General features: G+C 44.0%; 2 protein-coding genes and 1 non-coding gene across 5 annotated transcripts; 1 reads left to right on the top strand and 2 right to left on the bottom strand.

The window, feature by feature from the left end:
• Positions 1-2,477: 2,477 nt before the first annotated feature.
• LAPTM4A (lysosomal protein transmembrane 4 alpha) lies at positions 2,478-24,550 on the bottom strand. The gene is made up of 7 exons (XM_006137576.3): positions 24,321-24,550; positions 14,190-14,310; positions 11,291-11,367; positions 11,084-11,206; positions 8,924-9,019; positions 6,238-6,336; positions 2,478-3,253 (listed from the first exon to the last, which is right to left on the bottom strand). Exons 1-7 carry the CDS (start codon positions 24,423-24,425, stop codon positions 3,179-3,181), a joined length of 696 nt encoding a protein of 231 aa, XP_006137638.1. The 5' UTR covers positions 24,426-24,550; the 3' UTR covers positions 2,478-3,178.
• Positions 24,551-27,506: 2,956 nt separating this feature from the next.
• On the bottom strand, positions 27,507-77,684 carry LOC102460244 (uncharacterized). Of its 3 annotated transcripts, XM_006137575.5 has the most exons (10): positions 76,239-77,680; positions 63,320-63,379; positions 58,155-58,248; positions 54,420-54,488; positions 49,123-49,362; positions 46,897-46,971; positions 44,588-44,686; positions 36,179-36,285; positions 34,146-34,269; positions 27,507-30,292 (listed from the first exon to the last, which is right to left on the bottom strand). In XM_006137575.5, exons 1-10 carry the CDS (start codon positions 76,581-76,583, stop codon positions 30,237-30,239), a joined length of 1,269 nt encoding a protein of 422 aa, XP_006137637.3. In that variant the 5' UTR covers positions 76,584-77,680; the 3' UTR covers positions 27,507-30,236. The 3 variants fall into 3 exon arrangements, with proteins under 3 accessions (XP_006137637.3, XP_025034522.3, XP_075779553.2); XM_075923438.2 differs by lacking the exon at positions 27,507-30,292 and having other exon boundaries at positions 36,166-36,285; positions 76,239-77,684; XM_025178737.3 differs by lacking the exons at positions 44,588-44,686; positions 46,897-46,971 and having other exon boundaries at positions 76,239-77,681.
• Positions 77,685-90,980: 13,296 nt separating this feature from the next.
• Positions 90,981-91,062, top strand: TRNAS-AGA (transfer RNA serine (anticodon AGA)). The gene has a single exon. It is a non-coding gene; the product is annotated as a tRNA-Ser (tRNA).
• Positions 91,063-121,896: the final 30,834 nt, after the last annotated feature.

Below are 121,896 nucleotides of genomic sequence, written 5' to 3'. Positions count from 1 at the left end.
TGCCCCCCCCACCAAGATGCTGCTGAGGGGAACCAGCTTTTAAGCTGGCTTCCACCAGCTCCTGCTCCTCCTCTCTGATTGATAGAGGCAGGGAGGGAGGGCGGGGGGGAGAGAAGGAGAGGGAGAACTACTAGTCACATCACTAGTCAACTGTCTGATAAGCTTATGCTTATCTGATAGTTGACTAGTCACTTACATCCCTACTTCCAACATTAATGTGCTGATTTTATTAAAATAAGTTACAATATCCAAAAATACAGCCCCATTTAATAGATAGATATGGCACGAGCATTAAATTTTCACTCTACGTTGAGCTTTTCCATGCTTTTATTACATATCCAGTAACAAGACAGGTTTATTTTTTCCTGTATTTACTTTAACAGGGAATAAAAAAGTTACTAAAAAACAGCACATACAATATGTACTACAAGCGGTACAAAAATATAGCTGGTTTCAATTTAAGGGTGCGTTGTGATTACCATATTCTAACATCCCCCATGGGACACTAGTTTTATCATCAAGATCATTGCATTCCTGAAGGTCTTGCTGTAGCAACTGTTGTGTCATAAGCTGAGCATCACGCTAGCTTGGCTAAGCAGCTTCAAAAATTATTGCTTTTGAGTGCCAGAGGAACATTTCTAGATCAGCTCCTGTTTGCAATGCAGCTTCTTGGGCACATCATCTAGTGGTTAATTATTAATAGTAATGTAATTAGCAGCTAGAATTCTTGATAAAATTCCAATTTACATACATTCTCAACTGCATATTTTGACAAAAATGCCTTTCTAGATATATAAAGGTTTGAACAGCAGCAGATCTGGCGATCTCCAAGCACTTTAAAAAAAACAAGTAAGGTCTGCAACACCTCTGAATCCCCTTTTCTTACAGAGCTTGAGTCTCCTACTAAGTATTGAGCTGAAATCTTGACTTTAATGGAAGCCACAAGTACTCAGTGATACATAAAGTCTACTTTAACAGGAAGTTACAGGTTCAAGCTGTAAGTCTACTAGAAACCCTGACCAAAAACATTAAAGCTTATTCAGAAGCTGAAGCCATGTCCTTTTTTACAACAGTACCTCAGAGATAGTGGTCTGATTTCTGAAGGACCTACTAGTATTTGGGGGAGAAGCTGTAGATTTAGCAATCTTCGCCTTATATTTAAAATATTTATATTCTCTGGGATCACTGGTATCTTGTGAAAAATAGGAAAGTGCATGAGACTCAATGTGGGCAGGGGACAGGATTTCAGATTAGAACCACTTTTTGTAAGGCCTATTTTGTTGCAGAACAGGTGGCATCAGCCCTGATGTCCTTGGTAAATGTTTTCATTTGGGCTCTGATCCTGAAACCAAAGCCTGGTTTACCCTTACAAATTATTAGTTGCCATATAAGCCTTAGATTTTTTATTTTTGCTCTTATGTCTTATCTTTTGATTGATCCTAAAAATCCTGAGAGAGTAAGAGTTACTTGAACAAACATCCTTAGCCCAGAACTAGACTTTTCATGTCTCTCCTCAGTTGTTAAAGTGTCTAATAGGTCTTTGTATAGATAAATATAGATCTAATAGATCAGTGACAGAATATTTTCATCTCTCATTTGGTACCCATCACCTTTCCCAAAGGTGAAATGAAACCAAATTAGTTCAATAGTTAAACTGCGGGGGCAGAGGACTGAGGGAGAAAGACTCTTATGGTTAACATTCAGCAGGGCACAGAAATAACTAGAAAAAATGTTCAACTGCTCCTAACTTGGCAGAATTGAGACAGATGCAGGCTATCAATATGAAGGCTCAAAACTGGACATCTGCTATCATCCTTACTTCATCTGTTCTAATCATCAAGCTTGGAACATGTCAGTGCCTTCAGTACCACCAGTGTCCCTTTTGGGAATTTACATACATGATAAGTTAGTCCTCTTGGGTTATAAAGGTGTGGGTGGGACGTAGGTACAATAAGTCATCTAGTCATACTTGGGAAAGAAGGGGTATAAGTTAGCAAGAATGAGGGTAGTGAGATCCAAGATGAAGGTAAAGGCGAATTTGTGCAACCTTGAACATGACAGAGGATCTCAAACTTTTTATACCCGTCTCAGAAAATTTGGGCAGGGCACACAGGAAGAGCAAAAGCATGAAATCAAACGTGAGGATTTTTTTTTTTTTTTTTTTTTTTTTTTTTTTAAGTGGAGGCAATAGAGAAGAATATCCCCTTATTCTACATTTCAGCTTACTGGAAGGCTATACCCACATTTTCATAGATATGAAAGGTTGAGATTATGGAGAATGCAAATTTAATTACATGGTCATTTTGATTAGCATCCTCAACTTTCTCCTAGGTCACGTGACGCAAAAGAGATTCTTTCCCACCTACAAGTGAGCACAATACAAAAAGTTTCCTTAGATCAGCACTAGATGACCAAATCAGTAAGCAATTTGGGAACTTCTCTCCCCACTAGCCCAAACACAGTCAACACTACTAGTACACATTTCTTAAAAGATTTATTAAAGTATCATTTATCACAGAGAAAATATACACATTAGAAGCATGCAACCATCTCCTCCCACATTTAAGTAATACCGTGTGCATTTTTTTCTTGCATTCACAGCATGTTATAAAACTTCAAACGTTAGTGTCAACTTCACTCTTCCTGAAATTGTTTCAAGGCAATAGATAACAAAAACAGTAAGGTAAGAATGTAGGAGAAAAGTGCAAAGTAAACAAAAATATATATATATACACACCACGTTCAACCCTCCCTCCCAGCCTTGTTCCTCAAAAAAAGTTAAAGAAAGGCAAACTCATTCTGCTGGTAGATCAGATTGTCTTTATGAACTACTTTACAAAAATTTCTCTACAATTTAAGGGCCCAACCAGCAGACACGTATGCCTATGGCATATTTTACTCATGAGTTGTTCCACTGAATTACATGAGTGAAATAGCTCATGTTTGCAGAAGACCCTAAGGCAGTAAACATGTATAAGATCATTAGAAAAGGAAGGAGAAGGAAAAAAAGGAAAGAAAAGTCACTCCAAGATGTGTTTTGCTTAGTAGTTATATCAAATATCTTTCAACAGAAAGGTTTGCTCCTAAAGCCCTGAATATTTTAAGCAATTTTGCAAGATTAAAAAGAAAAAAATCCAAGAAGTTGATACAGATGTTAACCAATGGAAGCACAGTTGCTTCAGGCAGGTATGTAAGGAGGTGGGGGTTCCTTCTCAGGCATCTTCACTGCCATTTCATAGGTTGGCAGGACATACTAGATTAAAAACAAAACAAAAACAAAACACAGTAAGGTTAACAGACTGCAGAGTCCTTTAGAACAGGCGGTATCAATTTGATTCTCTATTGTGGGCAGATTTTAGAGCAAAACTCACAGCAAACAATACCAGCGCTGCAAAAGCAGCTTATTCTTCTGCTGAATCTAAACTTCAGCCACTACCTCTATTCAGTTTTCATCCTTATCTAGTGAACAGCAAAGGAGCTAGTAAGGAAATAATTTTGCCTTCCTTTCTCCCCCCCCCAAAAAATGAGTCAAGAAACTAGAATTTTAATTTTAAACTTCTTTGTTGAAAAGACTTTGTCAAAACAGACAAATTTTTCCAATTGAGAGTTATGATCATAGAATACTAGGACTGGAAGGGACCTCAAGAGGTCATCAAGTCCAGTTCCCTGCCCTCATGGCAGGACCCAGTACTGTCTAGACCAGTGGTCCCCAACCTTTTTGTGGCCAATAGCACATTCATGTTTTCAGAAGTGTGTGGTGGGTGCCAACAAAAAAAGGCGTCAAATGTGAAATTGAAGGCTATTTCATATTAAATGTGAATTGGGTAAATGTGATAAAAACTTAATTTAGTTGGATAATTTTTATTTTAATTATATTGTAATTCATTTTTAAACAAAATTCTGCATTAATCAAAAGGTGTCCAAATGTTGAGCAAAAAAAGCACCCCTCTCCCCAAAAAAAGTCATGGCACCTTGAAATTTCTCACACCCTTCCACATGGCAGGGGAAGAATGTCCCAAGTGGCTTTCCAGCTGAGAAACTGAAAATACCAGACATTTTACTGGGGGTGGGCGGGGGGGAAAGGGGCGGGTCAGGCCAGGGTTTGGATTGTGCCTCAGGGCAGGGGATTGGGGTGCAGGGTCTGGGAGGAGAGCTCTGTGGGTGAAGATATCGGAGTGGGAGTAGCTGGGAGGGCTGGACACTTACCAGCGAGACACGCTGCTCTCCTGTTTCTACCACAGGAGCTGCCTGGCCATGTGCTTGGGGACTGATAGGTTACTGCAGCTACCATTGTCCAGGTCCGGTCAATGGGCTTCTGTGGGGTGGGGGGTGAGGGGGCGGAAGTGGCCATGAGGGACCCTTCCCTGCCGGCTCGCAGCTCCTGCGCCACAAAGGGCCCCACCACAGCTGTTTTGCTTTGGGGGGGGGGGGAGGGAAGAGGGGGCTGTTGCTGCCTCGCAGCCCGACCCGACCAATGTGGGGTTTGCTCAGGCTACTGAAGCACCTGCGCGGGCTGCCTGCTGCGGTGGGGGTGGGGCTCAAGCCTCCAAAGCCCCACATCGTGCTCCCTCCCGGGCCCCAGGCTACAGACCCTGCTCTAAGCAGGGGTGAATGTGAGTAGTCCCTGGTCTGCTGGAGGGGGGGGGCGCGCAGCTAGTGTGTTCGCCCCCCCCCCCAAGCAGACCAGGCTTTTGTTGAGGACCCTGGGGCAGAGCAGCTGGGGCGCTGCTGGTTGGTCCTGCAGCGCCGCTCTGGGCACTACTAGACCAACCCGGCAGCACCCCAGCTGCTCTGCCCCAGGCGTCCTGATTCAGCCGCTGCTGGTCAGTTTCAGCAGCAGCTGAATCAGGACGCCTGGGGCAGAGCAGCTGGGGTGCTGCCGGGTTGGTCCAGTAGCACCGAGGAGCGGTGCTACTGGAGCAACCCAGCAGCACCCCAGCTGCTCTGCCCCAGGCGTCCCCAAGTCAGCCGCTGCTGAAACTGACCAGCGCTGACTACAGGAAGCCCGAGGCAGAGTTGCTCTGCCCCAGGTTTCCTGGAATCAGCCGCTGATCAGTTTCAGCAGCAGCTGACTTGGGGACGCTTGGGGTTCTTAAGTTGAATCTGTATCTAAGTCGGAACTGGCGGTCAGTTTCAGCAGCGGCTGAATCTGGACGCCAGTTCCGACTTACATACAGATTCAACTTAAGAACAAACCTACAGTCCCTATCTTGTACGTAACCCGGGGACTGCCTGTAAAGAGCTCAGGTGCTGCAGGCCTTCTGGAAATCCTGAAGGTGCTTCCATTCAATAATGGCCCTTTGTTTGACCTAAGCAGTTGAAGCAAATTCACAAAAAAGTGTCAATATATGATCCCTTCAGATAGGCATCTTCTGATTCAATGTCCAGCAGCCTCAGAATTGTGAAATTAGGGTTCCCAAAGCATTTTTAATTCCACTGAGAAATATTCACATTTGCAGAGCCTTCTGTTCCTCTCCAAGGAAGCACGACAGCATTCACACAATTTACTGCCTGCCTCAGTGTCAATAGTCTGTGTCAAATTTATACACTGTACTCAAAAGGCCTTCTGTGTATTTCTTTAAATTATTGTTTATTTCTACCACCCTGTACAATAGTACTAAATACAGTTATTCACCTTTTTCTCCACTCCCCCGCATTTAACTAATTCCTTCATATACAATCCATGGGGCTGAGTTATAGCTGCATTTGCTGCTGCTGCTAACTAAGTTTGGATCTCCTGAGAGGTTCTCCTCTGTCTGTGTCCCACCCCTCCCCAGCTATGCCCACTATAGTGGACATGGACAGGCACTTCACAGCAGCTTGAGATGAGGGCTGGAGTGGTCCTCTCCTTCCAGGTCAGTCTGCATATTGAACTCCTCATCCCAAGACCCACCCAAAACAATGATTTAAATAAAGGGAAAAAAAAAAAAACCATCTTAGGAGTTAAAGACCCAAAGCAATACTAGACAATTCTTCTAGTATTTATTGTTTACTTTGTAATAAAAAATATACACTTTGTATTCTGTGTTGCAACTGAAATCAATTTGAAAGTGTAGAAACATTTAAGTAAGTTTTATTCTATTTAACAATGCAATTAAACCCAATTTTTAATTGCTATTAGAGTTAATTTCAGTTAACAGTACTAATTGTTTCATTTTAGAACTACATACAGACATTAAATCATTTTTAAAAATAACCATGGCAATTTGTTCCTTTGTCTTAAGGAAGAAATATTACCTGTGGAGGAGCTTCAAATGCAGGGTACACGGCTATCTCAGGCAAATTTCTGTTGCTGATGTATTTATAGCAGTTCCATACGCAGTTAATTAGATAAGCCTGTAAAATAAAAAAAGTGTTATGTTTTAATAAATAGATTTGCTTTAAAGCAAACTGACATGCCAAATTTATACCTGACAGAAGCAGGTGCTACATTGTCATTAGAATGGTTTACCTCAGTGAATCTTGCCCAAATTACTTAACCAATTTGCCTTCTACACAAAATGCTTCCCTGACACATCCAAATCATGCTCTTCAAACAAAACTACCAAAAAGTTATGTTTCAGTATATGCTCTTCATCTACATTGCACATCTGTAGAGAAGCATCTTTATTACACAAGAACAATTTTAATCCCCTTCAACTGGTTATCAGCACACTAACTCAGGGGAACGGACTGCACAGAAGAGCAAAATAGTAGTAAAAAGGACTTCACAGAATTCATTTGTTAGTCCATGACTCTGGTGAGAGTACCCAAAATCTGATTATGAACTCTGAATAGTTTTGGTAGACTTACTATTGTTCTCACCTTCCCTCTCCCACCCCAAACCATGTGGTGGAAGGCAGGAAAGATGAGTGTAGCAAATCCTAGCATCTAAGCATGCTGGGAGATGAAAGAACAGGGATTAATGGGTTTGGGGATGAGAGAGGACTGAATTAAGTGCCCAGGCAGGGAGTTAAAACAGCAAGGCTGTGATAGAGCAGGAGAAGAGGTGAAATTATTCTGTCACAGATTGGATCCTAGGAAGTAGCCCCACAGGTGGAGGAGGCAGAGAGAACTGGGCACCAATGTCTTAATAAAAAAGAAGCCACCACTACCTCCCATCCCAGAGCAGCTACTACTGCAAGATGTAAAGGGAGAGACTTGAACTTATTAGGGACCTGATTTGGGAATTACTGATTTAGGCTTCCAATACCATTTACTCTTATCGCCATTAATCCTGTTGCCCTTTTAGTGCCAATGTGCAGATGATCACTACACTGAATAAAATCAAGTTAAGTTTAACTTATATTTTTAAAAATTAAACTTGGATTGCTATTACCTTGGAACAGGGACTGTCATTCTGTTTGGTGTTCATACAGTGATCTATGCTTGAAGCCCCAAAATGCCAGGGCAGAAATAGTAATATATTTGAAATTAGAAATAGTCTAATAGAAACAATTCTGTGTGTGCATTATGTAGCTATTTGTGCACTGTTCAGATAGCCGAAGGCAAAACAGTTAAGCAAAGTTATGGCCCAACACCTGTCAACACATACCCTGTTGAAACTTACTGAGATTTACATGCCTGTATACATGAGTGCTTGGGACCCTGCTATTGGTATGGACTTTAAATCCAAGAAAATTCACTTGCCTTTTGTAAATTATTCTAACACAGCACAAGCTTAGAGTTCTGAACTGATTGGTCAGCCATGCACCTTATACAGAGTTGGAAGTATGTAATGAGGCAGCAGCAGAGAAAGAAAAAGCAAAGCTAATGCAGTGCTGCATTAAATGATAAATACTAACATAAAACAAGTTTTAAAAAAGATTTGACAAAGTAAGGAAACTAATGTGCTTTTTCCACTTAAATTAAAAATGGTAAAAAAAAATAAAAAATAAAAGCACCATTTCTCCTACACAGAAAAGTAATTGTATTAGTAATTGAGGTTCTACTGTAAAGGTTTTCACAAAAGGCACTAACCTAAAGGGAAAAAATTGCATTTGCTATTTCAATTTTTTCAGAAGACTACTCCCAGAGACTATTTTGTACATTCTGGTACCACTCCATCCCACACCACCCAATAATTTTAAGCCATGGTTGCAGCTCTGTACCAAAGCAAGGATTGCAACAGGAACAACAAAATAATAAAATGATAGATGTGTGACGCTCCACACAGCTGGAGACTGGGTTTGATCTGCTGGTGTGAATAACATGCATGCCATATTTTCCCTCTGTTCTAATTAGCCAGCTCATATAGGTAGGCAGGGCCTGGATTACACAGTGTACATTTCCATAAATATGTAAATTTAGATATTCACAGTCTGATCACAAAAAGCAGGCATGAAAGCCACATGCCTATGAATTGATAGCTCTAATTCTCAACAAACCAGCAGCAGTGATATTCCTTTATAGCAGGTCTTAATTCAGTTTCTTAAACACACTGGGGAATTTAAAGTTGACTCCCTGCATCACCCCCACTCGCCCCTTTGTATACTAGCACAGGTGTTGGGGGGGAATAGAGAAGGTCCAACTCCTCAAATTCAGGAACCTTTTGCTTAATACTACAAATTATGTTTTCAGAATGTGATATACAATATTAACTAGCAATTTTTTTCCATTTGTATAAAGTTTAAAAAGAGAAAGCATAAAATGCTCTAATATACATCTCATTTCCTTGTGAGTTTTATTGCTTAAAGATGCAAAATTTAAAGATAATACTTGAAGGTTTATTTATATCTCCTACTATGAAAAGCCCTGCTTTCTACAGCAGTGTTTCTCAACTTTTTTTTTTATAAAGCACCCCTTTAAAAAAAAAATTAACTACCCCCAGTACCTAGGTTTCAGAAACACAATTCGCAACCACATAGTAACACTGCAATACAAAAAACTTCTGAAACTTAACATCTACAATTTAAACAATTAAGGTATAAAATATATAGTTTACCTTTAAGATGATAAATAAGGCAAAAAACACCAGCACAATGAACAAAATGCAGCTTGAGTCAAGTGCAAGGAGATCATCTTTGTAAGGGAAATCCGGCTAGAGGAGGGGGGAAAAAAATCCAGACAGTCACAATATGAGGCTATGAAAGTTTGGATGACTAACAGTTAGCAACTACCTTGAATTGTACTTAGCCATCCAATCTCTCCCACATTACTAACTTCAAAACTTTATTTTTGACTTTGGTGCACTTTTTATATTTTGAGTCTTTTCATGTGTTTTTAGCAAGATGTGTCTTTTTTAAACAGTTTTTTTTTGGGGGGGGGGGGTCGGTCTTAAATATAGTGTTTCAACTACTAAAAACTCCCAAGGTTCTTTTTGATATGTTTATGTATTTTGAGCTGGACTGTTTTACAAAATGCTTTTTGCACTAGGTATTTACATTTTTAATTAAAATCAGTTGTGTTTAAGGCAAGGATAAACTAATTGAGGTGATGGATCAATTGTTTTGTTGGTTAAAAGGAGGAAGACTTCCAGATGCTGTAAGTAAGTCTTCTAAGGAGTCTTTATGACAAACATTGTCATCCATGAATTTGTTTGATCGCTTTCTATCTCTGTGCCTTCCAAAGAATGGACTCGACTGAGCGCAACAAATGGTTGAGCTGGCCCAAAGTATTGAGAGCCTTCCTCTGGATTGTTCTGGTGGATTTTTGCTCCTTGTTCATCTTCCTCTGGGGCTTCCTCAGAGTTTTGAAACTCTTCGTTTCGCATTGTTACAACTTTGTATCAAAGGTCAGGCTTTCTTGTGCTAACATAAATTACTCTTGTGCTCCCTTTCATACGCCGGCTACACAGACAGAGAGCACACTCACAGGTGGAGACTTGGTGTGGATTGAACATTGCAATACATATTTTAAACAACTGTCGAGAAATATTGCTTTCCTCCTCTCTGATTTGAGCAATAGTGCCTGAGGCTTCCTTCAAGACTCGTAGATTCACATTTAGTGACATACTTGGCAATATAATGGGCTATGACAATAGCAACTCCACAAGGTTGAATGTCTATGTTCACACGCCAGCAGTTTAAGATCGAACCTTCTTGAAGCCTCTGGAACCCAGCCCAGTCAAATCAAACTTTCCAGAAGCCCTTCCAAGCCTTGCAATACAAATACAATGCACACCCATGTTTGTGTACATATATGTATGTAAACGTTTGTATGCGGCCTGCGGCACCTTGAGCTGCTTCCCAGGCCACCTGCCTGCCTCATCACTGTGGGCTCCAGCGGCAATGTCTCCCCAAGAGCCGAGCTGCACTGTACCCCACTGAACCCCACTGAGACAGGTAGCGTGCACAAGAGCTGTCGGGGAGAGAAGGGAGGGTGGTGCCAAGAGGCAGAGGCAGTGCCTTCCCATGAGTGGAGCTGCGTGGCACTGCACTGAGCAAGGCCGCACTGGCGCGTGCACAGGAGCTGCCAGGGGCAACGAGTGTGCGTGAAACTTGAAAATCCCATGACAGACAGACAAGAACAGTGGCCATTTAATAGAAAGATTGTCTAATAAAGAGGGCCAGCTGCAGAGAGGGTCTTGTTTTCACATTGCACTAAATCCTTCTCAGCTCCATAGCAACAACCCACCTTGTTCAAAGGCAGCTGCTGCTGTTGCCTCCCACATTCCCATTTATGAAGGATTTGCAGTAAGGCAGGAGAGCTTATGTAAGTTTATGCTGAGTAGGTCAAAATGAGTTTGTTCCAGGTTGGCCTGAAAGTTGGGGTTGGAAAGCAAGTGTTTCCTAACCTCATACAAATAACAGAGGCCAAATCACCTGGAAGCATTTCTGTCAAGTACAGAAAAAGAAACAGAACAATTATCTGGATCCACAACCCCAAGCCAGATCAGTATTCAAATGCTGATGTATTAAATTAAGTCAACACTTGTATAGATCTGAACTGACTTGAGGGAGTTAATACTTTAAGTCATTTTAGAGTCTATGGTACCTACCAAATCCAGCTTCTATAAGAAAAGTGCTCTGCTAAATGCCTGAAGATGACTGCTCATTTTGGACTAGAATAGCAAACCCTTTAGTATAAAAAAATTACCTTCCCAATTATCAAAACCAAGACTGTTTCATCTGTAAACTATTAATCTATTTTACCAGACACTTACTAACTGATCCAGATACTCTTTGATTCTTGGCATGTAAGTAAGAGAACTGATGGCAACCAGGCAACTGAGGACAAAGTTAAAGAGCTGGTAACAGAAGAACGGAATGAGCCAGCCCACTCGGTGCTGAAAAAAAGAAAAAAAGTGGAATTTATTAGTCTGCAAGTTGCAGTAGCCAAATTTAGACTTGAATCCCATGAATATACTTACAGCAATTGCTCCATACACCATCATTGCACTTATTGTGAACAGGATGAGTGAAATGGCAAAGAGAACACAGGCATTTTCTAAAGTAAAATGGGAAACAAGTTACATTAATACCAACTTACTGAAATTGTAATTGTTAGAAGCTACCAAGGTATAGCTGTATTTCCAATTTGAGCACACAAGATCAACCTGTCTACTAACCACACTTTCATGATCAGTTTGTCCAGTTCTCATCTCTATTTTGTTTTTTCATAATTAGTTGTTAGTCAAATGAAGCAGCACACAGCAGTAATACAAGTCACCAGAAAAACCAGGACAGCATCACCATTAAGAATCCTGTGACCAGCATGTGTTTAATGAGGTTGATCCCACAGCCTGCCCATAGCTATATGTTGCACGTAAACAGCAGCCTGTATTACAGTACCTTCCATATCACTCAGCCAAACAATTTGATTCAGCCAATCCACAATAGCAAAATAGTTCATATGAAAATAGGACAACTTCCACTGTATCTATAGCTTTTAGAGTTATTTGATCACATAATTCAATCAGTGGCACTGGAAACAAAATTGCTCTTTAATGAAGTGGAATGCCATACTATGTAGAAGGTACTGCTGTTTAAGTAACAGAAGGGGCTTAAATTCATACAAAAGCCACATGCCAGTAGTATTCAAAATATTAATCGGGGTCTAATCAAAGATTATATATTTGTTATCTACAGGACAAAAGTAGTTTCCTTCTTTTATTCTGCATTGGTGGGGCCACAGCTGGAGTACTGCATCCAGTTCTGGCCCCCCCCACTATAGAAAGGGTGTAGATGCATTGGTGATAGTCCAGCAGAGGGCAACCAAAATGATTAGGGGTCTGGAGCACATGACCTATGAGGAGAGGCTGAGGGATTTGGGCTTATTTAGTCTGTAGAAGAATTTGACAGCAGCCTTCAACTTCCTAAAGGGAGGTTCCAAAGAGGATGGAGAAAAGCTGTTCTTAGTAGACACGGATGGCAGGACAAGGAGTAATAGTCTCAAAAGACAGTGGAGGAGATCTAGTTAGGATATTAGGAAAAACTATTTCACTAGGAGGGTGGTGAAGCACTGGAATGGGTTACCTAGGGAGGTGGTAGAATTTCCATCCCTAGAGGTTAAGTCCCGACTTGACAAAGCTCTGGCTGGGATGATTTAGTTGGGGTTGGTCCTGCTTTGGGCAGGGGGCTGGACTGTATGACCTCCTGAGGTCTCTTCCAGCCCTAGTATTCTATGAGTTGCTGTCTGCAAACTATATGATTTTCATCCTTTTAATGGTCACAAATAATTTATGTTCAGAGACAGAAACTGATTCGACCAAGTCTAAGACTGCAATACAAAGATTAATAGTCTTATTTTTCTTAAGTGTTGATCTATACTTCCCAAAGAAGTGAAGACAAGAGATGTTCATGTGCAGGGCTCGCCAAACCGCATGCGCAGATCGCCCAAACCCGGCTCTTCCAGGTTGTAATCTACTCGCCACAGGCGAGTATACTGCATCATTTGTCGAGCCCTGCTTATGTGGCTTCCTGAGGAAATTCTAGGTGCTCAGCAACTCAAAAATCACCCCATAAGTCAGGGACGAGATGCAGCTTCCAGCTTGTCTGGATGCAGCCTCAAAAGCTCAGGCTTCCCGCCATCCCCATCATTGGGGAGCCGAGGCAGACAAAAATCTACCAGATTGAGCCCCCGTAGGCTCTGGTGTATTAGGGAAATGTGTTGCTCCCCAGTCAGGGCCTGTCACTGAGTTTGGTTTGGGGTTTTTTGTGTGCTAGTGTGCAGCCCCCTGACTGATTTTTCTGTGGGTTAATGGCCCCGACCCAAAAATGGCTCCCCATCTCTGCCATAAGGGGTCAGAGACAAGATCTTAAGAGTTATTGGCTCCCCAGTTTATACTCATGATCAGGGCGCAGCTGTGCCGGCTTGTAATCTACTCACTATGGGTGAGTAGATGACACTAATTGTTGAGCCCTGCCATCTTTCTAGCAATTTTTTTTTTTTAAGGGGTCAGAGGAAAAAGAATTACGGAACCATCCGACTGTGTTATTGAGTAACCATGTGGTCTCAGTCACACTCATCTTTACTCTTCCATCTCACAATGTCTTCTGTCTGTTCTTCAGCCTTACTTTATATCAATGACAATCTTTGTAAATATGCACACCATTTTTTTTCTGACTCTCAAAGTGGGTTTTTTTTGAAGAGTGCAAACTGCTTCTCATTAAAGTTGTGTGTACTACTGTGCATACTACTTCGTCGTTCTTTGTTTTCGATTGTGTCAAGGAGATTTTTTTTAAAAGTATAGACTCACTACAGTTTGGAATCCTAAATACTTAAAGGTTTTCTATTTTCAGTACATTTTGTTCTTATACAAGTTATTCAGACTCATGTACAATTACTATAGCTGGCTTGTGAAAAGAGCAACACAAAGTCATTGACAATCCAAATCTTTCTGGAAAAAGGTAAGTCAAAGTACATAAAACCTGCCAATTTGATTTGAAATTTAATCAAATTACATTTACCTATAGGTAAGTTAAGAATAGCAAATGTTTAATTGAGGAGACTGCAGGTATTGCCAGCCCGTAAAATGGGTTCTGCTGTTATCATTACCATCTCACAAATATGCTTTCAAGTATTTCAAATATGTTTACAGAGAATATTAAGTCAAAACATGATATGGAACTTGTAGAAACTTTCATAACACTGATTTTTTTTTTAAATCCACAGAGTGGCTGCAACCTTGACTTACCATATGCACACATTTGACAGATAATTGTATTTAAATAATGACCTACACAGTAGCATTGCAAGATGTACTATAAGAATACACGAATGTCCCCAGAGTATATTTAGTACAAATTAGTACATGCCAAGACACCTACCAGCCATCTTCTCAGAACCATAGTAATTACCAATTACTTCATACTGTATGTCAACTGTTGGCACTGTGTTAGGGTGGGTCACTTCTACCGTCAGCAAGATGCCCATCAACAAGTTCACCACCTGAGAGAGATTGTAGTTATTTTAATACTATTTAGAGTTACAATATGGCAGATAAAGATTTAGCATGCTTCAGAAATCTTTTTTTTTTATTTATTTTTTTAAACACGAACAAATAGCAAACTTTGGCCTAATCTACAGTGTCAACTGAAGGTGTGATTTTAAACAAGGGATATCAACGTGTAATTGAGTACATGATCGATCAATACACCTCGGCTTATCGGTTAATCTTATTGATTACATGCATCTTCGCCACCTCCCACTTGCTGCTTCTGTATCAGAGGCAGCTGGAGGTGGAGGGGAGAGCAGGAGCTGGTACCATGGGGAGCTGGCTTTTAAGCCAGCTCCCCATGAGCACTGTATACACAGAGCCGCCTGTCCCCCCCTACCCCAGCACTGCTGCCTCTGATAGAGAGACAGCAGCATGGAAGGTGAGGGGGGCAGGCAGTCAACCAACAGAAGCAGGAAGCTGGCTTTCAAGCCAATTCCCTACCTATATAAGCACCACAGATCAGACCCTGTATTTAAAAAGAAGGTCAAGAGAGGGGATAAATAGCAGAGACGAGTGAAAAAACTCAAGTGTTACCCACAAGATTCAGTAGGGTTTATTTAAATATATTCAAAGTTAAACCCTTATGGTTGTATGCTTGATAAAATTTACTTTCTTTATATTATTGCTGCAACCTTTTGCACACACATTTATTTGAAATAATAATAAGAAGTGAATTAAAATATTGTTTAACTAGTAGAGATGTTAAATGACATCTAATAGTGTAACTGCACTAAAGCTTAGCAGTTACATTAGTCAATGGTCTCTGGGGGTGGGGCCAGTCCAGTGTATTCCCAGTCCCACTCCTGGGGAGCCCCCTGCCGCCCTGTGCTGCTGCTGCAGCTTCTGTCCACAGGTGTCGCCAGCTGCTCTGACACTCCACCTGCCACCCCATCCCGGTGCCTCTGTGGAAAGCAGCAAAAGGGGAAGGAGGGCAAGACAGCTCCATAGAGCCAGCATGTGTGGAGAGAAGGTTTAAAAGCCTGCTCCCTGCATATACCTGCTCCCTCCTGCCTCCCCTCCACCACCCTCTCTATCCGAGGCAGCAGTGTGAGGGTAGTGGGCCCCCCCCCCCCGGCAACCGCCTCCCCGCTTTGTTGCCTGTGATACAGAGGCAGCAAGGCAGGGGGAGTGTGTGTAGTCATTTGGATTAACCAATAAACCAGGCTTATCCATTAATCATTTATATGACTATATGCCAACATCCCTAATAACTACAAGAAAAAAAAAAGCCTAGTCAGTTTAACTATGGATTAACTATGGATTAGTAAGAGCTTTTGCAAAAGCACCCAACAGTACCAGATAGTATAGTTTTCAACATTAATTTCTAGTGTCACCTAGAAAGTCTGAAACATGGTTCTATGAGCATAAATATTAATAGTATCTTAAACCTATAGACATTTCCCATTACTCATTCAGAAAGACCTGCCTCTACTGGGACGTATATTTACAAAAGAGGTGTGGGTTTGCAATTTCTAAACACTGAAATGAACCAGATTTGCTCTTGTTTGCTGGTCAGGCTCCAGAGTCTGATGCAATAGTAGCAGATCAAATGCACAGTTCCTGAAGAATGGCTCATTAGGAAACTAAAATTGCTTGTTAAGTCACCACAGTTCATATTGGTCTTCCGTCTCCCACATTTGACAGTTTAAAAAACAAAAAGACTTCAGTCAAAATCTTGATTTCACATACACAACAAACTACCAAAACCAAACCAAACCCAGGAAAAACAGACCAACTTACTAGACATGCCAAATATTTTTGTTGTAATACATTCTCAACTTAATTTTTGATTCTACTAGTTCCTTTATTTAGGACTTCTCACATTTCAACTTAGTGCTCATCAAATTTGCGGCACGAGGCTGGATATAAACATATTCCTCCCAGAAAGCACCTCAGCTGGAAAGTTTGTTCATTTGCATCTTAAGTTTATTTTGCATCTTTCTGCACCTTTGCTCATTTACTGTGTCTTCAATGCTGCGGTCTCATGTTTCCCCCACTTTCTATTTTCTCTTCATAAGCACCTCAGCACTAATCACCACCTGATTGCTACCAACATTGTCAGTAGAGTCACTCAGCCTAACCCTTTCATATGGAGAGGCTATTTTTAATAAATAAGAATATTTACAATCAGGATGTCACAGCTTTTTGGCTGCGAGGAATCCTTAACCCCACTTTCACAAAACACAAAAAGACTCATGTAATTCTAGCCAAGTATGATACATTAGCAATATTAAAAAAATGCATTACTGCTCAGCTTCCATGATCTGCTATTTCAAGCCAAATATTTATCAGCACTTCAAGTTGCAACACCAAAAGGAAAACTTCAGTAGAAATGCAAAATACTCCTTTCTAGTGGAAGTTCCATTGACTACCCAATTAGCTGATTAACTGAAATTTAACATCCCTACTGTAGAGCAGCCTCTGTCTGTGGCAAGCTTGGGCCTGCCATGGGCAGAGGCTGGTCCTCAGCAGCAGCCCCAGTCCACAGAGGGTCCTTTCTCCCAGTGGAGAGAGGCTGGAGGAGCAGCCTCTGTTTGCAGAGAGCTCATCCGCTGGGGACCAGCCTCTGCCCATGGCCAGCCCAGGCCACCACAGACAGAGGCTGCTTCATAGCAGCCTCTGTCCCCGGGGGGGGCCTGGACGCCCCCGCCGCTGCCTCTATCAGATGCAGCAGGCAGCAGCATAGAGTACCAGGGGGCTCCTTAGGAGTGGGGCCAGAGTGCACTGGCTACCAGCCCCACACCCAGGGACTATAGAATAGTCGACTAACCGCTAAGAATTCATGCAGTTAGTCCAATATTCTAAAACAAAAAACAGGACTGTGTAGCACTTTAAAGACTAACGAGATGGTTTAATAGGTGATGAGCTTTCGTGGGCCAGACCCACTTCCTCAGATCAAATAGTGGAAGAAAATTGTCAACCATATATACCAAAGGATACAATTTAAAAAAATGAACACATATGAAAAGGACAAATCAAATTTCAGAACAGAAGGGGGATGCAGGGGGGGAGGGGTAAATGTCTGTGAGCTAATGATATTAGAGGTGATAATTGGGGAAGCAGGACATACCATCATTGGACCCAACCAAGTGAGTTATATCAGAGTGAATATGTGGACAAAGCTGGCAACGGGGTTTGTTGCAAGGGAAGGTACCAGGGTTGGTGTTAGTGTGGTATGTCCTTCTTCCCCAATTATCACCTCTAATATCATTAGCTCACAGACATTTACCTCCCTCCCTTCCTCCTTCTGTTCTGAAATTTGATTTGTGCTTTTCATGTGTTCATTTTTTTTAACTGTATCCTTTGGTGTATATGGTTGTGACAATTTTCTTCCACTATTTGATCTGAGGAAGTGGGTCTAGCCCACGAAAGCTCATCGCCTATTAAACCATCTTGTTAGTCTTTAAAGTGCTACACTGTCCTGTTTTTTGTTTCAGCTGCACCAGACTAACACGGCTACATTTCTACCACTATTCCAATATTCTACTACCCACTTACATCCCTAGTATGCAATTCACAGCACTGGAGGACCACCTCATCCAATTTTATTATTGGTCTCCAGAGCCTAGCAGCCTCCCTAGCCTATTCTTGCTAAGCAATAAGAGGCTCAGTTTTGTGTTCAGAGCTATGTTATACCAAGATGAAATTAAATTAAATTTCCTGATACCTAATACTTTAAGACATTTTATTTTTGTTAGCATTCCACTCTGCTTATCATCCTCAACATGTATAGTCTCAAGATAAGAGTCCGCACATTAGTATGACAAGAAATTTACTTCCTTGTATTTCTTTTTATTCTGAATCCAGTGGATAACAAGCTATAAAAATGGAGCAATTTCAACAAACTAGTATTGGAGGCAGAGCTGTGGGGTACCTTGACAAATGCTGATTTATTAACAGACTACCGTCTCACTCTTGAGTCAACGTTACTGGCGCCCATGCAGACAAGTACTTCATTTTCATGGCCCAGATGTCCTTAACTGTGGGTTCCCCCAAGTATCAAATGTACCCCATGAGAGCATAACTAAGTTCAACAGAAGGGGTTCTTATTTTCCTATGGAGAGGAATTAGCTTCCACTCTTACAGCTGCACTCCCATCCGCTTCCCCTAACTTAAAAATCGTGATTTTACTTCTTAAAAAAGTCAGTTATTTTCCTGCATCCCAGACCAAAAAAAAAAAAAAAAAATGTAATAAAAATCCATTTTGTAAGCCATTAAAGAGAACACAATTAAACATCTTGACTTCTGAAGGACGAACAAACAAGTCCTAAAAAACTGGTAGTAACTACATCACTGACTTTCACAGCTTGTTGTCAAAAAGAGGTGACCACTCCCACTGAACAATGTTAGTACTTTTAGTCTGTTTATTGAACTCTGACCTGATCCTGACAACACAGTACTTATGTTTCTTGTCTCTGGAACCATGCCCAATGAGAAAGCCTATGGGAAGAAAGGAGTTTTAAAGCTACATCTTATGGTCACTTGGGGCAAGGGAAGGAAAAGCCTACTACTACATAGATACTAGGGATGTTAAGTAGCAATTAATTTGCTAGTTGAGTAGTCAATGTAAATTCCATCAGCCACTCAACTAGTGGATAAGCACTTCCATGTTCCGCCTTGCAGGGGCTCTTACGCATTTCAAAGTTGGAACACTGAGTGGAGCCCAGGGACACCAGGGAAATCCCGTTGACTCCAGGATCCACGTGGGCACTTCTGCTTTGAATTGCACAAGTGCCGTATGGAGCCTGGTGTCAGCAGGAGACTCAGAGTCCCATGCTGGCCCCAGGCTGCACTTCCTCTTTGAAATGCACAAGAGCCCTTGCTGGGGACTCTTTTACATTTCAAAGCTGGCATGTCACATGGAGCCCAGGGTCAGCTGGGCAGTCTCCAGCTGATCCTGAGCTCCACCCAGCATTTCAAAGCAGCAGTGCCACACAGAGCAGCTGACCCCAGGCTCCATGCAGTGCTGCCACTTAAGTACCTCCCTATTCTCCCCCAGCCCCTTGCTGCCTCTCTGTGATAAAGGCAGCAAAGAAAGGGAAGCGACTAGTCAACTATCCTGTCGACTACTCCTTTACATCCCTATTAGATACCTAACTCTGTGGTGTATAGGAGAATGCAGACCTAGATTTTCCAAAGGAATTCAGGCTTCTAGCTTACATGGATTTCATGTAAGCTAGGAAACTGAATAACTGAGGATCTTGGCCCCAGTTTCTAATGAAACAAATAGTTGTTGAAAATAGTACATTTTAAAACTAGACTTTAGACAGTTGATATTTTCAGTGTTTGAACATGAAAAGATTAATTTATTCTGCTTTCAAGCAATGTATTTGTTTCTGATATATAGAAATACTGGTTAGGCCCGAGGCTCCCTAAAATAACTTCTAGGCTCTAAACCTGTGGTGTCCAACACACTAGCATATAGTCACATGTGGTTATTTAGCCGGTTAAGTATGACTAGTTTGCTATTGTGGCAACAGCTTCAGAACTAGATGGACACCAGAGCTCTAAACTACCAGCGAAGAGGGAAGAGAGAAAGAGATTGATTCCTCATTACTGCCATTGAGGAAGTATAAAAACAGAAACGTTTAATACAGCAGCTGTGTATATGTGGTCCTAATCAAATGCTTATTTCAGTTATTTCTATCAGGGCAAAGCTTGGCATATAGATTTCCCAGATAATGAAATGTTGAATATTAATACTTTTCCTTCCACAGCCCCAAATTTCATTACAAAAGATACAATACTTTAGTGATTGCAGACTATTTGAGATCTATCATTTTCCATCCACCCCCTCAACATTAAAATGCCAGTTTTAAAATGAACTGACAAGAGAACAAATCTTAAAAAAGGCATCAGTTAAACTAGATTTGTTAAGAAAAGTGTACATGGCAGAGAGGCGTTTACAACGTAAGAAGTAGGTAAAGCAGTGGTCTCCAACCTTTTTACACCCAAGATCACTTTTTAAATCTCCAAACAGGCAAAGATCTACTGCCCCCCCCTCTTCCTTGAAGCCCCGCCCTCTCTATTCTCTTCCTGTCCATCACTTGCTATCCCCAGCCCTTACACACTCTGATAAACAGTTTATTTTTAAATTATGCGATATATAAAATTAAAATCATGTTTATAGTTATGAAATAATGGTCTGTTTTTTATTCATGCTATTTAAATCTAAAATGAAGCATATATAATTATACATTTTGTTGGGACAGAGTTCTGCGGCTGGGGGCAGGGGAGAGGGAACAGGATGCTGCGAGGGCAGAGGACAGGGTTCTGCAGCAGGGGACAGGGTGCCAGTGGGGACAGGGTTCTGCTGCTGGGGACAGGGTGCCAGTGGGGACAGAGTTCAGGGAGTGAGGACAGGAATAGGGACAGAGTTCTGTGGATGGGAACAGGGGAGTGGGGACGGCATTCTGGGAGAGTGGGGTCTGGGGAGCGGGGTGCCAGTGGAGGCAGAGAGTCCCTTGCATCTGCCTCCTCCCAGGGAAGCCCCGCGCGCACCTGCCCAGGAGGCTGACCACGCACCTCCACCCCTCCGGCACAGGGAAGCTCTGCGCGCGCCTGCCCCGGGGGCTGACTCACCCCTCCTGTGCAGTGCAGGGAGCCGATGCTACCTCCTGCAGTACACCCGGCAGAGCAGCTAGCACACTTCCGGAATCGCCGGAAGTGGCACTAAGCTGCGGGACTTCTGTCCATCCCAGGAAGCTGACACTACCTCCATTTTCACTTGAGGTCAGTAGTGGGGCCGCGCGACCCGCCCGCGTAAAGCATTAAGCTTTAATCAATTAAAGCAAAAATATAAGGTGTCAAAATAAAAATCCCAGGATAAACAGGGATTGTGTATTATTGGCAACACAGCAGGCAACTACAAACAATCTTAAAGAATACCATCGCTAATCTTTTCACTAGGCAAGGAGACAAATGTAGGGAGAGGAAAAGAGTATTATGAATGACTAGTGATGTCTAACAGTTTTATTTAAATAACAATCATGAACTTCCCCCTAAAGGGGGGACGACAATTTATTTTGTCATTTTAATGTAACATTCTTAAATAAGCAGAAAGAAAAAAAAGTGTTGTCAGAACGCAAACTCAGATCTTAGCCAAAAAACTGTTTAAGATGACATCTGTAGTCCAACAGATTGCTATTAAAAAGACTCTGATGTTTTGTTTTAAAAATAAACTTTCGAATAATAGAATAGAATAGAATAGAATAGAATAGAATAGAATAGAATAGATGCAGCAAAACAACATTTATAACATTTTAGTAATTTCAGCTAACTGCTTTAAACTAAATGTTCATTTCATACTACTGATGCCGTGTTCAATTTTTTTAAAAAATACTCATACAAATTAAAGGTGATTGTTACTCTGTTACTCCTTTTGTAACTTAGAACAGCGGTTCCCAGCCTTTTTTATACCATGGACTGGCAAACTTTCAAAAACTTTTGGTGGACTGATATAGAAACATTTATATTAAGGATGTTAAGTATCAATTAATTTACTAGTCCAGTAGTCGATGGAATTTCCATCAACTAGCTGTTATGGAAGGGCACTTTAAGCGTTCACTTCCGGCATGCAAAGATACTGGCTCATTCTCTGGTCCCCCGCTGGGTCTCAGGACAACCCTCTCGCTGCCACTGCATTTTTAAAAGGGATACAGCAGCCACAGGCTTGTGCTGACAGACAAGCAGTCATCCTTAGTCTCTACACTCCTTTGCTGTTATCAAACAGTTGTGAAGCCCACCAGCAAAATACAGACTGCCCACCATTCCAGGGGCTGGTCCTCTCAGAGGATAACAATCTACTATTGCAATCAATTATTCTATTAGCTAAGCTGCCAGAGATGCTGTGAATCTAAAGGTCCAAAAACTCCACTCATGACCCATGTTATGGAACCACATTTTTTTTATGAGCATCAACTCTGGGGGGGGGGGGGAGCCAACCCAGAAATTCTGAAAAATTAGGAATTTAGAAACAGTACACCAGGAAGCAAATTTTGTCAGTTTAGCCCTATTGTATGTATACGGAGCGCTCTCCTACTTGCATTTTCAGTGCCTCATTCTCTCTCTCCACAACCCCCCTCCATTTTCTCGCTGATCTCCACCCACTTACACTATCTGCTGTTCCCACTGTCCTGCAATGAGACCAGTGCATCACAGCCCCTACGATTCAGAAGGCAGACCAACAGTTCTGGGCTACTTTCTTTTTCACTTCCGCAGCCCAGAGCCTGGGGGAATGACGCAATCTGCAACTCCCAGGAGACTATTGAACTCACTCCAAAAAGGGCAAGTAGTTTTTCACCCCACCAGCAAATTTTTTTTCCCAGACACAGCTTCCCCGCCTCCACTGTGCCCATATCCAGAGCAGAGGTCCTACCTGTCTTACCAAAAGCACCAGAAACTGTTTGCAAGGGCAAACAAATAGACTGAATATGCTGGCATCTATTCCTAATCCTCCTCTCCTTCTAGATTTCATGTGTGTTCCCCAAAGAGCTGTCTGAGGCCTTTTCCGTCTCATTTTCTCTTGGAATCCGCACCCATTTCTAGAGTATTACCCTAGTATTTAGGAACACCCATTGTATACCATTACCTCACTGTATTAAGTTTAATTCATTAACTGATTAGATGGGGGCAGACGGGTGCTCCAGCCCAGATGCTTCCAGCCCATGTGGACTCCCATATGGCCAGCAGCTCTCCCACCCATCCCAGTTTCAGCCTCCAGACCAACATGAGGCTGCAGACTCCCAGCCCACAAGTCCATGCAGGGCTACTCCCAGGTAATGGTTAAAGGTGATACTTACTGGGTAACCAATTACCCATTCACAGCCCTACCCTACATGTCCTTTTCTCTTAACTCATTTATCTGGCTGTCATGCTGACCCTATCCACCAACCAACCATTCCCCTCCTTCAGGGCCCTTCCCAAACTCTAATTTTTCCAAGGTGGTTTATGTATATACATTCACTTTTAAAAGTGTGCCCATGCTTTGAAAGGTTACTTCCTACTCAGTGTTCCCCACAAGCTCCTAGTGATGCCTGTAAGAGGAGCACTTGGGCAGCTACTCAGCAGAGATTTAAATGCTGCCCAGCTGATTAGCACAGGGCCAAAGCCTCCCTCAGCCAGCAGCATGTGTTTCTTTTGGTGGTGCACATCGGCACACACACTGGTGCACAAAGTTTATGCCACACATGGATGAAGAAAAAAAAATAGAGGGAAGATTGCTCTTAGACACTCAAGCAACCCGCATTCCTCTCTTCCTGCTGGCCCTTCCCAGGTGGGGTCACATCTCCCCGTCATAAGTATTCAGCGCTGCTCGTGGCAGCAGGGAGAACGGTCCCCGCCCCTGGAAACCTCCGGGGCAGAGCACAGGAGGCCAAAGGAGAGAACAAGTCCGGGCCACTTGCCTCCCCGCCACTGTGAGACGGGGCGCAGCAGCGTGGGGGCAGGGGAGCCGGGGGCGGGCCATAGCTGGGCCCTGCAGAAGCAGGGAGCCGGGCCTGGAATCGCAGGGCGCTGGGGCACGTAGCGACTCCGCAGCCAGCCCCGACGTGCAGAGCGCCCCGCCCCGAGCAGGGACACGCGCAGCCAGGGCTGGGCGGCCATTGGCCACACGGCTGGGGCGAGGACGCAGCCCCTCCCAAGACAGAAAATGGAGGGGGGGGGGGTGATTCCCCCAGCGAAAGAAGGTAGGAGGGGACGGAACAGCTCCCCCCTCCTCAGATTTCAACTTCCGACAACGGTCACTGCGCATGCGCCACAGGACGGACACCAGCCGCTGGCCCCGACACGCATGCGCAGTATTGCCTATTCTTCTTGGGTCACCGGACCGTCCAGCAACGGACGAATTCCATGCGCAGGGCGAGCGAGCCGCGCCACCCCACCCCCATCCACAACACATGCGCAATAAGCCCGAGGGGGCCAGGAGCCCCCCTTCCTCCCCTCCTAGGGCGAAGCCTCTTACCATGTACCACGTCCCCAGGATGATGGTTCCGGTGCGGACATGGCAGCAGCCGCAGCAGCGGGTGCTGTAGAAACGGTCTCGGACTCGGCTCCGCTTGAACGTCATGGCAGCGGCAGCCCCTCTTCCTCACACCAGACGCTTTCGGCGTCTCACTCTACACGCTCCTGCCTCCTCTCCAGCCAAGCCCCACTGCTGCGTCACCGCCGCGCTGGCCAATCAATGGCGGAAAGCGGAGGCGAGGGAGCAAAGCCGGAGGGCGGATGCGTTACTACGGCAACTGGTGATTGGTAGCCAGCTCCGCCAATCACTGCACGGCAGTGGTGGAATGCGGATCAGCTGATGAGCGCTCCTTAAAGCGCCGGGAGGGGTTCGGAGGAAATGGGCGGGGCCTCACGGGGCAAGGGGAGACCTGCAGGGGGTGCTCGCAGCTAAGACAGGGAGGCGCTGTGCCGGCGGGACTCAGCTGAGAGGAGGGCAAACAGCCGGGATGTAGTGGCTGGGGCATGGGGTCTCCACACCCTGGCTACAGCCGCCGTGCCCCTTGCTTGCAGGGAGGAATGCCAGCCCGAGCTCGGCAGCACCAATTCCCTCTTCCCAAAGAGGCTGCAGTTGGTTCCTTAAAAAAAAAAAAGTCCTTATTTTATTGAAGGAGAGTATTTACCCGGCGTTGCTCGGGTCCTAGTGGAGGCAGGGTTGGCTGGCAGCTGCTCCGGGGGAGAAACGGGCTGGAGAGGATGCAGTCAAGAGCATGATAATTGTATTTATCACATAGCTCTACATTTATGGATGTGATCCTGGTGTAATAATTACAGTTACCGAGAGAGGAAAAAACTGCATTTTATATCCCAGTAAGAAAGAAAAATAGTTTACCAAGTCTTTGGGAATCTTTGGATGGCCAGAACTAGACAATATATAGACAACAGAATAGACTCAATTTCATTACAGCGTTAAGCAGTCTTGTGCCTGATTAGCCAGAGTGAAGATCAGTCCTGGGAGTGAGGAATCTAACATACCTGCACTTCCTTGTAAGATAATAGCTATTTGCAAGCAGACATTTTATCAGGTACTGAAAATTTGTTTGCTTCAAAAAGGTCCCTGGGGCTGATCCGTGTGGATTCATGCCAGAGTTACAGGATAAATTCTTGACCTTTTCAGAGTGTAGTTAAAAAAAAGTTCTCAAAGTATTATGAAGTAGGCCATTGTTGATGACAAATACAGTACATATAGGCTACGTCTAGATTGCATCCCTTTTTCGTAAAAGGGATGCAAATTAGACGTATTGCAATTGCTAATGAAGCGGGGATTTAAATCTCCCCCGCTTCATTAGCATAAAAATGGCTGCCGCTTTTTTCTGCACAGAGTTTTGCCGGAAAAAAGCGCCAGTCTAGACACGGATATTTAGGAAAATAAAGCCTTTTCCGAATGATCCCTTATCCCTCTTAAAGTCCCTCTTGTGCAAGAGCGCATCCACATTGCCATGTGCTTTTGCACAAGAGCATCCATGGCAGTGTGGACGCTCTCTTGCGCAAGAAAGCTCTGATGGCCATTTTAGCCATAAGGGTTTCTTGCGCAAGAAACCTCTGTTCCCGTCCATATTGCCTTCTTGCACAAGAGCTCTTGCACAAGAGGGCTTATTCCTTGTGGGGAGAGGAATAACTCTTGCACAAGAAGCCCGCTCTTCTGATGCTTTACTGTAAATTTACTTATGCAAGAACATGCGTGCAGTGTAAACACTCCACAAGTTTTTGTGCAAGAACAAATGTTCTTGCGCAAAAAGCCTTAAGTGTAGACGTAGCCTGAGAGAATAAAAGAATTCACATAGACAGGGCTCGACAAATCAAGCAATCTACTTGCACGTGACGAGTAGATTTTAGCCTGGCGGGACCACGCAGCGTGGTCAGTGCATGCGCTTCTGCACGGCTGGCGAGTGGGGCTCGCCGCCGCTTGGTGAGCCCTGCACATAGACACTTATGAGAATTGCATGGTGAAAAAATCAGACTATTTATTTAGTAGCTTAATGTCAGTCACACTCCGACACAGTTTTGAAAATCTTGGTTAGGCTGTGCAGCTCCACACAAAGTAGCAATAATGAAAGATGTAGTTAAGACAGAAGTCAGGTAGTTTTACAACTACGGACATGCCCACACTAGGAAATTATTTCAGAATAACTTATTTCAAAATAATAGCTCCCAAAATAATAATTTCAAAATTGCAGGCTTACACTACAGGGAAGCCTTGAAATTAGTCCAAGGGTTGGCTCCATTAATGTGGATGTACTACCTCAACTTAGAGCTCCAGGAAGCACTGGGGAGTAATTAGTTTGAATTACTCTGGGGAGTAGTAATTTTGAAATAGCAGCACCAGAACATCCACACTACCGCTATTTCAAAATAACTACTTTGAAATTAGCATTATTCCTCATGGAAAGCAGGAGTTATTTTGAAACAACCAGCCCATTATTTCAAAATAAGGGGAGTTAATTTCAAAATAACTCCCTAGTGTACACCAAAGTTATGTAACCTGACCCTTACCTAGATTAGCTCTTCCACTTCTCATACAGTAACTCTGACACCTTCCGTGGTGACAGCCAAACCAGGCTAGCCTACAATCAGCCTTGAAATTGTGCATGGAGAGCATGCTCAATTAATACTGTAATTGTGGGAATATATTCTGCTCAGTATGGCTTTTTGTATAACTATTCATTTCCATATTAATAGGAAATAATGTTAGATGACACAATGGTATGAACATCTGAACTCTGTCTACATTACAGTGGCTACTTATTACCACTGGGGAAGTTGCACTAATGGGGAAAATATGGTTAACAGTTTGTTAATGTGGCCACGGTCCAGCTGACTCAGTGGGAGTTGTATTAATAAACATGACAGAACTGGGCCATATATAATCTGTTTCTTGTTGCTGTCAGACTCTCAGCTGTACATGTAAATGTCACATGCCCACTACATATGTTCTTTTATTCTAACAAAAGAAAAACCTCCATATGTTTTCTTCAAAAAAAAAGCAAGGAGAGATTTTCCCATTCTTGAAACACTATTTCACAATATCACCAAGGAAGCCTGAAAATGAAACGTTTCCTCGATGGAAAGTTTTTTCCCCTGAGGCTCTTTCTCTCTAATACATCCTTATTACTGGAAGACTGCTCAGAAGTTACTCAACTGTTGCCACTGATTTTAAATTTTTTATTAGAAAAAAATAAAACATTTCACTTTGGAAATAAAACAGCATTACATAAACATTGCAAAATTTGTAAACAGACACAGAAAAAAGTAGGTGAAATTCTGGGTGTACCAACCTTCTTACCTTCTTACATCTTTGATTAGGATATTTTCCTTTTTTATTACAAGGACCAAGGACACAGCTTGGTCCTGCCTTGAAGGCAAGGGACTGTACTCGATGACCTCTCGAGGTCACTTCCAGTGCTAGTGTTCTATGATTCATCAATGGAATTATCTTCTGTTGCTCAATGAAAATTTCCGGTAAAATCCTGGCCACGGTGGAATGAATGGGAACTTTGCCATTGATTTCAATGGGGCTAGAATTTCACCTCTTATTTACATATGTTATTAATCTGCTTGCTAAATCCTAAATTTATGCTCTTATGTTTAGCCCTTAAAGACTGAGAGTGTAAAAGAATTCACAAAGATACTTATGAGAGCTGCACGGTGAAAATCAGATCTTTTATTTAGTAGCTTAACGTCAATCACATTCCGCACACAGTATTGTTTTCCAAATAAGGCCAAGTATTTTATTAATTTTATTCATAATGGTATTACCAAGCTGCTTTTCAGGGAAGACATTGTTTGCTTTATTAGTCTCGTTCATAAATTGCAAATGTTTTCCCCAACTGATATGTAAGCATACAAGATATGCAAATTCTAAAGCGTATTATTGAATGTTCTTACTTAAAAATATCCCATGTGATAGGGGAAAATGCCCAGAGAACTAACTGAACTAACCCTGTTTTGTTCACTTCAGGTCATATTGCAAGTCTCAGTTATTATCTCTGGTTCTATGTCAGGAAGGGGCTAGATGGGGCAATTATCTGTGGAGGGAGGGACATTTTATGGTACTAAGTTAGCTGCTTGTATTACTTTGATTAACTGCATCTTTAATTTATGTCAAAGGTGCTTAAGACCACAGGATAATTGCTCTTTTACATATATTAATACAGTATTTCTGTGAAGAAGTTTCTATAAGGGATACTAATGCTTTAAATCCAACAGCATGAGTGAAAGCCAACATGTATGCTTTCAGAGTTTTAGATAAAATTACACTTATACAAATACATTGGCAACAGGGACTGTTTGGTTCTGAAGCTTCACGGGGTAGCTGAGTTAGCCTGTACAGGATAGACTTAAAAAACAAATAGTCCGGTAGCACTTCAAAGTCTAACAAAACATGTAGATGGTATAATGAAAAAGTGGGCTGTGCCCACAAAAGCTCAAGATACCATCTACATATTTTGTTAGTCTTTAAAGTGCTACCAGACTATTTGTTGTATGGTTCTGGTTACTGATGAATGGAAGTTTTTACCTCTAGTTCAGTGGTTCCAGTTGCTGGTCATGATTCCACATTACTAACATCTGATGGCGGGCCTATGTGAAAGAAGTTTTAGGATTTTGGTCTAGGAACAAATGTTCGTTTTACACCCAACAGTAACTGGAACCCTTTTTAGCAGTTTCATCAGAGGCACAGAGCTGGATGGATACAGACACTGAATAACTAACATCTTACCCCTTGAGGTGGCCTTCCCAAAATGGATCAGAGTTGAGGCACATTATCTGTGCAGTACAGGGAAGCATTTATAGTTATGTGTGGATAAAGAGCTTCAGTGGTATCAATCTCACACCTTTCTCAGCCTCTTGGCATTTAAGATAGAACATTTCATTATTGGATATTTTCTGTTTTAAACAGATGTTTGAAGATGTGAAGTATAGGCCATTCACCATAAAAAACATTTTTTTTACTTTCATCTAGATACTTTTCTTTAATATTAGAAGTTAAGTAATAAAATGATAAAAACTACCAAACTGCAGGTTGGAAAAAAGTCCTCAGCAGGTTCTCTCAGGCTAAAGTAAAGTTGTAGCAAAAGGATCATGCTTTGAACATACAGACTAGTAAACTCTAGCTCACCACAAACCCTGGAAAAGTTACACAACTTTTCTAAATAAATTAAAATCTCTTCTAGAAATGTTCACTTTTGGAGCTAGCTGGTCTGAGTGTGAGCTGAAATACATTAAAATGTCACTGGGTTAGGTAAAAATCCAACTTCAAAAGCGGAAGTGAGTTAAAAAGATTCAAGAGGCTATTTGTGAGTGAACGGTGATGTTCTTTCTTTAGGTCTAACAACTGCTTTCTTATGATTTACAACCGCTGTAGCACATACCACCCAATTTCTGTACATTGTTAACCTGTCAATGATCACAACTTTACATATCACATTCTAAAGTGCACATGAAGCCTGGAATAAAGGGTGGATTCTTTATAGAATTTAATTACATTCATGCATATTTATGGATTGGCTAATTCTATGTCATGCAATGTGACAAGTGGATAAGTAAAAGGACACTGAAGGGTTTAATGCAAATCGGCTAAAACCTACTTAATAGTTTTCTTTAAGTGATCAAGGACAGTGGGTTGTTTTGAACAGCAATTCTGTTTCAACACCAACTTCAGCACATGTTATATGGTTCATTCTCTCTCTCTCTGTCACACACACACTCTCCCTCTTCCTCTCCAGCTCACTGTTCCTGTTCTCCTCTCCTCCCATTTATTGGGATTCTTCTAGATCCTCTCTTTGCTTTGGGCTCAGAGCATCACCACAGAAAGCAGAACTCTTGCAGCTAATCAGCACACGTGCTATTTGGTTTTCACACTGTCAGCTACATAGCCCTATCAAGTCTCTTTCCTCATTTTCTTCCTTTTCCGCCTCTCCTTTTTAACAGGCACATCTGCAATACAAATAGCAGCATAGGTTATAAAAAGCTTCCACACTGAAATCATGTTGCTAGACAAAACTCCAACAATTTAAGTATGATCCTTCATGTTACACATATATATTTAACAATAGAAACCTGTTTACCAGGTGTCATAAATAGGAGCTGATAAAGAGAGTCTAACTTACTTGAAGAGTGAAGAAAGGGTTAAGCAATTTGAAATGCACGTAGGAAGGGGATTTGGGCAGTCAGCCAATAAAAATGCAGATAGGAATTTCAAACTGGGAAAGAGGGGATTTTCTTTCTCTCATCTTGTTTGAGATCAGAGCAGTTTCTCCCAGGTATTGAGGGAGATGGGCGACACTCTCTCTCTCCAAGAACCAACTTCTTGAAATGTGTAAGTAGGGAAAAGTTTAGATAGTCCATCAGGGTTTATTGTTTTCCTTGTTTGGGGATTTGGAAATCATGTCTGAGCTGACTAATTGATTTTCTCTTTTGTAACTAAGGATTATAGCCCAGGGATTTTCCCTGAGTCTGTCACTTCATGGCTATTTAACACCTAGTCACCTATTATGCTTGTAACAGTAGTTTTGTTTTGATAATAAAAGAGTTTTCCTTTTGTTTTGATTAACCGGTATTGGTTGACTGTTGTGTCCTTAGGTTTACGCGCCTAGTTACCTGCGTAGAGTCCATTGTTCTCTGCGGATTCCCTCTGTTTTTTTCCCAACTCCAAGCAAAACAGAGGTTGGGGACAGGGAGGAGAGCTTTACTTGGGGACATCCCAAGTGATCTCTCTCCTGGAAAAGGGTTTATTTTTTATTTTCTTTTAGTCACTTGGGGGAGGTGGCAACAAGGAACCAGTCTTTTGTCGTTTTGGATCTCAGGGGGACTGAGATCGAACAAGTTTGTCTTTGGGAGTCACCAAGACAGGTTTTGCAGAGTTTATTATACTAGCCAGTTCTCCAATCTCTGCACTCGGAGTGTCAGGTTGGAGAAATGAGCTGTGACACCAGGCCTGATCCAATATCCGGTAGTCTACATAGCTGGAGTTGTGTACCTTAAGCCAAAATGCCAGGTCTAGTATAGACCTGGCCTCAGTAACTTCAGAGCACTTTGGATTGGGTACATATCTATCACTGTTACCCTGTTTTGTGTTAAAAAAAATCCTGCACAGGCCCTGATCCTACTCCCATTGAAGTCCATGGGAATTTTGGCATTAACTTCTAAAGAAGCAGGCATATGACCTTAGAAACACAGAATACCAGAACTAGAAGGGACCTTGAGAGATCATCAAGTCCAGTCCCCTGCCCTCACGGCAGGACCAAGCACCATCTAGATCAGTATTTCACAACCAGTGGTACGAGTACCCTTAGGGGTATGTGAGAGAAGTCTGGTGGGTACATCAACACAACTGAAATTTGGAGAAAACTGAATTTTTGTTTTAAGTTTTACAGCGCTTTATTATTTTTGTACTTTTTACATCCAAAAATTTCATCGCCATCCTGGCTACAATTAATAAACAAATATGTTGCAATGGTAGAAAAAAATGTTGTGTGTCTGAAAACTGTAGGTACTGGGGGTACTTATAATTCTTTTTTTTTTTTTTTTTTTTTTTTTGAGAAAGGAGTACTTTATAAAAAAAAAAAAGGTTGAGAAAGACTGATCTAGATCATCCCCAACAGATGTCTGTCTAACCTGCTCTTAAATATTTCCAGTGATGGCAATTCCACAACCTCCCCAGGCAATTTATTCCAGTGTTTAACCACACCAACGGTTAAGAAATTTTTCCTTATGTCCAACCTAAACCTTCCTTGCTGCAATTTAATCCCATTACTTCTTGTCCTATCATCATAGGCCAATAAGAACAATTTCCCCCCTCCTCCCTGTGACACCCTTTTAGATACCTGAAAACCACTATCAAGTCCCCTCTCAGTCGTCTCTTTAACAAACTAAACAAGCCCAATCCTCCAGCCTTCCCTCATAGCTCATGTTTTCTAGACCTTTAATCATTTTTGTTGCTCTTCTCTGGACCTTCTCCACATCTTTCTTAAAATATGGTTCCCAGAACTGAATACAATACTCCAATTGAGGCTTAATGAATACAGAGTAGAGTGGAAGAATGATTTCTCATGCCTTGTTCACAACACTCCTGTTAATGCATCCCAGAATCATGTTTGCCTTTTTTAGAACAGTGTCATACTGTTGATTTATATTTAGCTTGTGGTTCACTATGACCTGTAGATCCCTTTCTGCTATGCTCCTTTCTAGACAGTCACTTCCTCTTCTTTTAGACGCCACTCTCTACAGAAAACCCACCGACTCATACAGTTACCTACATGCTTCAGCTCCCATCCAGAACACACCACACGATCCATCGTCTATAGCCAAGCCCTTCGATACAACCGCATCTGCTCTAATCCCACTGACAGAGACCAGAAGCTTCAGGATCTCTACCAAGAATTTATAAACCTCAACTACCCACCCAGAGAAATAAAAAAGCAAATTGAAAGAGCCAGACGAATACCTAGAAACCATCTACTTCAAGACAGACCCAAGAAAACCAACAATAGAACACCACTTGTCATCACCTACAACCCCCAACTAAACCTGTCCAACACATTATCAATAAACTACAGCCTATACTGGAACAGGATACCATACTCAAAGAGGCTCTGGGAGACAGACCCATAGTCTCCTATAGACAACCACCTAACCTCAAGATGATTCTTATCAACCACCACAGGACATACCACACTAATACCAACCCTGGTACCTTCCTTTGCAACAAACCCCGTTGCCAGCTTTGTCCACATCTTCATTCTGCTGATACCATTATTGGACCTAACCAAGTGAGTTATAAGATCAAGAACACATATTCCTGCGCATCCAGAAATATAATCTATGCTATCATGTGCCGAAAGTGTCCGTCTGCTATGTACATTGGACAAACATCTCAGACACTTCGCCAAAGGATTAATGCCCACAAAACAGATATCAGACAAGATCACAAAGAAAAAACAGTTTCTTGCCATTTTAACCAGAAAGGACACTCTCTCAATGACTTAACCACCTGCATTCTGCTACAAAGACCTTTTACATCTGCACTTGAAAGGGAATCCTCTGAACTGTCATTCATCTTAAAATTCGACACTTTCCAAAAAGGACTCAACAAACACTTGAACTATCTCACCCATTACCAAGATAGTTTCCCCAATTATCACCTCTAATACCATTAACTCACAAACATCCCACTCTCCCTACCTCTAATATCATCAATTAACAGACACTTACCTTCCTTCCTCCGCCCCCCCGCATTCCCCTCCTGTTCTGCAATGTGATTTGTCCTTTTCATATTTGTTCATTTTTTTAATTGTATTCTTTGGTATTTATGGTTGTGACTATTTTCTTCCACTATTTGATCTGAGGAAGTGGGTCTGGCCCACGAAAGCTCATCACCTAATAAACCATCTTGTTAGTCTTTAAAGTGCTACATTGTCCTGCATTTTACTTCCTCTTCTGTATGTGTGAAATGGATTGTTCCTTCTTAAGTGGAGTACTTCGCATTTGTCCTTATTAAATTTCCTCCTATTTATCCTCAGACCATTTCTCCAGATTGTCCAGATAATTCTGAATTATGACCCTATCCTCCAAAGCAGTTGCAACCCTTCCCAGCTTGGTATCATCTGCAAACCTTGACAAAGAACATTTGATTAAATAATGTTATTGTGCTTCTCTGTAAAAGTGAACATATACTTCTAAAAAAAAAGACCATTAACATTTTAGTTAAAACTAATAAATGGATAAAGACGGGATGGATTACCACATTTCTGAAATCACAGTTCTCCAAAGTGTAAAAATAATCACTCACCATTATGGGGTAAATTGTTAAAAGGGTCCTGGAGTATTTTGAAAGAGGGACAGATAGCATTTCTGCTGTGTTTCATAAATATCAATTCACTTGAAACGTCTTCTGTTCTCATTTTTAAACCTTGCTGAGGATTTAAGAATAAATAAGAGAAAATGCAAATATACAATTTATAAGCAGTTAGAAATTAAAAATAAACATAGGGCAAATCTAATTTTAAAAGGATTTGAGTTAATAGTGTGTAATTTATCCAACTACTGCATAGTTGTTTTAGACAGCATTAAAGTATTATACCTTTTTCTCAGGCTAGGACTACACTACAGAGTTTTTGCGCAAAAACAGAGATTTATGCACAAAAGCTCACAGAGCGTCCACACCTCCAGCACATTTTTGTGCAAGTAAAATGAAAGAAGAGAGGATTTTTTCCAGTGTAGGTATTCCTCATTCTATGAGGAATAACTCCTTTTTGCAAAAGAACTCTTTCACAAAAAGGTGTGTATGGATGCGCAAGAGGAGTTTTTTGCACAAGAGGAGAGAAGAGGAAAAAGGGCAGGTGCCCTGGTGGCCATTCTGTCCATAGCAATCACTGCTTACTTGCGAGAGAGCATCCAGGCAGTGTGGACGCTCTCTTGCGAAAAGCATATCACTTTTTCGATGTGCTTTTGCAGTGTGGAAACTCTCTTGCGCAAGAAGTTTTTGTGGAAGATCTCTTCCGCAAAATGCTTCTTGTGCAAGAAGCCTGTAGTCTAGACATAGCCTCAATGCTTTCAGGGAGAGGTACAGAGCAGTTTAATTTTAGTCCATAATTCTGCAAGTTGCTAACTGGCAATAGTCCACAAAACTCATTGATGAGGCTCAGAGATTGGGATGAGCAGCGATATCTGGATCTCTGACTTGTAAGATTACATTATTTCTATATCTGTATGAATAACTTGCACAGCAGCCAGCATCAACATTTGTTTAGCTTGAAAAATAGTTTTGCCACCCAAGTGTAACCAAGTCCTGTTCACCATGCTCACACCATTAAAAATGAGGCCTGAGGATTCTGGAGTCATTTTTAAAGGCAGTTCTTGGAGATACATGCCAAATTGAAGTAACTTAACTGATACCAATGTGTATATGTGAAAGATCTTTTAATTCTTCAACCTCAAAGCCTCCTTCTGCAAAAATGGGACCCAGCTGCTTGTTCCTTCCAAGTCTAGGAATCATGCCACATTGATTTGTTTCCAAAGCTATCTTTGCAGCAATGCACAGATGACTTAAAGCCAGTGTAAGTGGACAGCTGAGGATTCCCCTTGCATAGGAGAAACCTCAAGTGGTGTTGAGTTACCATCACTGGATCTAGGGTCTCAAATAGGTTAATGTTCAGGACAGCTTAGCCTACTGCAGCTGTGCTTATGTTTTTAGCAGGCCAATGTGGGTATGTTTACTTGCGCTGGAGATTACACCTTCTAGCTCACGCGTACAGATACCTTAAGTCACCTCCTCACCTTGTAACTGCCACTGTAGGGGACATGTTGAGGGGATAGGGACTTGGCTGTACTTCAGATATTCCAGGCTGTTACTATAACCCTTTGAGGGCCTATAACAGATGCCATAAATAGAGCAACACTCATTGTGTTAATCTGGGGGAAATATCAGACACTGCAGTTAAGAGAGCAAAAAAGTACTAAAATTTAGATCCTGAGTGCACAATCCTAAAGATGGCTTCTTATAGGGCATGTGGAATGAGGCGGCATTCAAAGTGGCAGTGCAGCACAGCTGATCCCCAGCTCAACCGTGTGGCACTGCCACTTTGAAACACCGAGGCAGCGCCGCCTGGAGCTCGGTGTCAGCTGGGGACTCTGACTCTCACTGCAACATTAGGTATCCCCAAAGGGTCAGAGAGGAGTCAGCTTACGGTCATCATCTCCTGGGGTGAAAGATCTTCCGCTGCGGAGCAGCTCATTTACAGCCCCTTTCCACTCAGGCTCTTCCTTGATTGTTTTTCATTGAACATGGCAATTCTGACCCATTCACTTACATCATTCCCTCACCTTCTCTCTCTCTGGTCCTGTGCATGTATCCTCCTCTCCCAGCCAGTTTCCCCACTCCTCTGTGGGAGCATTCCAATCGGAATTGAGGTCAGCTGCTAAGGGATCATCTGTTAATAAGAGTACATGAATAAATTACATTCAAATCTGTAATATTACTTCCTCATCAGTCTGGACTAGCAAAACAAACATTACATAAAACATCTAATACCTTACTGTCTGCACAAGGGAATTTTGGCATTGTATTAAAAACATTTATCAATTTAATGTTAAATGTACACCAAGGGATTAACTTCTTTGGGCCAGAAGGACAAGTAAAGAAAGCCACAAACACATGCAGAAAGTCTATAAGAGCTCCTTCCCTGTTCCCTTTGGGAAACAGGCTTTACAAAACCTGATATTAACTGAAATGTTTTAATTTCATTAAGAACATTTTAAAAGATTCCCTGAAGTGTTTGCAGAGATTGCAGCATGTTAATGTGGTCCACATCTTATCAGAGAGATTGTTTCCCGGACCATCTCCTCTTCCATTCACAGTGGCATAGAATCCCCATAGCAGCTAAAGCAATTGCTCAGAGGGAAGTGAAATACTAGGAAAGGATTTAAGTTTAGGGGTGTAATAGTGTAGTCAATTAGCAGGTTAACCGATAAGCAAAAGCTTATAGGTTAATGCTATAGACCACACGCATTTCCTCCCCCCACCCAACAGTACATTTTTAGCAGGCTGGCTAGCAGCCTTGCTCAGTCCTAGCTTGTACTGGGTCCGGGACCTACCCCTGCTGCAGCTGTGCATTTAAAGTATATTAGGAGCTGGGAAGGCGGGCAGTCCGGCTCAGTTCCGGCTCACGCCAGGTCTGGGAGCTCAGACCCACCCCAGACAGGGACTGCTACCTCCTGCACTGCTGCCACTGTATCAGAGGTAGCAGTGCAGGGCAACAGGCAGCCGGTCCGCGAGGAGAGCTGGTTTTTAAAGTGGCTCCCCTCACGGAGCAGCTCCCACCTGGCACCCCACGCTGCTGCCTCTGATACAGAGGCAGCAGCATGGAGTGGCAGGGGGCTCTTTGGGAGTGGGGCCAGAGCACACTGGCTGCTGGCCCTACCTTCCAGGGACTATAGAATAGTCGACTAACGGATAAGAATTCATGAGGTTAATCAACCATTCAATTAACCAATATTTAACATCCTTATTTAAGCTATTTGTAAATGTCCTCAGTGCATCTTTTCCTTTTCTGAAAGTAATTTAGTCACACTCTCTTGATTTCATCTTCCTTTTTCCATCTATTCTGTTTCTCAGAGAGACAAATAAGGAGGTGAAATAGAGGCAGCATCATAAGCCAGATTTACAATGTTATTGAGGCGCTTATGGATGCAGATAGGCACCTACTAGGATTTTCAAAGTCACCTACCTCCCAGAGGCGGCCCTAGACTAGCTGCCAGCAACTGGCACCCTACGCGAATGATGCAATCGGCACCCCCACCTCCAAACCCCTCAATGATATTGCGCCACCATTTAGCACCCCATTTAACTTGGTGCCCTAGGTGACCGTCTAGTTCGCCTATATGGACAGGCCACCCCTGCTACCTCCCAATGATTTCAATTCACTCTAGTAAAAATGATGGTCTTAATCACCTTTGAAAATCTCCCTTGGCCTCTATCTGCAACTTTAGGTGCCTGGTACCTTTGAAAATTCAGCCCAACATGCCAACTCTTCACAGAATACCACAGAAGTGATTCACCAATCAGTCTGAGAATCACTGCGCTTGTGAATGAAAACCAGAAAGCAAAACAGACCAGTCTAATTTCTTTGTCCAAACTAAGGGTAGAGTAAAAGGCAAACAAGCAGTACAAAACTGTTCTAAGAACCTCAGATCTTAACAGAGATAAGGATGTTTAAAACACGAAAGAAAACTTTTAACCTACCATGTCTTCTAAAAATAACAAATGTAAATTAATTCTGAGCTAGCAGAAAAGGCTTCTTCAAACTGAAAAGGCATCAGCATCAAAACACTGCTACCAGCTATAAGAGAATTTTTTTAAAAAAAATGCTTTGTCCAACTTGATGCCAATGTAATATAATGATAATGAATGTATTGCTCAAATAATTTTAATAGTTTTAAAATTATTTTTAAAAACATACTTTAGACACTCACACATGTATTTTCTTAATCATAAGGAAGGAATCATTTTCTAATGCAGTATATTGTAAAACACAGGGATGTGATAGTGATATAGAGACAGCAGCATATGTGGGAGGGCAGGTGGCTCCATAGGACCTGCCTCTCTGCCCCCCTTCCCCGGAATGTAAATGTGTAATCACTGACATTTTCAGTGGTTACATGTTTACTCGAGTAAACACATTTTAACATCCATAATAAATCCAAGTACATATATGTTGGGTAAATGAACACTTGTAGAATAGATGAAGACATGTCCAAATGAATGATCCAGACAGAGCTAGGAATAAGTAAACATAAACTGTGAATATGAGCCCACCATTCTGTACAGCTACACTTAACTTTTCCCTGCTATATTACTTCCTGAATTGCAAGTAAAAACCAATGTGAGGCAGAACTCTGGTGGAGTGACAATAACTCTCTGCCTGAGATGCTCACAATAGGTGTGTCTGCACTGCACCGTAGGTTAAAATAAGATACGCAATTTGAGCTATGCAAATTTTGTATCTTATTTTGATGTTATTTTGAAATAGCTTATTTCAAAATTTGGCACTGTCTACCCAACACTTACTTTGAAATAAATCACTATTCCGAAACCTCCCTTGCTCCTTGTGGCATAGGATTTACAGGGAAGTTGGAATAGTTTACAGGGAAGTTGGAATTTCAAAATAATGGGTATGCTCAAAAGACGCAGATACCTCTGGTATCCTGAAATAGCGCTGCAGTGTAGACATAGCCAACCAGCCTACAAGCATGCAGGTCACACCTTGAGTGTCTATGTATAGCTGCAGCTCTGTCCAGCAACTCTGACCCCAGCAGCATGCCCACCGCACACCATTACACTCTGGGTACCACCAGCCATGGTGACAGACAAACAAAAAGGTAACCCCAACACCTCCTTAGTCTCAAATCTCCATCAAAGCACATGCTCTGTAATGCCTAGCTCTCTTGTGCATGATTCAGAGAAGCAATAAGTCCCATTTGGTCCTCTAAAGAGACAGAGCTTCAGCTTGCCACATTAACTGGAGTTAACATTCACTTTGATTCAAGCACACCACTGTTGGTTTCAATTAATAGTGAAACAAGTTTATTAACAAAATAAGACAGAATATTAAATGAGTTCAAGTATATGAGTTAAAGTGAGAAATATTTACATGTATTTAAAGAGAAAACATGCACCTAAAAGTCTAAAAATTAGTTTAGGAAAGTGCAATCTGGACAGAGCAAGCCTTGCAGGGCAGCTTGATGCTTGCAGAAATGGGGATGGAGTGTTATGTGACTCTGCTTGACACCACCCTACTCCTTTGTCGGGGGGAGCAATGCCCTCCATCCTCCTAAACTACACCCATAGTGCTTGGTATCACAGTCATATGTTCCCTTCTGGGTCAATAATGAACCAATTCCCTGTGACACTGAGGTACTGTGCTTCTAAAGATGACGTCTTCTGAATAATATGTAAAAATTACCCTTGCGGTCATTAAGGGTGCATCTACACTGCACTGTTATTTCGAGATCACTAGTGTTATTTCAAAATAACAATGCGAGTGTCTACACAGCCATTCCATTATTTTGAAATAATTTCAAAATAACAGACGGCTTATTCTGAAATCTGTAAATCTCATTCTACAAGAAATAACCACCTACACTGAAATAGCTTTTTCAAAATAAGGCATGTATAGATGCTCCAATGCTGCTATTTCGAAATAGCCCCTCATCAAGGCCATTCTAAGTTATTCCTCCCCGGTGCCTCCTGGGGCTTTAAATCAAAATAACAAGTCTATATTAGGGAAGCCTGCCTCAAACTAATTTTGAGGTCTCCCTGCAGTGTAGATGTGATATTTCAAAATAAGCTATTTCGGAATAACTATTCCAGAATAGCTTATTTCAAAATAAGTGTGCAGTAAATACAGTATGTACCCCAAAAGATCCCTTGGCCACTTTCACAAAAGCAGTGTTATTAACTATTAACTCCAGACTGGAGACTTTTTCCTCAGCCTACCAGATAAACTGTTAACACTGATTGCTGGGACACAAGTCGCAACTCACCCCACATGCAGTGGAATAGGTCATTATTATTATCAGGGAGGGCAATTTGCCCATGAGTCTGGAGCAGAGCTAAGAATACAGCCCCAGGCTCATGATGCTTCATCCCTTGCTCTCACCACTATGCACACCTGTCAAAAAACTGCTAGAGAAATGAAAAGGAATTGACTCAATGGGTAGGAGTAACCTCTTGCAGTCTTCCATTCAAAGTGACATATTTAGTCCTCGGCTACGTCTACACTGGCATGATTTTCCGGAAATGCTTAAAACGGAACAGTTTTCCGTTATAAGTATTTTCGGAAAAAGCGCGTCTACATTGGCAGGATGCTTTTCCGGAAAAGCACTTTTTCCGGAAAAGCGTCCGTGCCAATGTAGACGCACTTTTCTGCAAAAAAGCCCCGATCGTCATTTTCGCGATCGGGGCCTTTTGCGGAAAAGAAATCTGTGCTGTCTACACTGGCTCTTTTCCGGAACAGTTTTCCGGAAAAGGACTTTTGCCAGAACGGGAGCAGCATAGTTTTTCCGGAAAAGCACTGATGATTTTACAGTAGATCGTCAGTGCTTTTCCGGAAATTCAAGGGGCCAGTGTAGACAGCTGGCAAGTTATTCCGGAAAAGCAGCTGATTTTCCGGAATAAGTGGCCAGTGTAGACACAGCCCTCATATGTGAAAGAGTTAATAGGCGTTGTTTAAAAAGCTAAGTCACATGCCAGCACAAACCCAAATGCCAGGCATTATCTCAACTAAATCGAAGAAGTATGTTCTAGTGACATTTTCCTTCCATCTGCTATCCTGTAGTAATAATAATAGTAATAATAATAATGATAATAATAAATAACAAAAAAGCTGCTGCTGTGTGCAGAAAACTTTCCATTTCCTCTTTCAATTAAAATGAACAATAAATAGCAACAGCTGCTGAGTTCACAGCTCTATATTCAAGCCATCAGTTAAACTTGATGCCATTCCGTGGAAGCAGAAGAGCTCTGTTTTCCTATCCATCTGGGAATCAAATAAAAAATGCTCAAACAGTAGCATATGCCAAATAAAATACAAGGAAATACCAATGGAAGAGCACCTATCCTGTCTTCCTCCTTACTCATGTATAGCCAGGACTAGGCTCAGAAATTATAATGCCAAATGCCTGGCACACCTAAACAGCTCCAGTGAGCAATGGTCTGGGAACATGTTATTTATAAAATCCAGTGACAGGAAAGCTGTGCATCTGTTCCAGAATCTTAATTAGTGCTGGGCAGAAATGGAAAGATGCCAGCAGATTAATATCTGCTTCTTCTATTCAATCATTAGTTATCATAGCTTTGTTAGTTGTCACGGCCATAGAAAGTAGAGATGAAAGCAATCGTGCAAGATAGAGTATCCCACCGGCAGAAGTGTAATTAGATTGAAAAGGTGTTATTAAAGCTAATGTTCCAAATAAAGTTTACAAGATACAAGTTAAAAAGGAAGGCACTGTACATCCCAGGTTAAGCTTGAGTTATGAGGAAATACAAGTATTGGTTTACACGGTTAATGAGATACATAGCGGTACATAATCAGTGTTGTCCCGGATTAAGGAGGGTGGGTTTTTGATGCATCAGTGAATAAGTGTCCTCAGGGATGCGACCTATAAAGGGCACAGAATAACCGTCTATGGCAGTTTAAGCACTTAGGAACATGGGTGGAGTGCGTCACTTAGTGGAGTGTGTCTCATGGTCTGTCCGTGTCTTGTGGGTCTTCTGTGAAAAGATACACAGTCCATCAGGAAAGGACGCAGGTGATTTACTTAACCATATCTCTCAGCAGCGGTCTCATTCACTCATCCATGTCCCTGATCAGCAGTCTTGTGTGTCTCCTGTGAAAGGATATATAGTCTTGTTTAGTGAAGGAAGAAAGGGGGTTCCCTGGCCATGTCCCTCATCTTAGTCTATCATCCTGGCACTGATGGTGGTGTCAGACACCATCAGCTGCCTCATGAGCTGGGTGTGGTGCAGACCAAGGCTGCACTTTTGTACCACCAACTCACAGTGGGAGTTCCACGTGCCCAAGCCCTCTCTGAGCAGGACGTGAATATGAACCTCATAACCCCGGGCTCCAGGTCTTGACGTGCAGCACCAGGACTCCCAGCTCTTGGCACTTCTCAACTATGTCCAGCAGCAGTCAATCCTCTTCCCCAGTCGTCATAAGGTACTGCAAGGACAGGTCTCCCCACCTCTCCCAAACTCGGCCTCCAGTGAACTGCTGAGGTACGTGACGACGTCCTGCTCAGAGGAGCCCTGGGGATGCATTTCCTGAGCATGTCCCACACTGTGCTCTCAGTGATGCTCCTCACACTCGGCTCCAGGCACGTCAGGATGTGGAAGATGTGGTGATCGCCACCATGTTGCAGAGATCGCCCATCTGAGGAACGTTGATGTTGCCCTGCCTCTGAGAGATATAGATAATATACGTCCTGGCCCTCTGGGGGAGGCAGAGTCATTTCCTCACCAGCTGCTGGATGGCGTTGTCTGCTGTGTCCAGGGGGTGCCATGGCCAAGCGCATGAGGATGAGATGTGGGGTATCAGGAACATGTTCAGTGCATTATCTTTTGCCATGGGGTGAGCAGAGAGTCATCGATGAAGGTCACATCTTGCAGAATCTCTTCAATTGTATCCTCAGAGGTCTGTTGGACGTGAACTCTTGTGGGTGTACCTAGATGCCAGTAAAACCACATGGGACTCACCAGATCCCTGATGCTGCCCTAAATGTGGAGGGAGGCACACTTCTTTGCATTAATGTGGAGGCCCATCCACTTGACAGCTCAGCTGGTGACATCGAGCATCTGCTGGAGGTTCTCTGAGCTGTCGACAACCAAGGCCAGGTCATCTGCATAGGCTAGGTCATTGAGTCTCTCACTGTGCAGATTGGATCTGGCCACTGCTTGTGCCAACCTCATCTTCCTATCCATATAAATCTTTCACACAGATTATAAAATTAAAAAAACACTTTCCAGTGGAAAACCTTCATTGAAATCCTGACTTCAGTGAAACTGATGGGAGTTCTCCTACTGACTTCAAGGGGTCCAAGATTTCACTCCTCATGTTTTAAGGGACACTAACAGGATCCCCATTTAGGTTCTGTTTTTTTAAATAAGTTTAACATATGTTAATATGAATATTTTTATTAAAAAAAAAATTAAAAATTTATCAATGAAACCATTTCCTCCAAATATTCCAGCATCATGCTAGTACATGGAAAACAAGATGTGAAATCAGCTACTAGCTGTCCACTTTACTCTTCTCACTTCATTCAATTTGGATAGTGAAACTAAACAAAATACTCAAAGTACATTGATCACAATAATCCCTTTGGGCCTTGGAATCTATGAAATAATAAAAAACAAATCTAACTTTTGTTTTTAATTTTAATAACCAATGCTGACTAGTAACATGTTTTTTAAATTTTAGAAATTATATCCACAGTGTTCCTTTAACTGTCATTTTAACAAAAGTGAAAAATCTTCAAAATTCATGCTGACATTCTATTATAAAACAAATCTTTAAAGAGATACTGTAAAGTCAAATTTACTCCCAAATTTAGGTTTTGCAAAACCCAAGTTTTATGAAATTAAAAATGTTTCTGTGAATGTTAAAAAAATAACACAATCTTAAAAACAAATAAATAAACAATTCCCTGAAATGTCTGCAACACAAACACTGCAGCACTATGTTCGAGCATAAGAAACTGGAAAAGAAATTCATTAGAAATATATTGTAAAAAATAATGAAGAATCTTGTTCAAGGTGATAGATGTGCCCAAGATATACAACTAAATGCTAAAAAATAAATTTGATTTGTAAATGTCAAAAAAAAACCAACTGAAGTGTATTTATAAAAGATGCATGAAGGAACTTTTTAAATGACAATTGACCATATTATTAAATATGGGCCAGATTTTTAGAGATGTAAAGCACTTGCAGTTCCGATTGATTTCAAGCTGGAGTGAATCAGCACTTCAGAAAATCAGACCGATCTGAATTGTACCCTGAGAGCAAACTGATTACTCCTTGGCTTCCTCAAACAAGCAGTCCCACTGGCCAAAAGATACTTCGTTGGTAGATGGTGTGTGTTTTTTTATGCTCAAATGACAAAGGCAAAAAGCAACCTGCACTCATCTCTCCACAGACAATGAACAAATTAATCAGTCAGAAAATGAACATACGCTGGCCAAGCCATGCATCATCCACTGCGAGGAAGGATAAGCTGGCATTCCAGTGATATTTGGAGGGGCCATCCTGAGATGATTTACTCTTCAGATTACCTGAATAGAAACAAGTACGCCTTTTAATAAAAAACAAAACCAAAAACAATCACTTAGATATATTCACGTTGTTAAGGCCAATTAATCTTTTCCTGACCAGCACAGCTGCAGTATTATGGAATTTAAGCTGCAAAAATTAATTTGTGTTGCTCATAACACTGAACTTATTCAAAGGCTGAACAAGGACAGCACATGATTACATTACTATCAGAATATCCCTCTGAACAGTGATTGAGCATGTATTGTCCAAAGTCGTAATCTGTTTGGCTGGCAAATGACTTTTGGGATGTCAAATTGGAGTTTCAGTCCCTAAAACAAAAACCTCATCCATTATACATCTGATATAAAGCCAGATCCAACTCCCCTATTTAAGTCAATGGAAAGACTCCTACTGACTTGAAAGAGAGTTGAATCAGGCCTTTAGTTATTCCTTTTTACATGTAGGCATTTGCTTTAGCGGAAAAACTTGCCAGCTGTCTACACTGGCCACTTGAATTTGCACGAGAACACTGACGATCTAATGTATGATCATCAGTGTTCTTGCGCAAATACAATGACTCTCCCACTCGGGAAAAAGCCCTTGTGCAAAAGCATTTGTGCAAGAGAGGGCCAGTGTAGACAACTGAGAACCATTTTGCACAAAAAAGCCCCAATGGCAAAAATGGCCATCGGGGCTTTCTTGCGCAAGACTGCGTCTAGATTGGCACGGACGCTTTTCCGCAAAAAGTGCTTTTGCGCAAAAGCGTCCATGCCAATCTAGCCTCTCTTTAAGTAATTAAAACAGCAGAGTTCACTATTACAAGTGCTAAGTAACTCCTTACAGAACATTGATCTTTGATACTACTTATATTATAGATTAGTTCTTCTCTTAATATTGTTGTTGACTCTTCATCATGTCCAATAATATGATATTTTGCTGGTTTCTGTGGCCTTTTTTCAACCTTTCCCTAAATATTTTCTCTGTTTCTGCAGTTTCTACCCTGTAGCAATTTGCCTTTTTGATGCACTCACTAACAAGGATGAGAGCAATGATGTTTGTCTCTCTCATGTTGTCTCGTGATATCTCAGACCACTGGGTTAATGCAAGATTGAAAAATATATGAAATGTCTTGCTGTGGGGCAGAATTATGTTTTTTTTGGCTTGCACAGCTCAACATATATGCTGTATGTATATATGTATGCATCAGTGTTCCCTCTAAGATGCATGGCATGGAGCCCTGAGCCTCTGACTGGGTGGGGCTGATTAATCACCTGCGAAGCTGTGCTGCCATGCAGCTTAGAGGGAAAACTGGTATGCATGCTTTCACTTAACATGTCCTAAATGTTTAGGACCAGATTCTGCATTCCTTGTACATCCAAAACTCCTGTTGAAGTCAATGGAGAGTCTTGTATACAAACCAATACAAGACTAAATCTTTTCAAAATATTCTAATAAGAATTCTGGCTCTTAAACTCCACATCCACCTTTTTGCTCATCAGTACTGCGCAGTGGTAAGTCAGTGTTATGCTGTCTACTGTGTCACTACTTCAACCACTCAGGACCCATATAGACAAAAGAAGAAGCATATACAATTGTAGGTGAGATATGGGAATGCACAGATGAAGCTGAAGTGAAATGAAAAGTCCAAAAAAGACTGCTTCTCTCCCGGCAGTTGTAATCAGCAGAGGATCTCAAGCTAGAATTCCCTACATGTAAAAATGAATATGTTACTGCTAAAGTGTTCTCCACAAGGCTGAACTGTGGCTTCCCACCCTTCTCCCTTGGTCTGATAGAGCCTGAATTAGCTAGCTTTCAGGACACATTGCATAGCCCAAATATTTATGGTGGATTATGAGAAGAGAGTTTGCTGGTGGAGCAATATTTGAGGAGGGGTTGGTGTTTTCTCGTTATCTGATCTAAAGCGTAGTTAGTTATTGATCAATATGGTACTATTTAGATTTTTTAAAATAACTGGTAAGTATATATCTGCAGCTTTAAAGTCATACAAGGATAACACAAAGGGTAGGACTGTGTTCAAGGAAATACACTAAAATCAGTCACTATAAGATTGGAGCATTGGATTTCAAACGTGAACAAGCTGTGAGAGAAAACACTGAAATACTGCTAATAATGGTGGGGAGAATTATTAAGTGCCTGAATATCTGGGAATGTGGATGTTTAAAAATGTGTGAGGAAGTGAATAAAAAGTGTCCACAGAAAGACCACTCACTTAACTCCACAGACAGCTCTGGTAAAGTCCCAAAGGTTAGAGGATAAGCTTTTGCTTCTGCAACATCCCATGTTCCTGGATTAAAAAACAAACCCAAATCCAAACAAGGCATTCAGAATTGGTGCACATGGTTTCAAACAGACACATTCAAAATGTTTCAGTCTCTCTCCTCCCCAACCCTGTGGACAATGCTGCTGCAACTGTTGGGAGGACCATGAAGTCTGAAAAAGTTAGCCTCTGATTTGTCTACATTGCAACCTGACCGCGGACTGTAGCACCGGCAGATACACCCATGGTTCTCTGTGTAAGACAGGCTAAAAATACAGTATAGACGTGATGGCATGGCTTTCAGCATGGGCTGTGCAAGTGTGATTTGGATTTTAGGTATATAAACTAGCCCATGCTGAGCCTGTGCCACCCATGTCTATCTTGCTATTTTTAGACACACTAGCATAGTGTGACCTATCCTGCTGTCACACATCAGACTGCAGTGTAGAAATACCATTAGTCTTCAGGAAGTTTATCTCTCTTTCTGATGCTCTGAAAGTGCACCAACTTACACTCATTCTAGACTTACTCATATTTGAACCCTCATGCACTTACACATAATTTGCATGAAATCCTTCTTACAAATCAGCTGGGAATTTGATCCACTGAATCTAAGGGTATGTCTACACTAGCCCACTAGTTCGAACTAGGGAGGCTAATGTAGGCATTCGAAATTGCAAATGAAGCCCGGGATTTAAATATCCCGGGCTTTATTTGCATGTTCCCATCCAGTCGCCATTTTGAAATTCCACTAGCCCGAAGTAACTGCCTGCGGCTACATGTGGCAGTGAAACAGTAATCTGAACTAAGTCCTTAGTTTGAATTAACTCTTACACCTCATTCCAGGAGAAATAACAGTTAATTCAAACTAAGGACTTAGTTCGAATTGCTGTTTCACTGCCGCATGTAGCCGCGGGCAGTTACTTCAGGCTAGTGTAATTTCAAAATGGCGACCGGACGGGAACATGCAAACAAAGCCCGGGATATTTAAATCCCGGGCTTTATTTGCAGTTTCGAATCCCTACATTAGCCTCCCTACTTCGAACTAGGGGGCTAGTGTAGATATACCCTAAGGGAGTACAAAATCATGTTAATACACACACATCCCTCCTGATGGGGCAAAGAAAGAAGTGCAGCAAGGAAAGCAACTGACACTGTAAGAAAGTGAAAATTAAGGTAGGATGACCATCCTGTGGCTCCTGAATGTGTAGGTTACATCAACATCCCTGTCACGTAAGTACATCTAATAACTTGTTACTTTATAATAGAATCTGAGCATGAAGGAATCTTAAGTTATACAATCTTACATCTCTGGCCCACTGTGTTACTGAAGACAAATCATCTCACTGATTTGAGTATAATTCAATCCAATTGGATGGACCTTAATGAAAATAAGATTCTGATGAATTAAGTAGACTTAAAAATAACCATAAAAGAGGAATTACCTACTGCAAATGTACTTTATTTCATTTTCCAACTTTTTTATCACATATTCTCAAAACTTAGGAAGAGAAACGGCCGATATTAAAGATCAAACCGTTAGCCTTGCCTTAATATTATTGGTATCACAGATAATGCAAGCCACCACCAATATGAGGGCTCTGCTATGCTAGGAACTATACAAATGTGGTGAGAGACATTCCCTGATCTGAAGCCAAACCAATAGTGAGAGGGGAAAAAAATTTACAGAGAGGAGAAATGACTTGCCTAATGTCACATAGCAGGTCAGTAGTAGAGCTGGGACTAAAACTCAGACCTCCTGAATGCCAGAGTGTCTCTTGACTGAGCATTGACTTTTACAGATTCAGTTTTGCACCTGCTGTTTAGGTCTAACTCTCTCATTTTCTGGTGCAGCTATGAACTTTGCACTCCAAATGACTTATACTGTGAGCACAAAACTGCACCACCAATGCATTTGCAATTTGTGTCTGCTAAAATGGAGAGAAACACCTAGAAATCTGTCCCCAGCTTTTGACACAGACCGACTCTCCACAGTTCTTTCCTCCCTAGCTATTTTTGGTCCTTTACCATATTGTGAGGGGGAAAGTCTAGTGTGAACACTGTTCAATGAACAAGCTGGAAGAAAATCCGATAAAAGCAAGTTAAAAGAACTGGCTGAACAATCTCTTGCCCAAAGTCTACACTCCTGCAGCGGGTAGATTTATTGGGAACACTCACCTACATTGGTAAAAACATCCTCTTCAGACTGTGTGGGCTCAAATTCTTCTCTTGTGGCTTCTGAGTTCCTTACAGCGGAACCATCATCTGTCTTAGCCCCTGACTCACAGTGAGTTCCCTTTCCACTGCTGCTGTTGTCCTCCATCCCACTCACAGTGTGTGGCCCAATGGTCAGTTTCCAATCCCCATCACAGACTGCTTCAACCATCAAGGTACCGGGCGATGCTCTGCTAGGATTTTCTTGAAAACAAACATTTAAAAATGGATTTTTTAAAAAATAGGGTAGGGATCTTGCACAGTTTAAACAAAAATGTCGGGCCTGATCCAAAATCAATGGAAAGATGGCCTTTGACTTCACTAAGGACCTGATTCAAAGCCCACTGAATATAGTTACACACACAGAAGCAAAAATACAGAGCCCCATGTTCTGGGGTTGGCAGAAGCTGAGCGCACTTGGAAGGTAGTATAACACGGACAGACCCCTCTCATCTGCTGGCAGAATCAAACCTGGAACCTCTGGAGCTTAGAGCATGAGCTTCTACCACACAAGCTAAAACCAACTGGCTGCTAGCTAAGGCCAGTGGCGGGCAGCCTGCAGCCCAAGGGCCACATGTGGCCAACAGGGTTCTAAGTAACTTTTTGCCAAACATTTTGTTTACAGTTGCCCACACACAGGGTTGCCTGACTCTGCTGGTTTTCAACCATGTAGTTTTTTTCCTAAAGGTATTACTAAAGTGGCATGCATATAAAGCGAGTGCACGTGAAATCAGGTGCAAGCAAACTGCACACAACACTGGTATGAGGGAGTGAAGAGAGGCGGGCCTGGCATCACAGGAGTCAAACAAAGCCTTTTGGCCCAGCTAGCCCCACCCTGCTTTACCTGTAGCCAATGTCAGGCTTGAAGGAAGGATAAAAGGAAGGAGCCTGGCACAGTTAGGGGCTGACGAGCCAGGAGACAGGAGTGTGGTTCTGCTGTCTGCAGGACAGGAACCAAAGCCTGTCCACTTGGCCAGCCACAGGAGAATGTAAGCCTCTAACCTCATCTCCTAGGACGAAGGGGAAACCTACTAGAATCCTAGCTAAGGGGAAAATCTGGACTCTTGGGGCCCTGCCCCCAACTATACCCATATAGTGGGCTGGAGTTTCTAGGCTGGGGCACCAGTGGCAGGGTTCTGCACCCCTTTCCTGCCAGCTAATTCAGGGATCTAACCACTAGGTCACCCTGCCGCCAGGGAGACCTGGCTACAATTGGTTTCAAGGATTGTGCATTCCCTCTGGATCCAATCAAAGTACTGCTATGGTGCAATCGGCACACCTTGCAAATTCTAGGTGCACAAGTGTGGTTAGCAAAACTACCCTAACCTGGGAGACAGTCTTGGTTACTACACTCTTGCGACCCACTGAGATAAAGGAAAGCCACTTATGCAGCCCACTCTCTAGCCTAGGTTGCTCCTCACTGCCTAAAGCTGTAGAGCACTCATTATTTTCTCTGTAAGTGATCTCAGCACCACTAGATGGAACCATACACCACACCCAGAAGGAATGTGGGTTACAATATCACACGTTCAGCCCACCTGGGAAAGGAAGGCATCACACAGCTCAACAGTGCCCCCTTCACAGGATTAAGAAATGTCATGCAATACTAGGAATGGAAGGGACCTTGTGAGGTCATCGAGTCCAGTCCCCTGCCCTCACAGCAGGACCCCATACTGTCTAGACCATCCCTGATAGACATTTATCTAACCTACTCTTAAATAACTCCAGAGATGGAGATTCCACAATCTCCCTGGGCAATTTATTCCAATGTTTAACCACCCTGACAGTTAGGAACTTTTTCCTAATGTCCAACCTAAACCTCCCTTGCTGCAGTTTAAGCCCATTGCTTCTTGTTCTATCCCCAGAGGCCAGGAAGAACAATTTTTCTCCCTCCTCCTTGTGACTGTTTAGTCTGCAGAAGCGAAGAGGGAGGGAGGATTTGATAGCAGCCTTCAACTTCCTGATGAGAGGTTCCAAAGAGGATGGAGAGAGGCTGTTCGCAGTAGTGACGGATGGCAAAACAAGGAACAGTGGTCTCAAGTTGCAGTGGAAGAGTCCAGGTTGGATATTAGGAAAAACTATTTCACTAAAGAGTGGTGAAGCACTGGAATGGGTTAACTTGGGAAGTAGTGGAGTCTCCATCCCTAGAGATTTTTAAGTCTCAGCTTGACAAAGCCCTGGCTGGGTTGATTTAGTTGGGATTGGTCCTGCCTAGGGCAGGGTGCTGGACTTGATGACCTTCTGAGGTATCTTCCAGCTCTATGGTTCTATGATTCTATGACACCCTTTTAATACCTGAAAACCGCTATCATGTCCCTTCTCAATCTTCTCTTTTCTAAACTGAACAAGCCCAATTCTTTCAGTCTTCCTTCATGGGTCATGTTCTCTAGACTTTTAATCATTCTTGTTGCTTTTCTCTGGACCTTCAACACCTTTCATGAAATGTAGTGCCCAGAACTGGACACAATACTCCAACTGAGGCTTAATCAGCGCAGAGTAGAGCGGAAGAATGACTTCTTGTGTCTTGCTCACAACACACCTGTTAACAGAGGCAGCCCGTGAACCTAGGCAAACTAGGCCTAGGTTGATAGATGATAGATGATATCACTGTCATTGACGGCCGTGCAGGCAGGGGTGCTGATCGCACCTTCTGCCTAGGGTGCCAGCTGCCACAGCTGGCCTCAGGCTGCTCCTGCCTGTTAATGCATCCTAGAATCATGCTGGCTTTTTTTGCAACAGTGTCACACTGTTGACTCATATTTAGCTTGTGGTCCACTATAACCCCTAGATCCCTTTCTGCCATACTTCTTCCTAGACAGTCGCTTCCCATTCTGAATAGTAATAGAGATGTAGCCATGTTAGGGTACGTCTAGACTACATGCCTCTGGCGACAGAGGCATGTAGATTAGACTACCCGACATAGGAAAATGAAGCGGCGATTTAAATAATCGCCGCTTCATTTAAATTTACATGGCTGCCGTGCTGAGCCGATCAGCTGTTTGTCGGCTCAGCATGGTAGTCTGGACGTTCCGCGGTCGACATCAAAGGCATTTGTCGACCTCCCAGGTATGCCTCCTGGGAGGTCGACAAATGCCTTTGATGTCGACCACGGAACGTCCAGACTACTGCGCTGAGCCAACAAACAGCTGATCGCTCAGCGCGGCAGCCATGTAAATTTAAATTAAGCGGCGATTATTTAAATCACCGTGTCATTTTCCTATGCCGGGTAGTCTAATCTACATGCCTCTGTCGCCAGAGGCATGTAGTCTAGACGTACCCTTAGTCTGGTCTAGCTGAAACAAACGACAGAACTATGCAGCACTTTAAAGACTAAGAAGATGGTTTATTAGGTGATGAGCTTTTGTGGGCCAGACCCACTTCCTCAGATCATATACCCCTTTGGTATATATGGTCATGCCAATTTTCTTCCACAATTTGATCTGAGGAAGTGGGTCTGGCCCACGAAAGCTCATCACCTAATAAACCATCTTCTTAGTCTTTAAAGTGCTTCTCATTCTGTATGTGTGAAACTGATTGTTCCTTCCTAAGTGGAGCACTTTGCATTTGTCCTTATTAAACTTCATCCTGTTTACCTCAGATCATTTCTCCAATTTGTCCAGATCATTTTGAATTATGACCCTGTCCTCCAGAGCAGTCGCAACCCCTCCCAGCTTGGTATCATCTGCAAACTTAATAAGCATACTCTCTATGCCGATATTTCAAAGGAGCCTTGTCCATTCTTCCAGACAAGAAAGAATGAACTCAAGAAATATGGGCACATAGTGCTAAAGGAAAACAAAGAAAAGGAACTTTAGGTTTCCTTCCTGCATCTAGAGCACCATTTGTGGAAAAAGGAAAATAAACTTACTTTGTTGAATGCTGGCATTTTCAAGACTGCCAGATATAAGAGCACTCGGAAGGAATTTTATTAAATAAAAAAGATGGTGATGATTTCATAGTGCCTTTCATCAAAGGACTTCCACAGCACTTCACACTTAACCTAAGAGTCAACAAAGCATTTCCCTGGTTCTTTGTGTGGGGAGGAGGGGCCACAAGTGATTCTAACTCCTCCTCCACATATCATACACTGCCCCAGCGGCCTCCCTGCTCTGAATCTGCAAACAGCACTCAGCAGGATTAGGGCTTGTTTCATAGCTTCCGATATTCTAATGACAAAAGGGACCATTGCAATAATTTAATCTAACCTCCTGCCTAGATAAAGCTACTGAATTTCTCCCAGGGATTTCCTATAGCCCAATAACATGTGATTGAAATAGGAATGGTACCTGCTTAGCAATCTAGCCCCAACTTAGCAAACATTTAAGCACATGCTTAACTTAAAGCACAAAAGTCACAGTGAAGTAAATAGAGCTACTCATGTTGAGTAACGGTAAGTACATGGCCTACATGCTTTGCTGGATTGCAGCCAGAGTGCTCAGCAACTCCCAAAATGCAACCTTGGAAGCACACCTTTCATAAGGACATCCAGCCTTGATTTAAAGACCCCAAGTGATGGAGAGAGCGTGGTCCCAAACACATCTAAATATCTGTACAGATCATAGTTCGTCATTTTCCGCCCAAGCGTCACTTTTAGAAAAACACCCACGTGCGCTGTGAGGTGGTACCCCTTCGAAAACATGGTTCTCTTTTCCTACAAATGTTTGTGTCACTTTGGATTGCAATTCCAGCCATTAAGATGTTCTGATGTATTTACTTTTGAGGATTTCTTTGTGTTAATAGATTTAGGGAAGAGAATTAAACTGCTAAGAAGTTTTTCAATGCAGACATTTCAGGACCTGTTTTCACATACCAGAGTAATAAGAACATAATTAGTGTAAGTACATAGGTCCTTCCTACCTAGGTCCATGGAAAGCACTGTGAGATCACCGGAGGAGAGGTGTTGTGGGTGCAAAGTCTTATTTAATTAGAATTGGTAATTATTTAATTAGCATTGGTAATAATGACCTAACTGTTGCAGATCTCTTATTCACCTTGTCTGTAAATCTCAATTGTTTTTCGAAGTCCTGAGAACATATTTGTAGGCTTTCATGAAAGCGTGGGGTAATAGCTGAAACTCCAAAATTCTGTCTTTTCCTTAGCAAATGGCTTAAATTATGGGAATTGTTTACTGTGGAAGAGCAAACTGACAAGGAAACTGGCAGGCAGTTGAGAAGTAAACAGGCTCTAGGAGAAAAAAGGAAGTAAGATACCCAGCCGGAATACATATTGTACATACATGTAAACATATATGGGAGGTTTACCTTTTTGTTTCAGACGTTCTTTCCTTAGGTGTCTTTTTTCTCGGCTACTGATCTTGGTCTGCCAAACACCTACAACACAGAACAAAGTTTGCCCTCTCCATGCTGCTAGTTGCTATAAGCGGATGAGAACTTTCCCATAGGACCCATATTGTTTACAAGGCAAAGAAAAAAATTACGCTCACAGACATGCTATACAGTGATGATTATAAAATCAGTATTACAACTATCTTGGTAATGGCCAAACATACAAAATACAACCACTGCAGTTGGTACCATGTACAATCCTAGGTATTGTAGCATTAGAATGTGCCCATTCCTGAGGTACCTTTGACTCTCAGAAACTCAGAATACAATACGTAAGAACTCTACAATGCAATGCTGTTTGTTCTATGTGCTGACATATCACTATATAATTTACTGCCCTTTATGTATGTCAAATCACACAACACGCTCTTTCTCAGGGAAGGTGTCATAGCAGATCCACATGCCATAAATGTTTTATAATTGCTTTGGATAACAGTGTCAATGAAAATATTAGCTAACAAAAAGGGCACTATTCTATTGCTGTCTCAATTATCAATTAATTTGACTCATAGCTGTGAGCCATCATACAGAAGCTTCTAGGCTCAGGTCTCTGAAGGAAAATTATTTATTTAATATTTGGAAATAACACTAATTCTTACATAGTTTACTAACCTAGTTCTTGACTAGCTCATTAGATCCACTCAGGGACACTGATCCCTCACGGAGTTGATTGTCCATATGCAATCAAAAATGCTGTCCTGACCGATATGCTGTGCAATCGCTGTTAAGTGAGTGGGCCAGGCACAAGTTGTCAATCAAGGCAGAATCTGACCCTTTGATTTTGCTGCCCTCCTACCTCTTCCAGGATGTCTCTGCACTGGGTATGGAATAGCTCATTATCTGCTCAGACTGACTGAAACAACAAAAGTTTGTTTGAATGAAGTCCTTGAAATTTCCTATTTTTCTTCTACATTCCGGGAATCCCTGTTTGACATTAACCCCAATGGTAATGCAAGAATCAGAGGGATAGCTGTTTTAGTCTGGATCTGCAAAAGCGACAAGGAGTCCTGTAGCACCTTATATAGACTAACAGATGTATTGGAGCATAAACTTTCGTGGGCAAAGACCCACTTCATCAGATGCATGTAGTGGAAATTTCCAGAGGCAGATATAAATATGCAAGCAAGAATCAGGCTAGGGGTAATGAGGTAAATTCAAATAGGAAGGATGAGGCCCACTTCTAGCAGCCGATCTGGAGGTGTGAATACCAAGAGAGGAGAAACTGCTTTGTAATTGGCTAGCCATTCACAGTCTTTGTTTAATCCTGAGTTGATGGTGTCAAATTTGCAGATGAACTGCAGCTCAGAAGTTTCTCTCTGAAGTCTGGTCCTGAAATTTTTTTGCTGCAGGATGGCTACCTTTAAATCTGCTATTGTGTGTCCAGGGAGATTGAAGTGTTCTCCTACAGGTTTTTGTATATTGCCATTCCTAATATCTGATTTGTGTCCATTTATTCTTTTGCATAGGGACTGTCCAGTTTGGCCAATGTACATAGCTGGCATCCTGAACAATGATCCCTCACTTTCACAGGCCTTGGGAGGCAGGCCAGTCCTCGCCCTCAGGCAACCCGCCAACCTGAAGCATATTCTCACCAGCAACTATACACCACACCACAGTAACTCTAACTCAGGAACCAATCCCTGCAACAAACCTTGGTGCCAACTCTGCCCACATATCTACACTGGCAACACCATCACAGGATCTAACCAGATCAGCCACGCTATCACTGGCTCATTCACCTGCACATCTACCAATGTAATATATGCCATCATGTGCCAGCAATGCCCCTCTGCTAGTCTCAATTCCCTCGTTATCTCTAGCCTGATTCTTGCCCCAGAGGGAGTGAATAGAAACAGGTAATCATCAAGTGATCCCTCTCCTGTCACCCATTTCCAGCCCCTGACAAACAGAGATTAGGGACACCATTGCCACCCATTCTGGCTAATAAATATTGATGGACCTAACCTCCATTAATTTATCTAGTTATTTTCTAAACCCTGTTAAAGTCTTGGTCTTTACAACATCCTCTGGCAAGGAGTTCCACAGGTTGACTCTGTGCTGTGTGAAGAAAATCTTCCTTTTGTTTGTTTTAAACCTGCTACCTATTCATTTAATTTGTTCTTATGTTATGGGAACAAGTAAATAACTTTTCCTTATTCATTTTCTCCATACCTGTCATAATTTCATAGACCTCTATCATATCCCCCCTTAGTTTCTCCTCTTCTCAGATGAAAAGTCCCAGTCTTTTTAATCTCTCTTCATATGCTCCTGTTCCAAACCCATAATCCTTTATGTTGCCTCTTTCTGAACCATTTCCGACGCCAATACATCTTTTTTGAAATGAGGTGACCACACCTGTATGCAGTATTCAATATAGGGGCGTACCATGGTTTTATATAGAGGCAATAAGGTATTCTCTGTCTTGTTCTCTATCCTTTTTTAAATTATTCCTAACATTCCATTTGTTTTTTGGCTGCCACTGTACATTGAGTGGATGTTTTCAGAGATCTATCCATAACGACTCCAAGATCTCTCTCTTGAGTGGTTATGGCTAAATTAGCCCCCATCATTTTGCATGTGTATTTGGGATTATTTTTCCAATATGCATTACTTCACATTTATCAACATTAAATTTCATTTGCCATTTTGTTGCCCAATCACCTAGTTCTGTGAGATCCTTCTGAAGCTCTTCACAGTCTGCTTTGTTCTTAACTATCTTGAGCAATTTAGTATCATCTTCAAAGTTTGCTACCTCACTTTTTACCCCTTTTTCCAGATTATTTATAAATAGATTAAATAGGATTGGTCCCAGGAGGGACCCTTGGAGGACATCACTAGTTACCTCTCTCCATTCTGAAAACTGACCATTTACTCCTACCTTTCGTTTCCTGTCTTTTAACCTATTATCAGTCCATGAGAGGACCTATCCTCTTATCCAATGACAATTAACTTTACTTAAGAGCCTTTGGTAAGGAATCTTGCCACTGGCTTTCTGGAAATCTAAATACACTATATCGCCTGGATCCCTCTTATCCACATGTTTGTTGACTCCCTCAAAGAAATCTAGTAGACTAGTAAGGCATGATTTCCCTTTACAAAAACCATGATGACTTTTCCCCCAACAAATTACATTCATCTATGTGTCTGACAATTCTATTCTTAACTATAGTTTCAACTAATTTGCCGGTACTGACATTAGACTTACCGGTCTGTAAATGCCAGGATCACCTCTAGGGCCCTTTTTAAATATTGGCGTCCCATTAGCTACCTTCCAGTCTTTAGGTACAGAAGCTGATTTAAAGGATAGGTTACAAACCACAGTTAATAGTTCTGCAATTTGACATTTGCGTTCTTTCAGAACTCTTGGGTGAATGCCAACCGGTCCCAGTGACTTGTTAATGTTAAATTTACCTCAATCTGGGACAATCTCTCAGATTTGTCACCTAAAGAGAATGACTCAGGTGTGGGAATCCCCTTAACATTCTCAGCCAGGTAGACTGAAGCAAAGAATTCATTTCATTTCTCTGCAATGACCTTATCGTCTACCAACTACCAAACAACATCTGTTCTATGAAAATATTTCATCACCATAATTCTCACTTCTTTCTGGCAATACAAATCTGCCAACTGAGTGATCTGCACATACATTACCTTCCTCTTCCTCTGGCAACTTGTCTTTTTCAGCAAAGAAGTGGTCTTTTGATGCTCCCTTTTCTGAGGACTGGATCTTCTTCTTTTTCTTGGACTACAAAATATATAAATATATACATACATTTCTCAGCTACAGGCTTATTAGAGGAAAGGGAGGATGAGACTGAGGGCTTTTACAACTAAGGTGCTCATCCTTCAATGAACTGACACAGAGTCCCGTTGAAGTCAATGAGACTCCACATAGATGCAGGGGTTTGCTTGGGTACACCTAAATGTGGGATTGAGGGACTGACCCTACTGCAAATTTCAGAGACCTGAATATTATACCCTCTGTACAATAAAATGAGATATATCTGCAAAGTTAGAGACTGCATTCCAGTTCAGACACCTGCTGTATATTGATATTTAGCCCTTTTTATCTTCTAAGCATTTTACAATTATTCCCCAGAACAACAAAGTAGGAAATACACACTATCTACTAGAATGTCAGTGGTTAATCGGTTAACCAGTTAACTGCTAAGCATCATAGTTACCGGTAGCCTGACTGGGCTGCAGCAGTCCCCTCCCAACACAGATGGGGGCTGCTCCAGCCTGGCCTGGCCTACTGCTCCACACCACAAGCAGGGCTGGAGAGCTGGGGAGGAGGCTCCTGTATGGCTGGGCTGGATCAGCTCCCCACCCACCCATGGTGCAGTGAATGCAGTGGGCCTAGTCCAGCCAGACCAGCCTCCTGTCTGTGTTGGGAGGGGGGCATGGGACTGCAGCTGTAAAGATAAACTGGCTGTTTAAAATAAGAACGAAAATTTTAAAAATTCTGTTCTGCTTCCGGTTAGATTTTAAACTTACTAATCTGGAAGGAGAACAATTTTCTATGATATGAACTACAGGGTTTGTCCCCTTAATTGTTCAGAGCAACTTCAACCCACGCTTTCACTCACTACACAGTTATCTCAAGTATGCATCCTACACTTTTTCTGTGCTATTGCTTTGAAAGCACATTGGGAAGATGTCCAATGTGACTTTCTTTAAGACAGTTTTGAATTGAAGTCAGGTCTATTACACTGATAGAAATGTAGCCCTGTTAGTCTGGTGTATCTTGTTAGTCTTTAAAGTGCTACATAGTCCTGTTTTTTGTTTCGTCTATTACACTGTGAGGATTAAATACAAAGGTTTTTTTTTCTTTCCACGTTACAAGTGTTGCTGGAAAATTCACGTAAAATAAGCATTTCACAGTGATCCCTGAAGGTTGGGAACCTTCTTTGGTTTAACATAGATGGGACACATACCACTATTACGCTGTGTCTAGACTACATGCCTCTGTCGGCAGAGGCATGTAAATTAGACAGATCAGCAAAGGCAAATGAAGCCGCAATTTAAATGATCGCGGCTTCATTTACATTTACATGGCTGCCGTGCTGAGCCGACAAACAGCTGATCAGCTGTTTGTCGGCTCGCGCGCTAGTCTGGACATTCCCCCTGTCGACATCAAAGCCCTTTGTCGGCAGCCCCGCTATTCCTCGTGGAATGAGGTTTACCGGGGCTGCCGACAAAGGGCTTTGATGTCGACAGGGGGAACGTCCAGACTAGCGCGCGAGCCGACAAACAGCTTATCAGCGCGGCAGCCATGTAAATGAAGCCACTTCATTTGCCTTTGCTGAACAAACAAATCTACATGCCTCTGCCAACAGAGGCATGTAGTTTAGACGTACCCTTATATCCAAACAAACTACACTAAAAGAAGGTAAAGTCGAACCTAATTGGCCTGGGGATGGGAGAGTGCGCAAAGTCTCCTCCTGCCCTGCAAGGGGCACATGGCGCTCAGAGTGAAAGCACTGCACGCTCCTTGCAGGGCGGGGCAGGACGTGAGGTCTCTTTCCACTCTGCAAGGGGAATGCGGAGCTTTCACTCTAAGCACTGCATGCCCCTTGCAGGGTGGAGGCAGGGAGTGAGAGACTTTGCATGCTCCTCCCACCTCCAGGCCCTGATTGGCCTGGGGTGGGAGGAGCTCGCGAAGTCTCCTCCCGACCTACAAGGGGGTGGGTACCTAGAGGGAACCGCCAGCTGCTCAGAACAGCTAGCAGTTCTCTGTAGGCAAGCGGAGGGCGGGGGCAAAGACTTTGCGTGCTCCCCCACTCCCAGGCCAATCAGGGTATGTGGGAGGGGGAGCATGGAAGTGTCCTGGACCCGCCCATTGACTTAAATAATTAATGAAGTGCCCCATCTAAAATTATTGCCCACCCCTCACCTACATGCTCACCTAATGCTTATTCCAAGGGACTCCTGCCTCATTTAAGTCACCCAAACGCTGTTAATTTTCTCATGGGCTTTTTTGATCTGAGTTCTTCACGAACATTAATGAATTTATGAGACTAAATCATTACAGGCAGTCCCCGGGTTACGCGGATCCGACTTATGTTGGATCCGTACTTACGAACGGGGCTTTTCTCGCTCTGGAGGACGCGGCGGCGGGACCGCCCAGACGTGCCGCGGTCCCGCCGCCCGCATCCTCTGGGGCGAGAAAAGCTGCTTCGCGTCTCCCTAGTCTTCTGGGGGGCCTCCCCAGCAGACCAGGGAGACGCGGAGCAAAGCCGCGGAGAATGCGGGCGGCGGGACCGCGGCGCGTCTCGGTCCCGCCGCCCACGTCTCCCTGGTCTGCTGGGGGGTGGGAGCGCAGCTAGTGTGCCCCCAGCAGACCAGGCTTTTCTCACGGACACCTGAGGTAGAGCAGCTGGGGCACTGCCGGTTGGTCCCGCAACGCCGCTCCTCAGCGCTACTGGACCAACCCAGCAGCACCCCAGCTGCTCTGCCCCAGGCGTCCCCAAGTCAGCCGCTGCTGAAACTGGCCAGCAGCTGACTACAGGAAGCCCGAGGCACAGTTGCTCTGCCCCGGGCTTCCTGGAATCAGCCACTGATCAGTTTCAGCAGCAGCTGACTTGGGAACACCTGGGGTAGAGCAGCTGGGGTTCTGCCAGGTTGGTCCCCGCAGCGCCAAGGTGCGGCGCTGCGGGGACCTACCTGGCAGCGCCCCAGCGGCTCTGTCCCAGGCGTCCAGATTCAGCTGCTGTTGAAACTGATCAGCGGCTGATTCCAGGAAGCCAGGGGCAGAGAAACTCTGCCTCAGGCTTCCTGTAGTCAGCCGCTGGTCAGTTTCAGCAGCGGCTGAATCTGGATGCCAGTTCCAACTTACGTACAAATTCAACTTAAGAACAAACCTACACTCCCTATCTTGTACGTAACCCAGGGATTGCCTGTATTATCCCCATTTCACAGTTTGGGATCTTCCTGTCATGTCCTGCCTCACTGACTACACACCATTCAACTTTTGCTACAAATGAGGGAGGGGGTCCTACAGATAGCAACCCAATTCATTACACAACCTTATTTAACTGTCAGAACTTAGACCATCCTGTCCACTGAACAAGGCAGGGAAAGTAAAATATTGCATCCAAATGCAGAGACAACAGGGCCTATTTAGGGATGTTCAGGCAACATTAATTCTGGCATTTCCCACTTGACGTTGCAACTTTAACATTCTTGTAATGTAGTTTTTTTAACTGATTTCCTAATTTAAAAAAGGACATCTCTCCCCCAGAAATTCTATCACATGGAACCATTCTAACCTCAAGACATCTGCAGGATTTGCACCCTTAGATACACAGCACAGACCTCTACTACTTGAACTAAAGGTGCACCTTTAGCTGTTGCAGGCTTGTCTCCTGTATATGGATCAGCTGCTATAGGGGGAAAGTGACACACACTCTGCTAACATGTTTCACAGCTATCTGCCATCAGCAGAGGAATATAGATACTTTGGGATCTGGGTTTTAATTCTTAGTTTTATGAAGGAATGGTAACAGACCCTTTTGTTTCTGTGCACCTAGCCTGTCTGCTACCCTCTCTCTAGAATTAAGATTGCTTGACACTTCCATTTATAACACCCTCTTTTCCATTACTTGTAAACTTTGCCAAACTTTAACCATTTAGGCTGAAAGCTCCCATGCTGGGTAGTTGCCTCAGGCTGATTTTTGGGTGTTTTTTATTTTATTTACTTTTTTGGTCTTTTTCAGTTTCATTTTAAATGTTGCAGCTGTTATTTTGTCACATGATTTTTTTTTAACAACTACTTAGTTGAGATGCTGTAGCATCTGCAAGCTTTACAGCAGGGCCTAGATATTTCATAGGGGATTCACTTCAATTAAGAAGAGTTGCCTTTTGCTATTCCTATGAAAAACTGCCCAAATTTTGCCACATTATAAGCCTCTGAAAAATTCAGTTTGTGCATGCTTACAGATTTTTAGAATTAGGCAACTAAGTTCACCAAATATTCGGTCCATATTGAATATGCTCCACTTCCCCATTACAGTCTTATCTCTGAACAAGAAGCATTGAGCAACCTTAACTATAGGCAGTGCCAACTGTCTGTCTAAAATAATAATAAAACTGTATTACAGATTTGTCCAGTTCAGGCTTGATCCAAAGCCCAGTGAAATTAATGGAAAGTCTTGTATTTGGATTAGGCTCTTTAGTTATCATAATTAATTACAACAATTTTGGGAGAGATAGTAAAACTTGTTCCTCTAGACTTAAACCAATTTTGAGGCCTGGTCTATATTAAAGGGGAAAGTTGATTTAAAATACACAACTCTAGCTATATTAGTTACATAGCTGGAGTCAAAGTATCTTGAATCGCATTTTGGCACCGTTCACACAGCAGGAGGTCAACAGGAGCATATGCTCTCGTTGACTTCCCTTACTCCTCATGAGGGTAGGACTACTGGCACTGATAGGAGCGCCCTCTAGTTCAAATTAGTGGGTCTTCACAAGACCTGCTCATTCGAACCCCGGAAGATCGACTGCAACAGCCTCAATCTTCTCCGTAATGTAGACTAGCCGAGAGACTTGTGAGGGGTGACAGATTATCCCGTTATTGCCTGAGAAGGTCTCACACCTTTCTCAGAAGCATCTGATGCTGGCCACTCTTGGAGATAGAATATTGGACTGGATGGACCTTGGATCTCATCCAGTCTGGCAACTTTCTGTATTCCTAACTGCTATATTTAGGAACAATATGTTATCCTTACAAAAATCATAATAAAAATAACACCATTCTTAAAACAAATATCATTTTAGAAATAGTGTGAAAATTCTGGAACTAATAGTGGTACCTTCAGTAGCTTTTTTTCTCTCATGCCAACACAGGTTAGAAGATGACCATTCACTGGAACCTAGAAAATTGATGTTTAAAAATGTTATATCATGGGAGGGAATACAATACTGTAACCACTACATTGCAATTCTTGTAATACGCCCCTAAGGGAGTCAGTCACATATGATCGGCTGAAAGAATACACAGAAATTAACAATAATCCCACACTCTGTCTAGATTAGAGAGTTTGTGGCTTTACTGCAACTCATATTAACTGATTGCCAACTGATGTGTGTTAGCTAAAAACCTTAATTAATAGTAGTCTATGAAATTCACAAACATGTTCCAGGATATAACATTTGAATCATAGAATCATAGAATAATAGGACTGGAAGGGACCTCGAGAGGTCATCGAGTCCAGCCCCCTGCCCTCAAGGCAGGACCAAGGTCCGTCTACACCATCCCTGACAGATGTCTATCTAACCTGTTCTTAAATATCTCCAGAGAGGGAGATTCCACCACCTCCCTTGGCAATTTATTCCAATATTTGACCACCCTGACAGTTAGGAACTTTTTCCTAATGTCCAATCTAAACCTCCCCTGCTGCACTTTAAGCCCATTACTCTTTGTCCTGTCCTCAGTAACCAAGAGGAACAAATTTTCTCCTTCCTCCTTGTGACACCCATTTAGATATTTGAAAACCGCTATCATGTCCCCCCTTAATCTTCTTTTTTCCAAACTAAACAAGCCCAGTTCATGAAGCCTGGCTTCATAGGTCATGTTCTCTAAACCTTTAATCATTCTTGTCGCTCTTCTCTGTACCCTTTCCAATTTCTCCACATCTTTCTTGAAATGTGGCGCCCAGAACTGGACACAGTACTCCAGCTGAGGCCTAACTAGTGCAGAGAAGAGCGGCAGAATGACTTCACGAGTTTTGGTTACAACACACCTGTTGATACAACCTAGAATCATGTTTGCTTTTTTTGCAACAGCATCACACTGTTGACTCATATTCAACTTGTGGTCCACTATGACCCCTAGATCCCTTTCCGCCATGCTCCTTCCTAGACAGTCGCTTCCCATCTTGTATGTATGGAACTGATTGTTCCTTCCTAAGTGGAGCACTTTGCATTTCTCTTTATTAAACCTCATCCTGTTTACCTCTGACCATTTCTCTAACTTGCTAAGGTCATTTTGAATTATGTCCCTATCCTCCAAAGAAGTTGCAACCCCACCCAGTTTGGTATCATCTGCAAACTTAATAAGCATACTCTCTATCCCAATATCTACATCATTGATGAAGATATTGAACAGATATTGAGATTTACCCTAGAGCAGGGGTGGGCAAAAAGGGCCTTTGTGGGCCAGATCCAGCACACCACGCAGGTTGATCCAGCCCACGGACATCCTGCCACTCCCCCGCCCCCAGGCCAATCAAGGCCTGAGAACGGGGAAGCATGCAAAGTCGCCTCTCCCCCTTGGGGTGCGCAGCACTTAAAGTCAACTGCCAGGTGCCCCTTGTAGGGTGGAAGGAGATTTCATGTGCTCCCCCCACTCCCAGGTCAATCCAGGCCTGGGAGTGGAGAGAAGTGTGCAACATCTCCCCCCACCCTACCCCACCGTGCTGAGGGAGGGCGGCACATAGAGTCAGCTGCCAGCTGAAGAGAGGCGGTTGATTCTAAGCACGGCACCCCCTTGTAGGGTGAGGGCAGGGAACAAGAGACTTCCCATGCTCCCCCCCGCCCACAGGCCCTGATTGTCCTGGGGGCAGGGGAAGCGTGCAAAATCTCCCACCGCCAGGGGCGCAGGCACCCACAGGGAACTGCCAGCTGCTCAGAACAGTTGGCAGTTCTCTCTGGGGAAGGTGGGAGCAAAAACTTCATGCGCACACACTACCCCCAGGCCAAACAGGGCCTGTAGGGGGTGAAGCACGGAAGTGTCCCAGCCCTGCCCCTTCTGCCTCAGGCGCTGCCCCTTCTGGGACAGCCCAGGGCCACTTCAAAAACTGATGAAGTGGCCCCCCCGGTCAAAAATTATTGCCCACCCCTGCCCTAGAGTATGTCTAGACCAGGATAAAAAGCATCAGACAACACATTTTAAAACAGAGTGAGTTGTATTTGAATGTGTGTTAGCTGGTAGAAGTGGACCCTACAGTCTGTCTAGACCAGGAGTGCACAATGCTTTTTGCAGTGGGGCCACTTCACGAACATTGGTTCATGGTCGCGGGCTGGCTCCACCTCTTCCCCCAGAAGGGGTGGGGCCTAGGGCAGAACGGGCGGTTCCCTCTAGGCGCCACATACCTCTGGCGGAGGGAGGAGACTTCACACGCTCCCCTAGGCCAGTTGGGACCTGGGGGCGGGAGAGTGCGTGAAGTCATTTGCTGTTCAAAATGACTGGTGGCTCCACTAGGTACTACGCACCTCTGGTAGGGAAGGGAGCCGCCAGCTGCTTTTAACATCGACTAACTTTGGGCACTTCCCCTGCCCCCACGGGCTACATCTTGCCCAGCCCTGGTCTAGATGTGCCCTCAATGTAAACCAGAAGTGTTTCTGGAATGCCTAGATCAACATTTGTTGGGTAATTCAAACTCACTGGCAATCAATTAATTCAAGTTACAAGTGGGCTCCAGCCCCAGAGACCTGGTGAGGGAGGAGGGCCTGCTACACCACGGCCTGGCTCAGCCTCTCCAGCCCTGAGGAGAGCGGAGGGCACGCGGCATGGCCCCAGGCTCCCCAGCCCTGGAGCACTGAGAATGGGAGAAGGGCACTCTGTGCCACAGAGCCTGGCCCAAAGTCTCCAGCCCCAGAGCACCGGGGGAAGGAGGAGGGCATGCGGTGCAGCCCAGACTCTCCAACCCCGGAGCTGGGGGAGGAAGAAGGGCGTGCTGTGAACCCAGTGTCTCCAGCCCCAGAGCGCTGGAGGAGGGAGAAGGGTGTGCCGCATGGCCTGGCCCAGCCTCCCCAGGCCCAGAATAGCTAAGGAGGGAGGAGGGCTCACTGCGACCCAGCCCCAGAGCACCTGGAGGTTCCACCCCCAGAAAACCTACAGCAGGCGTTTCTGGGGGCGGAGTGTGAGCGGGGCTGTGCCTGGCGGTTTGGGAAGGTAAAGCCTTCTCCTGCCTAACATATTGGACACCCATGGCTGCACTGGCTCCCTGAAATTCCCCACTAAAGAGGAACTTGCTTCCACATTTCACAATCAGTTCCCTTCCTCTTCCCACCCCACATAAACACATACACATACTCTTCGCACTATGCTTTTCTGTCTTGTCACAATTTAATCATATATAAATCGGACAACTAAATGATGCTGTTCTAATTACAATTTTCAGAATCCAATTTAATTCTCTTTATTCAGAGCCCCGTTTCCTTTAGTCTCAGAAAGGAAGGAAGATATTGATGTATCAGGACTCTGGTTTAACCAACAGAGTAAGAGGACTTCAGTAGGACTCTGATTGCATTGCACACACAATTCCAGAATAAGACTGGATTATTCAATACACCAAATCAATCGGGGTTTGCAGGGCTGGACATTAAGAAAAACTTCCTAACTGTCAGAGGGTATGTCTACACTACAGAGTTAGTTCGAACTAACGGAGGTTAGTTCGAACTAACTTTGATAGGCGCTACACTAGCGCTCCGCTAGTTCGAACTTAATTCGAACTAGCGGAGCGCTTAGTTCGAACTAGGTAAACCTCATTTTACGAGGATTAAGCCTAGTTCAAACTAGCTAGTTCGAATTAAGGGCTGTGTAGACCCTTAATTCGAACTAGTGGGAGGCTAGCCCTCCCCAGGTTTCCCTGGTGGCCACTCTGGCCAACACCAGGGAAACTCTATGCCCCCCTTCCGGCCCCGGACCTCTTAAAGGGGCACGGGCTGGCTACGGTGCCCGTGCCAGGTGCAAGCCTGCCAGCACCCAGCCAGCAGACCCTGCACCTGGCACGGATCGAACAACCCACCCAATGCCCCCCAGCCCTCCCCCTCTTCCCGGGACCAGGCTGGCGGCTCCCGGGACCTTGCCCGGGACCGCAAGAGGCGGGCACCCGCCTGGGCTAGTGCGGACATCGTGGACCTCGTCCACGATCTCCGCACTAGGCACAGGAAAGTGGCCGGCTTGGGCAGGAGAGCTGCCAGCCTGGCCACCCAGGAGCAGGTGTGCATGAAAATCAAGGGGGTCCACTGAGACCCCCGACCCTGAGCCCTGAGCTTACAATGGCCGTACTGGGTCAGACCAAAGGTTCATCTAGCCCAGTAGCCTGTCTGCCGACAGCGGCCAACCCTAGGAACCCTGGAAGGGATGGACCGAAGACAGTGACCAAGCCATTTGTCTTGTGCCATCCCTCTCCAGCCTTCCACAAACCTTGGGCAGGGACACCACTCCTACCCCCTGGCTAATAGCACTCCATGGACCCAACCTCCATGACTTGATCTCACTTCCCTTTAAACTCTGTTCTAGTTGTAGCCTTCACAGCCTCCTGCAGCAAGGAGTTCCACAGGTTGACTCTTTACTTTGTGAAGAACAACTTTCTGTTACTAGTTTGAAGCCTGCTACCCATTCCTTTCCTTTGGGCTATGTCTAGACTGCAGGCTTCTTTCGAAAGAGGCTCTTTCGAAAGCATCTTTCGAAAGAGCCTCTTTCGAAAGATCGCGTCTAGACTGCAGGCGGATCTTTCGAAAGAGAAATCCGCTTTTTCGAAAGAGAGCACCCAGCGAGTCTGGATGCTCTCTTTCGAAGACGGCCTCTTTACATTGAAGAACGCCTTCTTTCGAAAGACGAACTTTCAAAAGAAGGCGTTCTTCCTCGTAAATTGAGGTTTACCGCCATCAAAAGAAAAGCCGCGTTCTTTCGAAATAATTTCGAAAGAACGCGGCTTGAGTCTGGATGCAGGGGAAGTTCTTTCGAAAAAAAGCTACTTTTTTCGAAAGAACCCCTGAGTCTGGACACGGCCTCAGTGTCCTCTAGTCCTTCTTTATGGGAACTAATGAAGAACTTTTCTGTATGCACCCTCTCCACCCAACTCCTGCTTTTAGAGACCTCTATCCTGTCCCCCCTCCGTCTCCTCTTTTCTAAGCTGAGAAGTCCCAGTCTCTTTAGCCTCTCTTCATATGGGACCTGTTCCCAACCCCTGATCATTGTAGTTGCCCTCCCCTCTCCTAGCCTCTCTCTTCCCCTCTCCCACCTCCTTTTCCCAGTCTCCCCCAGTTTTGTTCAATAAAGACAGATTCCATTTTTGACCACAATTGTCCTTTATTTTGTACATCAAGAAGAGGGGCTAGGGAAGGGTAAGTGGAAGGAGGTGAGGGAGGAATGGGGTACGAGCCCCCGATGGGGAGGACTGGGCTGGCTCTGCGGGCTTCTGGGGGTGGAAGCTCTCCTGCAGCCCCCCAATTGTCCCCTCTCCCCAGATGGCAGCCTGCGGCAAGTGCAGCTGGTCTGATGGCCGAGTGCTGTGATGTGCCCAATGTGGGCACTCCGGGCACTCCAAGCCAGGACTGGTTTTCAAGCGGGGCACCCCTGAGAACTGTCTGTCCGGGGTGGGGGTTGGGTCCCTTTAAGTGCAGCCCTCGGCTAGCCTGAGACAGCATCTCCACGCTCTAAGTCCTCCTCTGATGCCCTGCTGGCACTGCTTCCGGCCATCCTTAATCCCTGTTCAGGGTCCACTTAATGTGGACATGCTAGTTCGAATTAGCAAAACGCTAATTCGAACTAGTTTTTAGTTCTAGATGCGTTAGTTCGAATTAGCTTAGTTCGAATTAACTAATTCGAACTAAGTTAGTTCGAACTAACTCTGTAGTGTAGACATACCCAGAGTGATTAAGCACTGGAATAAACTGCCCAGGGAGTTTGTGGAATCTCCATCACTGCAGATTTTTAAGAGCATGTTAGACAAATACCAGTCAAAGATGCTCTAGGAGGTGATTGGTCTTGCCATGAGTACAGGGGACTGGACTTGATGACCTCTTGAGTTCCTTCCAGTACTATGATTCCATGATTCTATCTGTAGATCTGTTATATACACAATTCATTTTTTGTGTCTATGGATGAAGATACAGATACAAATTTTGTACCTAGAACCTGCAAATCTGTGAATACCTGCTTTATATCTGTGGGTATCCGCATTCATGGATGTCAATGTGGATATCCATGGTTCATTTTGGCAGATACATATATAGATGCAGAATCAAATTTTGTATCCAAGCAGGGCTCGCTATCTGAGCAGGACAAATGAAGTGGGAACATGTTTTTGAACTGCACACTAACTCAATGTGATTCATTAGATGGGACAGACATACAAGACCTATTAATAATACATTATATTGAATACAGGATCTAGTAGCAGACGTGTCCTTGCTGTTACAATAAAAGTGGCTTGCAAGATTGAAAATATAAAACTGCAATCAACAAAAAACAAACCCCTCCCCTCCAATAAAAGTTAGCATGCCATGCCAAAACACGATGCAGTAAAAAAAGGGTTGAAACCTGCAGTGAAAAGGCCTCATTGAACAGTCTTCCTTCTGTCTCAAGTGACACAACCCACAATCTCAGGGCTGCCCTCAGTCCCATAATGTGTATCGTTATAATGTTGCATACCAATTATCACAGCCAGGGGCAGATGACCATTTTGCGGGGCACAGGGCAGCCCAATTTTGCGGGGCCCCCCTTTGCCACGGTGCATGCGTGGGGCTTCTTGAAGCGCGGGGCCCGGGGCGGCCGCCCTGCCCTATATCCGCCCCTGATCACAGCTCTTTTCACCGAGAAACAATTTGTCATGTAATATCAATACTGGTTTTGAAACATAATTGGGATTTGGCACCTTTTCCTCTGAGATCTGAACTGGTGCTATTTTTTAGACTCACGGTGTAAATAAGAAATTATCTCCACTGAGGATTGTGGTAATGAAGTATCACCAAAAAGAAACTGTGATTCCCTTACAGTTTTATCAACAGTGATATTTATTCACTTCTAGGCCAATGGCTTTGTCAGTCGTTCCTATAATACTAACACTGGACTAGCATGAATTAGGTCCCTGACTTTGCAAAGAGAATTGCCAAGGTGGTGCTCTGCATATAACCCCATTGATCAGGGGGACTCTGCCCCACTTGGCTCACTAAGCAGAACTGGCGCCTTTCCTGCATTTCTCAGTGTTAGTTCTCAGCCCCTCAATGCTTTGTTGATTTGGTAAATTGATCTATATAGCTGCCTCCCTGGATCACTTCTTACCAGACTGGTCTCTTCCCACAAGGCAAAGAAGCAAACACAACAATAAAGTTTTTGACTTTCAAAAAGTCACCAGCAGTGTTCCCCATAAATGGTACGCTTATGCGGCCATTCAGGAGAGATTCAAATTTTGCCCCAGTAATTAGTGGAGCACCCACTCCATTTCTATTGGTAGTGCACCTTTGCACATGTCTCAGTGCACATAAAAAAATAATTCCACACAGGGATGGAAAAAGATTAGCGGAAACATTGGTCACCAGTCCCTCCTTTGTAGACTTGGTCAGGCCACCGTCTCCAGCTCTGAAGGAGCAAGTGTTCTTGTGGTGTTCCTTCTCACGTTAGCTCACCTCCACTGCCTGCCCGCCACTGAACTACTCCGCTCTTTTCTAAGCTCCTCCTCCAGTTTGTGCAGGCTCTGGAGATGTTTGGGCTCAGAGCAGCTCCAGGACCCGTTCCTCTCCAGTATGGGATTTGTACACTTCACTGCACTCACTAATAATCCCTAGATGGACCATTCGTCTGACCCAGTATGGCTGTTCTGAAAACAAGTTTTCTTGCCCTCCCTATGCCAGTTAGACCCCATGCAATATTCCATGTCCCTCCTTTATCTGTGTCCCCATTTTGGTCAGTAAGCTGGCCCTACTGCTCTGGAAGTCTCTCCTAATCCTTCCTCCCTTGTCAAGACACCTGGGTTTCATTTTGGGGCACAAACAAATGTATGGCACTGGTTGGTCATTTGACAAAAAAAAATAATTATTTGACATAATTTTTCCTTCCTTAATTTTTAGAGGAAAATGTTGGTTTTATGCAGTAAGAGACAAATTGAATCGAATCATTGTACAAAGCTACTAGTACAATTCTAAATAAACTCAAACACATACAAGAAAGCACGGTCTCTTTTCTAATTATATACGCTGTAGTATATTAAACTGCATCCCTCCTTTCCTTAGCCAGTCTGAAAGTCTGTCTGGCTCGATGGCCTTTGGGCTTGTGATGTTCAAGGGTGAGCTGATTCTCTATGCCTTTTCTCCTTTATATAAAAGTGATGCTTTTTCGCTCTGTCTAATCCGTTGTGGCTTTTGTGTAATTATGGATTTGACTTTATTAAATAGCCCCAGAGAGAGGTGCAGGGGGCATTTTGACAAGACATGCCAGGCAACATGTTCCTAGTCGTTCACCCCTGCACCAGGAGCATGACTTCTAAGCACGTTTCCATGCACACCCATGTAGATTACAGTGGTATGTATGGTGGGGGGAGAAGGGGATGTGTGCTGTTGACCAGAACACAATACTGGAGTACAAACACACTGATGCTGCCTTTCTGGGACCTCCCCTGCAACATTTCATCTTTATATCAGATACTGTAATACAGCAAACGCCAGATACAAGGGAGGCTTTTTAAATAGAAAACACAACGAATGTAGGAGGGCACATTAAAAGAGGAGCCACTCTAGATCTGGGTCTGTTTCATCAACAGCTTGTATCTATTTATGACCAGACTCCTAAACTGGATTTTTCAGCTATAACCGAAGTATCAGGTATGTCATGGTTTTGAGTTGGCCTCAGACAAATATAGGATTTCCAAACAGGAACCACCCAATATTCCACCTACTCCGGTATCCTCATTTAAGTTATTTTCGTATATTAGCTCCTCAGGACATGAATCATAGGCCCAGATTCCCAGCTGTGCCCAGTATCCGGATGTAAGCGAATAGTTGAGTCAACTACTTGCATTCTCATCCCCTTGCTGCTTCTGTATCAGAAGCAGCAAGGTGGGGGGGAGGCAGGGGCCGGTGCTGGGGAAGCCAGCTTAAAAGCCAGTTCCCCCATAACCATCTCCGCGGTGCCGACTGTCCGTCCCCTCCTCCCCGCACGCTGCTGCCTCTATCAGAGGCAGCAGCTGCAAAACAACCTCTGCCCACAGCGGGTCCAGGCTTGCTGTGAGCAGAGGCCACTCGACATCCCAAAGAGCAGCCCCTGTCCATGGGGGATCCCAGTGGGGAGCTAGGACCCTTGTGGACAGGGGCTGCTGCCATAGCAGCCTCTGTTTGCAACCAGCCCCAGCCACTGCAGATAAGGGCTGCTTTCCGGCAGCAACCTGTTTGCAGGGGTCCCAGCGGGGAGCTGGAACATACACACCCCCGGTGAACAGGGCTGCTGGACATGGCACAGGCTGGGACTGAGCCAGGCTTGTTCAGTTTTGACTCATGCTGGGTCCAGGACCTACCTTGCTTCAGCTCTGCAGTTTCAATGTAGTAGGAGACGAGTGGGCAGGCAGCCTGGCTCTTACTACATTTAAACTGCAAAACCGCAGCAGCAGGAGGGTTGCTCCCGAACCTGGCGTGAGTTGGGATTGAGGCTTCCTCCTTTATTGACTAATTGTGTAGTCGATAGAAATTCTATCAACTACATGATTAGTTAATTACTCGCTTCCTGACATCCCTAGTATCCACTGCACACGGCCAAGGGGGGAAAAGGGAAGAATAAGAAGATGCTTGAAAATGAACAACAAAAATTACAAAATACCAAATTTTGCCAAGTCTAGTTAATATCTGATGTTCTATGAGCACACTGAACTTTACACACATATTAGAACAGAGGTGAGTAAAATACAGCCCATAGGCCTGATCCATCCCACCAAATTTTTCCCCTTTACTCGCCATGACCCTCTGGGCTGCTGAAAGTCCCACAGTGCAGTGGGAAGCTCAGGCAAGCTGCCTGCCTGCCGCGGCCCTGGCTATACCACTCCCAGAAGCAACCAATGGCTGCTAACAAGCCCGTCTCTGTGTGACCCTTTTGGGGAGGGAGGCAGCGGGTCTCTACACACTGCCCCCCCCCCCCCAAGCACCATCCTCACAGCTCCCATTGGCCATAAATGGGCCAATGGTACCTGCGGGAGCAGTGCTTGCGGGCATGGGTAGTGTGTAGAGACCCGCTGTCCCGCAAGAGGCATGCAGAGACATGTTTGCAAGCAGTAGTCAGCTGCTTTCAGTGGCATGGGGCCACCAAGACATGCAGCAGCTTGTCTGCCTGAGTGCCTTACTGCACTGCTGGCCAGGAGCTGCCTATGGTAAGCACCTCCTGGCCAGGGCCAACCCTGCACCTCCCACACCCTTACACACCCCAGTTTTCTGTCCCAGGTCAAACTCCATCCCAGATCCCACATCTTCTCCAATAATGTAATAGAAAAGTTCATCCCGTGACCACTTACCAAAATTCTTGGTGCCCCTCCATGAAAATTATTGTTCATCCCTGTATTTAGAAGATAAGATCCCTGCCTCAAGTATATTACACTCCAGATTATACAGGGAAGACAATGAAAAATTACAAACGATCGTGTGGAGAAAAGAGAAAAGGAATGGGGCAAGCAAATGAGCAGAAAAGGCAGAATACAGTCTTGGTATGAGCACTATTTTTCATTTAGTTGAAATTTTCTTCTTCTTAGGTTATTTTTCCTGTTCTCCCCTTCTTCCCCACTCCCAACCCCTTTAGGTCCATGATTTTGCCACATGTACACTTTGACCAATTTCAGTGCGGGTCCCCACAGAGTAAGGTGCTAGTCAATACGAGTAAGTATGGTAGGATCTGACCCTTAAGGAGCCAGTGTGAAAGCAAGAACCAAGGGTACCAAAAAAAAAATTAAAGATGAAAACCTTAGTATAGTAACAGCATATGAGCCAATGTAGCATTTTAATTTACCTTCCTCTGCATTCCCCTTCCCTGATAATTCAGGACTGTGCAGTCTCCCTGATCAAAGATTTCCTGCTCAAATAATAAACACCCCCCAAGAATGCAACAAGTTACACTGCTGTAAAGTGCCACTGTGAACCAGACTCCCCTCGTGGAGGTGGCTTACATAGATCACTGGGAGATCTCACTCCCAGTGCTTGTGCCGTGGCCACACTTTCCATTTAAAGCACTGTCGTGGCAATGCTGTCGCGCCTGCACTTTACATTTTAAGTGTAAACAAAGCCTTAAAAACAGCTACAAATGTTAAAGTAACATATTGGCTGAAATTTTTTCTCACACAGGTATAAGATGGTCATACAAGGTCAGACCAAAGGTCCATCTAGCCCTATATCTTGTTTTCCCACCGTGGCCAATGGCAGGTGCCCAGAAGAAATGAAGAGAACAGGTAGTCATCAGGTGATCCATCCTGTTGCTTATTCCCAGCTTTTGGCACAGTACTTCATGATTATTTCAGTGTTGTGGTCACTGCAAATGCACATGTACCTATTAGTCCATTATAACAGGCCAATGTGCTGTTTTCATTTGCAAAAGAAAAAAACTTCATGACAAATGAACTAACTAGTTAAAAGCTAGCCAAGATTCACCATGAATGTAATTTTTATGGCCAAGTAATAAATCCCTGGAAACAACAGTTATGATGAAAATATGGACACATTTGTATCTACCGGCTAGAGTAAAAGATGTCCCAGAAGTACTATTCTAAAAGACAAATTCAGCAAATACGCTCTTTTTTTCCTCCTGTCTCCCTGAATAAAGCAGCTAACAGATAATACTAACAGACCAGACCATATTCATTTATTTTACATACAATGCACTATCATGACTGTTTACAATTTTGCTAACATAGTAGTGTCTTTACACAGCTATTTTCTGTGAATTAGGATGTGGGTTTCTGCTTTACACAGTGTTTAATGGAACTAGTTGTGGTGTCACAACAAACTGTGACAATGCTGCATCAAAACTCCATTCCATTGTTTCAAAACCCAACCAGGGTAATCAGTATGGCTGCAATCAAGATCATGTGGCCAGACTACAAAATGAAGTTTTGATGCAACATGAATAGAAAGAAACATTTAGTGCTGACATCAACAGGACTATTATTATATACTTCAAGGCAAACAGCACTTAGCCCTTATTTAGTAACAAGTACATGAACAGTAAGAAAAGCAGAACAATCCCAGAAAAGATGGGAAAGGTGCAACCTTGTCCTATCCCATGAATTGTTTAGAAGAGATAAGTAGTGTGCAAGATAAAGGCTCCAGTCCAGCAAGTCAATAGGTGCCTAACTCCTATTGATTTCAATGGGAAACGAGCACCTAAAAATGCCTTTGAGATCTGTGTCTTAGTCCTGCTCATAATACCTAATGGAGTAGTTCCACATAATCTCACATATGCGAGTAAGGGGTCACTCATAAATTAGTGTTTGCAGGGTCTAGCTCTGAGGTTAGATAATGTATCTTTATCCAGAAGGGAGTAGGAAAGGACTTTGTAAACACACACTTTGAGCAGTGGGATCTGATAGCTGGCCGGCCAGTGAAGGTGATAACCTATGCTGGAGGATGGGATTGGATGGAGGGAAAGAACTGGAGATGGAATGGGAGAAAAAGAAGGATTCTACACTCCTGTGCTCCTATGCTAAGAAGGAGCCTTGGGCTTGAGATGGATAGAGCCCCCTGAGGAGGAAAAACAAATGACTCTGAGCCCCCAGCAGAGGGGATGTAGATTCACTACTGGGATATACTTATGGAGAGGAGTGGAATTGTAGGGATGGGGAGTCTGTGTTGGGGGCAAGATGGGATGGGGTTAGGCCCCCTGCCGAGGGGAATGAGGATCCTATGCTGAGAGTAGGCTGAGCCACTTGCAGTGGGGATTAGTATGGAGGGCCCCTGTGTTAGGGATTGGTTTGGATAGGAGAGGGCAGGCCCCCTGTGCAGGAGATTGGGCTGGGATGGGATGAACTTCGTCCTTACCTTTGCCATGTGGCTCTGCCTTGCCGTTTGCTCCTGCCGTCCATGCCCTGCTGTCCCGTTGTGCGTTTGCTGGGCCGGTGATGGCAGCCGCCCGGCTTTGCAGCTGGCAGCCCCAGCACCATCCTCCTCTCCCACGGCGCCTAGCTGGGGGTCCGACCGTGTCCGGCCCCAGTGCCGAAGCATCCCAAGCAGGACAAGCAGTGCCACAGTACCTCCCAGCAGCAGTATGGGCCAGAGGGAAGCGAGCACCTGCGCCTGTAGTAGGGCCAGGTGCTCTGAGAGCTGCGGTCCCGGAGCCACCAACTGGCCAGCTCCCAGAGCCAGTCGCACCGCCGAATCCAGCATGACTGCACCGGGCAGCCCCCGCTAGACTCCGCTGGCTGGGTTCTATCACCACCCCTTCTAGAACTCCGCTAGCTGGGTTCTATTGTCGCCCCCTTCTAGAACTCTGCTAGCTGGGTTCTATTGTCGCCCCCTTCTAGAACTCCGCTGGCTGGGTTCTATTGTCGCCCCCTTCTAGAACTCCGCTGGCTGGGTTCTATTGTCGCCCCCTTCTAGAACCCCGCTGGCTGGGTTCTATAGCCGCCCTTCTAGAACTCCGCTGGCTGGGTTCAATCGCCGAGCTTTTCCCCTGCAGAGTTCAGGTCCCGGCGGGTTCCAAAGCGGCTGGGCGCTGATCGCTACAACTCTGGACCGGCCTCCAGGACTGCTTTAAGTGCCGCGGAGGCGCGCCTCCGAACAGCCCAGGCGCTGCTGGCCGGGTGCTAGAGCGGCTACACCGAATCCTAGAAGCGGGAGTGGAGGCTGGCTTCTAGATGGCTCTGCGCCGGATTCTAGTACTCCGGGAGGGGGGGGGGATGGCTGAGGGAGGGGCGCTACTAGGCTGAGAGTCGGCCGATATCCAGCGATCTCTCCCTCTCCCCGGAGAGTATAGAACGCACTCGGCCGGATTCCAGAGCCCCCGCGATCGCCAGCGGGGATCTAGAGCGGCATGTGACGCTGCACATGCAGCTGAGATTGCAAGCGACCAGCTGCCCGGTCTCCCCCTGCCCTAGAAAGCGCTGCGAGGAAAGTTGGTGGCGGAGCCCCAGGAGCGGCAATAAACAGATTCAGGCTAATCTGGACGGGGATCTCTGCCAGGCTGGGGGGGGGGAGGGGGCCGCTTTGCGGAGTGGGGGTTACGTATCTGATTACAAGAGTCTGATGGCAGACGCTTTACGGTGGCCATGACAGACCAGAAATGTTTGTGCAGCGAGTTTAGGTTAGACACGCTGATTTATTTTGCCGCAGATCGGTTCAACGCAAAGGGACAGGGATGTTGTGCAAGTGCGCGTCCCGTGCCTTGTGTGACAGCTGTGTGTACAAGCCCACATGGTGAGCGAGAGAGAGATACTGGAATAACTATGACTAACGTGTTTCAGAATGTGGATTCATGTGGCGGGAGAGCACTGATTAAATGATCCATCTGAAAATGACAATGTCGGGTTTATAGGGTTCTCACTGTGCAGAGCATATTCTTATGAATAGGGATAAAAGGAATCAATGAAAGGATCAAGTGATCTACTTAGTCCCTGATGTAATTTAATTCAGATCCCTGGAGTTATATGCACCTGGTGTGAATTTGATCTAAAATATTTATTCTAGATTTAAATGGACTGTGGTGTGATTTAAAAATATGTATACAGTTTTTTCTAGAACAGGAATTGGCAAATGTTTTATTAGTGCAGACTACATCATAATGTAGAGAGAATGTCTTGTGCACCAACCTCCTTACCAAACACAGCTGTATAGAGACCACTTTTGCTTTAATTCACAACTAAATAACATCTCTGTGGCAGGTACAGTTGCTTATGCATGTGAAATGTGCAGTTGTGTTCCTTTTCAGAGCAGAGACGTTAACAGACTATTACTGCTAATAGCTATAGGCATTGCTCCTTTAGCTCAAGCAGTGTAGCTCTTTCAGTAAGTGATGCAGAGCATTGAAAAGATTTGCACCAGTAGTGCCCCCTCCTAAAAATCTTTATTCACAGATGCTTGGGGGAGGGGACTAAGTTATAGCTGATGGAAAGCTAAATAAAACTTTTTTTCATAAAGGGAATAACAAAAAGCTCTGCTTCTGCCACAAGCCAGTCCAGCCTTTCAGTTTGTCAGAAACATCTCCATCTTCAGAAACTCTCCTTGCCAAGTAGTGATAGAAATGTAGCCGTGTTAGTCTGGGGTAGTTGAAGCAAAATGCAGGACAATATAGCACTTTAAAGACTAACAAGATGGTTTATTAGATGATGAGCTTTCGTGGGCCAGACCCACTTCCTCAGATCAAATAGTGGAAGAAACCATATATACCAAAGAGCCAGTCACAACCATATATACCAAAGGATACAATTAAAAAAATAAACAAATATGAAAAGGACAAATCACATTGCAGAACAGAAGGGGGATGCGGGGGGGTGGGAAGGGGGAGGAAGGAAGGTAAGTGTCTGTGAATTCCTGATATTAAAGGTAGGGAGAGTGGGATGTTTGTGAGTTAATGGTATTACAGGTGATAATTGGGGAAACTGTCTTGGTAATGGGTGAGAAAGTTCAAAGTCTTGTTAAGTCCTTGTTGGCAAGTGTCGAATTTTAACATGAATGACAGTTCAGAGGATTCCCTTTCAAGTGCAGATGTAAAAGGTCTTTGTAGCAGAATGCAGGTGGCTAAGTCATTTAGAGAGTGTCCTTTCTGGTTAAAGTGGCAAGAAACTGTTTTCTCTTTGTGATCTTGTCTGATATCTGTTTTGTGGGCATTAATCCTTTGGCGAAGTGTCTGAGATGTTTGTCCAATGTACATAGCAGACGGACACTTTCGGCACATGATAGCATAGATTATATTTCTGGATGCGCAGGAATATGTGTTCTTGATCTTATAACTCACTTGGTTAGGTCCGATAATGGTATCAGCAGAATGAATATGTGGACAAAGCTGGCAACGGGGTTTGTTGCAAGGGAAGGTACCAGGGTTGGTATTAGTGTGGTATGTCCTGTGGTGGTTGGTAAGAATCATCTTGAGGTTAGGTGGTTGTCTATAGGAGACTATGGGTCTGTCTCCCAGAGCCTCTTTGAGTATGGTATCCTGTTCCAATATAGGCTGTAGTTTATTGATAATGTGTTGGACAGGTTTAAGTTGGGGGTTGTAGGTGATGACAAGTGGTGTTCTATTGTTGGTTTTCTTGGGTCTGTCTTGAAGTAGATGGTTTCTAGGTATTCGTCTGGCTCTTTCAATTTGCTTTTTTATTTCTCTGGGTGGGTAGTTGAGATTTATAAATGCTTGGTAGAGATCCTGAAGCTTCTGGTCTCTGTCAGTGGGGTTAGAGCAGATGCGGTTGTATCGAAGGGCTTGGCTATAGACGATGGATCGTGTGGTGTGTTCTGGATGGGAGCTGGATGCATGTAGGTAACTGTATGAGTCGGTGGGTTTTCTGTAGAGAGTGGTGTCTAATTTTCCATTGTTGATTTGTACGGTGGTGTCCAGGAAGTGGATCTCTCGTGTAGAATGGTCCAGGCTGAGGTTGATGGTGGGGTGTAGGTTGTTGAAATCTCTGTGGAATATTTCCAGTGTTTCTTGGCCATGTGTCCAGATCATAAAGATGTCATCGATGTACCGTAGGTAGAGGAGGGGTGAAAGGGGACGGGAGTTGAGGAAACGTTGTTCTAGGTCAGCCATAAAGATGTTAGCATACTGTGGGGCCATGCGTGTACCCATGGCTGTGCCGCTGATCTGGAGGTATAAGTTGTTCTCAAACTGGAAATAATTGTGGGTGAGAACAAAGTTACATAGGTCTGCTATCAGGTTGGCAGTAGTGTCCTCTGGGATAGTGTTTCTAATTGCTTGTAATCCGTCTTCATGTGGGATGTTGGTATATAGAGCTTCTACATCCATGGTGGCAAGGATGGTGTTATTGGGGAGGTTATCGATGTTTTGTAGTTTCCTTAGGAAGTCAGTAGTGTCCAGCTATGTAGACACTCTTCTCAAACTCTTCGTAACCAATACCCCCAGCTATCTCCGAGACACTAAGTTGCAGTAACATAGTATCACAAACACTAGTAACAACTCAGCTCAGGGAGGGCTCAGTTACAGGTACTTGACAGCACACAGGAGCACAGCCCCAAACAGGACCGAAATCCATCTTACTCTGTATAAAAGTTTTACACAGAGAAAGCTCATAAAGTTTGCTCTCAGTGAAAGAGAGATATGAACAGCTGTTGATCTCCCCCCCCCCCAGTAACAAATATTTACACTAGATTTGATAATAAAGAGAATAGAGAAGTGATTTTATTAAATATAAAAAGTAGGATTTCAGTGGTTGCAAGTGATGAGAAATCAAACTAAGTTACTAAGCTAAAATAAACAAAACATGCCAGCTAAGCCTAATACACTAAGGGTACATCTACACAGCAGCATTATTTTGAATAACTGACATTATTCCGAAATAGCATAGTGCATGTCTATACTACAAGGAGTAAGGGAAGTTGAAGGAAAAGTGTTCCTCCTTCGACTTCCTGCTGTGTAGACAGCGCCAAAAGCCTAATTAAGCTCTTTCGATTTTAGCTACGCAATTCATGTAGCTGAAGTTGCATAGCTTAATTCAGCTTTAGCCCAGCTGTGTAGACATACCCTAAAATAAATGGTTACAAAACATAATTCCATGCCCTAATCCTTATTTCAGATACAATTTTTTAAGCCAGAGATGATCTTTTCTCTGACCAGAGGTTTAACAGCTTCTCCCTTGGTTAGTATTCTTTGTTTGTGGACCTCTTCATGTCCTCTTGTGGAGGGAAGCATTTTGTGAAATCAGCTGAAGACAATCATTGATTGCTTCCCATCCCTTGAATTTCCCCAGAACAGGAAGTTTTTGTTCTATTCTTCCCTTCGTCCACCGCACCCTTGAAAAATACAAAATTGAAGGTGGATTCCTACACCAGGTGGCATGGTCACATATCTTTGTAGGACCAAGCACAGCTCAGGCTTACAGGGAAAAACAAAACTATTTACAGATTATTATTTTGAACACTGGGCTATACAGCAGCATTATTTCGGAATAACTGACGTTATTCTGAAATAACAAAGAGCACGTCTACATTACAAGCCTTTATTTCGAAATAATATCAAGCTGGAGGACTTCTTACGCCGACTCATGGTAACCCTCATTTTACAAAGAGTAAGGGAAGTCGAAGGAAGGGTATTCTTCCTTCGACTTCCTGCTGTATAGACAGTGCCAAAAGCCGACATAAGCTATTTCAACTTAAGCTACACAAGTGACAGTAGCTGAAGTTGCATAGCTTATTCCGACTTTAGCCCTACTGTGTAGACGTACCCAAGTTCTTCAAGTACCACTAATGGCTTTCACTAGAAGACCTAGATGAATAAGTAGGTTTACACTTCATATTTTCAATTTCGCATACAAGACTGATACATGCATACAAATAGAATATATACATTCAACAAATTACAAGCTCTTCAACAAAAGGTTACATGCCACATTTTGCATAAAGCATATTCAAGTTGTGCATATTCATATTCAAAACATTTCCATAACCAATATGGGGGTGTATGCCCTGCCAAAAATTACATACTACATAACTTTACATAGAGGTTGTTCCATGGGCTCTAGTAGCACTATTCACAGTGAGTGAAGTTAACCATTTGCATTGCTCATTGCAAGATTAGGGCCCAAATGGCCCTGGCAAAACTCCTTTTTATTCTAATGGAGTTGCTCTATGGATGAATGGTAGAATAAAAAAAAGTCTTTCCTTATTTGACTATTCTGAATGGGACAGCATCTTCCTGGAAATGAACAAGAGAGAAAATGAACAATATGGTAACCTCTTTGTGGCAGCAATCATGGTGTTGTATGTATTTGTATGGTTACTGGCGCAGTGTTTCTGTGGATCCTCACTGATGTTTATGGCACTACTGCAAATTATTAAATAAAGATAATTTATGTAAAGAGTGACATGAAAAGACAAGCTTGTAATAAACGTCTGACAAACAGTGCATTAGGAGAATGATTTTTATTTCCTGGCACCAGTCTGCTCATGGCCAGGATCCATATCCTTTGACTCATACCAGTGACTGGTTCTGTACCAACCTGTTCCAAAGATTTCCTGAGGGAACATAAGTAGGTCAGTTAGACTCATAAATCCATGAGTAGGCACCTAAATAAAAACAACCTGATTGTCAGAGATGTGTTCCCATTCAAGTCAGTCAATAAAGTTAGGTGCCTGACTTCTTTGGTGCTTATGTTCACTTTAATTTCCTAGTTGTAAAACGGAGATATATTTCTTCTCTCCTTCCCCACAAACAACATACAGTACATGCCTTAAATCATAGTATACTTTATTTCAGTGCCTCTAGGCGTGACTACTTTTACCAGTACACGAACTGGAAAGATCATTTTTGGGACCACCATTGCCAATTCATTATTTGTCTGAGAAGTTGCTGTTCTGTTGCATTCTCTCTTGATTTTTTTTTCAACAAAGACAGCCTGGGAGCCTGCTCACCACAGAGAGCTCTCAGGTTCTGATTCTGAGGAATTAAGCTCTCATCAGTTTGTAACTTTATTAAACTAGGCCCCAATTCACCAAAGCACTTAATCACGTTTTATTGTAAGCATGTGAATAATCTCATTGACAAAGATAAGCACATATTTAAGTGCATTGTTGGATTTGGGTTGTACTTGTTAGTTATTTAACAGCGGAGGTTCCAGTTTCAAGAACTGGCCTATTAAACACACAAATTACCATTGATTAGGGTTACCATATTTGAACTTTCAAAAAAGAGGACACTCTTGACAGGGTGTGTATCTGTATCAGTATCTACCAACTCACGTTGTATATAATAATATATAACACATTAATACAACGTGAGTTGGTAGATACTGATACAGATACAACCTTCCAAATCCTGAGAGTCTAGGAGAAGCTCATTGTGGCCAGTGGAATTTGTAGATGAAATTCAAGAATCCATAGGTAATACTTCAGGCTTGTTGCAAATGTAATATCATTATCTTTCCAGTAAAATATGGGGCAACCTTCCACACCCTAATAATCAGGAAGTGTTTGAGCATTACTGTGTGCGCATTCAGCATTAGTTTGAGTTACTAGAGCTTTTTGAAATTTTTAAAATGAAAGTTCATTGCAAAATGTTTCATACCATGGTTTGATTTTTGGCAACATTTTTGATTTTTTAATGAAAATATTGAACATGAAACAAATTTTTTTTATGTTTCAAATTGAAAATTCCATGTTTTGGTAAAAGAAGGAAAAATTGCACTTATTTCAAATTGAAATTTTTATTTTGTGTTGACTTTTGAAAATCAAAAATTTCAGCACAAAATGTGAAGCAAAATGGTTCTGATCAAGAGGCTTTTGCAGAAATAAAATTGGATTTTTTTTTACCAGCTCTAACTATTGACCCAATGAGGCACCTATGGAAACCAATGTGATTTTTATAGCCTTATGATACTGAGTATTCATAGCTTGCTAGACAGAGTTTAATCAACAGTCATTAATTAGGGGGAATGAAAAAAATGTGGCAGAGATGTAATTCAGAAGCTTTTGCCAATTCAGAAAAGGATTGGGATATCATACAGAAAGATCTGGATGATCTTGTAAATTGGAGTAATAGTAATAGGATGAAATTTTAGTTATAAGCTGGGGACACATCAGTTGGAAGTAACGGAAGAGGAGAAGGACCTCGGAGTCTTGGTTGATCACAGGATGACTATGAGCCACCAATGTGACATGGCTGTGAAAAAGGCTAATGCGGTTTTGGGATGCATTAGGTGAGGTATCTTTAGGCGAGTAGACATAAGGAGGTGTTAGTGCCATTATACAAGGCATTGGTGAGACCCCATTTGGAATACTGTGTGCAGTTCTGGTCTCCCATGTTTAAGAAGGATGAATTCAAACTGGAACAGGTACAAAGAAGGGCCACTAGGATGAGTCGAGGAATGGAAAACCTGTCTTATGAAAAGAGACTCAAGGAACTTGGCTTGTTTACCTTAACCAAAAGAAGGCTGAGGGGAGATATGATTGCTCTCTTTAAATATATTAGAGGGATAAATGCCAGTGAGGGAGAGGAATTATTTAAGCTCAATACCAATGTGGACACAAGAACAAATGGATATAAGCTGGCTATTAGGAAGTTTAGACTCAAAATTAGGTGAAGGTTTCTAACCATTAGAGGAGTGAAGTTCTGGAACAGCCTTCCAAGGGAAGTAGTGGGTGCAAAAGACCTATCTGGCTTCAAGATTAAGCTAGATGGGTTTATGAAGGGGATGGTTTGATGCGATAACATGATCTTGTCAATTAATTGACCTTTCACTATCAGTGGTAAATAGGCCAATGGTGGGAAGATAGGAGTTACTATAGAGAACTTTTTTCTGGGTGTCTGGTTGGTGAGTCTTGCCCATATGCTCAGGGTTCAGCTGATCGCCATATTTGGGGTCGGGAAGGAATTTTCCTCCAGGGTAAATTGGCAGAGGCCCTGGAGGTTTTTCGCCTTCCTCTGTACAATGGGGCACGGGTCACTTGCGAGAGGATTCTCTGCATCTTGGGGTCTTTAAACCATCATTTGAGGACTTCAATATCTGAGATATAGGTGAGTAGTGGGTGGGTGAGATTCTGCCTGCATTGTGCAGGGGGTCAGACTAGTTGATCATAATGGTCCCTTCTGACCTTAAAGTCTATGAGTCTCTGAGACTGACACAGCAAACAAACAAGTTTGTGGTAATTATTTAGCACTTCCAAATCTCCTGTGGATTGATAGACACTAGGGCTGTGTCCAGACTCAGGGTTTTTTTCAAAAAAAGTAGCCTTTTTTCGAAAAAACTTCACCTGCGTCTAGACTGCAGCCATGTTCTTTCGAAATTAAATCGAAAGAACACGGCTTTTCTTTCGACGGCGGTAAACCTCATTTCACGAGGAAGAACGCCTTTTTTCAAAAGTGCTCTTTCGAAAAAAGGCGTCCTTGAATGCCAGCAGGGCTTTTTAGAAAGAGAGCATCCAGACTCACTCACTGCTTTCTTTCGAAAAAGCGGCTTGCTTTTTCGAAAGTACTGCTTGCAGTCTAGATGCTCTTTTTCGAAAGAGGCTTTTTCGAAAGATACTTTCGAAAGAGGCTTGCAGTCTAGACATAGCCTAGGATATAGCTTAGAGATACTAAAGCTGAAACAAGAAAGGCAGGTCCGGTTAACAACATAGCTGTTGTGAAAGTTGTGTAAGGGGAGACAAGGAACAAGCTTTCCTCTCATGATTAAAAAGAACAAGCACATCTGAGAATGTTTTGATCAGACTGTACTATTAAAATTACAGGGCCTGATTCTCTGCACAGGTGCTGGTGTGAATCAGAAAGAACTACATACAAACTGACAGACTTAACTCTGATGTCAAACAGGTGTAAGTGACAGAAGAATAAAGGGTACGTCTAGACTACCGCGTTTTGTCGACGGAAGTTTTGTCGACAGATACTGTCGACAAAACTTCCGTCGACAAAGAGCGTCCAGACACATTGAGTTCTGTCGACAAAGCAAGCTGCTTTGTCGACAGAACTCCGTAGTCTGGACGCAATGTACAGGCAATAACACCTTCTGTCGACAGAGTTCTGTCGACAGAAGGTGTTATGCCTCGTAAAATGAGGTATACCAGCGTCGACAAAACTGCTGAGTTCTGTCGACGTTATGTCGACAGAACTCAGCGGTAGTGTAGACGCAGGTATAGTTTTGTCGACAAAAGTCCACTTTTGTCGACAAAACTAGGTAGTCTAGACACACCCTAAGACTTTCTCTAACTCTAAAGCCGCTTACCCAATTTTCTTTCATCTTTCCTAGAATATTCTCCTTTGGCCAGAAACTAAATGCAAGAGTCTTCACCTCCACGGGCCTGATTCTGATCTCCACGGTAGCAGGGGAAAGCAATGCCTTCCCAAACTGCCAAGCTGCCCCACCCACACTCTGCCCATGTCCAGTTTCTGGAATTGGGTGTGATCATTTTGGGTGTGCTAAATCGGTTCCCTGTAGCTGGACTCAGACGCAGTGAAGGAAAGCAACTAGGCCCATTGCTTTGCAAAGGGCTATGAGTCCTCTGTGGACTGAAAGAAGCTGCGCTCAGGAGCAGAAAACAGGCTGTTTTCCCTAACTCTCACACATTTTGCAGCAGGTTAGTGATATTGTTAACCTTCCCACAGGGAAGTTCTGGCAGTGTTAATTATGGAAAGGGAAAAATCTTTTAATTTTATACTTTGTATGTTGTTTGATTTTAGCCAAACTGTTCCAGTTACATTGTCCTTGTCAGTACCCAGCCTGAGCTGGGAAAGCTAATGATCCAACTAGCAGACCAAATTTAGTGATGAATCCTGGTCAGGTGCCACCTCACGGCGGCATATTGCACATACACTAAGAAGAAGTATGATTTACCATTTTTTCGTTAAGTGGGGAAAGAGTCATAGGTTTTGCTGTTCTCAATTTTGTTTGTGTGTGTTTTAATCTATAATCATTTTTGTTACCCCATTGGACAATGGCTACCACGTGTTGGGACCACACTCCTCTCCATTGGCTGCAGTGTCTGTTGGGAGTGCTCCTTATTCTGTCATCTGCACCCTCTCTGACCTCTCCATGTTAATATCAGTCAAATGTACGCCAGTGATCCATGAGGAGTAACGTTGAGGAGTAACGTTAGTTCAAACCAAGGGGTTTGGTTCGACCTGACGCATCCCGGCGCGCACTTTAACTTTTGAAACAGCTGTTAAGCAGAGTAACATGCCGGTGAGATCATGCTAATGAAGCACGGGATATTTAAAACCTTGCTTCATTAGCAATTTCGGTCACCTACATTTGCATCTCTAGTTCGAACTTAGGCTGTGTCTAGACTGGCCAGTTTTTAGAACATAAGAACGGCCGTACTGGGTCAGACCAAAGGTCCATCTAACCCAGTATCCTGTCTACCGACAGTGGCCAGCACCAGGTGCCACAGAGAGGGTGGACCGAAGACAATGATCAAGCGATTTGTCTCCTGCCATCCCTCTCCAGCCTCTGACAAACAGAGGCCAAGAACACCATTTTATCCTCTGGCTAATAGCCTTTTATAGACCTAACCTCCATGAAATTATCTAGCTTCTCTTTAAACTCTATGTTAGTCCTAGCCTTCACAGCCTCCTCTGGCAAGGAGTTCCACAGGTTGACTATACGCTGTGTGAAGGAGAACTTTCTTTTATTAGTTTTAAACCTGCTACCCATTAATTGTGTTCTTATGTTCTTATGCAAAGGGCTGCAAATCAGCCGCTTTTCTGGAAAAACTTGCCAGCTGTCTACACTGGCCTCTTGAATTGCCGCAAAAGCACTGACTTCCTACTGTAAGAAATCAGTGCTTTTTGCGGAAATACTATGCTGCTCCCGTTCGTGCAAAAGTCCCTTTTGCGCAAAACTTTTGCACAAAAGGGCCAGTATAGACAGCTGAGATTTGTTTTGCGCAAAAAATGGCGATCAGGGCTTTTTTGCGCAAAAGCGCATCTAGATTGGCCACGGATGCTTTTCTGCAAAAAAGTGCTTTTGCAGAAAAGCGTCCGTGCCAATCTAGACGCTCTTTTCCAAAAATGCTTTTAACGGAAAACTTCAGTCCCATATGAGGAGAGGCTAAAGAGACTGGGACTTTTCAGTTTAGAAAAGAGGAGACCAAGGGGAGGTATATAAAATCAGGAGTGGTGTGGAGAGGGCGAATAAAGAAAAGTTATTTACTTGTTCTCATAATATAAGAACTAGAGGACACCAAATTAAATTAATGGGTAGCAGGTTTAAAACTAATAAAAGAAAGTTCTTCTTCACACAGCGTGTAGTCAACCTGTGGAACTCCTTGCCTGAGGAGGCTGTGAAGGCTAGGACTATAACAGAGTTTTAAAAAGAGCTAGATAAATTCATGGAGGTTAGGTCCATAAAAGGCTATTAGCCAGGGGGTAAGGAATGGTGCCCGTGCCCTGTTTGTCGAAGGCTGGAGAGGGATCTTCAATCCACCCCCTCTGGGGCACCTGGCACTGGCCACTGTTGGCAGACAGGATACTGGGCTAGATGGACCTTTGGTCTGACCCAGTATGGCCGTTCTTATGTTCTTATTTGCTTAGTGGGATAGCTACCCATGATGCACTGCTATTTCTGTGAATACTAGCTTAAACTCCAAGCAAACATATAAATGGCCATACAGGTTCAGACCATAGGTCCAATTAGCTCAGTATCCTGTCTTTCAACAGTGGCCAATGCCAGATGCCCCCAGGCAGAACGAACAGGTAATCATCAAGTGGATCCCTATTGCCTATTTCCAGCTTCAGACGGAGGCTAGAGACACTGTTCCTACCCATGCCAAATAACAGCCATTAATAGACCTTTCCTCCATGAATGTATCTAGCTCTTTTTTGAACTCTGTTAAAGTCCTGGTCTTCACAACATCTTCTGACAAGGAGTTCCACAGATTGACTCTGTGTTGCGTGACGAAGTACATCTTTTTATTTATATTAAACCTGCTACCTATTAATTTCATTTGGTGATCCCCTAGTTCTTATGTTATGGGAACAAGTAAATAACTTTTCCTTAGCTTATGAGCTGTAGACATACTACACGACCCAAGGAGCATTGTGTGAACATACTTATTTATATCAATAATAATTAACTGTGCAGAGCAGTTTGTAGGATCAAGGCCTATAACATTTCATTTCTTTGACCTCAGTTAAATTGCTATTACATGTTGCCTGCATCCATAGAGTAGTGCAGGGCTATTCAACTTTGGAAGCTTCAGGGGCTGCAATAATACATACAGAATGTGCCGCGGGCCACAATTTAAGTGTGGTTGCATATATTCAAATAGCATCTTTCACACTGACAGGCATGAATACAAAGCACTTCCCAGAATGCCCTGATGATCCCGGCACCTCTTACCTGGGGGGCTAGACACCCCGTACCATCTGTACACCCAGCCAGCCCATCCGCTTGTGTCTTTCAATGCTCACCCTGCCTGGGAGACACCTCACTGTTGTGGAGTGTGTTCCCAGTGGAGGGCATGTTCAAAGGATCTCACCTGTGTTGAGTCCCGTGTACATCCAAACTGCACCACGGGCCGCAAACATACAGGGCCGTGTGTTGAGTAGCCCCGGAGCAGTGTGGTGTTATGATATTTCACAACATAAGCAGCATCAGGGTTGTTGGTACTTAGCTAAGTGACCTCTAAAGAAAACAACGTGCTGTTGGGAATACTGTAATGGGTAGTAGGAAGTGCTTCTCTTTGAGTTAGTGTGGAATCAATGTCCCAGCAGGGAGCTGCAGGAGAGACAGCTTTTTGGAACAGAGGGAAAATGAGCTCAAAACTCTAGAGCTCAAAAATCCTCATCCTAGTCTCCTGGCCAAATGCCAGTATAAGAACCTGCCTACCCCAAACCACCTTTGAATATCGGATGCTTTCTTAAACTGCTCTTTCCCCCCCAGCCAACCTCGCTCCCCCGACTCCCTCCCAGCCAGCCCCACTGCCCCCGACCTCCTCCCGGCTAGCCCTGCTACCCACTGGCTGGTCGTCCCCCCCCCATCTCCCTCGGCCAGTCCCGCTCCCCCAACCTCCTCCCAGCCAGTCCTGCTCCTCGCCGACCGGTCCCGTCCCCCCCCCCCGTACCCGCCGCCCGATCTCCCCCGGCCGGTCCCCCGCCCCCCCCGTGCCCCCTGCCCGATCTCCCCCAGCCAGCCCCACTCCCCCCGTCCACCTCCCGACCAGCCCTGCTCCCCACCAGCCAGTTCCTTCCGATCTCCCTCGCCAGCCCCACTTCCCCCATCTTCCTCCCGGCCAGTCCTCATGGTGCCTCCAGGCCCTCAGGGTGGGTGCTGTTGGCATATGTAAAATGAATACTGGTCTGGAATGGTGAAAAGGAGGTCAGCCACAGCAGGCATTATCCTTGGACTTGCTCTTTCCCTTCTTTTTGCAGCCTAGAAAAATAGATAAGCATGCAGCTGCTCTACTTTGTTGTGTCTTTCACTTATCCTCATTGGCTCTGCATAACATCTTCAGGGTCAGATTCCTTGTAATCTCTGTAACCTGTTAGTTTGTAGCATAGGAATGTGTTGATTTAATTAGAAATTCTGTAAAAATAATTCGGGATGGGTATAAATTGTATTCATTATTTGCTTATTAATATTCATTTTATGAGAGTTAACATTACTAAATAAGGCTTTAGGAAAAGTAGTGATAGACATGTGAATTAACATACTAAAATAGATAAAAGATAATTCTGTTTCTATATTCCACCTTTACATGGAAAATTACTTGGTCAGACCCTAACAGTTGGTGTGGTCATGTGACTTCCTAAAACCAACCAATGTTTGGACTCAAAGAACAAAAGAGACTGTTTACAGGTCTGATTACCCAGACATTCAAGCGTCCCAGTACTGGAAACACCCTGGATGGCTTTCATTTGCACATTTAAAACCATAAAGGGTTTGATACTCCATATATCTAATCTAACTCTACACACAAGATTGGTAAGGTCTAAAGTGTACATTTTGACTTGGGGAACTGGTTGATCTTTTGGGATCAGAAGAACCTTGTATACAGTAAAGGCTCTTTTATCCAGCACTTCACCGACTGGCATTTCTGAGCCACACAGAAAGTCAGTGTATAGTGCATTTGTGGAGGAGGCTGAAGCATGAAAAGAGCTTTGGGAGCATACTCTAAGAGAGAGCAGTAGTTGTAGCCGAGTGGTTAAGGCAATGGACTAGAAATCCATTAGGGTCTCCCTGTGCAGGTTTGAATCCTGCTGACTACAGTTCCTTTTAGGGGAGAGGGATAGCTCAGTGGCTTGAGCATTGGCCTGCTAAACTGAAGATTGTGAGCTCAATCCTTGAGAAGACCATTTAGGGATCTGGGGCAAAATCTGTCAGGGATGGTACTTGGTCCTGCTGTGAAGGCAGGGGACTGGACTCAATGACCTTTCAAGGTCCCTTCCAGTTCTAAGAGATAGGCATCTCCATTCATTTAGTCCAGGAGATAGCTTGGAGCAGGGCTTAGGATGTGGGAGGAACTTGAAGCCAGAAGGGGGATGGGATTGCTTATCTCTGGTGCCCTTCATAAGTGGCTCCCTGTCCCTGCTGTTGCTGGTGGAGGCATGGCCAGGCGGCTCTGCAGGTACACTGCCTCCATCCTAACTCCCTGAGTGCTTACTCCATTAGCCGGGAATCATGTCCAATGGGAGCTGTGGGGGCAGCACCTGCAGATGGTGCAGATGGAAGCCTGATCATGCCTCCACCAGGAGCAACAGGAATCAGGAGCTGCTTGCAGGAACCACTGGAGGTGCTCACCCACCCTCGCACCTGGCATCAGAAGCCCCTTCTGTGCCTAAGCCCTTATCAGAGCCTGTGCCCCTCACCCATGCTCCTGCCCTGCATTCCTCCTCTCCCACTCCTCTTTGTTAACCAGCATGTTATATTTACCAGCGCCCCTGTTCCTGTAGCATGGCAGATAAAAGGGTTTTTACTGTATGATGAACCTGGTTTTCAGTAACCTCTCATCATAAGGACCAGATAAGGACTAGATTGCCTAAGAAGGCTGTGTTTTTAGCTTCTTGTTAGTTAGTGTGGTGATACAGGAACTCACTTGGTGTATTTCAGTGTTAGAATAATCATTAGTTTGCCATGTATCTGCCCTATTTTTGGCATTCTCAGCTGTGACCCACACTAAGTTTCTGTCCTCAAGAAACACCATCAATGTGAAACCTAGCCAGCCCATTCCCACAGCCTCTTACCCCCATATCATTGTATTCTCTAAGGCCCTTATTGTCTTGAGTGTATCTGTCCCTGTCAAAAAAGAGAACTACAGTGGAGGGGGCATGGAGGGTTAAGTACCTCCCAGCAGCCTGCTCAGCAGGGAGCAGAAGGGGGAGGGCCAGAGCCATAGCAGAAGGGTGGGGCCAGAGCTTCTTCCAGCTGTACTAAGACATTGTCCAGTGTGGGAGAGCTCCTGGCTGTGGGATTGGGCTGGCTAGTATTGGAGCCAGTATGAGGAGGCCCCAGTCACCTATTCCTCGTAGGGCAGGAAAGTAACTTTTTTTACAGCTGGGAAACTAAGGTGTTGAATAAGATCAAATGATTTGTTCATGTTCACACAGGGATTCTGATGGAGGCAGAAACGGAATCCAGGTCTGCTCTAGCAAAGGCTACCATCATAACCACGAGTCTATCCTTGCTTTCTCTAGTCTCAAAGCACCGATCTACCATGCACAGCTGGTCTGGGACTATCAAATACAGGTTGCCACTGTCCATATCATGCACACTGTCAGGCTGCTCCGAGTCTTCTTCCTTTGTCCGTAATTTCAAGATAATGTCTGTTGCCCTGTGTGAGGTCTTCATTATAGCTAATAGAGCATGCAAGAGAAGTGTGGGATCCATTCTTTCTCGCTGCAGATGCCAGAGTACACAGCAAAGAATGACAGTAGGAAAAACAGGCAGGAAAGGATGCTGGAAGTTCCTGAATAAAGCAGTGCTCGAGGTGATGTTTTGCACAGTCCCAAAATGTCCTGCATATTCTGCGGGCTCACAACTCCTGGAAACATAAGGGCTACGTCTACACTGGCCCCTTTTCCGGAAGGGGCATGTAAATTTCAGCAGTCGTCGTAGGGAAATCCGCGGGGGATTTAAATATCCCCCGCGGCATTTAAATAAAAATGTCCGCCGCTTTTTTCCGGCTTTTAAAAAAGCCGGAAAAGAGCGTCTAGACTGGCCCCGATCCTCCGGAAAAAGCGCCTTTTTCCGGAGGCTCTTATTCTTACTTTGAAGTAAGAATAAGAGCCTCCGGAAAAGGGCACTTTTTCCGGAGGATCGGGGCCAGTCTAGACGCTCTTTTCCGGCTTTTTTAAAAGCCGGAAAAAAGCGGCGGACATTTTTATTTAAATGCCGCGGGGGATATTTAAATCCCCCGCGGATTTCCCTACGACGACTGCTGAAATTTACATGCCCCTTCCGGAAAAGGGGCCAGTGTAGACGTAGCCAAGGTGTCACCAGGCACTCTAGGATACATATCCACAGTGCATTGCTCTTGCCATCGCCAGGGAAGCTCCCAATGTGAACACAAATCTGTCGACAGGGGACAGAACAGGCAATGATGACTTTGGTGTTGTCGATTTCTGCATGTTGACATTAGTTTCCTCGACAAAGCTGGGTAGTGTAGACATATCCTGGTATTAGAATTATGTCCAGTTCTGGTGTCCACATTTTAAGTGTGATGTGAAAAAAATTAGAGAGGGACAGAAAAGAGCCACAAAAGTAATTAGAGAGCTAAACAAATGCCTTACAGTGAGAGACTTAAAGAGCTCATTCTGTTTAGCTTCTAAAGAAGATTGGAAGTGACCCATTTATAGTGTTTGAATAAATTCATGGGGGGAATATACCAGGTACTAAAGGGCTCTCTTATCTAGAGGGATAAAATCATAATAAGCCCCAACTGCTGGAACCTGAAGCCAGACAAATTCAAATCAGAAATGAGGCATATTTTTAAACAGTGAGGGTGATTGTGACGGGGTGTGGTCACAGGAGACCCCTTGGGGGTGCTTCCCAGGATGCTGACAAAGCCACTAACATCCACCTTCTTGGTCTCTGGGGCTTCTGACTACCCTGTCCTGCTGGGGCAGCTCATCTGGTCTCCCCCAGCCATGGCACAGAGCTGAGATAACCACCCCAGACCCCCAAGGAGCAATACAGACACTGAAACACTTCAGGTTTGAGGAAAAGGCAGTTTATGGCCCAGCTTCCAAGGAAACCACTCTTCAAATGGGATCAGAACCTCAAATGAATTATTTAGGTAAGTTCCCTTTAACAATGAAAGAAGGACATACACACTGATTGCTCCCCCAGGTAACAATTATTTATACTGGGCTTGATAGTAAATAAAAGTGAATGTATTAAGGACAAACAGTAGGATTTAAGTGGTTGTAAGTGAGAACAAGCAAATTTAAAGTAACAAAAATGCATAGCTATTTCTAATACTTATCACAAACTTATTATAAACTCACCCCAAAACTGTTCTTATTCCAGGTAAGTCTTCAAACCAGGGAAGTTTCCTCTCCCTGGGGTCTGTGGTTCATCTTCTTGAGGGTATATCTACACAGCAGGATTATTTTGAAATAGCTTAGTCCGTGTCTACACAGCAGGCAGTTATTTCAAAATAATGTCAAAATACTGTCAAGCTGGAGGACTTCTTCCTCCAACTCCTGTAATCCTCATTGTAGGAGGAGTAAGGGAAGTTGGAGGACGAGTGCTCTATTTCTAAATAAGTGCTGTGTAGACACTTCCAATTTCGAATAAGCTATTTCAAAATAAGCTACACAATTGACATAGCTCAATTTTGCGTAGCTTATTTTGAGTTAAGCCCTACTGTATAGACACACCCCGAGAGTGCCAAAGACAAAGGGTCCGTTAGCTTCCGATTGTTTTATAGCTTCCACTCTGGGTGGGAATTCTGTTTCTATATTCCACCTTTACATTGAAAGTTACTTCGTCAGACCCTACCAGTTGGGGTGGTCAGGTGACTTCCTAACACCAACCACTGTTTGGACTCAAAGAACAAGAGAGACTGTTTACAGGTCTGATTACCCAGACATTGACGCGTCCCAATACTGGAAACACCCTGGATGGCTTTCATTTGCACATTTAAAACCATAAAGGGTTTGATACTCCATATATCTAACTCTACACACAAGAATGATACATACACCAAAATAAAATATACAGATCCAGTGGATTATGACATTAAGATTAATAGGTTACGTGAGATAATTTGTCCAAAGTATCTTCAAGTTATGCACATTTGTGTCCATAAGTCCATTTAATAAAGCATGGCGGGGGTGGTCCATCATAGTGATTAACTATAGGAACAAACTATTCAGGGATGTGGTACGTTCCCCAGCCTTTGATGTTTTCAAATCAAGATGGCATGCTTTTTTTTTTTTAATTGTTTTTAAAGATATACTGCTGTAGCCAAGAACATGCAATAGGGCCCAGTTCAGGAAGAGTGTGACATGCAGGTCAGACTAGATGATCTAATGATCCCTTTCGTCCTTAAAATCCCAGGCATATTTTTCACCCTCTTTCTGTTGGCCATGGATACTTTTACATGCCTCTTTAACACAATCAGCTCAGTCTTCTGAAAATAGTGATTGCTTGCCTAGGATACATCTATTATATGCCTCCAGTTGTTCTGAGTACCAACACACTTTGTATCATCATTAATTCACTCACTGAACTAGTTAGTGTGCCAATTCAGAATAAAGCAGGGATTGTTGCTTTGATCTGAAGAATCTTTGTTGCTATAAATTGAGATTACACGCATATGAAACCATTATCTTGGAATACTGCATGTGAGGGTGATCTGGAGAGTAAAAGTTACAAGGCCTCTGAGAAAAGAAGTTGAACCAAGCCTGTTTGTTTGCGGCCCATGGTGTGGTTTGGGTTTACGCGGGGCACAACATGCGGGATCCTTTGAACGTGGCCTCCACTGGGAACACACTCCACAATGGCGAGGAGTCTCCCAGGTGGACTGAGCATTGAAAGACGTGAGCGGACGGACTGGCTGGAACAGACGGGTACAGGGTGTCGGCATTTCTAGCCCCCTAGGAGAAGGTGCCAGGAGCACCACGGCATTGTGGGAAGTGATTTGTATTCATGCCTGTCAGTATGAAGGACGCTATTTGCATGTATATTTGCATATATATGCAAGCACTCTTAAGCTGCAGCCCTTGGCATGTGCTGTGAGTATCATTGTGGCCCCCAAAGTTGAGTAGCCCTGCTGTAAGGAGTTTGCTGCTGCTGTTGCCTAGTGTCCAGTGCCTAACTTGTGCTAGGGCTTGGTAGGACTGAGCTCAGCACCTCTAAGTTTGACAGTTCATAGCTCCAGCATCTCTGGCCTTGTCACATCACTTATGAAAATAAAAGAGCAGCTTTAGCCCCAGCACCTCATCTGATTTAATATTCCAACATTTTTATAGTTCTCAAGCTGTGCAGCAAAGTGTGACCAAGTGCTTTGCTTATCTCTTGTTGCTTGCTTCTTTCATTGGAAGTAGTTTTCTGTGAGGCTATGTCTACACTATGGAGTGTCCAGGGAACGTGTCTGCTCTTCCAATATTTTTTGCAGAAGAGAAGACACGCTCTTTCGGAAGCCCTGTAAACCTCGTTTCATGAGAAAGAAGGGCTCTTCCGAAAGAGGAGGTTTTTCCAAAATTTGGCCCAGTGTGGGTGAGCCAAATTTCGGAAAAGCCTCTTTCAAAAAAAAAGTCAGAAAAAGAAGTGTAGTGTACAGGGGTGGCCCGTGAACCTAGGCAAACTAGGCAGTTGCATAGGGCGCTGCTGGCCCGGGCACCCTATGATGATGTCACGTCCATTGATGGCCATGTAGGCGGGGGCACCGATCGCGCCTTCCACCTAGGGCACCAGCTGCCACAGCCTGCCTCAGGCCGCTCCTGGTAGTGTAGACATAGCCGGACTGATCTTTGTAGTTCATGAATAAGAGGAGAAAGAATAACTCAGACACCTACTGTCTGTAGTAGACACTTTTTGCACGTCAGGGAACAGGTCCAAGAGGGGCATCGGATGATCTTATTCATGCATATTCAAAAGATGTCCCACTACCACCATCCAATCAAGTATGTGTACCCACAAAATCTCAGGGTGTGGAAATCTGTTTATGGCTGTTAGAGTTTGGGTGTTAATGATGCAAGGAAGCCCATAAAAAAGCTATAACAGCAGTTGAGATACAAGAAATCTTCCTTGTCAAGCATCTCTTTCCTTCACATCAAAGCTCTTTGCTTCACTTTACTTATTCTTTCAAAGTCTCTTTGCTTCTAAGTTTTCCATATTTCACCTTTTACCAAAAATCCAAGTCCCACTAGCGGAGGGAGGCTGGCCCTTCCATGCTTGGGCCTTCTGGGAAAAGGGTATGTAAGTATGGTATTATACTAGGTAACACACTCTGTATACTTAGATAAGTACAATTATATAATCAGACTTTGTTAATGCTATCCTCATGGGTGACGAATCAATCGGTGCGATCGGTGCTGCGTGCTTTGTTTTGTTTGCCATCTTAATACCAGTCATAGTAAACATTGTTTTAATTTGGTACTCATTGTGAACATGGCTGCTGTTGTGCTCCACCTCCAGAAATAAAGCTTTATAGCCCTCAACCTTTCTGACCTGGGGAAGGAGGACAAAACCTAGAACCTTCTAGTCAGATTGGTGAGCCATACCCACATAAATTATATTATACTTCACCCCCAGGCTACAAAGGGGACCATGTTCCAACTCCTGCTTCAGTCAGGTTCTTGCCTGGCATCAGGTCCCTTCTTATCCCCTGGGAGCAGCTGGAGGTGCAGGTCCTCATATAGCTCTATGAGTAATTAAAAACTAAAGGTTTAATTAAAAAAAGAAAAAAGAGTTATTAGATGGTTAAAAGAATAATTTACATTAGAATAGATTTCATAGTTATCAAGTCAGGATGATAACAGTGATAGCTTCTAGCTTATAATAAGTCTTTCTGGTTCTCCCACATAGATTTTGGAATATTCAGTCTTTTGTTTTAAGCTTCCATAGAAAATCACAGTCCAGAGATGAGAACTAGGAATGAAGACAAAGCAGTGATGTCACAAGCTACCTTACAATTTATAGCTTAGCCCACGTGCAATGGAACATTATTGGCCAATACGGGGGGTCCAGGATCACAAGAGCATGGAAAGTTATTGGTAAAAGATGGAGTGTTAGATCATAGAGCCTTATCACATGTCTTGTTGAGTCATGAGGCATTCATTGAGTATATGCTACTTGAGGAATTTTTGGAAGGGTCCCATTAATTGTCCTTAATGAGCCATAAAGCATGCTAGTTAACATGGAAGTAGTTTTGCCTTTGGGAAGAGGTGTCACCCAAGAACACACCACGTTTGAGATACAGATACATAGCAAATTTTCATAACTTCAGATACAAGGTAGATAGATGCATATAAACAGAGTATTATGCTGAGTAGTCCGTAACTTTTCCGTTGATACCATACCTGACATACTTTGTACAAGATTTATTACAATGTGGTAAGAATGGTGAGTGTATCAGTGGAACTAGTTATCTTGCTTTTTGAACATTGTACAGCATCACATTCTCCACCCCCTTTTCTGTGGTAGTTCATCTACATGCCATTGTTTTTCCACTCTGCCTATTCTCTTGAGTCAGATTCAGTGTGACTTTTGCTTGCTGCAGAAAATAGGCACACTGAATCAGTTTTGTAGTGATGACCCCAAGGACCTCACTTGTTAAAGTTATGCCTCCAAACTGAAAGGCAGACTGGGATAACTTCTTTGCCTTACTCCTCTCTGGATAATGCTAACTCATCCTTGACTTGCATCTGGGGCTCAATGCTTTGAAAAAGTAGGAATTTTTCCTTTTGAATGGACCACACACTAGTTTGAAAAGATTTCCCAAGGGAATTTACTAACTGAACATTGTGCTAGACTGCCAGTGGGAGTGGTTAACAGTGCAAAATCATTTCCATTATACTCCCCATTTCAGGGCCTGATTCAAAGCTCAGTAAGGTCTGGATATCTTTTGATTCACTTCAGTGGACTTTGTATCAGGCCCTTCCTCAGCACACTTTTCAGAAGTTTTGTGGTTCTAATACCATTATAAACTGCACAAACTAAGCATAATCCAGTGGCCATATATGGCCAGTATGTTATACATCCCTTGCTGTCCCCAGTCCACAGAGGATTTGAATCTGTTGCAGCCCCCTCACTATAGAATCTGTGTCTTAAACTGTAGAGATTCATGCTTTTAGCTTTAAAAGTGCCTGCTCCAATGGGTTAGCCAAAACACCACTGTTACATCTAGAACATACTCTCTTACAGAAGGCACATCTAAGCAGGAAATACTCATCTTAACTGCATTTTCCCCCTGAGACCTAATTTAACAAATTTAAAAGTGTTGATTGTATTTTGACAGGGGGGGCCATTTCAGATTGGTAGATCTGCTTTAATGATTGTTTTCTTTAAAGCTTGAGTTCCTGAAATTGGCTTTGAAATCATGAGATTATGTAAATAATAGTTTGGTGTTCTTTTTGTTTGCTTTCAGATGACTGAGCCTATAAGCAAGGTTCCCTCTAAGCTGCCAGGCAGCACAGCTTGAGCTCCGTCCACCCAGGGGCTCAAGACTTGCACATGGAGCTGCCTGGCTTGGGGAAGGGCACTTCTCCCTCCGCAACAGCAGCAGCTCCCTGCTGAGGACAAAATAGCAAGTCTCTCCCAGCCTGTAGGGACATGTCCCCTCCTGGCTGGCTGGGACAGACTCTCTGCTCTGCCTTAGTCCCCTGCACCAGCCCCCAGAAGCTACCTGTGGTAAACGGTGCCCAGCTGGAGTCTTCATTCCAAACCCTGGCCCCAGTCCTGAACCTCTCCTGCACCCCAAACCCCTGCTCTAGCCCTGAGTCCCCCTGCACCCAAACTCCCTCCCAGAGCCTGCACCCTGAACCCCCTCCTGCATCTCAACTCCCTGCCCCAGGCTCAGATCAGAACCCCTCCCATACTGCAAATCCTTTAACCCAAGATCAGAATCCAAACACCCCTTCCCCCGAACCCAGTCCTTTGCCCCCAGCCTGATAAGAGTGAGTGAGGATGGGGGAGGGAGAGAGGACAGAGTGAGCAGGGGCGGGTCTTGGAGAAGGGGTAAGAAGGAGGCGGGGCAAGGGTGTTTGAGGTGGATCCTGGATTGCACTTAGATTCAAAAAGTAATCTCATGCTTAAAACGGTTGGAGACCACTGGCTTAGAGGAGGGAACCTTGCCTGGTACAGCGAGGTGTTATTTTGAAGCCTTCTCCACAGGCACAAGGGTTAGAAACTTCATTTCTGTTTCAGAATGAAGAATGAAATCATCACATAACCACTTGACACCAGGAGCTGAAGCTTTAAGGAAAACTATCATTACTGTAAGACTTGTGACACAATCATGAGCTTGCAACAATGCTTCCACTTCGGTTGAAAGGCTAATTATTTTCCAGAAGACTCCTAAACACAACCCTGCAGTGATTGGGTGAATATTTAAAAACCAAACACCCCCATATTTTAAAGTTGAGGAAAAAACTGATACTTCTGAGGTATCTGAACCAATGCAGGCAGGAAAGGAAAATAACTAGGCTCCGGACTTCTGGCAGCTCTTTGTCTTGAAAGAAAGTTGGAGGGACAAATCTTCCTGTTCTTAATCAAATACAACTTCTATTTTTTGGCTTTCTACTTTGGATTTGGCCGTATTTCTTCTGAAATGCCTGCGCTCTCTCTTCAACACCCCCACCTCCTGCAGAGGGATTCCTGTTTTACAGGCAATTACCAGCCCTTTCTTATCTTAATCAGCCTTCTGTTTGTAAACAAAATACTGACTCCCTGCCCCAGGGGCACCTCTCTTCTGCAAAACTCACATTCCACACGCATGCCCATGCTGCAATTAGGAGCTCTGCTTGGGAGCACATTTCAAAGTTTGTGGGGGGGGGGGGAAGGGAAGGGGGAGAGGGAGGGAAGGCTGCAGCTTCCTTGCCTCTCCAGGAATAGCACTTAGCACCTCTTGAAAACACTTAGCATCTTGACAGGGACTACTTCTTGGTTTCTGTTATTTCCACTTCAATTCATCTGATGAAGTGGGTTTTGCCCACAAAAGATCATGATACTAAATATATTTTTGTTAGTCTCGAAGGGCATGTCTATGCTAGGAAATTATTTTGAAATGAAATAATCACTCCTGAAATAACTATTTTGAAATAGCATGTCCACACTACAGGGAAGCCTCAAAATTAGTCCGAGGCAGGCTCCCTTAATGTGGACTCACTACCTTGACTTAGAGCTTGTGACGGGGTGTACCAACCCCGCACTGGTCATGGGGGTTAACCAGGTCTGCTGGGCTGAGAAGGCCCCTCCCCCGCAGCCCTGCTGGGCATGCTCCAACTGCAGACCCAGTATAAAGGCCAGAGAATCAGCTCAGTTGGGGCTGGCCACTGGAGGGGAAGGAGCTCCTACAAGAGCACAGGAGCAACAGCTGTCAACGCTGTAGTCACGGGCCACATCTGTGCCAGTCACTGCTGCACCAGCCACTGCTGTGCCAGCTGCAGCTGCATTCACCAACACAGGTGGGGACTATGCAGGCCAGCAGACAGGAGTGGGGAGCAGGAGGCATCCTGGCGGACTCAGAGTGCTTCGGGGAGAATTCCCCGCCAAGATAGTGGGGGGAACCATCTACCACTGACAGGGCCATGGGCACAGAGGGGGAAACCAATCTAATGCGCTAAAGGCTCGGCTGTATATCTATCCTCACAGCCGGGGTGAGCTCTAGACTTGACCGCTGGGCCATACGTATCCCACAGATGACGGCGCTAAAGACTTGACCGCTGGGCCATATTTACCCCACAGACGGGGAGCTATAAACTCAGCCGCTGTGTAAGGACTTTTATATTATAATGGACTCTGTTTTGTTTCAACAAACTCCATCTTGGATTGTGCTCTGCACTGAAGCATATAAAACTGGCTTCAACCTGTTTTTCCCAAGAAAATCTGGAAAACACCTCAGACGTGCCACACTGCACACAGAACAGGACAGTTTTGCACATGGCACAGAGGTAGTGCACTCAGCCCTGTCTTTTCCTGCCTAAGAAACTTTAAAAGAACTGTCACCTGAGGGGTCCAGGCTCTTCCTGCTCCTCCTTTTGCTGCTGCTCTTCCATCACCCTCCCTCCGGCCCTTGGTGCGCCACGGCTTCTTAGTCATCCTGCGTCCACTCTTCATAGTGAAGGCTTGAAGGAGAGACCTACCATCAAGCTGCAGGATAGAAGCTGCGTGAGAGATAGGAATCTATGAGCTACTGTGGGCGCCTCCCTCCATAGCCCCTACCAAAGGGTGAGGATTTGTGTCTAGGGGACATCCAGCAGAGCTCTTAGGTTCCTGTGCCTCATTCCGGAATCCTAGTCCTTGTGGTGAAAGCCCTTCCAAATCTCAGGGATTTGTGATTAACCCGAGCCGGAATAACATCTCTGTGGGATCACCTAGTGTTGCTCCCGAACAGCAGGTCACCTGCTGAATGGTAGAAGGTCCTAGGCTTGCTTCTTCCTCTATCCATCAAAGTGAAATGCCATCTTCCATCTAAGCCATACACCTGTAGGCTACGTCTACACTGGCATGATTTTCCGGAAATGCTCTTAACGGAAAAGTTTTCCGTTAAAAGCATTTTCGGAAAAGCGCGTCTAGATTGGCAGGACACTTTTGTGGAAAAGCGTCCATGGCCAATCTAGACGCGCTTTTCCGCAAAAAAGCCCTGATCGTCATTTTCGCGATCGGGGCTTTTTTGCGGAAAACACTACCGTGCTGTCTACACTGGCCCATTTGGGCAAAAGTCTTTCGGAAAAAGACTTTTGCCCGAACGGGAGCAGCATAGTTTTTCCGGAAAAGCACTGATGATTTTACATTAGATCGTCAGTGCTCTTCCGGAAATTCAAGCGGCCAGTGTAGACAGCTGGCAAGTTTTTCTGGAAAATCAGATGATTTTCCAGAAAAACTTGCCAGTATAGACACAGCCGTATAGTATTTTAACTACTGACCTCATTGTGATTGGGGAATCCTTTGCTATCTTCTTTTCTCTTCCAGTTCGAGGGTGTGGGGTTGGTTCATAACTGGTTGTACTGGGGTTGATGTCAGTGTCATATGCTGTGTATTGTTTCAAATTCTTTAATAGATTGGTTAAATTTACATTCGAGTTGCGTTTATTTTGGCCCAGTTAATCCACTGGTAATAGATACAGTTGTCAGGGGACCTGTACTTCTGGTGTCAGGAACAAAAATCATAAGATCAGATCCTAGTTTTAACCTTAAGTGTTATCATTACTGAGTATATCATTATTGAGTAACTGGTAACATCTGGGCCATATTTACTCCACAGACTGGGGGCGCCATGGACTCAGCTGCTGGGCCATATTTACCCCACAGACTGGGGGCACTATAGAATTGGCCGCTGGACTATATTTACCCCACAGATTGGGGGCACTAGAGAGACGGCCACTGGGCCTCACTACCACGCTGACCGGGTTGTGGTGAACTGTAATGCCCAGCCTACAGGGGCTTTTGCCAGGATTAGACTATAGGGTGAGCCTCTGAACTTGGTTCCCCAGAATGGGAATGGGCTACCCACCCCATCACAGAGCCCCAGGAAGCACTGGGATGTAATTACTTTGAATGACTCTGGGGAGCAGTTATTTTGAAATAGCAGCAGTGGAGCATCCACTCTTCCTGCAATAGATGTGTGGTCTGCATCTTGATCTTTAAACAAAAAACTCTTTCCAACTGCATAACTAGAACTGGAGTATGGACAGAACCAAATAGTATAACTTTGCTATTGCAGTTATAGCAAGGTGGCTTCCTAAGTTAGGGTGGACAGGACTAACCTTGCCCAAGAGATCATATTTGTCTTTATGTAAAGAACAAACTAACTTGATGTGGCAAATTCCATGAGTTTCTTCCATAGTCCATCAGAGGTCAGGGTTGCCCACTACATAGGATGGGTAAAGGGGTTGGCTCTCTAAGCCATGGGGTATCCCAAGGTTCATGGTTGATTTTAGTTTTCTCTTGGAGATGCAGTGTCCCCACACAGCTGCCTTGGAAAAGAGTTGTGCTATTATGTGTTACTTCCTCTGCGGCTGTGAAATAGCAACCTCAGACTGGACCCACTCAGTCTAGAGTAGGTGATTCTATGGCATGATGAGTGGCTTCTCCGTGTCCCCTGTATTCACAAGGAGACCAGATGCTATAAGGTATCTGTAGGGGGGCAGGGGAGCATGTCTTGGGACAGACATATCGCTTATGCCCCTGCATCTCATTAGTGCTACTGGGTTTGGATTGCTTGTATTCATGGAAGGGGGGGGGGGGGAGAGCAGGGAGCTCCAAAATGAGGCTGCAGCTTTTTTACTTCCTGCCTTTTAGGATGAGATCCCACATTTTTCTTGGGTAAAATTATGCTTGACATAATGATCCTCAGCAAGAAGCATAGGACCAAGTTCTAAGAGGTTTGTTCTGACACGAGATTCTTTAAAATGATAGACTCAACCCTTCTGGGGATGTTCAACCCCCATAGGAAAGCAAAGAGCCATTCACTCCCAAGCTTCAGTCTGAGATAGGGGAGCAGATTTCAGTGCCTGCCCTGCCAGACTGTTTAGTCTGGGTTTGCTGAGCAGTTGCAATACATGGACTCATTCGCAATTCCAACAGCAGATGGCATAGTCTGAAAACTAAAATCAGATGTCTGAGAGTCTTTCTACCGAAGGGCTCCTAAGAACATCCTGTGGAGTCTGTCTGTCCATGTGGCCATGTGGCAATACAAAGAAACTGGCTTTTTAAATAATGTTTTTTCTTTGCTGAAATATACTGTTAGATGAGAAACTTAGCAGGGTATTTAAGAGAATCAACACTGCGCGTGGGGTTTTTAGAGCCCAGAATACCGAGGACATTTCCTCGGGGAATTAAAAGTTATTTGTTGTGCCTCAGAAAACATTTTCTATTATGGTCTAACACTTCATAGTACATTGAGACACAGCACAATTCTATTGAACTGAAAGGGGAAGAAAATCCAGAATTAATTGAGTGCATGACAAAGTTCTATTGGAGATCTGCTGCAGTGTGAGTTTGTCCCTGCTAATATTGCATAGTCAGCCCTTTAAATTTTGTAGGATTTAGCCTGAAGCACACTTCCTCTTTTGCTGAATAAAAATGTGATTTTTCAATACGGAAGCAAACCATGTGCTGGAGAAGAATAACAGAGCTAGAAGCTTGCCATTCTAGATGCTTGGGCACAGATCATAGAATACTAGATAACATAGTCTTTTATTGCACATTCTTATTTTAGCACACTTGGTATTTACAATCATAAAACAGAGGTAACGGGACTTATGGGATAGACTTAATTTGGTTTTAAAATGAGGGATACCCATAGGAGGTGTGGTACATTAAGGACATCATCCATTTGAAATCTTGAAAGGGTAGCCATGTTAGACTGTAACTTTTAAAAACAAGGAGTCCTATGGCACCTTAGACTAACCAAAATATACAGAATCATAAGCTTTTGGGGATAAACCCACTTCTTGGGATGAATTGGAGTGGAAAATCATTTGAAATGTTAAGCAATGAGCTGAGGTCATTGTCTAGTGGCTAGAGCAGGAAACCAAGAGTCAAGACTCATTCCCCATTCTGCCAATGAATCATTTCCCTCCCTATAAGGCCTGCTATGTACCCACATAATTGCCAGACAGAGTTTGGTCCTAACCAAATAAAATAACTTACAGAATTCATGCCCATCCTGCTCTCAGGCTGCTGTTCTAGATGAGAACTTTAAAGTGGTTTAATAGCCGCAAGTTTATATTGTGAGAATAAAAAATAATGTACTACACTCTCTTAGATGGGTTTTACTTTGACAAGCTTTGTAAAGTCTTATTTAAGTTGCAATATTACCTAGAGGCCTTACCTGAAACTGGGGCCCTGTTCTAGGTGCTGTACAAACACATTGGTAAGAGACATTCCTTGCTATCAAAGAGCTTATGCTCTAAATAGGCAAGATTGACACAGAAGGGATGTCTTTTCCTCAAAGCAAGCTTGTAACAGAGCCAGGAATAAAAGCCATATCTCCTGATTTCTTCTCAAGGGCCTATCCAACTATATGTGCACTTTCACTGTTGTATTATGCGTTCACCATTGCAATTGCTGTTAATACTGTTTCCACTACCCCTCTGTCATTGCAGTTCCTACCCCTGTATTTGTGATGCTGTTAGCGCTGTTCTGTCCAACATCACTTGTCCAGTAGCCATCTGGTCCCAAGGTACTATGTTGTCGTTGGTTGCCAACCTGAGATCCACTGCAATGCTCCTCTGTCCCAGTCTTCTCTCTCATCCTGCACATTGCTCAGCAAGCAACAAAAATACAGCTACTGCTGAGATAAAATGATGAAAGGTTTAGTGGATGTTTACACAGAAGCTGTGAGCATTCCTTTATTTGCAGGACTTTCAGTAGTTTCTTTCCCAATTCTTTACCCAAAATGATAGACAATCTTTATGATTCAAGACCAGGAAATATGAGTTCTTGTTCAAGTAATAAAACTGAAAAGTAGAATAAGCCAACACTATATTATGTTGGATTCCTCCTTTTAAAAAGATCCGCCTCACACAGAATAGCTCACGGAAGTGTTCTCTGGGAGAAATTCTATCACTTGTGTTATGCCATACATAAGATTAAATGAATCATATTGATACCTGCTGGCATTAAAATCTTTGATCAATGAATTATTAAAACTACTGCTCTCTTCCCCCTCAAAAAATTAAAATAAAATAAAATAACTTCTGTCCAATTTACAGCAACAAAGGCTGTCAGATAGATATATCCGTCCACTAATCAATCTGCAATGGATGCTGTATGCTGGCAGCAGTAGGCCTCTATTCAGCGAAGCCCTTAAACACGTCTTTAAAATTAAGCACAAGCTTAAGAGTTTTGTTACACTGAGACCTGTTCCTTTTTTTATATATAGTGGTAGAAAAACTACTTTTTCTTTCAGATGTCGCAATGGGCCTTCAATTTTCATAGCTGAATGTATTTTGTCAATAGGAACATAAAATATAAATTGTTTTTCATCCAGGATTAGACTTTCATGCATCAGTGCAAGAAATAATATCAGTCTTCTGTGTGGTAGAAACATGGCTGCAAAATTTTTGTCCTGAATTGAACCACAGTACTACAAATAGTCATAGTGACTTATAAGAAAATAGATTCATGCAACCACGAGTCAATAATTCTTGTAAGTTATTGCCAAAAAATGCTCATTCCATCTTTTTTACAACATTTCAGAAATAAAAGAAAACAAAAAGTTTTTTACCTGATATGTGTGTCATGGCATGTGTATTATAGGTATCACTGTGGCAAGCAATATTACTTTATTTTTTTACTATTATTTTAAATGCAAGCAATTTTACTTTATTTTTTGCAAAAACTATTTACCATGTAGAGTATATTTCTGTAGTAAGAGACTTTACTATATGGTAACATGTAAGGCACTATTTGCTATATAAGCCGATAACAAATTTAGTAAAAAAAAAAATTCTTTTCTTGCATAATATACATGGTTTCTCAATTCTCTAACAATCTCCTTTATGGAAAACAACAACTCTTAGTCATAGGCCTCAGGCATCTATATAGCTGCATGCTCATTTGTGCTCAGGCAGCAGTGTGCTTTCCTGACCACGCTCATAAGATCACACACATCCAATAGTATCACAGTTTGTAAATTATACATGCATCACAGACAACTGATCATCATACACAGCAAAATTACACAATGTCTTTGCATATCTTATCTGAATAAAACACTGAGTTAAATAATGATGTAGAGCTCAGTCTTGCCCTCTCTTATCTTATGTGTCATTGCACACCTTGAAGAATCAATAGCTGTGAGAGCTCAGTAGCTATTTTCTTAAGATACATTGAAAGGGGCTGCCGAACCATATTGGGGGGACAGCTGGACAGGGACCAGCAGCAGCCAGAGGAGGAGGGAGCTAGGCTCTGGTGGAGCACTGGGTGGAAAGGGCAGGGCTGGAGGCCTCCCCAAGCCATGGATTCAGCCACTGTCTGTGGTCTGAACACAAAATGGCTGTTGCCTCTTCAGTGGGAAGAAGGGCTACTTTCCACTTTAAGGTACATTCCAATGGACACAAGTCACAGTGGAGCCAAACTGTAGACACCCTGCTAGGTGGATGGGGAGTTTTTATTTGGTGTCCCAGAATTTCCTCCATATTGAAGTCTATGTTTCATGACTTCTCACTGTTGGCCTGAAGGGAAGATGGGCCCCTCTCTGCAAGCACATATCCCTCAGGCCTAGAGACATGTTCTAACTTCAGCTGTGCGGCCTCTCCGAACTCTGGGCAATGAAGGTTTTTGATTTCTCACTTCCCCCACGCTTGTTTGCTCTCAGCACTGCTTAGGCATTTCTATTTTCACATGCAGTGCAAGGGTCTTCACCTTCACTCTCCTTGTGTGAGCCTAGTGGTCAAGCTGGCAGCAGACACATATATTTTTGTTTCTATAGAAAGGCTGATAGAAATATGAAATACGCCAGACCCCCATTGATCAGTACACTGTTCCCATGGCTACAGCAACAGAGAATGAATTACTTACCCAGGAGTAGAACCTGTGTGGCAGGGACAGTCAGTCACAGTGGTCTCCTGGTGGCTTAGCTTTGTAATAACTTTTACCTTTGCAAAATGTCTTGCAATCCATTATTTTGTGCAGAGTGGGAGGAGGATATTTCTGTGCCCACTCTAGGTGGCCCTGGCAGAGCTACTGCTAATACTAATTCAGCTGCAATATCATATCAGTCATCTTGGCCAGATTTTTGCTCCATATCAATTACATTTACTCTACACTGTGTGCTCCAATTTAGTGCAGCCAGCAGGGAAGGCACTAAGAGCTAACATGCTCATGACTCATTTTTCAACACCTTGAGGGGTGCAGAAGGGCACAGTTAACTGCGTGCTGTCCTGATCCAGGACATGAGTGTGCAGTGGTGGGGGAGGGGTTGAATTCTGGCACTCTTACTGATGTTTCTGCTTCTGGCCGAGCTGTACCAGAAGGCTCGACACACACAAAGCTACATGTCTTGAGACTATGGGGGAAGCTTTGGTGAAATCCAAAGGAGGATGGTAATGGTGTTTGGCAAACATGAACCCAGAACCATAACTAGACATGTTAGTGCCCAGAGCAGGCAAGTGTATTTACACCCTTAAGAGGCAATGTGGGGAGGGTACACAGGTCACGTTCCTTCCTCTCCCTCATTTCTGCCCTGCCCTGCCCTGCCCCCATTTAGCACAGTTTGAAAATCATCACCTCCTGCCAGGAGCCAGAATATTGGATGCTAGTGAGAGCTGCCTGGACTGCTCAGGCCCTTGGCTCTCCGTGCACTCAGGGACTGGCACCCCCTCCCTGCCCTGCTTTCCAAGTTGGCCTGTAATTGCACAGCTAGGCACTCAGCAGAGCCAGAAGTGATAGTGATAAGACAGTGATAAGCAAGCGCTTCAGGGTGCATTGCATAGCAGCCAGGCTGCACAGTTTGTGTAAGGACAAGGCAAATTTACATGGGCAGAGTTATAAACAGACTACAGCCGCTCCCCGAGTTGCGAACGGTCGAGTTACAACCGTTCGCACTTACGACCAAAGCTCCCATGGAGCGTTCGTAAAGGCGGTCCCTGAGTTACGAACGCGACCTGCGCTTACGAACAGCGCGGTCGCGTGTAACTCAATGGGGTCCGAGTTACGAACAGCTCGAGTTACGGCCAAGTGTTTGGTCCGTAACTCGTTCGTAACTCGGAGAGAGGCTGTACAACGTTATTAGTTAAATTGCATCCCAGTTTTCCCTTCAAGGCCCAGCCAGTGCAGTGCCTTGCACACCATTAATTCGTTGCCAGCTCTTTGGGTGCTCTCCTCACCCAGCACTAGGATGTTCTTTGGGCACCTGCAGCCATCCATTAGCATCCCTCTGCTTTGAAGTGAGAGGGGACACCAGCTCCCCACCAGCACTACTGTAAAGCGCACATGACGAAGTCCTGTCCACTGGTTCACATTTGCCCCCAGGGAGTTAGACATGTTTCCCTCATCTCATAAGCAGATGCCCCGCTGGTTACCTTTTTTGGACCTGGAGCCTAAGTCAGTGGTTTTCTGCACTGGGTATGTGCCACAACGAGATGCTAGACTCAGCCTGAGGGCTTCCTCTCACCCTACCTAGTTCAGCCAAGTCCATACAGAGATCATCCATCCCATCAATATGTCTCGTACACACTCCGGGCCATTACTGTCCTCTTACCCAAGTGCACCATCCTGATCAGGATTCAGAGGCATTGACAGAGCACTCTTGAACTGCTGCTGCCTATGCTCTACTTTCACTGTAAATAAATCAGACTGCAGTGGCCAAGACTGTGATGACTCCAGCACTTTTTAGCAGTAGATTCATACACAGGATTCTTTAAAGAGCACAGTAGGATCTCAACTACATAAACATTGGGTATCCAGGTTGGAACCACTGATAACATTGGCACAATGCTTGGAAAGTATGTAAATCATACTTTCCAAGCGTTGTGCCTCAAAATTCTCACCTCTCTTAGCCGTAAATAGGATTAATGAACATGTGGGGTTTTTTTTCCCATGATCATTTTATTTTGATTAGAAATACTGTGTCATCCTCCAGGAAAACTGTCCTGAAAGCTCCTTTGTGGATGTGTAGGGATTTGTTGATGCCATTTTTTCACTGACGATTTTTTCAAATTGATGATGCACATTGGCATATGCTTATTAGAATGCATGTATCTCTCTGGAAACAATGAAAACTTTTTAGTGGACTTATCGCAATTTTAGATACTCTATAGTATTTCAAGCAAAATGCCCAGCGACATTGTGAACCTTCTTGTTATTATTCATTTAGGAAACTTTGAATTTAAGACCACCCCCTCAACAAATACCTATTGCAGTTTTTGTATCTCTATGGACATCAATAGATCTGACTTTAGAGAAGCTGCCATTCTGTGCACAGTGTGTTTCCTTTATTCTTATCTTTGGCCAGGAATAGGAATAGGAAAAGTAGAAAATGTTGAAAGGGCTCTGTGCTAGGGAGCGCTCACTTCTTCACTATCTCCTCTCAGCTAAGTGAAATGCTGCAATCTTTGTTTCTACTCCCAGCTCCCCCTGCAGGTTGCCAAACTTGTTAAGAAGCAGATCTTCAATGGCTCCGCTCTCCAGCCCAGTCACACAATCAAAAATGGATGAACCCCTTCCAGGATAGCAAAAGTCCAACAAAACTATCAGCCCCATCTTGGGCCCTTTTAAATCTCACCCTTTATTTGGCTTCTAAAAAAGACTTACCCCCTCATTGGGACTTAGACTACTTTGCTAGTGAATGGTGGACCCCCACATCCATCCACTACTCCACTTCCCAAACCAGGCACCATGTAAACAGCAGACTTATACAGCTGCCTCCAGTTTGCTGTTGCTATTCACCATGCCTTTTCCTATGTAGCCTGTTTTGCTTCATCCAGATTTCAGGGCTGAGGTTCTCAAATCTTCCTTGCTGAATACCAGTGCCACCCAAACCTCATCTTTGGTTCTCTCTCATGCTCCTATGACCAGACTACCCTTCTTCATTCCTTTCCTCCCCATCAGGCACTAACTTGCCCAGGCCATGTAGCTCCTTTTATCTGAACTCGCTGGGCTCTGATTGGCTGCCACTATGCAGCCTCTCTAGATAGTCTTGGAGGACCACCTTCACTGCTCTTCTTCTGAAGTGAGATGTGCTAAGACTGTGGACCCTCCACCTGGGGCCTTGAAGAACCAGGTACTTGCCTTGATAGGCATCTTCAGTGTTCCCTATTTGCAACTGCCAATTAGCATTTTGTTTTCCCAAATAATCACAGAGCCTTTAGTTTCCAGTCACAGCACTTAAATAATTAAATCCATAATATGCTTAATTTAAAAATCCTGGACAGCACCTGCCAAAAAAGCAAAGACATTAGAACAATGCAACCCTTTAATAACAACAGACAACAACAATAACTCATGGCCATCTACCTGCAATCAGCCTTCTAGGTCTCTCACTCTTCCTGTAGACTGAAGTGCAGTGTGAGAGTTTCTTTTTAATCCTACTCTGTTTCACTTCCTGCCAAAGTAGGAACCTCCAGGTTCTTTAATGAATTATGTTAAATATATTTTTTTATGCCAGTATAGTTTTTTTAAAAGATTAAATGAGCCTGGAATTTTTGGAAAACTGCAGGTGTTTTTATTTAATTAAGGGAAAACTGAAAGCATCAACTGAGATTAATTTGGTATGCTTCACTTTGCCTAGCAGATCTTCCTGGATACCCAGTAACAGACAGCTTACTCAGCACCGGTAACGCATGCAAGGTCCTAGTGTGCCAGCTTTGTAAGGTGGTGAGTGGATTTACCCTTTTGTCCCACCCTGGCATCTTAAAAAAATACAAATGCTTAGAATATTGCCTCCAGGTGCTTCACTATCACAGCTTCACTGGGATAATAAACCTGAATTTGAGGCCTTGTTTCAGCAACGGTTTGCCAGTCTTGCAGAAAAGAACAGCAGAAGTGGCTTCTTGAATGCAGCACTAGTCCTGTTTGTGAGGAGAAGGAGGGGCCTTATGCTTAAGAATAAATCACAGCATGCTAACTTCTTAGAGTGCATTGGGCGGGGGTGTCTTGTGGTTGAGGCCCCAAACTGGAAGTTAGCACATCTGTGTTTGATTCCCCACTTTACCACAGACTTCCTGTGTGATGAAAGCAAAGTATTTTAAGCTTTCTCAATCATGGTTTCCTTATCTGGAAAATAGAGTAATGCTGTTTATCAACCTTACAGGGCTTTTGTGGCCTTCATTAAGGGCTGTAAAATAATAGATCTTTGGAGAGACATTTGCTAGAGGGAAGGTCAGGTTTCCAGTGCAGCATATTAGACCAAATTATACATTGGGGATGCCAGATTTATGTAACATTACCCCTCCAGTCCCATATTTCTTATTCCCTTCATGTCCAGTGCAGCATGCACTAGTCCAGTGGTGTATCTCGTTTATTAATTTGATCTGCCCCCACATTTTAAATTTTCAGTGTGCTGATATATTAGCATTGCAGATGAAAAATTATACTCTCATTTAGTGAATGTTAGAGGTTTAGGCAGCTGAATAGGCAGAGAATATTAGGTACTTCTGGTAACCAAAAAGGCAAGAGAGTTGGTTTCAATTTGACAGGAGGCTGCTGAGACTTCTGGCGTTGGAGAATTTAAATATGGTGGTGATAGGTTTACATTCCTCATTTCCCCATCACAGTATATCTTGAAAGCAGGCACCTCCTACACTGTACTCCTGCAACCACAGTGACGAAGTCCATTAACTTTATTTTGCTTAGTATCAGCAGTGAAGTAATTATCCTGATGTTTTAAATATGTCTGCTGTATAGCCACTGGGGCTTTCACTATTGGTATCACAGGACAGTAATTTTCCTAATACAAAGAAGACCAAAGGGAATTTGCTATCCCTTTGCAATGTCAGTTATTGAAGGAAACAGTTCTCCTTTTGGAATATTTGAATGGCTTCTTTCCTTTTTGCTTTTAGTGCTTGTGAGAGCCCTGAATGGGTAAATACTAATCTGTTTGAAACCAGTTTGGAACACATATCTGATGTGTGCCTTTTTCATTGTAGGCAGTGCGCCGTTTTATAGTACAGCAGCATGTTTTCAGCAGTCCCTGACATTCATTTCAGAGCAACAGAACTCAAACGTGTATGGGACTTGACATATAGCAGGTACATGGTTAGAAGATTTTAAAAATTCAGTCATTGATCTTACTGGATGCATCAAATGACTGACAGACATAACTGTGGTTCATAAATGTAACAGGAAATTTTGAATAAAATATAACATACAGGTTCATTCTACTCTGGGCACAGGGCGAATGATCTTGTGTGGAAGATACTGGTTAGGAATCAGGAAATGTGCATTCCATTCCGACCTCTCCCACAGAATTAGTGGGGCTTTTGCATGGGTGCTGGGCAGCTGCCATTAAACTTCAGCTATAGTTTAGAGTCAGAGTATCTTGTCCATAGGACAGTTTGAAGCAACTGCCCCAGGCCCCATACTTTGGGGACCCTGTAGGGCCCAGGATGGCCTGAGGGACGAGCAGGTGATCTGGCTCCGGTAGCAGGGGTTGTTCCCCCCCCACTGGTAGTGGGGGGAAAGTTGAGCGCCCCAGACTGCTCCACTCCCCTGGCTTTCAGCTGCATTGCTCAGGGGAGGGAGTTCATGGGAAAGGCTGGAACCATTCCCCCACCCCCACACTCACCAGCAATGGGAAGCAGAGTGATGCAAGTGGGAGTTGGCAGAGCAGAGAAGTCTGGATCACTCCATTACCACCACCCCTCCACTTCTGCCAGTGAGTGCGGATGTGGGCCTGACCCCTTATGCCCCCACCAGGCCCCCCACTAATCTGCTAGGTCTCATCACTCAGGAGAAGAAGTTTGGGGGGTGGGGGTACAGTGTGGGGGCAGTACAGAGGTGGGTCAGGGAGGAGGAGGGACAGGCATTCGGGAGGGTTGATATGGGGGCGGAGTAGGGACAGGAAGAGGTGGAGATGGAGCCAGGCCTGGGGTGGTTTGAGGGTGTTGTCTCAGGCCCTGCACCTCCCTAGAGATGACCCTGTATAGAATTTAAGGTCAGAACCTGATTTCCCACCTAACCTTTTAGTGTCACCCAGTTATGCCTGTACTGAGTCCAATAGCATGGTTTTCCAGAAAGGCTCCAGCTTTAATTTGAATTCATCAATAGATGAAGAATCTATTATGTCTCCTGGTGATTTTTGCAATGGTTAATCATCCCCACTGTTGGTGGTGGTGGTTGGTGTTGTTTTGCTTTGCTTTTTTTCCTGTTTGAATTTGTCCACCATTAGCTTCCAGTCACTGGTTCTTATAATGGCTTTCTTCATTTGATGAAAGTACCCTTTAGCACACAGTATTTTCTCTCTGCAAATGCATTTACATAGTGTAATCAAATCTCCCTCTGGGCTTGTCTACACTATAGGACGGGGTGGGGAATCTCAGGCCCATGGGTGTAGATGCTGCCCCTGGCTTGCCTGGATCTGGCCCCCCAGGCTCAGGACTCTCCCCAGCATTGAGAAGCCTATTCTGGCACTCCAGCCCCTCACTGCCTGACTGAGGGGCTGGAGCACACAAAATCTATTAGCCTGAGCTCCCTTAGGGTCTGGTGTGCAAGGGGAATGTGGGGAGTGTCTTTCCTTTATCAGTCTTGGGCCACATCAGTGAGGGTTTTTTTGTTTTTTGCTTCTCACTTGTGTGCGGTCCCTGAATGATTTTTCTGTGGGTCAGTGGCCCCGACCCAAAAAAGTTTCCCCACCCTTGCTATAGGAGAAAATTGATTTAAGATACGCTGCTCCAGCAAAGAGAATAGCATAGCTGAAGTCAATGTACTTACATCTGCTTAATGTAGTACATTGCAGCACCATATCACGGGAGATGCTCTCCCATCAACTCCTCTTGTGCTTCTTGTTGAGGTGGAATACCAGAGTCCATAGGAGAGCAATGGGCAATCAACTCTTCCTGGCTGTTAGATGCGATAAATAGAGCTTCGCTGGACTGATTGCTGCCCAGTTGATCTGACCCAGAGTGAATATCTGTCCTCAGTCTGCTTTTTGATAAGCTAATCTGACCAATACTTTCACTGTACAGCATTTTCTCCAGTACCTAAGTAATTTGTATGGTTCCCTTCTGCACTCTCCAATTTTTCAACATCCTTTTAAAATGTGGCCAAGAGGCCTGCCTGTCATATTCCTATGTCTCAGTTCCCCATCTACAAAGGCAGAGATAATACAAGAGTCTGATACAGCTTACAAAGGTGTTGAGAATAGAACTTCAGGGTTAAGAGCCCAGAGTTATGAACCAACAGGTCAAACAGACTCTTCATTTGGAACTGGAAGTGCACAATCAGGTAGCAGCAGAGAAAAAAAAACTAAAAAGCAGATGCAGTGTGGTACTGTGCTAAACAAACTAACCTACTAAAAATTTTTGACAAGATTAGGAAATTGATTCTGTGCTTATTTAATTGTAATTACGACAGTTAAAAGTAGCATTCTTTTTTTCTGCATAGTACAGTTTCAAAGCTGTATTAAGACAATGTTGAGTTGTAAAGGTTTGAAAGAACCATCATGCTTTGTTCAGAGCTAGAAACAGCCTCCATTGCTAAGGTGTTTGTAATACAGGCAGTCCCCGGGTTACGTACAAGATAGGGACTGTAGGTTTGTTCTTAAGTTGAATTTGTATGTAAGTCGGAACTGGCGTACAGATTCAGCCGCTGCTGAAACTGACCAGCGGCTGACTACAGGAAGCCCGAGGCAGAGTTGCTCTGCCCTGGGCTTCCTGGAATCAGCCGCTGATCAGTTTCAACAGAGGCTGAATTTGGACGCCTGGGACAGAGCAGCTGGGGCGCTGCCGGGTACGTCCCCGCAGCGCCACACCTCAGTGCTGCGGGGACCAACCCGGCAGCACCCCAGCTGCTCTACCCCAGGCGTCCCCAAGTCAGCTGCTGCTGAAACTGATCAGCGGCTGATTCCAGGAAGCCCGGGGCAGAGCAACTCTGCCTCGGGCTTCCTGTAGTCAGCCGCTGGTCAGTTTCAGCAGCGGCTGACTTGGGGACGCCTGGGGCAGAGCAGCTGGGGTGCTGCCGGGTTGGTCCCCGCAGCGCCGAGGTGCGGCGCTGCGGGGACGTACCCGGCAGCGCCCCAGCTGCTCTATCCCAGGCGTCGTCGGCGAGAAAAGCCTGGTCTGCTGGGGGAGGACGCAGCTAGTGTGCAGCTAGTGCGCCCCCTCCCCCCCTCCCCCCCCCCCAGCAGACCAGGGAGACGCGGGTGGCGGGACCGGCGAGACACGCCGCAGTCCCGCCCGCATCCTCCGCGGCTTTGCTCCGCATCTCCCTGGTCTGCTGGACCCACAGGACTGGAGCCCCCTCCCCCCCCCAGCAGACCAGGGAGACGCGGAGCAAAGCCGCGGAGGACGCGGGCAGCGGGACAGCCCAGACGCGCCGCGGCTGTCCCGCTGCCGGCATCCTCCAAGGCTTTGCTCCCCGTCTCTCTGGTCTGCTGGGGGGGGCTCCCCCTCCAGCAGACCAGGGAGACGCGGAGCAGTTTTTCTCGCCCCGGAGGACGCGGGCGGCGGGACCGCGGCGCATCTGGGCGTCCCGCTGCTCCCGTCCTCCGGGGCGAGAAAAGCCCCGTTCGTAACTGCGGATCCGACATAAGTCGGATCCGCGTAACTCGGGGACTGCCTGTAGTGGGGTTTTATTATAGATCAGTTTATGTCTCTGAAATGCTCAGACACTGTTGATGAGAACCATGGAATAAAAAATAAACCCAGTTCCCATTCATATGAATGCTAACCCCCTACACCCTAGTCCAAGCAGCAAAGTGATCCTTAATTCCTTTGGTTTGGGGTTTTTATCCCCCACCTGCCATGTGCTCTGAGCTGCTAACTCAGCTGATGGGAGGAGTCCACTTGCCTGACTCATCTTCACGGGGAGGTGAGTAGAACAGCAATAAGGGTATGTCTGCACTGTGATTGAAAACCCAGGACTGGCCCATGCCTGATAACTCTGGGCATGTCTACCCCTATCAAGCGAGCATCCACACTACCAAGTCTGTTACTTCAAAATAATGGAATGGGCTTGTTGTTTCAAAATAATAACTCCTGCTTGTGAAGAGGAATACGTTATTTTGGGAGTTGTTATTACTATTATAAATATATAACTCATTTCAAAATAACCTGGTAGTGTAGACACCACCTCAGGCACGTGGGGCTCAGGCCAAGGGGCTGTTTAATTGAAGTGTAGACATTTGGGTTCAGGGGGAGCCAAGACTCTAGGACCCTGAAAGATGGAAGGGTCCCAGAGCTCAGGCTGCAGCCTGAGCCAAACCTTTACTCTGCAAGTACATAGCCCCTTAGCCTAAGCCATGTGAGCCCAAGTTACCTGGCATGGGCCAGCTGCAGGTTCTGACTGCACTGCAGACAGCCCCTCCGAGCCTTTAGTCCTTGTGCTCATGACTCCTCAGCACAAATGCAGGGAGTGTCCAGTTTTAGGATCTACCCATAGCTTGTGGATGGGTCTTCTCTTTCAGGAGGAGCATCATGTCTGTAGAAGGGCAGTTCTTCATGCTTATTTATGTCCCTGTCCTGGATGGTGACTGATACAGTGACAGAGACTTACCGTACAGCTGCTCAACTCTTCCTTGACGACATGGAGTACAGATATGCCAAGTCAGGGTAGTGCATGGCACTCAAACATTCCATGGAGTCTAAACAGTAAACGCCTATTTTACCAGTGTTAACCCACAAGTGAGCCAGTTTCCAGCTATGTATCTGTGTGTATTTGGCTGAGACAGGGGACTTTGGCATGAACTGGCACCTGGCCTGTCACAGTCTCACAGACATCTGGGATGAAAGCCCAGTTCTGGAATCTTTCTCTGAGTAGTCCTAATGTGCTAGTCCCGTTGCCTGAGTAAGGACTTCAGGTTATGGCCCCCAAGTGATTATTTGTGCCATTCATTTTCTCCATGCAACTCTATGTGGACAGCAGTGTCACACAGCACTGACATATCTGTGTTATGAATGTTCATGCGACCATGGTAGGTTATGGCGGACCAGGAATTATAGTGTAAAGTCGAGTACGATACCCATTAGAAAGAGAAAGCTCTAATATTTGTCTGTATTTGAAGGTGGTGAGTAATTTCATGCAATATGCTTTGTGTTAAAGCAGAAGTGCTGATGTTCATTAACTAAACACAGGACTGGATAAGCCAGGGTAGTAATAAAATGGGATATGAAGTCTTTCCTCTGGGCTATTTCTGGAGAAATGCCACATCTAACCTTTTCAGAGCTTGATGTGAAATGAGCTGGTGAACGTAGTTCAGTTTCCAGTGCAGATGTCCACATAGCCAACCAGCAGCACACCCATCACTGTAGGATCTGAGCAGCTTCCAATGCTGCATTAAGCAACATGTCTAGAATCGGCCACTTGTGGCTCTACTGCTGCTTTGCAGATAGAGACAACCCCATGAGTCTCTCATTGCCAATCCAGTGTTCTTTTATACACACTCATTTCTCTTGGGTAATTAAGTGCTTTGTTTTAATTTTTTGTAAAGAGCCACATACTAGGAAGGTTCTGTTTTAAGTAGTCACACAAGCAAGGACATAAATATGAAAAACTGTATTAATAATCTTCTGGCTATTATTTTTGCCATGTGAACTAACAAAAATGTTGCATGGATAATGTTTGCGTTTTTCTGTCAACACAGATATAGCTGTCACAGTGACTGAAAGGCAGTAAGGTGTGTTAACTCGTGGGAAATTTGATTTGGATAGTTCCCAAGCATATGAGTGAAACTAGGATGTGCTGACTGTGTACCTGTTGGACGGTTTGGTGATGTTTCAAGTGATCTAAATCAGCTAGATAAAAAAGAAAGACCAAAATGTGGTATTTATGCACAGTTTGGAAAATGTTGTGACTCAATGGTTTGTTCTGCTTTTTGTAGAAAAATACCAAGGCAAAGGCTCTAAAGCCACCAACTACAAACTGACTTTTCTGACTCACCATCTGTAGGTAGAAAGGTAACTTGTGTTCTAGAAATACTTTGTATAGATAAGAGTTGGGCCCAGCCATCAGAGTTCAGATCAAAACCATGTTTAAATATGATGGCGTAGGGGTCGTTGGCTACAACTCACATCATGTCTGCTCCTGTGCATAGCTGTAATGGGTACAATGCTCGAGTTGCTAATCGAGTGACTGAGAGAATCATATCTTATTAACAGGAAGCTGAATTCTTTCTCTCTTTTTCTTTTTGGTACTGCTTCCTCCTCAAGCAACCTGGAGGCCTGTTTTGTGAGCCTTGGGAGTACTATGTGACATAATTACACCCACAGATTCACCCTCCCTAAATCCAGTCACAGTTAGACATGCTGCAGCACGTTGCTTTTCCTTTTAAAGTAGAACAAATTATACAGAAAGAAGTTAAATAACTTGGGTTTCTTTTCTAGGGGATTTCAATATCTACAGAGCAAGGTAACACTGTGTATGTTGCAGAGAGGTGGAAAACTCACCTACAGGTCACTCATGAGTAAGATAAGAACTTAAGAATATAAGAATGGCCAGACTGGGTCAGACCAAAGGTCCATCTATCCCAGTATCCTGTCTTCTGACAGTGGCCTATGACATATGCCCCAGAAGGATGAACAGAACAGGGGAACATCAAGCAAATATCCATTCCCAGCCTCTGACAGAGGCTAGCGACACCATTCCTATCCATCCTGAAAAATAGCCATTGATGGACCTAACCTCCATGAGTATATCTAGTTCTTTCTCAAACCGTGTTAAAATCCTGGTCTTCACAACCTCCTCTGGCAAGGAGTTCCACAGGCCAACCATGCACTATGTTAAAAAAAAGTCCATTGTTTGTTTTAAAGTTGCTACCTATTAATTTCATTTGGTGACCTCTAGTTCTTATGTTATGGAAACAAATAAATAACTTTTCCTTATTCAATTTCTCCACACCAGTCATGATTTTATAAACCTCTGTCATATCCCCGGTTAGTCTCCTCTTTTCTAAGCTGAAAAGTCTCAATCTTTTTAATCTCTTTTCATATGGGACCCGTTCCAAACCCCTAATAATTTTTGTTGCCCTTTTCTGAACCTTTTCCAATGCCAATATATCTTTTTTGAAATAAGGCAACCACATCTGTACTCAGTATTCAAGATGTGGGCGTACCATGATTTTATATAGAGGCAATAAGATGTTCTCTGTCTTATTCTCTATCCCTTTTTTAATGACCCCTAACATTCTGTTCACTTTTTTGACTGCCGCTGCACATTGAGTAGATGTTTTCAGAGAACAATCTACAATGACTCCAAGATTTCTCTGGTGGGTAGTGTCATAGGGTACCCTAACTCCCGGGGCACCCCTTGTTGCTCCCCACACAGTACAGTCCCTGATGTCAGGGCAGACTCAGCCTCTCAGGCTTGGTTACCAAATCAGGTTACCTCCTATTAGGATAATTACGGCCCATAGGGTGGAGACAGTGTTTTGGCCTGGTCCACAGGTAAGCTCCCCCCAAAATCTAGGGAGCTGGATTACAGTGGGACGGGGAGGTAGGAGGATCCGGGCCCTCCCACTCCACCAGGTCCTGGTCCAGGGCCCTGTTGGAAGCGACTGCTCTCACTGCCTGCTCAGTGGGGATGCCGGCCGGAACACGCCGAGCTCCCGGAGGCCAATCCCCTGCCCTGGGCCACTTCCTACTCCACCGGTGCACCATGCTGTCCTCCACATGTGGCTCCGGCGATCAGTCCAGCGTTGTCGCTGTGTCTGTAGCTGCGACTGCTGCGGTGGCTGGTGCTGCTCCAGAGGTGGCTACTCCGGTTGCAGGGGCTGCTCAGGAGTTCCTGCCTGAGCTCCTTCCCCTCCAGTGGTCAGCCCCATCTTCCCTGAGCAGCCCTCTTTTATACCCACGCAGCAGGAGCATGCCAAGCAGGCTACAGGGGGTGTGGCCTCCGTGGCCCTCAGAGTGGAGTTTACCCCTACTGGTCGAGTGCAGGGGAATCTTACCCTGTCACAGGTAGTAATAGCTAAATTAGTCCCCATCATATTGTATGAATAGTTGGGATTATTTTTTCCAATGTGCATTACTTTATATTTACCAACATTAAATTTCATTTGCCATTTTGCTGCCCAGTCACTCAATTTTGTGAGATCTTTTTGAAGCTCTTCACAGTCTGCTTTGGTCTTAACTATCTTGAGCAGTTTAGTATCATATGCAAATTTTCCCACCTCACTGTTTACCCCTTTTTCCAAATTATTTATAAATAGACTAAATAGGATTGGTCCCAGGAGGGACCCTTGGAGGACATCACTCCATTTTGAAAACTGACCATTTACTTCTACCCTTTGTTTCCTGTCTTTTAACCTATTATCAGTCCATTAGAGGACCTTTCCTC

Source organism: Pelodiscus sinensis, chromosome 3 (assembly GCF_052426305.1).
Source record: "Pelodiscus sinensis isolate ZL-2025 chromosome 3, ASM5242630v1, whole genome shotgun sequence".
Classification (NCBI taxonomy): Eukaryota; Metazoa; Chordata; order Testudines; family Trionychidae; genus Pelodiscus; species Pelodiscus sinensis.
Note: the sequence above shows the minus strand (reverse complement) of the source record. Positions and strands in the feature narration are given on the sequence as shown.

Coding starts and splice junctions, on each gene's coding strand:
- LOC102460244 (XM_006137575.5), bottom strand. CDS start 76,583: ATGCTGGATTCGGCGGTGCGACTGGCTCTGGGAGCTGGCCAGTTGGTG. Junction 46,972..49,122: donor GGATGTTTTTACCAATGTAG/GTGAGTGTTCCC, acceptor TTTTTAATCCAG/GAACATGGGATGTTGCAGAA. Junction 44,687..46,896: donor AGAGCTGTCTGTGGAGTTAA/GTGAGTGGTCTT, acceptor GTTTCTATTCAG/GTAATCTGAAGAGTAAATCA.
- LAPTM4A (XM_006137576.3), bottom strand. CDS start 24,425: ATGACGTTCAAGCGGAGCCGAGTCCGAGACCGTTTCTACAGCACCCGC. Junction 11,368..14,189: donor TGGTTCTGAGAAGATGGCTG/GTAGGTGTCTTG, acceptor ATTTTACTTTAG/AAAATGCCTGTGTTCTCTTT. Junction 3,254..6,237: donor CATTTGAAGCTCCTCCACAG/GTAATATTTCTT, acceptor TTTTTAATCTAG/TATGTCCTGCCAACCTATGA.